Source organism: Phyllobates terribilis, unplaced genomic scaffold (genome assembly GCF_046119375.1).
Source record: "Phyllobates terribilis strain yellow unplaced genomic scaffold, ASM4611937v1 Scaffold_5__5_contigs__length_657084704, whole genome shotgun sequence".
NCBI lineage: Eukaryota > Metazoa > Chordata > Amphibia > Anura > Dendrobatidae > Phyllobates > Phyllobates terribilis.
In genome coordinates, this window is record NW_027362765.1 from 373,129,277 (window position 1) to 373,250,692 (window position 121,416).

The following is a 121,416-nucleotide window of genomic DNA, read 5'->3' on the forward strand; positions in this document are numbered from 1 at the left end:
ACATGGCGGAGGTTCCCTGATGTTTTGGGGTTGCTTTGCTGCCTCTGGCACTGGACTGCTTGACCGTGTGCATGGCATTATGAAGTCTGAAGACTACCAACAAATTTTGCAGCATAATGTAGGGCCCAGTGTGAGAAAGCTGGGTCTCCCTCAGAGGTCATGGGTCTTCCAGCAGGACAATGACCCAAAACACACTTCCAAAAGCACTATAAAATGGTTTGAGAGAAAGCACTGGAGACTTCTAAGGTGGCCAGCTATGAGTCCAGACCTAAATCCCATAGAACACCTGTGGAGAGATCTCAAAATGGCAGTTTGGAGAAGGCACCCTTCAAATATCAGGGACCTGGAGCAGTTTGCCAAAGAAGAATGGTCTACAATTCCAGCAGAGCATTGTAAGAAACTCATTGATGGTTACCGGAAGCGGTTGTTCGCAGTTATTTTGGCTAAAGGTTGAGCAACCAAGTATTAGGCTGAGGGTGCCAATACTTTTGTCTGGCCCATTTTTGGAGTTTTGTGTGAAATGATCATTGATTTGATTTTTGCTTCATTCTCTTTTGTGTTTTTTCCTTGCAAGCAAATTAAATAAAAATAATAAGACCAAAGAATTTGTGATTGCAATCATTTTCAGGAAGAAACTGAGTATTATCTGACAGAATTGCAGGGGTGCCAATACTTTTGGCCACCACTGTATGCACCAAAGGACAATGTCACCTTATATAATAATTTGGAGGAAGAAGACCCAGAATCTAACACACCTCCTCCAACGGTGGTAAAACCTACTCGCTCTCCCGACTGCTTGGAGCCCTTATTTTCAGGATACTCCAAGAGATGTGCAGGTTGGGAACGAGAGGGACTAGACTCAGTCCGGGATATATCCATAGCCTCAGGCTCCGGGTCGGGAGTCGCGGTTTTGGAAACGGGTCTAGAGAAGGACGGTGCCAACCGATACTGAGGTCTGGGAACCTCAAACTCTAATTTGTGTGACGCAAATCAATTCGGTTAGCAAGAGAGATTAAGTCCTCCAGGGAGGTTGGATTAAGTCCTCCAGGGAGCCCTGTCTCCCTCCGCAACCTATGCTTAACATTGCTAGGCACAAATACCCGAGAGACGATCTGTGCATCTCGTGGACCCATTGCGAATCCAGCAACATCCTGACGCCTAACACTCAGTCCCATTGAGGATCTGTGGTAAATCGTGAAAAAGAAAAACTTAGGAATAGTAATAAACTCCAAGCACTGATGAGGCAAGAATGGGTGACCATCAGTCAGAATCTGCCCAAAAGTCAATATCCAGCTGTTGGGCGAAGGGCAGAAGTCTGGAGAATAAGTGGCAGTGCTGCTGGGAATATTGAGGCTTCACAGAAACTTCTCGGATTTGTCAACAAAAGTGTAAAAACTTCTGGAATCTTTATAATTGTCCGTCAGTGACCATAGAAACAGCGACTAAAAGAGCAAAAAACACTAAAACGAATAGAAAAATGTGAAAAACAAAATTTGTTTCAGTCTCAAAACTTTTGGCCACAACTGTACAGCGCTGTTCTCTACGTGCACACACACATTACACACACACGGGTCAGCGCCATCCAAACTCCAAAAATCACGCGCGACTCCACACACAAACATCAGCTCATCCAGCACCATGACAACCAGCAGACGCTGAGCCGTCCGGACATGTCATCCCTCACTCCTCCCACACATGTGACCGATCACATGACTGTGACATCACCGCAGGTCCTGTAAGCACAGAACAGCCATATATCCAGTGTGCGGCTCTGCAGGAGGAGGTATGTGGAGACCCCCCATTACTAAGTGCAGGGACCATTAACCCCTTCAAGCGTGGACCATTCTAGGCTATAATAACAAAGATCGCGTTTTTTTTTGTTTTTTTTATTTGCGCCATTCTCAGAACATGAATTGTTTTTACTTTTCTGTCATTGTAACCGTATGAAGGCGCGCTTGTGTTTTTTAATTTTTTTTATGTACGAGTTATAGTTTTGCATTACCTATCGCAGAAGGAAATACTGAAAATACCTCCCCTCCCCCCTCCGCCCACTAAATATTTATTTCTTTTTAAACAGCTCGAGGTATAACACCTACAGACGATATTCCGAAAAACACCCTCAAAATAACGCCCATAATACATTTTATTACATACAATTGACTTTAAAAACAACGGCAAGGAAAAAACGTCTTAGATAGAGCAAGGCATGAAGACACGATAAAATAAAGGGGAACGCCCTGAAAAATAGACTGCTAATCATGAAAACGGTATAATAGGCCATAATGGTGAGCGATACTATAAATGACTATCGAGACCGACGCTAATTATGGAAGATGATAGTGAAAAAAACAGATAAACAGGCACTATGGTAACAATATATCCAAGCACAAAGAACAGCGTGCACCAATGTATTAATACAGACCCATAGTATGGCCGTCCTGTTCCCCCGATGCGCACACGGCGCTTCTCCCTTGTCAAGCTTGTCCCTTGCTCTATTTTTGCATATCACCACTTTGGGGTACATATAACCTAGTGATTACCTTTCATTTGCTATTTTTGATGGGGCATTGAGGAAAAAAAAATATAACAATTCTATTGTTTTAAATTTATGCCGCTCACCGTTTTTTTCGTAGGTACCACCGCAACGATAAATATGTTAAGGCTTTTTTTTAAACTTTTACTGTGTTTGCAGAATATTAACACATTCATGTTACTGCAATCAAAGAGCTAGTATTAGCCTTCTTTCTGTCATTGTTCCCATAGGGTTTTTAGGTTGTTTAACGCTCGATATCATATCATGTAGATTGCAACGATTGCATCAATACTATACTGTATTTTGTGGATTATAAGACGCATCGGACCATAAGATGCACCCCAAATTTTGAAGAAGAAAATAGGAAAAAAAATTTTTAATGTGTCAAATGGGGGTCATTGAGCCAAGATCTAAATCTGCGCGTGTGCCATTTTCCTGAATCCCACCGCCGTGAGAGCAATGTGCAGAGCGGGGTCTCCACTCTTGTCTGCACCGTCAGGGCCGGGAGCATGACCCCACTCCTGCCGCCACGGGCTTCCTGCAGCGACGACCCTGTCTCCTGTGACCCCGCTCCACCGTGGCCACTGCCGCCCCCCCTCCCGGTTAGCTACATTCAAGCTATGAGACGCATCTCCATTTTCCTCACAAATTTGGTGAGAAAAATGTGCGTCTTATAAATCCCAATACTGTTTTGAAAAATAAAAGCAATTTTTATGGACAAGACATCACAAATGTTTGTGTATATATATATATATATATATATATACTGTATATATATATATACATTCATACATATATATATACACTGCTCAAAAGAATAAAGGGAACACTTAAATACAACATCCTAGATATCTCTGAATGAAATATTCCAGTTGCAAATCTTTATTCATTACTTAGTGGAATGCGCTGAGAACAATAAAATATAAAATTGATCAATGTAAATCAAAATTAATATCCCATGGAGGTCTGGATTTAGAATGATACTGAAAATCAAAGTGGAAAATCAAATTACAGGCTGATCCAACTTCAGTGGAAATGCCTCCAGACAAGAAAATGAGGCTCAGTATTGTGTGTGGCCTCCACATGCCTGTATGACCTCCCTACAACGCCTGGGCATGCTCCTGATGAGGCTGAGTATTGTGTGTGGCCTCCACGTGCCTGTATGACCTCCCTACAACGCCTGGGTATGCTCCTGATGAGGCTGAGTATTGTGTGTGGCCTCCACGTGCCTGTATGACCTCCCTACATCGCCTGGGCATGCTCCTGATGAGGCTGAGTATTGTGTGTGGCCTCCACATGCCTGTATGACCTCCCTACAACGCCTGGGCATGCTCCTGATGAGGCTGAGTATTGTGTGTGGCCTCCACGTGCCTGTATGACCTCCCTACAACGCCTGGGCATGCTCCTGATGAGGCTGAGTATTGTGTGTGGCCTCCACGTGCCTGTATGACCTCCCTACAACGCCTGGGCATGCTCCTGATGAGGCTGAGTATTGTATGTGGCCTCCACGTGCCTGTATGACCTCCCTACAACGCCTGGGCATGCTCCTGATGAGGTTGCGGATGGTCTCCTGTGGGATTTCCTCCCAGATCTGGACTAAAGCATCCGCCAACTCCTGGACAGTCTGTGGTACAACGTGACGCTGGTGGATGGAGTGAGACATGATGTCCCAGATGTGCTCAATCGGATTCAGGTCTGGGGAACGGGCGGGCCAGTCCATAGCTTCAATGCCTTCATCTTGCAGGAACTGCTGACACACTCCAGCCACATGAGGTCTGGCATTGTCCTGCATTAGGAGGAGCCCAGGGCCAACCGCACCAGCATATGGTCTCACAAGGGGTCTGAGGATCTCATCTCGGTACCTAATGGCGGTCAGGCTACCTCTGGCGAGCACATGGAGGGCTGTGCGGCCCTCCAAAGAAATGCCACCCCACACCATTACTGACCCACTGCCAAACCAGTCATGCTGAAGGATGTTGCAGGCAGCAGATCGCTCTCCACGGCGTCTCTAGACTCTGTCCCATCTGTCACATGTGCTCAGTGTGAACCTGCTTTCATCTGTGAGGAGCACAGGGTGCCAGTGGTGACTTTACTAATCCTGGTGGTCTGTGGCAAATGGCAAGCGTCCTGCACGGTGTTGGTCTGTGAGCACAACCCTCATCTGTGGATGTCGGGCCCTCATACCACCCTCATGGAGTCTGTTTCAAACCGTTTGTGCAGACACATGCACATTTGTGGCCTGCTGGAGGTCATTTTGCAGGGCTCTTGCAGTGCTCCTTCTGTTCCTCCTTGCACAAAGGCGGAGGTAGCGGTCCTGCTGCTGGATCGTTGCCCTCCTACAGCCCCATCCATGTCTCCTGGTGTACTGGCCTGTCTCCTGGTAGTGCCTCCAGCCTATGGACACTACGCTGACAGACACAGCAAACCTTCTTGCCACAGCTCGCATTGATGTGCCATCCTGGATGAGCTGCACTACCTGAGCAACTTCTGTGGGTTGTAGAGTCTGTCTCATGCTACCGCGAGTGTGAAAGCACAACCAACATTCAAAAGTGACTAAAACATCAGCCAGAAAGCATTGGTACTGAGATGTGGTCTGTGGTCCCCACCTGCAGAACCACTCCTTTATTGAGGGTGTCTTGATAATTGCCAACAATTTCCATCTATTGTCTATTCCATTTGCACAACAGCATGTGAAATTGATTGTCAATCAGTGTTGCTTCCTAAGTGGACAGTTTGATTTCACAGAAGTTTGATTTACTTGGAGTTATATTCTGTTGTTTAAGTGTTCCCTTTATTTTTTTGAGCAGTGTATATACAGTATATATATACAGTTGTGCTCAAAAGTTTACATGTCCCGGCAGAATTTTTCCTCTCCTGGCCTTGTTTCAGAGAATATGAATAACAAAAAAACCTTTTTCTCCACTCATGGTTATTGGTTGGGTGAAACCATTTATTGTCAAACTACTGTGTTTTCTCTTTTTAAATCTTAATGACAACCAAAAACATCCAAATGACCCTGATCAAAAGTTCACATACCCTGGTGATTTTGGCCTGATAACATGCACAGAATTTGACACAAATGGGTTGGAATGGCTACTAAAGGTAACATCTTCACCTGTGTCCTGTTTGCTTGTAATCAGTGTGTGTGCATAAAAGCTGAGTGCAGGGCCGGCTCCAGGTTTTTGTGGGCCCTGAGCGAAAGAGTCTCAGTGGGCCCTTTTAACACATACCACGATTCATGATGCACAGATACCGCAGATAAATATATATATAGAACAATGCAAAGATTTCACTTCTTACATTACATGAGCGATATCTTTTGTAAATTCCACAATAGGTCAGAAACCGGCGAATCCTCACAGCGCACAGTGCTGACCGGACAGTATAGTCCTCCATACAGTATTATGGGCCCCATATATTGCTCCATACATAATAATGACTCCACATAGTCCTACGTACAGTATTATGGGTACCACACAGTCCTCCATGCAGTATTATGGGCCCCATATATTGCTCTGTACAGAATAATGGACCCCATATAACGCTTCATGCAGAATACTGGTCCCCAGATAACGCTCCATACAGGATACGGGTCCCCATATAACTCTCCATACAGGATACTGGCCCCCTTATAACGCTCCATACAGAATACTGGCCCCCCACATAATGCCCCATGCAGGATGTCACTCCCCCCCCCCCCCCCATAAAATGACCCATGCAGGATGTCCCTTTCCCCGCCATATAATGCCCCATGCAGGATGTCACTTGTTCCCCCCCCTCATATAATGCGTCATGCAGGATGTCACCTCTCCCCCATATAATGCCCCATGCAGGATGTCACTTGTTCCCCCCCATATAATGACCCATGCAGGATGTCACTTGTTCACCCCCATATAATGCCCCATGCAGGATGTCGCTTCCCCCCCCATATAATGCCCCATGCAGGATGTCCCTTTCCCCGCCATATAATGCCCCATGCAGGATGTCACTTGTTCTCCCCCATATAATGACCCATGCAGGATGTCACTTGTTCACCCCATATAATGCCCCATGCAGGATGTCACTTTTCCCCCCCATATAATGCCCCATGCAGGATGTCCCTTTCCCCCCCATATAATGCCCCATGCAGGATGTCACCCCCCCATATAATGCCCCATGCAGGATGTCCCTTTCCCCGCCATTTAATGCCCCATGCAGGATGTCCCTTTCCCCGCCATATAATGCCCCATGCAGGATGTCACTTGTTCACCCCATATAATGCCCCATGCAGGATGTCACTTGTTCCCCCCATATAATGCCCCATTCAGGATGTCATCCCCCCCCATATAATGCCCCATGCAGGATGTCACTTGTTCCCCCCCATATAATGCCCCATGCAGGATGTCACTTGTTTCCCCCCATATATAATGCCCCATACCTCCATACATATATAAAAAAAAAAAAACAGATACTCACCTCACTTCTCCTCACCTGCTGCCGCTGCTCCGGACCCCTCACCCGCGCTGGCGTCTTCCCGCTCTGCGCTGCCTCTGACGGCTCAGGAGAGAGCGCAGTGTAAAGACGTCACCGCACCCTCTGACCTGAGACGTCACAGTGCAGCAGCCGCGGAAGAGACCGGAGCTGCTGCGAAGGCACGGGAAGAGGTAAGTATTGTGCCGGGGCCCTGAGCAAGCGGGGGAGAGCGAGCGCTGACACCAGCACTGCACCGCTTACGGGTCCCATAGCACGCCGGGGTGCATATTCTCTGAAACAAGGCCAATAAAGCAAAAATTCTGCCAGGGTATGTAAACTTTTCAGCACAAATATATTTAGATATATTTGGATAAACCGTAATTTACGGATTTGCTTTGCTTTTGTGTTGTACTCTGTCCCACTTTACTGTTTTTTAATTGATTGGGTTCAGGCCAAATCCCTGCAGAATTTGATGATGAAGAACGCTGCTGAGCAGGGATAAATGGTGAAGGGGGACATATTACCAAATTAGTGCTGTGACTCCTTCATTCACAGGATCGTGGGTGGCTCCAGAGGTCAGACCCCCACCGTGCAGGTACCTAGCAATATGTCATTACTATACCATTACTTTAGATGTTTCCCCATATTTTGGAGATTTTGTATGATTTAAATGTGCTCATCTTTTTCATACAGCTTGACTGATATCGTCTATAAAACGTCATTTTCCTGACTGATCCATCAGGGATGGATAAAGACCGGGACAAGATAGCAGAGAGAATATTGCAACTCACCCTAGAGATCCTCTTTCGGCTTACTGGAGAGGTAATGTGGCGTCATCAGAATCTCTCACATCATTATTATCATTAATAATAACTATAAATGAGCGATTTGATGCAATTATTAGCTGAACTCTCTGAATTCAAACAATATGTGATTTGCTTCTTGTAAATGGCCTAAAATGGCTCCTCAATTTTACACTTTGCAAAAATTTGCATCAGTCATAGAAGGGTCACCTGACCTCTGGCACCGCTGGGTGTTCTGCCCAATAATACCTTACAGCCATCACATAAAATAGCCCAGCTAATCAGGAGGGACTATCATAGCAAATTTAAAGCAGACGCTGGAAATGAAGTAGCCATTTGTTTATGAATCTGGATAGAGAGAGGACATCAGAGCTTAGCAATAGAGAGAAGAAAGGAGAAGAATCATGAAACACTGAAGAAACTGTACATATAGTGTGTGACAGCCGTGAAGAATGGTTACGATCCTTTTACCCAAAGCCAGATATGCTGAGGTCAAGAGGCTGGATACAGTCCTAGGAGACCTCAGAGTGTTACACACATCTTTTGAGGGCAGTTGGATGCCTTGTAGTAATTCTGAAGCTCCACAAATCCAATGACCTGGCAGAATTTGGCAATGCCGACAAATTTGAAATGCAACAGATTTGCTCATCTCTAGTAATAACAGTTGGATATGACTGGAGAAGTGAGAGATCCTGGAAATTTCGGTAGTGATAGTATTAATGTTTCCATACACAGGATTACACGGTGGTGAAGAAGACCTCTATTGATCACTGTCAGGCCCCTCTGTCTGAAGGTTGGGAAGGAACCCTGAGCCCAATCATGGTGCCTCCTCCGAACCTCCGGATACATGAGGACATCAATGACCAGAAGATCCTAGAACTCACCTACAAGATGATTGAGCTGCTGACTGGAGAGGTGACACTGCTGGGAATGGTGGGACATTATACTGTGATGCTATGAAGGGATCGGGGGATAATTGTATCATTGTATGTGTCAGGTTCCTCTAAGGTGTCAGGACGTCACCGTCTACTTCTCCATGGAGGAGTGGGAGTATCTAGAAGGACACAAGGATCGGTACAAGGACATCATGATGGAGGTTCCCCAGCTCCGCACATCACCAGGTAATAGACAGGACTAAATACACATGGCCTATAATTATCTGTATGAGAAGAATTCAGTACCTGTTATGTGTTTCCTACAGTTTTATCCACTAAGAGAACAACACCGGAGAGATGTCCCCTTCCTCTTATTCCTCTGGATCATCAGGTAGATGGAGACGGAGTTGATAAAATCTTTCCTATGATGTATGAGGACTTTTTCTTCGGTCTTGTTTCATCCAACAATGTTCCCACAGTTACAACTATTTCACAACACAACTATAATTTCTCTGTTATTACCATGGAATACAATGGTTGATTCCCGAACCACCATAAGTAATTCACCCAACACCAGAACTATCCTTCCTTAATTCTGACTACCAATGTCATGCACAGGGATTCAGAATACATAAAAAGGTACACAAGGTTAGCTAAAATTCAATCGGATAATGTTGTTATTCTTACGACAAGATTTGTGACCTAGACAAAGAACGTAATTACAATAATATAGAGCAGTGCAGAGCCCTCAAAACTTCCGAAATGGGGTGATAAAAAAAAAGAAATTAAGTCTTCAATTATCTTTTGACTTTTACAATATTTCTTCCACAGTTTTCCGATGAGGACGAAGATCTGAACCATAGTCCAATTCTAAAAATAAAAATAGAGGAGATTGATTTGTGGAGTGATGAGCAGTGTAAAGAGGAGATTCCTGCAGATAACTGCTTGGGTGAGTAGTGGCCTCAGATTAGATTCAGATACTACTTATCCACTGGCTGCAACAATATTGTGTTATTTTTTTTCCAAGGTACCTTATCTTACAGTTTTATTGAATAAACTGACTACATATTGTGATAGTGATTGTTAATAATGTTTAAACCTTAAATTTTACAAAAAGGGGTCTAAGGGGGTAACGTTTCTTCTTGTGGACAGTGACAAGCCAAGCCTGGCATATCAGAGTGAGGAGACTTATAGGCCATGCAATGCTCCTCTTGGAAATTAAATATGCAAATTGTCTCTTCAGAGAGGAAGAGGACTAGAACTGTAGCGCCACCTATTGAAAGCGGTGATCTTAAAAGTCAATATTGACTCTCTAATGAGCTTTGCAATATGACTTACGATAAAAGCCAAACCAGAATCTTAATTTGCAGACATGGTGTATTGGGGTGTTGCCCCTCATCAGCGCAAAGTATGAGATCTGATTTTGCGTAGGTGAGAGGCTCTGGACTGGAGTCTAAGGGGTAACATTTCTCTTTGTAAAGAGTGACAAGCTGTCATGGCGGCAATTCCTGGGCCTCCTCCTCCTGTTTGTTCAGACTGTTTCCTGCAGCACTCCTCCATACAGCTGATATGCATGGTGTTTCTATGCAGCCTTAGTGGAACATGGCCAGTCTCTGCAGGAATTTAACCCTTCTGTGTCCTGCAGAGATTTGGCTCCCCGGCCTGTCCCATGCCAGCAGGATCAATATAAGGCAGATCCTCCCTCCACCGTTTGCTCGAACGTTCAGTTCCTACCCTGTAGTCCACTTTTATGATTGCTCCTGTAATCCGCTTCCTGTTCCCAACCCGGCTAGTTTTCCCGTCCTGCCTGACCTCTCCGCTCCTGTTCCCGGCATTAACTTCTGACCTGTGCTGCCTGCCCCGACATCAGACTGACTGACCACGTTTTTTCTTTGACGTCTTGTACCACTTACTTGTGCCTCTGACCCTCCGGTCAGCTGCAGCAGTCCCGGGGACTTTCCTGGAGTGGTACCTGGCGACTGCCTGCAGCCAAGCCTAACCTCACCATCAGAGGCTTTAGCAAAAACCAAGTAGTCACTTAGTCATGCCCCTCCAGGATAAGCCCGGCTAGTGGCGCAGTGTGTCCACCACCACCCGCGTTACACAAGCCAAGCCTGGCATGTCAGAGTAAGGAGACTTATAAGCCATGCATGCTCCTCTGGAAAATTAAATATGCAAATTGTCTCTTCAGAGACGAAGAGGACTAGAACTCTGGCTGCTTCCAAAAGAGACGGAGCCGAAAGCCATTAGCAAATAAAATAATCACACTAGAGTTGTGTTTGTCTGCTAACATCTGCTGAATAAAATTAAATATCTGCAAGAATGAATTACATTTCTAGTTTTTACCTCCGTTTTTGTAAACTCCTGTGGAACACGTAAAAGATTAACTAATTTCCTAAATGCAGTTTTGAATAACTTGAAGGGTGCCTCTTTTTAAAATGCGCTGATTTATAGGAGGTTATAATATACAGGCCCCTCTAAGCCATTCCAGAACTGATTTGGTCCTTTATGAAAAATTCCGTTTTGTACATTTTCTTGAAAAAGTTTAAAATTGTTATTAAACTTAAGCCTGAAAACATCCTAAAACGTACAAAGTTCTAAAAAGAATAGGGTTGAGCGAGTATGTTCTGTCCGAGTACGCTCGGGCCGAGCTCCGAGTAGTTACAGCTGCTCGGTGATATGGTTGAATCGCTCCCGTGTGCATGATTTGCGACTGTTTGACAGCTTTATTACATGTGAGGAATGTCTATTTCTTACCCATTCCTCACATGTAATAAAGCTGTCAAACAGTTGCAAATCATGCACACGGGAGCGATTCAACCATATCACCGAGCAGCTGTAAATACTCGGAGCTCGGCCCGAGCATACTCGGACCAGAACATACTCACTCAACCCTAGTCAATATGTGAAGTATATAAATGCCATTAGAGTACATGGTTATGTTATTCAAAACCAGTAATATTCATTTTTATTTTCGGCAGATGACTTAACTAGGAGCTTGGAGAACCATCTGACATCTTTAGATTTCAAAGAAGACAATTCTGGTATTATACAATATACACATGAAGAACATGTCGTTTTTCCAGATATGGCTTCAGCTCCACACAACAAAAACCATCTACCATCTGATCCATTTAACCAGGTCCTATCTTCTCAATTATCGCAGACTGTTAAAGAAAATGAAATTCACAGAGGCGGTGCGGATCAACAAAGATTTCACAAAAGAGAAAAGTTATTTATATGTTCAGAATGTGGGAAATGGTTTCACCAAATATCTGATCTTGTTAGACATGAGAGAAGTCACACAAGGGAGAAGCCGTATTCATGTTCAGAATGTGAGAAATGTTTTTATCAGAAATCACATCTTGTTACACATCAGAGAAGTCACACGGGGGAGAAGCCATATTCATGTTCCGAATGTGATAAATGTTTTAACCACAAATCAAATCTTGTTAGACACCAGAGAATTCACACAGGGGTGAAGCCGTATACATGTTTAGAATGTGGGAAACGTTTTGCAGATCAATCAAACTTAGGTAAACATCAGAGAAGTCACAAAGGGGAAAAGCCATATTCATGTTTTCAATGTTCAAAATGCTTTATGCATAAATCAGATCTTCGTATACATCAAAGAACTCACACAGGGGAGAAGCCGTATTCATGCACAGTATGCGGAAAATGTTTTGCACAACAGTCAGATCGTATTAAGCACGAAAGAAGTCACAAAGACGGAAAGCTTTACTCATGTTTAGAATGTGGAAAATATTTTAGCCAAAAAGCACATTTTTCTATACATAAGAGAAGTCACACAGGAGAGAAGCCATATCCATGTTCCGAATGTGGGAAATATTTTTTCCAGAAATCGCATCTTACTACACATCAGAGAAGTCACACTGGAGAAAAGCCATTTTCATGTTCAGAATGTGAGAGATGTTTTTCACGGAAATCAATTCTTATTAAGCATCAAAAAAGTCACAAAGGGAAGTAGCAGTTTTCTTTTACACATGTTTTACTGACTAATCATACAAAAATCGTTACAGTCAGAGTATTATTCATTAGCAAAAGTTTTATTAAAACATTTACGATTATTAAAATGTATATTGTTACAATGTATTTGGGCTTATCTTTTATTTTTTTGATGTTCAATTATAACCTTAGGACTTATAGAATTGAGGGAATTTTGCATATAATTGTCATGAATGTGCTGCATTCTGCTGGGACCTGTGGTACGTCTGAGATCGGAAGATCGCAGCGTTTAGCTGAGCACAGACCCTCTTTAAATCTACACAGCTTTCTTGTTGCATGGAAAGAGTTTAGAGTTCCTTGTGGTCTATTGGATGTCAGAGTAAGGAGACTTATAAGCCATACATGCTCCTCTGGGAAATTAAATATGCAAATTGTCTCTTCAGACAAGAAGAGGACTAGAACTGTAGCGCCACCTATTGAAAGCAGTGATCTTAAAAGTCAATATCGACTCTCTAATGAGTCTTGCAATATGACTTACGATAAAAGCCAAGAGACTGAACCAAAGGCCATAAGGTAATAAAAAAATCACCATGGCTAGAGACCGAGCTGAGACCCATTACATAATTAAATAATAATTACCAAATATACACTGCACACTGAACATTTTGGGTTAGCAACTGCTTCCATGTTGACTGTGCACTCCTCTTAGGCTGTATTTTACGTAGAGTTAGATCTCAACTTCCCTTTCAATTTGTAGGCTAAGTTCACGAGAGTTAAGTCTGTTAGTGTAGTTTCCCATCTGAAGAAGACACCTTGTTGCTGCCTGATGGGTGTCACAAAATTTGATCCAAGGGGTAAGTTTCCTCCTTATGGAGAGTGACATGCCAGGTCTGGCACGCCAGTATGAGGAGACTTAAATGCCTTGCATGCTATTAGATAGCAAGAGGTGTTAACAGCTAACCAGACAAGATATCAAAGATATACAAGACATACAGGGTATCAAAAAATGCAGAACATTTAAAAAAATATCATACAAAATGACAAGCTTGCATTATACTCAGTCTCCATATCTGGGGGACCCTTTTGCCCCCTCTAGAGAGTCCCAGAGATTAGAGACAACCTCCTGACTGCATATCTTGGAGTTTCATTTGGACTCCATTGGTTAATGTCTAACACAAAGTTTTATCCTTCTTGTCCTGCCCATCCCCGAGAGTCATTGAGTAGAAAGTTAAGATAAGAGAGATCTTTCTAGAATCAATAAATGTCCGTTTAGTTTGCATGTCCTGAAGCCTGAAGTACGGTAATCATTTAGGAATGTGCTGGCCTACCTGGTAATCTAATAAAAGTAAATAATAAAATAAATGTGAAATTAATAATAAAACTGATGATAATAATAATAAGCTAATAAAATAATAACTAATTTGAAAGCTGAAAATAAGTACCGTATTTTTCGGTCCATAAGACGCACCTGGGTTTTAGAGGAGGAATATAGGGAAAAAAATGTAAGCAAAAAATGTGGTCATGTTGCCTTGTTAAGGGGGAGAGGGTCTGCTGCTGACAATGTTATATGGGTAATATTCCCTAATTCTGTACTAATAGCCCCCATCCTGGTATGCATGGCACCCCCCATCCTGGTATGCATAGCACCCCTCATCCTGGTATGCTTGGCACCCCTCATCCTGGTATGCATGGCACCTCTCATTCTGGTATGCTTGGCACCACTCATCCTGGTATGCAAGGCCCCCCTCATCCTGGTATGCAAGGCCCCCCTCATCCTGGTATGCAAGGCCCCCCTCACCCTGGTATGCATGCCCCCCCCATCCTAGTATGCATGCCCCTTCTTATACTGGTATGCATGGCACCCCCACATCCTGGTATGCATGGCACCCTTCATCCTCGTATGCCTGGCACCCCCACATACTTGATATGCCTGGCAGCCCCATATTCTGGTATGTCTGGCAGCCCCAGATCCTGGTATGCCTGACACCCCCACATCCTGATATGCCTAGCACCCCCACATACTGGTATGCCTGGCACCCCCACATCTTGATATGCCTGGCAGCCCCACATTCTGGTATGTCTGGCAGCCCCAGATCCTGGTATGCCTGACACCCCCAAATCCTGATATGCCTGGCACCCCCACATCCTGGTATGCCTGGCACATAGAACTGTAGCGCCACCTATTGAAAGCAGTGATCTTAAAAGTCAATATCGACTCTCTAATGAGCCTTGCAATATGACTTACGATAAAAGCCAAGAGACTGAACCAAAGGCCATAAGGTAATAAAAAAAATCACCATGGCTAGAGACCGAGCTGAGAGCCATTACATAATTAAATAATAGTTACCAAATATACACTGCACACTGAACATTTCGGGTTAGAAACTGTTTCCATGTTGACTGTGCACCCGTCCTGCCTGACCTCTCCGCTCCTGTTCCCGGCATTAACTTCTGACCTGTGCTGCCTGCCCCGACATCAGACTGACTGACCACGTTTTTTCTTTGACGTCTTGTACCACTTACTTGTGCCTCTGACCCTCCGGTCAGCTGCAGCAGTCCCGGGGACTTTCCTGGAGTGGTACCTGGCGACTGCCTGCAGCCAAGCCTAGCCTCACCATCAGAGGCTTTAGCAAAAACCAGGTAGTCACTTAGTCATGCCCCTCCAGGATAAGCCCGGCTGGTGGCGCAGTGGATCCACAAACACCCGCGTTACACAAGCCAAGCCTGGCATGTCAGAGTAAGGAGACTTATAAGCCATGCATGCTCCTCTGGAAAATTAAATATGCAAATTGTCTCTTCAGAGACGAAGAGGACTAGAACTCTGGCTGCTTCCAAAAGAGACGGAGCCGAAAGCCATTAGCAAATAAAATAATCACACTAGAGTTGTGTTTGTCTGCTAACATCTGCTGAATAAAATTAAATATCTGCAAGAATGAATTACATTTCTAGTTTTTACCTCCGTTTTTATAAACTCCTGTGGAACACGTAAAAGATTAACTAATTTCCTAAATGCAGTTTTGAATACCTTGAAGGGTGCCTCTTTTTAAAATGTGCTGATTTATAGGAGGTTATAATATACAGGCCCCTCTAAGCCATTCCAGAACTGATTTGGTCCTTTATGAAAAATTCCGTTTTGTACATTTTCTTGAAAAAGTTTAAAATTGTTATTAAACTTAAGCCTGAAAACATCCTAAAACTTACAAAGGTATAAAAAGAATAGGGTTGAGCGAGTATGTTCTGTCCGAGTATGCTCGGGCCGAGCTCCGAGTATTTACAACTGCTCGGTGATAAGGTTAAATCGCTCCCGTGTGCATGATTTCCATGGGCGTGGAGAGGGTGTGAATATTCATGCTCTTTAGTAGCGGGCACAAAATGACCGCCAAACGCTGCAGGAGCCCCGCTGCAGCTACACTGTACACCCATGATTAAGGAGAATGAATATTCACTGCTCCCCACGCCCATGGGCGTGGGGAGCAGTGAATATTCATTTTCTTTAGCAGTTGGGACAGTGTAGGCTGCAGTAGCCGCTGCTGCCTCCTGCACCCCGCTCCTCTGCTGCTGCTGTCCCCTCATACCCCCACCACCCACAGCAACAAGACAGTATATAATAGAAGGTTCAGACTATAAGATGCACCCCCCACTTTCCTCCAAAATTTTGGAGGAAAAAAGTGTGTCTTATAGTCTGAAAAATACGGTATATTAAAGAGGTGAAAACGGTCATTAATTTAACCCTTCGAATACAGTTTGCTACAATTTTAAATGCTTTATTTAAAGGGAGGGACTTGCTGCTGCCAGAACTACAGGGAAAAATTATTCATGGTGGGAATACAAAATCATTTTTCCTTTATCTTCTGCACCAGCATTTTCAGTTGGGTTATGGCAAGGTCGCATTAATTAAGTCCATCAAGTTCAACCTAAAACCTAACGTTTATATTAAGGATACCTCATAACGAAGATCCTAATTGCCCTATATTATTGTGAACATTTTTCCTGACTCCTCATATGGCAATCAGACTAGTTCCCTGGATCAACCTCCCATCCTTAGAGTCGATTCGCATGATCCGGTCCATCGGCCATGACAGTAATCTGTGGCCACTGTTTGGGAGCCGTGAAAACCACCTTTTACCTGACAGCATTCGCGGCCCTTCTTTTGATTATCCAATCTGGTGTGATGTCATCATTGCTGCATGATGCACATGTGCAGTTGGGCCATGTCAGCTAATTAAAAGAAAAGCAGCGGATGCCATCATGCAATACTGTAGGCGGTTCTCACGACTCCTATGCCCACAGATTACTGTCGTGGCCAATTGTTCGATTGGTGTGAATAGATTCACACACATCAACTCTACACATTACAGAATCTAGTTAAACAGATATAAAATTATTAACCAGTGGAAAAAGACTAACACATTTCTGGCACACACAGCGCCCTTAGTCATAGTCTTATAGATTGAATCTTGGGAAAAAATGTTAAAAACAAGAACATGACTTTAGACATGATTTGCCTTTTAATTAAGCTTGGGAATAATAGATGATTAGGCAAACTGACACTGTAACTTGCTTGCAGAGTTAAGGTTACAACATATATTTGGAAGCAACACAGCATTGCCAAAACTTGCTATGTGTCGCTGCTACATTGCAGCACAATACAAGGGCATGTGAAGATATTCAAGGTAATCCCCTGTCAATCACTGTGCAATTCATGACGGTGATTACATAGATCTCCATGTACAATGTAATTCGACATTGGAGCTTTCATAGGAGGGGGCCCGACAAGCGTGAGTGACAAATACCCCCTCAGCAGCTGCAAGTAGCTGCACAGGATCTGTCCCTTTCCATTCCCCAAGCCATGTCCTTCTATTGTTCAAGAAACTATAATTTAACATCGAATTATGGGAAAACAATACATCCCAGTGATACACAAAATAGATTTTCGGGAACCTGAGGGGATGGGGAATGTAACCCTAGCTTTAAATATAGTCCAGCGCGTAAGGCAAAGGAGATACCCAGCACAGCCTTGCATGGGCCCCTAGTACCCTGGTGTTTGGTATTCACGCATAAGCAGGGGCCTGGCTGGATCCGATGACACCAGAACTGGCTCCCTTGGAGAGTCCAGTAAGGATGTATAGCCAATTTTAGTTTTAAAAGTCTTTAGCTAAGTGAGACCAGGGGAGGAGATTGAGCGTAGCCACGAGGCCGGATCGGGAGTGACCCAGAGAGTTTGAAGGTCTCGGTAGCTAGAGCCTATTGTCTTTCCCTGGGGAGGTCGGGATGTCAAGTCGTGTGGGAAAAGTCCTGCAACAACTAGAGGGCCCGCTCGCCTCCCTTGTGGCAGCCCATCCCCCGAAAGCCAGGCCTTTCTGTAACGGGTCTGGGAGGCGGAACCTCTGGGCTACTATACAAGGGAGCGGTCCTTGAAAGGGAGCGGGTGGCGACCAGGCAGGCAGTCACAGCAGGTGACCGGGACAGTCTCTGGGTGTACGGGCAGGAGGTCACGGCAAGTGATCAGGGCAGTCTCTGGAAGAACGGGCTGGAGGTCACGGCAAGTGACCGGGGCAGTCTCTGGAAGAACGGGCTGGAGGTCACGGCAAGTGACCGGGGCAGTCTCTAGGTAAAGGGTAGGTACGACCTGTGATGGCTGAACCTCCAGGTAGGCTAGCAAGGCAGATGGAGGATGTGTGCTCCCAGGTGAGCAAGCGAGAGTCTCTGGAATAGCAGGTGGTCACAGCACGTGACGGCGGAGCCTCCAGGTAGGCAAGCAGGCAGGTAGCGGAGAAGCGCTCCCAGGTGAGCGGGCAAGAGTCTGGAATAGCTGGTGGTCACAGCACGTGACAGCGGAGCCTCCGGGCTGGCAAGCAGGCAGGTAGCGGAGAAGCGCTCCCAGGTGAGCGGGCAAGAGTCTGGAATAGCTGGTGGTCACAGCACGTGACAGCGGAGCCTCCGGGCAGGCAAGCAGGCAGGTAGCGGAGAAGCGCTCCCAGGTGAGCGGGCAAGCTGGTCCATAGACAGACTGACCGGAGTTGTAAGGCAGACCGTCGGACCTCAGGCAAGCAGGCAGGTAGCTGATGTGCGCTCCCAGGTGAGCGGGCAAGTTGGTCCTTAGACAGACTGACCGGAGTTGTAAGGCAGACCGTCGGACCTCAGGCAGGCAGGTAACAGGAAATCAGGCAGGATTAGGACAGCAAGCTGGCAGGAATCTGGCAGGTAACTGGCAGGTAACTGGCAAGGGACCTGAGGGCTGAAGCAGAGTAGAACGGTGCAACAACATTGCTCGGGCACCTCCATTTTGGAGGAGGTGCCTTATATATGGTAAAGTCCTCCGGCCATTGGCCGGGGACTCCTTAGGACGGCGCGCGCGGCCCCTTTAAGAGGGAGGGAGGGCGCGCGCGCGCGCCCTAAGCACAGTGGCCGGGAAGGAGCGCGCGCTGCCAGCAGAGCGGGAGAGGGACGCCGGGCACGGAGCAGAGCGGTGAGGGGAACAGCGTCCCTGCCTAGCAGAGGGCAGGGACGCCGGCACTACAGTACCCCCCCCTTTAGGCCCCCCCTTTTTTAGGCCAGATAGAAATTTAGCTAGGATGAGAGGGGCATGGATGTTCTCCCGGGGCTCCCACGTTCTCTCCTCAGGACCAAACCCCTTCTACCAGAAAAAAGGTCTTTCCTCTTACCCTTTTGGTGGCAAGAATGTTCTCTACCTCAAACTCGTCCTCAGCAGAAACCGGAGCAGGAGGCGTACCTGTAGACTTGGAAAAAGAGTTAAGCACCACAGGTTTGAGGAGAGATACATGGAAGGAGTTAGGGATCCGTAAGTTGGCCGGGAGTTTCAATTTATAGGCCACCGGGTTGATCTGACTGATGACCTCCAGAGGACCGATGAACCGAGGTCCTAACTTGTAAGAAGGTATCTTGAGTCGAACATATTTAGATGAGAGCCAGACTTTATCTCCTGGACGAAATTGTGGAGGATCCAGGCGTTTTTTGTCAGCGTGTCTTTTCATACGCTCGGATGACAGAAGGAGTGCGGACCGGGTACTCTCCCATATGGAGGAAAATTTGCTAACGAGAGATTCCGCAGCCGGGTTGTCCACAGAGGTGGAGACAGGAAAAGGAATCCGAGGATGCTGACCAAAGACTACAAAAAACGGGGATTTGGAGGAGGATTCGCTCTCGTGATTATTATAAGAGAACTCGGCCCATGGTAGGAGATCCACCCAGTCAGAATGGTGGGCATTAACGAAGTGCCGGAGGTAACTGGTCAGGTTCTGATTGATCCGCTCCACTTGACCATTGGACTGTGGGTGGTAAGAGGAAGAGAAGTCCAGGGTGACGTCTAGTAGTTTACAAGTGGCTCTCCAGAAACGTGAGGTGAACTGTACCCCACGATCCGACACGATGTGGAGGGGCAGGCCATGAAGACGGAAGATGTGGCGGATAAAGTCTTTAGCCAGCTCGGGTGCAGACGGAAGGCCTGGCAGGGGAATAAAGTGAGCCATCTTGGAAAAGCGGTCAGCGACCACCCAAATGACCGTACAACCGGCAGAGACGGGGAGATCAGTTATAAAGTCCATTGCTATATGCTGCCAGGGGGCAGCAGGTACAGGAAGCGGAAGGAGGCGTCCGGCTGGCAGATGTCTCGGGACTTTGTTGCGGGCGCAGGACACACAGGCAGAAACAAAGTCTATTATGTCCTTGTGCAGGGTAGGCCACCAATAGTGCCGGGCAATAAGCTGGAGGGTCTTTTTCTGACCGGCGTGGCCAGCTAGTTTAGACGAATGGCCCCAGTGTAGGATCTTCTCCCGATCAGGTACTGAAACAAACGTCTTACCGGGAGGGAGACGATTTAGACTCACGGGAGCCACCTGCATTATTCTGGCGGGATCGATGATATGTTTAGGTTCTTCCTCGAGATCGGACACCAGAAAGGATCGGGACAAGGCGTCTGCTTTGACGTTTTTGTCAGCCGGGCGAAAATGAAGAACAAAATCAAAGCGAGCAAAAAACAAGGACCACCGGGCTTGGCGCGGGTTAAGTCTCTGGGCATGCTGGAGGTAAGCCAAGTTCTTGTGGTCAGTGTAAATTATTACCGGATGAAGAGCCCCCTCGAGTAGGTAACGCCACTCCTCCAACGCCAGCTTGATGGCCAATAACTCTCGGTCTCCTATGGAATAGTTGCGCTCAGAAGAGGAGAAGAGTTTGGAGAAGAAGCCACAAGTTACCATTCTCCCGGAAGATGATTTTTGAGTAAGTACCGCTCCGGCTCCAGAGGAGGAGGCGTCAACTTCCAGGAAGAACTGCTTGTTGCTGTCCGGGCGATGCAGCACCGGGGCGGAAGAGAAGGCCTGTTTTAGGGAAAGAAAGGCCTCCTCTGCTTCGGGCGGCCACTCTTTGGGATTAGTACCCTTACGGGTGAGCGCGGAAATTGGGGCAGTCCGGGAAGAGAAGTGCGGGATGAAGAGGCGGTAATAGTTGGCCAAGCCCAGGAACCGCTGAATAGCCTTCAACCCCTCTGGTCGGGGCCATTTCTCGATGGCAGACAGTTTCTCAGGATCCATTTGTAGGCCGGTCTGAGAGATAATGTAGCCCAGAAACGGAAGCGAGGTCTGCTCAAAGAGGCACTTCTCATATTTAGCGTAGAGATGGTTCTGCCTGAGCCTGAGCAGGACCTGACGAACATCCCTCCGGTGAGTCTGGAGATCCGGAGAGAAGATCAAGATGTCGTCCAGGTACACCACTACGCAGGAGTAGAGAAGGTCCCGGAAGATGTCATTGACCAACTCTTGAAAGACGGCAGGAGCGTTACAGAGGCCAAAGGGCATTACCAGATATTCATAGTGGCCGTCCCGGGTGTTGAATGCCGTCTTCCATTCATCCCCCTGACGGATACGAACCAGGTTGTACGCCCCACGGAGGTCCAGTTTGGTGAAGATTCTAGCCCCCCTCAGACGATCAAATAACTCCGGAATGAGCGGAAGGGGGTACTTATTCTTCACCGTGATCTGGTTAAGGCCTCTATAGTCTATACAGGGACGGAGAGAGCCGTCCTTCTTTTTGACGAAAAAGAAGCCTGCTCCCGCCGGGGAGGTAGATTTCCGGATGAATCCCCTGGCCAGATTCTCCTCAATATATTCGGACATCGACCGGGTCTCAGCAGCGGATAATGGATAAATACGCCCACGGGGAGGAGAAGTACCAGGTAACAGGTCGATAGGGCAGTCGTATGGTCTATGAGGGGGTAGTGTCTCTGCCTCCTTTTTATTAAAGACATCAGCATAAGACCAATAAGGAATCGGAAGTCCAGGTAGATTAGCTGGGGTAGGAGAAGGACGGACGGGATGAACGGGAACCAGACAGGTCTTATGGCAGCCCTGTCCCCAGCGAAGGACTTCTCCGGTCTGCCAGTCAAGAACGGGTGCATGTTTCTGGAGCCAAGGTAGGCCTAGCAAGAGGGCGTGAGAGAGTCCAGGCAGAACATGGAAGGAGATACTTTCAGAATGCAGCATTCCCACCTGCAGAGTAATGGATTCGGTGATGAGTTGGATGGGGCGTGGTAAGAGCCCCCCATCCACGGCAGCAACAGACAAGGGTACAGCCAGAGGTTTGGTGGGGATGCGGTATTTCTCTACCAGGGACTGTGAAATAAGATTCCCGGCTGCTCCAGAGTCCAGTTGGGCTAGTTCGAAATAACGGTTCTCCCCGTAGACGATTGAAACTGACAACAGCAGGGATGGAGAGGATTTATTCTTGTCTAGGTGGACCTCTCTGAGCGAACCTAGACACAGGCGTTTCCCGACCTCTCCGGGCAGGCACGGATCCGGTGCTCCTTACTGCCACAGTAGAAGCAGGTCCCCTCGGCACGGCGTAAGTTCTGACGGGTCCTGACCATCTTGGTCTGGTCGACCTGCATAGGCTCAGGAGGGTGTACCTGGTTAGAGACAGAAGGAGTGACGGGTTTCTGAAAAGTAGGAGCTAGACGTGGTAACCTCCTCTCACGGGTGACCTCTCTGACACGCTCCTGGAACCGTAGGTCAATCCGGGTGGCAAGAGTTATTAAGTCATCGAGAGTGGTAGGAATGTCCCGACCGGCAAGTTCATCTTTAATACGGCCGGACAGACCCTCCCAGAAGACGGAAACCAGAGCGTCGTTATCCCAGGCCAGCTCCGAGGCTAGGGTACGGAACCGTATGGCATATTGGCCCACGGTGAGACTTTCCTGACGGAGGCGTAGCAACGATGATGCGGATGAGGTCTTCCGTCCGGGTTCGTCGAAGACTTTCCGGAAAGCCGTGAGAAAAGCAGGCAAGTTGGACACCAGGGGGTCTCCTCTCTCCCATAGAGGATTTAGCCAGGCCAGGGCCTCCCCGGTGAGATGGGACATGATGAATGCAATTTTGGCTCGGTCGGAGTTAAACTGGTGGGACAATAGTTCAAAGTGCAGGGTGCACTGATTTATGAAGCCCCGAGCCTGGGCTGAGTCGCCTCCGAAGCGAGGAGGTGCAGAAAGCCGAGGTCCGGGGTAGGATATCATGGTGTTAGTGGACAGCGGTGCTGCCGGATTGCGAGACATGGCACTGGCGGAGGTTGTTGGTGGAGCAGTCAGAGTGTCCAGGCGAGTATTGACATTCCGCAGGTGACCCAGGATGGACTCCTGTTGGGACCTCTGACGGGACAGTTCATGACACAGGTCCGAGAGTGAGGGAGCTTGGGTGCCACCGGGTTCCATGGCCCGAGCAAACTGTAACGGGTCTGGGAGGCGGAACCTCTGGGCTACTATACAAGGGAGCGGTCCTTGTAAGGGAGCGGGTGGCGACCAGGCAGGCAGTCACAGCAGGTGACCGGGACAGTCTCTGGGTGTACGGGTAGGAGGTCACGGCAAGTGATCAGGGCAGCCTCTGGAAGAACAGGCTGGAGGTCACGGCAAGTGACCGGGGCAGTCTCTGGAAGAACGGGCTGGAGGTCACGGCAAGTGACCGGGGCAGTCTCTAGGTAAAGGGTAGGTACGACCTGTGATGGCTGAATCTCCAGGTAGGCTAGCAAGGCAGATGGAGGATGTGTGCTCCCAGGTGAGCAAGCGAGAGTCTCTGGAATAGCAGGTGGTCACAGCACGTGACGGCGGAGCCTCCAGGTAGGCAAGCAGGCAGGTAGCGGAGAAGCGCTCCCAGGTGAGCGGGCAAGAGTCTGGAATAGCTGGTGGTCACAGCACGTGACAGCGGAGCCTCCGGGCTGGCAAGCAGGCAGGTAGCGGAGAAGCGCTCCCAGGTGAGCGGGCAAGAGTCTGGAATAGCTGGTGGTCACAGCACGTGACAGCGGAGCCTCCGGGCTGGCAAGCAGGCAGGTAGCGGAGAAGCGCTCCCAGGTGAGCGGGCAAGAGTCTGGAATAGCTTGTGGTCACAGCACGTGACAGCGGAGCCTCCGGGCAGGCAAGCAGGCAGGTAGCGGAGAAGCGCTCCCAGGTGAGCGGGCAAGCTGGTCCATAGACAGACTGACCGGAGTTGTAAGGCAGACCGTCGGACCTCAGGCAAGCAGGCAGGTAGCTGATGTGCGCTCCCAGGTGAGCGGGCAAGTTGGTCCTTAGACAGACTGACCGGAGTTGTAAGGCAGACCGTCGGACCTCAGGCAGGCAGGCAGGTAACAGGAAATCAGGCAGGATTAGGACAGCAAGCTGGCAGGAATCTGGCAGGTAACTGGCAGGTAACTGGCAAGGGACCTGAGGGCTGAAGCAGAGTAGAACGGTGCAACAACATTGCTCGGGCACCTCCATTTTGGAGGAGGTGCCTTATATATGGTAAAGTCCTCCGGCCATTGGCCGGGGACTCCTTAGGACGGCGCGCGCGGCCCCTTTAAGAGGGAGGGAGGGCGCGCGCGCCCTAAGCACAGTGGCCGGGAAGGAGCGCGCGCTGCCAGCAGAGCGGGAGAGGGACGCCGGGCACGGAGCAGAGCGGTGAGGGGAACAGCGTCCCTGCCTAGCAGAGGGCAGGGACGCCAGCACTACACTTTCCATCTAAACCGGTAACTGACTCATAATAATGGCTTTATACCTTTTGTACCATACTTTTGTATTTGTAACTCTGACCACTGTACATGTATAACCCTTATGTATATAGCGTATTGTTTAGTGTGCCCTTACGGAAATTAAATATATAATTTAATCTTGGGTTGTTCTTTTATCTCGATCCATGAACCTTACGTCTGTTGTTCGGTCCAACGAACACGCTACCGGGCTGGTTTCTAGCCCGATATAAGTCCGTTATATCAAATAGAAACTGGTGGCAGCTCTACCAGACCAACAAGGTTCTGCTTCACTTGAGCTAGTGAATGGAGCCTCTCAGCCTGTAAGGGGGTGTGAGTGAGTGTGGTGCCACGTTAGTGTCTGAGTGGGCCACCTTTGCTCACTCCCTGGTGCCTCTCTGTACCCATGTGGACGGGGGGGAGTGTGTGGAACTGTACCAATCTGACCTTACGTGTCCTTGAGGAGGGTGGGGAATGTCACGTTGGTTCAAGGGGTAGATCCTTATCATGTGCTCCGTCTGGCGTAGTGTGACGTCAGGCGGGTGGCAGGGTGTGGATCCATCACAAGTGGTGGCAACAGAGAGGTTCTGCGGGGTCTCCCTGTTGCCGTTCCATCACAAGGCCACATTGCATCCCCTTGGGTACAGCGATAAACATGTTGCAAAAAATCATGACCCGGTTGGATTTTTTACGACTTGGTTGCGGTACCCAATAGGTCACAATGCAACCTTACTCATTGTAATTGTGTTGCTATGTAGCATAGGTCGACATTCCCTTGAATTTATGTTGTTCTGTTGCATCACAAGGGCAGAGCAGTGAAAACTTTCACAGTATCAGATCCGTCTTATGACAGAAACCAAAAGTGTACAACGGCTTTGGTGTCACATAAAACTCTGTGATGGTGATAGTGATTTGAGGGAACAGTGTTAGATTTTCTTTTTATTTTACAGGATTTCTTTTATTTCTCATATTTATTTTTACAGTTTTTCATTTTTATTATTTTCATTTTTTTTTTAGTTACGTTGCCTGTATTTTTTTCCTTTTGGAGGAAGCTGGGATAACATGGTTTGTGTTCTCCCTGCATTCCTCTGTGAGCAGATCGGAAAGACTAGGTCGGTGTCAAACATCCGTCAAATACAGAATGTGTTCCTGACTGCAAGACCCGACCGGAGCTAAATATCAAGAGACCCGGCGGTCAAGTCTAATGCCGTCTGGCTATTAGATCCATATTAGCAGTGATCTGCTCAGAGATGATTGGTGAGAGAGCACAGATAGTGTCCTGCCTGCATGCTCCTCTCCTCCATCAGACTGCTGGAAGCCCATGACAATTCTGAGCACTGTAGTCCTGAGTTTCCATTGCATTTGCCCAAATGCGCAAAGGAGGCTTTTGTGTGATATTTCAGCTCCCTGGAACTTCAGAAGGAGCGGGCTGAAATTTTAGCCAGCAGTTCATGTGTACAGAAGTCTTGTGCAGTATTAAGAGTTGCGCAAACAGATTTGCAGGACCCTGGATCAGTGGCCATCCGACCAGAGTACTGCGAACCTCCTTCATCCTGCTTGCATCTCCGGCGTTACTTCTAATCAGTAGGCCTGGCGCATCGCCATGTATTCATCTCATTACAATGATGACGTCACACCGTTCCCTCTAATCTACAGAGTCCCTGGTGATGCCGGCATTTAGGAGTCAGTTTGCAGGACTCTGGTCTGGCAGCCATGGACTACCAAGGTGGCAACTGGACAAGAGTCCTGCAAATCCTTTTGCTCATTACATACGATTACACATATACAACTTTATACAAATTCATTACCCGTATACGACTCTCTATCTACACGTTACATATATAAACAAAATGTAACAAATTACATGCACACGTGTTTCTACAAACGTATTACGCACATACAGCACTCGGGGCCAGCACAAGGGGTAGGCGCCCACCTAGGGCGCCACTTTGCACCAGATGACATGGCGCTAAAAGAATTGATCATTAAGGGGTAAGTGGTAGGTGACAGGATAGAAACTAAAACAGGGGAATCGCAGGAATGTAATTGACCCTACTAACAAAAACCTCTACATATCTATGTACAACACAAGTAGACTGCTTGGACTGGCCCACAGGAGAACAGGAGAATTCTCTGGTAGGCCGCCCCTGTGAAGGAGCGCTAATAAGTAGGGCTTTTACACTTGATTCACAATGTGCTGAAAAAGATATAATCTAATCATTCATTAAACAAGCTAGCCAAATTAATATTACATAGAAGCAAAAGTAAATTTGTGTTCTAGGGTCAGGTTATTTTTGCATGAAGCTAAACAGTGGGCCCCAAGAATCAATGTTACTGGTGGGCCTTTCCCAACCCAGTCCGACACTGCATGTAGCAGAGTTGAATTTGACAAACTTGGCTCTGCTACATCAGACAAGCTTTGCTCTACTGCCTCTAACAAACAGCTCTGCTACATCTGAAAAATCCTTTCATCTTCAGGCAGTAGACATTTCAAATATCACACAAGATCAGCTCTGCTACATACATCTGAATAGCTCCGCTATAGAAACAACAGACACACAGCTATACTTACTCATTATTTTGATGAAAATACTTGCCTTAGGGCTCGCTCACATCACCGTATTTTCAGTCATAGTGCAATCCAACAAAACATCGGATCGCACTCGGACCAATGTTAATCTATGGGGCAGCGAACATGTAAGATTTTTTCCTCAAACCAAGTTTATCCGAGGAAAAATAAAAAAATCTCTGAGTTTGATCTGATATTCAGATCACATTCGCTCATGTAAGTCAATGAGCCTGTGGAAGCCATCGGACTGCACTCGGATGACATCTGAGTGCAGTCTGATTTCCACAAACTGACAGAATAGAGAAGATGGAGACATTTTTTCCCATCATCTTCTCGTCATCCAAGAAAATCAGATCGCACCATGACCAGACTCTGACCAGAGTGTGATCAGAGTGTGATTACCATAATTGGCCTGATTCTTTTGGATGACATAAACCTCTCATCTGCACTTGCCCTTAGCATCATTCTTGCATTGGGTGTCTCTTACTCTATACTGTGAAGTATAGAGAGCATGTTACTTCTTTTAACCCCTTCAGGGTTTGGAATTCCTGAAGCACATAAAAGAAGTGACATCATTTTGACATTGCTTTGCTTTTTCTTCATTTTATGGGGTACCTTTGCGACAATTTTTCAAGCGGATTATAACCGTAAGACTCTATGTGCAAATAGCCTCACTACTTGCAAAAAGCCATTACTAAGCCGCATTGCGTTTAAGAAAAAAAAAAAAACAAAACTGCAGCTTCAGGTCACATTCAGACATCTGTGAGTCGTGTACAAGTTCTGTGAATTTCACAGATAGAATACATACTTGTTATAATCTATGGGGCTTTTCACATGTCCACATGTGTTGTTTTTCAGAACAATGGTCCGCACAAAATCACGGCAATATGTCTGTTTTTGAACCGAGTCACAGATTTAAGTTATCCATACAGGTGTATGTGTCCGTGAAAATCACTGACAGCACACGGATGGCATCAGAGTGTGATCCATGTGCCATCCATGATTAAAGCACCACCAGCGTTTTTTTTTTTAATATTACCACTGGAGTGGTGTCACCACTGTAACTTCCCTGACCCTAGTTTTGTACTCACTAACCACCACCAGAACCATCCCCGCTCTGGTTGGTCTCCAGCAGTTTGTGACCTGATGGATAGCTCCAGTGTTTGTTGGGTGATCACAACTCAATGTAAGTCTATGAGATCCAGAACAAGGCCAGAACGAGACCATCATAGACTCACACTGAGAACTTTTGAGTGTTAACTCTGGCGTCTGGTCAGTCAGAAGTTACGTTCACAAGATAGCAGCATGAGACCAGACCATAGCCGGCAAGAGCAGAAAATGGCAGCTGGTGAGTATCATACTAAGGGCAGGGATTTTACATTGTCGGCTACAGCTGCTGCCACTCCTGCACTGAAGCGCGTTAAAGTACCAGCTCACCGATGGTGTGCGACGTGCCCACTCGCTGGAACTACACAATGCACATGCTGACAAGGCTTTGTGAGTAGTAGAGACCAGTTGTGGAATACCAGCTCCAACACCCCTGTTGGTATTCTGGTCAGCTTTCGCACTTAACAACTGAAGAGTGGCAACATTTGTGTGGTTCTCCAAGACTTTGAGGACTCCACAAACATTGTGAGTGGCGAGGACGCCATAATCAGTGCAACAATCTCCCTTCTGTATCTACTTAAACAGTCGCTGATGACAATTAAACATGAAGCTATGCATGCGGACCAGGTGGAGAAGGAGGAAGACATGAGACAGGGAGATACTACCCAGCCCCATCTCTTCCGCTCAGCGCAGATTGGGTAACAATGAGGAAGTGGAGGCTGAGGAAGAGGAGGAGAAACAGGATCTGATGGCTAGCACAACAGAGGCTAGTACCAACGCAAACTTAGTCCCGTCTCTCCTACGTGAATGGGGTGAGGAGAGGAGTGAGGATGAGCAGATGGAGAGTCGTCATCATGGTGGAGACAGGGAAGTGTTGGTTGTAGGGAGCTTGGCACATATGGCCGACTTTATATACTGCTGCCTTTCCCGTGACCCTCGCGTTACATTTGTGCCGCCCCTGCGGGTCCAGTTGCCACAGAGGTACTGCATCTCACCCAGAGGTGTGGTACCGCACTCTCAGTTAAGGACGGAGTACTACCTGGGACCCACACACCTACATCCAACACTACACCACTCCAGATCAGCAGGAGGGGCAAGATGCACTTGTCCACTGCTGAGCCCTGTCCCTGGCTGGAAGGGGGAGAACCAAGAGAGGGGGAACCATGTAGTGGGTGTGGGTGGAGGAAGTAGATCAGTGTATCACAGACAGAAAGGGTATAAAAAGAAGGGGAACCATCTAGAAGCAGTCATTTCAGAGGAGACACAGTTGGGAGTGGGAGCTCAGGAGGAGCTCCGCTCAGGAGTCGGGCCTAGTAAGAGAGGCCCAGGAGGAGAGTGAGAGAAGACGTGAGCAGAGGGAAAGACTCCAGAGACAGAAGGGATCCCAAGGGCACGATAAGTGCAGAAAGCCACCCGTGCGCCCGAATTCACATGGACGTGGAGGGATCAGGCCGCAGAAGGGGACCGGCCCTAGACTAGTGGAGAACAACCAGGCTCAGTTAGCAAACCGGAGGATGCAGCATTTGCAAGGTGTTGCAGCCAAAACCCACAATTATATCGCTGAAAAGGTGGCCACATAGGGCCCAGGGGATTGCAAGTCGCTCAACAAGGCCCGAGGCCACTGGCTTGGAACATTGATTGTGAGGCGCAGGGCAGGAGGACGAGAGCCATCGCAGAGAAGACGACCAGGAAAGGTACATAGAACGGGGTCCAGTCCAAGTGCTCCTGAAATACCTGAGAGTTTGCTGGATCACTACCCCGGAGGACACAGGACGACGTGGGCGGTTATAATCCGGAAAGTGTAACCTAAGGAACTTAACAACTGTGAGTAAAACCTGAAGATTGCACCCCACTGTGTCCTTGAATAATTGCTGCCCCATCACCTGCATTACACTGCACCAACAACATCTATCTCATAAAATCCCCATCTACTGCCCTGGAGCTAAGCTCCGCCTGTGGAGAGCTGAACCAACTCTGCTGTGTCACCATCAGCTCCAGTGGATCTGCACCGCAGCGGCTGCCCCATATAGCCGCATACCACAGGTGGCGTCACGAACATTATCTCTATAAACTTTATTCCCCTTTTACTTTTGCTTTAATTAATTGACAGCCCGGGGCCACGGACCGGCTCACTGCCACTGTGATATCTACAGCACTGACCAGCCCGGCACCGAGTACCCCATGGCCCTAGGGGGTGCGTCACATTCATCTTGGACAAAAAAGAGTACCTGTTGTTCACCCTGCTAGACCCATACTATAAGAAGAACTTTGCATCTCTTCTTCCTGAGGTGGAGAGATCTTCTAAAATGGTGCTAAATATCCTGACGGATATTTTCTTTTTTCTCTGTAAAGAAGGAGGGCAGATCATCAGCACAAATGTCTGTGATAGGGGCCTGCGATTTAGGACTAAGGAGGGAGTGAAAGGTGTCGAAGAGCTTTTTTTTGGGTTGCTGGATAGTGAGGAGATCAGGGTGGTGAAGTAGGTCTGTTTAGCGAGGTGAAGAGCAGAGTTATAGGTTCTTAACATAAATTTACAGTGGATAAAGTTTTCTGGTGTGTGTTTTCCTCCATAAGCGTTCGGCACTCCGGGAGCATTGCAGGAGAAATCGATTTTGCAGTGTGAGCCAGGGCTGTTTTACTCTTTGTTTGGAGGTTCTGGGGGTGAGGGGCGCTACTTTGTCCAGGGTGCTTCTGAGAGTGTCGTTGTAGTGATTTAGAGCCAGATCAGGACAGGAAAAAGAGGACATTGGGAACAGTGATGATTGTAGGGAGTCTGTAAGTGTATGTGGGTTAATGGCTTGCAGATTTTTGAATGTGTGATAGGTAGGAGTTTGCTGGGGTGGGCAAGGATTTGTGAGCGTGTAGGAGAGAATTTTGTGGTCAGAGAGGGAAAGAGATGAGTTGTTTAGGTAGGAGATTGAACAGAGCCGGACAAAGACCAGATCAAGGGTGTTGCCATCTTTGTGTGTCTCATGGGTTGAAAGCTGCGAGAGACCTAGAGAAGTGGCTAGAGATAGAAGCTGCGATGCAGATGGGGAGGTGGGGCTTTTTATGGGGATGTTGAAGTCTCCCAGGATAAAGGTTGGTAATTCTGAGGACATGAAATGCGGCAGCCAGGCAGAAAAATGGTCAAAGAACTGGGTGGGTGAGCCTGGGGGACGGTATACGACCGCTGCTCTAAGGGAGAGGGGATGGAAGAGCCTGATGGTTTGGATCTCAAAAGAAGGGAATGAGACTGATGGAACTGGGGAGATGACCTGGAAAGTGCATTGTGGGGACAGGACTATGTCAACTCCACCACCAACTCTGTTCGCAGGTCTCGGGGAATGGGAAAATGTAAGCTGCCATGAGAAATAGCAGCAGGGGAAACAGTGTCAGACTCCTGAATCCACGTTTCAGTGAGGGCCAGCAGATTAAGGGAGTTATTCAGAAAGTAGTTGTGAAGGAAAGGAAGCTTGTTGCATACAGACCGTGGATTCCAGAGTGCACAATTAAAAGAAGGAGATGAAGGAGTACAACTAATGTTAATAAGGTTAGCAGGGTTTCGATATGAGGTGGGGGAGGGGTTGAAGTTGGTGGAGGGTGGATCGGGGTTGGGAGAAATATCCCCTGAAATAAGTAGTAGCAGTAAAAGGAGAAAAAGCAAATAGTTCTTGGATTTGTGACATGGTTTATTGTGCAATATATTTAGACAAGATGGACTGAGATTATTCAGGAAGGTGAAAAGAGCATGGGAGCTATATGACGTGCCCCCTGGGCCGTGGGGTACTCGGTAGCCGGGCCGGTCGATGCTGGGAGATGTCACAGTGGCAGTGACCCGGTCCGTGACCCAGAGCGGTCAATAAAAGGGAAGGGTAAAAGGGGAATAAAGTTTTATATATATAATGTTCGTGACTCCCCCTGTGGTATGCGGCTATATGGAGCCGCCGCTGCGGTGCAGAACCTCTGGAGCTGATGGTGACGCAGCAGAGTTGGTTCAGCTCTCCTCAGGCAGAGCTTAGCTCCAGGGCAGGATGTAGTGATACTATAGGGTAGATGTGGTTGGTATGGTGTAATGCAGGTGATGGCGCAAATAATGACCAGTCCACAACTTAATGGCAGTTTCCTCTTATCTTTATTTGCGGTTGTTAAGCAGACCGGGGCACGGGTACTAGCTGGTAGTAGAGGTCCAGACGGCCTGTTCCTCACCCGTATGGCAGGCAGCTCGGGCCTTCTTGGAGTGTCGCTCCCACGTGGCGGTGCTGGGCCCTATGGTGCTGCTGAGCCTCCGGGCGTCTGATGGGGCCAGGAGACCTGCAATCTCCTGCCCTCCGGTTTCTGCTGCTGGGCCTTCAGTGCCCCACAACCTCGGACTCCGGTGTCCGGTTCTTCTGCGCTTCCCTCTGGGTTGAGCTGGCATACAGCTCCACTCCCCAGGTCCTTCCTCGTTGCTGTCCTGACTTCAACTCCTCTCACTAACTCTTACTAACCCCGCCTCCATATCCCAGTTGCTAAGGGGAGGAGCTCCCCTTGCTGGTCTGGAGCCAGGAAAGTGTTGTATGCTGGTATACCTGATTAGGGTACCCCTCCTTGCTTCCAGGCATGGCATCACCCCTTGTGAGGGAGGCAATGCCACTGTGGCAACCGGACTCCTGGGGTGCCACATTTACATGGCATAGGGAAGGAGAGAGGGGCTGATGTGGATGAGTGGTAATGAAGAGGGGATGGGGCAGTGAAGGTGGATGACCAAAGCATAGGAAGATGGACGTAGGAATAAAGCATATAGTTAAAAGGAAGTACAAAGTGTGGGTTACCGAACTCCTGCCCTGACTAACCGCCATTGAAATAACTGCCAGACATTTGACTACAAGGACACTTTGCGTAAGAAGACACGTGCATGCACCCCACAGACATGCATCCCTTATGATGCTCCTAGATTTATAGGGCTGACTATAGCATCAGATAAGAGGGATTGTGGGAGCTGGCTCAGGATAAATTAACACCTGGTTAACACTTTAGGGGGTGGATAGCTGATCAAAGACTGACAGACCTGACACTGATCTAAACTGACCTGAGACAGACCTACACTGAAATTTTCTTTTTTTTTTATAAAAAAATCTATTTTGGTTTACTTAAATTATAATTTTTTAAAAATCCTTTTTAAATTTTGCCTTATATACAAGTCATTATACAGGAAAAATATTTCTCAACATTTTTTTCCTGTAAAATGCAATTCTCGTTGATTTGGACTGTTTTATTGTCAGTGCTTAAAGTGGAGTAAAAGTATCACCATTGTTCTGAGCAGCGATCTGAGAGTCAGAGATGCTCCAGGGGTCTTCCCCATGCTGTTCTCCTTCCATTCAGTACTTTTTTCCCATCTATTTGAACATTTTCACTCCCCCCCTAGACTTTCTTGTAGAGTCTGCTGGAAAAATGCTCTGATTTCCTATTGACTCCGATTATACTTGTTACTCGAAATGAGCACCCGAGCATTAGGAATTGCTCTGTTTGAGTAACGAGCATCCGAACATTTTAGTGCTCGCACATCTCTAGTCCCCTTCTTGCCAAATTTATTCATAGAATGCTAGAGTTGTGTCAAACCCCCTGCTCAATGCAGGAATCATTAAACCATCTCAGACAGATGTCTGTTCAGCCTTTGAAGACATCCATTGAATGAGAATTCATCAACAACTCTCGTGGCCGCCTGTTCCACTCGTTGATCACCCTCACTGTCAAAAAGTGGTTTCTAATATCTTATCTATATCTTCTCCCTTTCAGTTTCATTCCATTGCTTCTCATGTTTCCTTGTGCAAATGAGAATAAGGATGATCCCTCTACACTGTGACAGCCCTTCAGACATTTGTAGACAGCTATTAAGTCTCCCTTTGCCTTCTTTTTTGAAAGCTAAACATTCCGAGAACATTTAACCATTCCTTGTAGGACATAGTTTGCAGTTCACTCACCATTCTAGTAGTTCTTCTCTGAACTTGCTCCAGTTTTTCAATTCCTTTTTTAAAATGTGGTGCCCAGAACTGGAGACATTATTCCAGATGAGGCCTGATCAAGGTGGTGTAGAGGGGGATAATTACTTCACGTGATCTAGATTCTATGCTTCTCTTAATGCATCCCAGAACTGTGTTTGCCTTTTTTACTGCTGCATTACACTGGTGACTCATGTTCAGTCTGTGATCTATTAGTATACCCAAGTGTAACATACCTGGCGGCGTCCTTGCATAGTGGTCCATCTCCCACTGTGCAAGAGCGCGCTCTTGATTTCCAGTCCAGACTGCCACTCTGGCTTCTTTCCATACTGTCTGCTTTGTTCTGCTCTGGCTGCTTAGGGCGACGCCCGCCGAACTTCCTGTTTCTTGTAGCTGCTGCAGACACACCCCTAATGCGTCCTCAGCCTATTGCTGTCTGTCACCTGGTATTTAAACCAGCTCCTCCTTGGAATCCATGCCTGAGCATCTTGTTCTGTCAGTTGGCTTCTAGTCACTAATGTGCCAGGTCCTGTCTATGTTTCCTGCCTTGCGGTATCAGTTCCCGTGTCTGAACTGTGTCCTGTCTGTGTACTCTAGCCAGCTGTCTTTCCTGGAGGCTGTATTTCCAGGCCCGTGTGAACACGCTTTTAGCCTGTTCCTTTTGCCCTCTAGGGGCCGCATACCTAGATCTGTTGTCTGTGTCTTTTCCCAGTGTCTGTTCCTGCCCTAACTATCTTCCAGCCTGTTTCCCATCTCTCTCTACGCCCATATCTTCCCTTTTTCTGCAGAGTCTGAACTCGTACCTAACTCCTGCTCGTTGTCACTGTACTTCCATTTGTGAGTTTGTGGTCCACTCGCTACTTCACTGCAAGTACACTGTGGGTATCTGGTTCTGCCTTTCCCTTCCTGTCTGTTCCGTGTGAACAGAGCCCTGTCCCCTCTGCCCTGCCTTGCTCGCCGCTCCGGCGGTTCTTGCCTGCTCTGCCTTGTTCACCGCTCCGGCAGTTCTTGCCTGCTCTGCCTTGCTCACCGCTCCGGCGGTTCTTGCCTGCTCTGACCCTTTGCTCACTGCTCCGGCAGTCTCACTCTGCTCTGACCCTTTGCTCACTGCTCCGACAATCTCGCTCTGCTCTGACCCTTTGCTCACTGCTCCGGCAGTCTCGCTCTGCTCTGACCCTTTGCTCACTGCTCCGGCAGTCTCGCTCTGCTCTGACCCTTTGCTCACTGCTCCGGCAGTCTCGCTCTGCTCTGACCCTTTGCTCACTGCTCCGGCAGTCTCGTCCTGCTCCACTCTCGCTCACCGCTCCAGGCGGCCTCGTCCTGCTCCACTCTCGCTCACCCCTCCAGGCGGTCTCGTCTTGTTCTGCTCTTGCTCGCCACTCCAGGCGGTCTCGTCTTGTTCTGCTCTTGCTCGCCGCTCCGGGCGGCCTCACTCTGCTGTGTTTGTCCACCGCATCTGCGGTTCTGTTCCTGAGTCCCAGTCTGTACTGGGACCTATCCACTCTGTGCTCCAACCTGTCGTACCTGCCAGTACCTCCCTGCCTGCATACCAGTCGTGCTTACCAGCATCCACCTGCCTGCATACCGGCCGTACCTGTCAGTACCTCCCTGTTTGCATACCAGTCGTGCTTGCCAGCAGCCACCCGTCTGTGTGCCAGCCTAACCTGCCTGTTCTTGTATTCCCCGGTGTGGGTCAACAGCCGTGTCCGGGGTCTGACCTGGAGTAGCCCCTGGTCCCTCTGCTCGGTTCCTCCTTGGTGCACTGGCGTCGTATGCCGTCGTGCGACCTTGGTCGGATCGGGTGGATACTAAGTTACGCCCCTCCAGGCATTCACTCTCCGGTACGGTCCAATGGAATCACTACATATACACGCACACGCCAGTCAGTCTGGGCGCGTGCATTACACCAAGTCTTTTTCACACGTGCTACTGCTTAGTTCTATTCCTCCCATTCTGTAGATATAATTTTCATTTTTTTGCCCAGATGTAGAAACTTGCATTTCTCCCTGTTAAATACAATTCTGTTAGTCGCTGCCCATTGTTCAAGCTTACCTAGATCCTTCTGAATCCTTTCTCTGTCTACTCTATTGTTAGCTATCCCTCCAACTTAGCATCGTCTGATTAGTTTACCCTCAGTTTCTTTATCTAAGCCTTGTGGTACCCCACTTGGAACACTCTTCCAATTGGATGTGCAATCACGTATTACTTCTCTTTGAGTACGATCACTGAGCCACTTAACGATCCACCTAACTGTAGCCTTGTCAATCTTATACATTGTTATTTTTTCAATAAGGATATTATGAGATACTTTATTAAATGTGTTGCTGAACTCGAGATATACCATAACTACTGCATTTCCCTGATCCACCCAGTCAATGATTCCATCATAGGAAATTAGATTAGATTGGCATGACTTATTTGCTACAAACCCATGCTGGCTCTGGTTAATTACCGTATTCAGTACTTATCCAAGTACTTACATACCTGCTGTTTAATAATTTGTTCAAAGATCTTTGCTGGTATAGAAGTAAGGCTCACTGGCCTGCAATTTCCTGGCTCCATCTTCTTTCCTTTTTTTGAAGATAGAGACATTTGCCTTTCTCCAATCTTCTGGGACTTCTCCTGTTCTCCAGGATTTTTCAAAAGATTCTGGCCAGTGGTTCTGCAATTTCATCTGCTATCTCTTTCAGTACCCTAGGATGTAATTCACCTGGATCAGGAGATTTAAATTAATTTAAATTAGCAAAGTATTCCATCACCATGTCTCTGTTTATAGATAGTGTGGATTATTTTATTCCTTTGATAGCTCAGTGAAGATCAGTTGATGTTACATTTGCTTTCTTAGGGAACACGGAGCAAAATAGGAATTTAAAAGTTTGGCCATCTTAACATCCTTTTCACCCTGTAAAAATCCTATAGCATCTTTGACTTTTCTTTTGCTTTTGACATACCCCCAAAATCCTTTTTTATTGCTTTTTGTCTCCCTTGCAAGCCTCACTTCATTAATGGCTTTAGCTCTTCTAACGCTTGCCCTGCATTCCCTGGAGACAGCATTATATTCTTCTTTAGATATGCCCCCCTCTTTCCATTTGATATACATTTCTTTTTTCCTTTTTAGCAAGTGTTTAGGTTCTGTGTTCATCCATCCTGGTGTCTTTAAATGCTTCCAATTCTTCCTTCTTTTCAGGATTGTTACTGATTCTGCAGTGAGAAATTCAGGCTGGACATTTCTCACAGACCAGGCCTTCTGAGTTCTCTTTATGACAATTCAGCGTTTCCCCCTGCTATGGGAAGAGACTCCTTCCTCTGTTGGCATTCTTCCCTCCGGGGCAGATTGGGACAGATGTTGCAGTAGCTATTGTTCAGAAACATTGAGGTTACTATAGTCATTAGACAAAGTAGTGATTTGAGAGGATGAATCCTGAATAAAATGTTTTCTGACTTGTAGTAGTCGAATGAACTTATTCACACATCCAGGAGAGTCCCTTATAGATCACATTTTTTCAGACGGTACAAATTTAGAACCTTTTTGCAATACACAAAGTTGATCTTTTGAAAGGATAGTGGCTGATAGATTTAATATGGTGAAGTCCTTTCCAATAGAAGTTCACGTTTCCTGGGTCTGGCTGAACACTTGCGTTGATTTTGACACATGGCGTCCTGCTCTCCGTGTGCGTTGTTTTCGACTACCATTTTTTTTTTAGGTATATTCGAATTAGAAAAGAGTAACTCGACAAGGATCACAATGCAATGCTTAGACTGGCTGGCGTCTCTCCGGACCCGACCGTAGCAGCTGCATAGAAATACACGCTGTCACACTCGGGTCGGGAGAGCCGCTGGACAGTCCGAGCATTGTGTTGCGATCCTTGTCTGAATTATACGGCCGTGTGACTCTTCCCTTTCCTTCAAGAGTTGCCATTATATTCATGGGGTTGAGTATCGGAGAAGTCTGAAAGTCTGTAGTTACGTGTCAGATGTCTCAGTTTCTGATGAGGAGAAAGAAACGTTACGTGAAATTCTAGGTTTTTTGTTGTGACGAGATGGTACGGCTTCTCCAGATGAAACAGAGTAAAGTCCCACTGCACCTCTGTACGTATATTCGGCTCTCTATACACACACTACAGCTCAGCAGCCTGCGTAATGCACATATATACGCGTATCGTGCTCTCTGTGATAGGTACTGTATGTATACATTATATATACACGGCACTGCTCTATGGGCCTAAATTCAGAGCTTCATCCACACTACTAATCCAGCACCATGACAACCAGCACAGCACAGTCCTGCGCACTGAGCCTCTTGATCATGTGACCCTTGGCTCCTCCCATACATGTCACTGATCACATGACTGTGACATCACCACAGGTCCTGTAAGCACAGAACAGCCATATATATCCAGTGTGCGGCTCTGCAGGCGGAGGAGGTTTGTGGAGACCCCCCATTACCAGGCGTAGGGACCATTAACCCCTTCATGAGGGCCCTGTTTTGATTCATAATGACTAATTGATTATTTATTGCTGCTTTTCGTTATCTCGTTCACTTTCTGACTTTTCTATCATTGCGGCTGTATTTCTTTGCCTGACGTGTTGTGTTTCTACCTGCCGCTGTTTTGAGATGCATACATTATACAGTATATAACGTGTCGTTTAACTTTTTTTTAAAGGGATTATTGGGTAAAAAAAAGCGATTTATTTATTTATTTTTTTCTGGGTTTTAAGTTTCCGCCATTCACGTGCATTATAAACATCGTTACTTTTATTCTGGGGGTCGCTCCAATTATCCAATATGTATAAGGTGTTTTTTTTTCCATTTTCGATTTTTCACTGTCTGTCGCTATGTGCCCTTGGAGAGGCCAAAGGGCTCAGGACACAGTTACCCACCTCGCCACCAGTCTGCATAGTGAGCGCCGTCATATCTTGACTGACAGCCATGATCACATGGAGTCATTGCCCGCTCCTGTCTGCAGTACAGCGCCGACTGCTGTCAATCAAGATATGACAGAGCTCATTATGAAAACTGAGGGGGGTAACACTCATCTCTCATCTCTGTCTGTCACCCTACCCGTGCTCTCCATTCTGCAACTGAGCTAAGAACTAACATCCTCCATTATCCAAACCTCGCACCTCCGTCTCCATGATTTCTCTCGTGCTGCTCCAGTGTTCTGGAATGCACTACCCTGGATGATCCGACTAATGCAAGATTTAGCTCTATAAACTAAAGGCATGGCTATAATGGTGCTGTGATGCTGATTAATATGATACCTGATGTGAAGGGAAGTGGCTTCTGAATACTCACCTTTATGAAGTTTTCAGAAAATTACATCTTGTGTTCTTTGGGGCGGGACGTGGAGGCAGGGTTTTCATCTCGTTCTTCTGTTTTATAGGGGCTATGTCCCCTACATACTTGTATGAGTGGTTTAGGGGTGACAGACTCTATTTAGAGGGGTTATCATATGCCGGCCCAAGCTGCCCCCTTCCACATTGAAATCAATTGGTGCCGATGACATTTCAACCCACGCACCTGTGTACATGATCCCTGCCGATAGAGTGCGGGTTGTAACGTCACTGGCACCTCTCAATTTCAACGCAGCTACGTATGGCGCCAGACAATCCCTTTATCTCTCCTTAATGTGAGTACACCTAAAGGGAACCTGTCGTGTCCCAAAACGCTATTAACCTGGAGGTATATGGTCAATTTGCAGGTTAATAGCGTTAGAAAGGTGCCCGCTTCCGGGAGCCGCCAAGTTTCAGATCAACCCAATATCTGCAGATTAATTTGAGATGATTTTAAGTGCACAAATTTACTTGTTTTTCATGGCAAATTTCTATGGCTGAATTTATACAGTTTTTTGAGGAGCAGTAGTTTTTCTTTTTATCAGCTCAAAAAAAACCTCACAAAATTTTGTGTGTGATCTCAACTATAGAGTGAAATTTGTTTCAGATTTGGGTAAAAAAAACCCTGTATAAAACATGAAGATTCTTGCTGCTGAAAAGTCCACCACAAATCTGCCAGTCTCGCTGTTAATTCACTGTATTGTCAGTAGTCCCTATAGGCAGTCAGTATCGATCTGCCAACCATTTTATGACATTTGATGTCACAGTCTGGGGTACCACAGCAGCGTGGCGGCACAGTAACAGTCTGGGGTACCACAGCAGCGTGGCGGCACGGTCACAGTCTGGGGTACTACATCAGCGTGGCGGCACGGTCACAGTCTGGGGTACCACATCAGCGTGGGGCACAGTCACAGTCTGGGGTACCACATCAGCGTGGCGGCACGGTCACAGTCTGGGGTACCACATCAGCGTGGCGGCACGGTCACAGTCTGGGGTACCACAGCAGCGTGGGGTACGGTCACAGTCTCCGTTACCACAGCAGCATGACGGCACGGTCACAGTCTGGGGTACCACAGCAGCGTGGGGTACGGTCACAGTCTTCGGTACCACAGCAGCATGACGGCACGGTCACAGTCTTCCTGGCATTTTTGAGGAGTATTTTTAATTGTGGAAGAGTATATAGATGTGATTTCAGGGACAAGACCCTGCATGTGCTGTTCCATCGCTGTTTACAGGTTTCATGTTTCTTTAAGACCCTCTCTCTGATGACATATCGTTGGATTTATACATGAGATGGCTGCCAACAGCTTTCTTTATCATTACCGACTCACCCATACACAGGGACACTCGGCTCGGTGGTGCCCTCCTGTGCTCACTGAGTGAACTGGAGCCCGACTGCCCAGACAGCGGCTTATCTTGTGGAGAACAGAAGAATCAGTCATTTTTGTGCATCAGGTCGGATCCTTGCATCCCTCCAACGTAATTTTTCAGGGGAGAGTCGGGAGACCCCCATACACATTACATGGTTGGCCGATCCCGCGAAAGACAGCGTGTTTGGATGACTTTTATATAATGTTTATAGGGACCTTAAAGGGATATTCTCCAAAGAAAAACAAGTTATCTTTTATCCATAGGATGGGGAATAACTTGCTGATCAGTGGGAAATCGAATGCTGCAATCCCAAGATCGAGGCTTTGGAATCCCAAGAACTGGACTCTGCAGCCCCGTCCTGAATGGAGAGGAGGTGCGCATGCTCGGTCTCCCCTACGTTCATTGTCTTTGGGACATCTGAACACAACACTCAGCTATTTCTATCAGTTCTGTAGAAAATCAACGAAGTGGAGGCTGCCGAGCATGAGCGCGTCCCCTCCATTCAGGAAGAGGCTGCAGAGTCCAGTTCTTGGGGTTTTAAAGCCCCCATCTTGGGATCGCTGGGGGTCCCAGTGGTCGGATCCCCACCAATCAGATTTTGTATTTTTTTTGGAGCAGGGAGGGAATAACCCTTTGCAAGATCCAGTCATGGAGATTGCATTGTGTTTGTACCAATGTTGCAAAAGTCAACTTGACATTCAGTTTTGGAGGTGCAATGTTGTCATAAATCACCTGCAGTCCTATATAAACCTGCTGAGGAAACATGATATGGACATTACTCGAGTTAATTCAGCTTTGCTACATCTCTATATATTACATGCTTCATACAGTTATAAGAAAAAGTTTGGGCACCCCTATTAATCTTAAGCTTAATGTTTTATAAAAATTGGTGTTTTTGCAACAGCTATTTCAGTTTGATATATGTAATAACTGTTGGACACAGTAATGTTTCTGCCTTGAAATGAGGTTTATTGTACTAACAGAAAATGTGCAATCTGCATTCAAACAAAATTTGACAGGTGCATAAGTATGGGCACCTCACCAGAAAAGTTACATTAATATTTAGTAGATCCTCCTTTTGCAAAAATAACAGCCTCTAGTCGCTTCCTGAAGCTTTTAATGAGTTCCTGGATCCTGGATGAAGGTATTTTTGACCATTCCTCTTTACAAAACAATTCCAGTTCAGTTAAGTTTGATGGTCGCCGAGCATGGACAGCCCCCTTCAAATGATCCCACAGATGTTCAATGATATTCAGGTCTGGGGACTGGGATGGCCATTCCAGAACATTGTAATTGTTCCTCTGCATGAATGCCTGAGTAGATTTGGAGCGGTGTTTTGGATCATTGTCTTGCTGAAAGATCCATCCCCTGCGTAACTTCAACTTTGTCACTGATTCTTGAACATTATTGTCAAGAATCTGCTGATACTGAGTGGAATCCATGCGTCCCTCAACTTTAACAAGATTCCCGGTGCCGGTATTGGCCACACAGCCCCAAAGCATGATGGAACCTCCACCAAATTTTACTGTGGGTAGTAAGTGCTTTTCTTGGAATGCTGTGTTTTTTTGCCGCCATGCATAACGCCTTTTTGTATGACCAAACAACTCAATCTTGGTTTCATCAGTCCACAGGACCTTCTTCCAAAAAGAAATTGGCTTCTCCAAATGTGCTTTTGCATACCTTAGTCGACTCTGTTTGTGGCGTGCTTGCAGAAATGGCTTCTTTCGCATCACTCTCCCATACAGCTTCTCCTTGTGCAAAGTGCGTTGTATAGTTGACCGATGCACAGTGACACCATCTGCAGCAAGTTGATGCTGCAGCTCTCTGGAGGTGATCTGAGGATTGTCCTTGACTGATCTCACCATTCTTCTTCTCTGCCTTTCTGATGTTTTTCTTGACTTGCCACTTCTGGCCTTAACAAGAACTGTCCCTGTGTTCTTCCATTTCCTTACTATGTTCCTCACAGTGGAAACTGACTGGTTAAATCTCTGAGACAGCTTTTTGTATCCTTCCCCTGAACAACTATGTTGAATAATCTTTATTTTCAGATCATTTGACAGTTGTTTTGAGGAGCCCATGATGCCACTCTTCAGAGGAGATTCAAACAGGAGAACAACTTGCAAGTGGCCACTTTAAGTAGCTTTTCTCATGATTGAATACACCTGGCTATGAAGTTCAAAGCTCAATGAGGTTACAAAACAAAAAAAAGTGCTTTAGTAAGTCGGTAAAAAGCAGGTAGGAGTATTTAAAACAAGAAAATGATAAGGGTGCCCATACTTATGCACCTGTCAAATTTTGTTTGAATGCAGATTGCACATTTTCTGTTAGTACAATAAACCTCATTTCAAGGCAGAAACATTACTGTGTCCAACAGTTATTACATAGATCAAACTGAAATAGCTGCTGCAAAAACACCAATTTTTTATAAAACATTAAGCTTAAGATTAATAGGGGTGCCCAAACTTTTCCATATAACTGTATATAAGGCTTTACATAGGACTGCAGAAAATCCCCACTACCTCACCCTAGTAAACACCTGACAAATTTGACACTGCTACATCTGTGCGCACTATGGTCTTACATAAACCTATGGCGTGCTGATCTCACAGTGTAGCAGAGCTCAGTTTGACAGCAGTAGTTTTACCTGTACTTCTCTGCCATATCTGATGATGTACTGTGGTGTTATGATATTTTCAGCTCTGGGGTTTTACATAGGACTGCAGGAACAGGAGCAGAACAGTTAACTGGCCGGTGTCTCTGCCGTATTGCCTCTGGAGAAGCGCCAGATCAGGCAGCAGAGGAAAGTCTTTCCTCCTGTGGATGAGTTTTTATAGGACATCTGCCTGACTTAAGAAAAAAAAAAGCCTGTGCTGGAATTCAGAAGAAGTCTCATGCTTAGCAACACTCATGAGACTTTTTTTTTTCAAGCATAAAATGGCCTGCAACACTTGTACAGTCGTTATTGCAACTTCTATACAGAACAATGTGCTGCCAAGAACGATGATCTTTTGTGCAGCGCAAACGATCATTTCACCTGACAAACAAGAGTTTTGCTTGTCAGTTGGGGGATCAGCCGCTTGCTCACGCTGAGTGATTATCCTGAAATGATAATTGTAAAGTATAAATGGACCATTATCGCCTTGTTCAGCACGAGATTTTATTACAGCTCTGTCCACATAGTGATCATGGAGTAAGCGTAAGAAATGCAAAAAATGGCGCCAAGGTTTTTGACACCTGCACTATCGCCTGTATTTTTATGTCAGATTTTTTTTTATTTACATTTACTCATCTTCTTTCCATTCAGGTTGCTACAATATAGGATCCCGCTTAGATCATTTCCTGATTGACCCATTAAGGATGAATCGGGACCAAGGCAAGATGGCGGAGAGGATATTAAACCTCACCCTAGAGATCCTCTTCCAGATCACAGGAGAGGTGAGAGATAATGGTGACGTCACATTACATCATTATAATACAAGAAACGAAAAATCAGGAGTGGGGACGGGCACCACCCGCTAATATCAGATAGGGGTGCATACATAAATTCTGTTCAGTCGCTCATATAAAGTATTCGTGAAGGAAGAACCACCACAAATAAACTCGTAGAGCAAGTGCAAATAAATATACAGTTGACAATAAATGGCTTCACCCAACCAATAACCATGAGTGGAGAAAAAGTTTTTTTGTTATTCATATTCTCTGAAACAAGGCCAAGAAAGGAAAAATTCTGCCAGGGTATGTAAACTTTTGAGCACAACTGTACATGCGAAACAGAAGCAAACCGACTGGTAAGCTGCAATGTATCCCAGTATAACAATGGCAACCCTAGCTGTAAATGAGTATCAGGGCACAATGCAAAAGAGGTAATATGAAATAGTGCTGATGTAAGAGTAGAGAGTACCAGAGAACGAGGTGTGGAAGGAAAAGAGCACATGTTTCGCTACTCTAATGCAACTTCCTCAGGGGTAAATAATCAATTTTATTTAGCCCTGAGGATTAAAGCAGTGCAACTCATGGGGTCATTTACAGCTACTGTTTCAATCATTAAAAGTGCAATAAATTCCAGTATAGTGATTGAAACACTAGCTGTAAATGAGCTAGTGGCCTGTCGTGTTGCACGGTTCTAATGCAGCTTCCTCAGGGATAAATAAAATTGATTATTTACCCCTGATGAAGCTGCATTACAGCAGCGAAACACATGGCTTCTTTCCCTTCCACACTTCATCTTCGGGTCCTTCCCACCCCTTTTGCGTTGTCCCTGATGCTAATTTACAGCTTTCATTGTTATACTGGGATACATTGCACTTTACCAACCTGTTCCCTTCTGTTTTGCATGTATATTTATTTGCACTTGCTCTGTGAATTGATTTGTCTATTTTTTGCTGTTTTTTTGTTTACTAACACTTTACAGTAGTGATTGTCCAGCATTTTTGTATATCCCAGGATTATTGTCTACTTGCAGAAGGCCTCCCTTTGACCTTCACAACTTATTTTTTGGGGAGGTTGGATACAGGACGCCATTATTTACCTGCAGTAATGATGTACTAATATTTAACTTTTTTTATTTTTTGTCCTTGCATTTACATTCATGCCAAGCAAAGATTATATATTTTCTGTACATGGGTGCGCTGATAGCTTCAGTTTTTGGAGTATACATCATTATGGTAATTACGGATGGATGTAACCGGAGAGGTGAAGAATCTGGAAATGTCTGTAGTGAGATTTATTATTGTGTCTCTCCATACACAGGATTACACGGTGGTGAAGAAGATCCCTAGTGATCGCTGTCAGGTTCCTGGGTCTGAGAAATGGGAAGAAACCCGGAGCCTAAACATGGGGTCGCCACCGCACCCCCGGATACATGAGGACATCAATGACCAGAAGATCCTAGAACTGACCTACAAGATGATTGAGCTGCTGACTGGAGAGGTGACACTGCTGGGAATGCTGGGACATTATACAGTGACGCTATGAAGGGATCGGGGGGGATGACGGTATCATTGTATGTGTCAGGTTCCTCTAAGGTGTCAGGATGTCACCGTCTACTTCTCCATGGAGGAGTGGGAGTATCTAGAAGGACACAAGGATCGGTATGAGGATGTGATGATGGAGGTTCCCCAGCCCCGCACATCACCAGGTAATACACAATAACCTCTTCTCAACTTTCGCCATAAATATATGGTTTATATCAAGTGGATGGAGTGGACTCGAGAGCTGAGCCCACTCCATATTCTGAGGGTGCCAGCTGCATTACACAGTCGGCACTGACTTCTAACAGTGGCTGTTGAATGACTTCTTTGACAGTAGCATTAAAGTGTATCAATCCCATGTGCAATCCTTTCTCCACAACACGATTGCAGAGCATCAGTGGACCCCATCACCGCCATCTTTGTACCCCTATGGCCTTAGACTGGGCTTCATATGAGTTTATCATTTCCACAACATACCGCAATACTAAGGTGTGGCAAAATTCGGTGCAAGCGTTCAGACAGTCCCAGGTGCCGGTCCCTTTGGAGGGAACTAAAAAAAATATGTAAAAAGTAAATTAAAAAAAAAGTGTTTAAAATACGAAAAAATAAATGTCTTTAACCCATATGGTAGACACCATAGCGATAAAAAAATCAAAACAGCAGAATTGCTGTTTTTTTTGGACATTGCACCTCCCCAAAAAAGCGGTAAAAAGGCACTTATAAAACTATGGCTCGCCACGGTAGAAACAAGTCCTCACACAGCTCCATCCAAGGAAATAAAAAAAATAAAAAATAAAAAGCTACAGGTCTTAAAAATAATGGCTGTACAAACCGATTTTATTTATTTATTTAATCTTTAAAAACGAAAAAATATATATGTTTGGTATCACCACAATAATACTGACCTGAAAAAGCCGTAAAAACAAAACCGAAAAAAAAAACAATGGTGAATCTTTTATTATTTGTTTTTCCATTTTACACCACTCGGAATTTTTTTTCCCGTTTTTCAGCACATTATATTTCCAAACGACATCTTATTCCGCAGAAAACAAGCCCTCGTACAACTATGTCGGTGAAAAAAAAAAGTTATGGCTCCTGGAAGGGAGAGAGGAAAAAACAAAAGTGCAAAATGTTAAAATCAGAGTATATAAAGATTGGATGTTTGTATTTTCTTCAGTTTTATCCTGTAAGAGGACATCACCGGAGAGATCTGCCCGTCCCCATCTACAGGATTATCAGGTAAGTTGACCGTAGGCTTCATGACAAATTCTCCTTGTCTCCCTCAGATCCTCAAGTTCTTCTAGTTCCTCATCCTCAAGTTCCTTTGGCACGTAACATTGCACATGCAGGTCCCCAGCAGCCAAAGGACAGCGGACAAGATATGGAAGCTGGTTCTCTTCTTTCATCCCTAGTTGCATCTTCCATCCATAGTTGCATGATCTCGTAGATGCCACAGTGGTCGCTACTGACAAATCTGGTGGCTTTTTTCGAAGGGCCTGAGACACAAGGTGGAGTTCCAGTGATCTGTGCAAAGGCAAACCATTCTGTCACTGCAAATCCCCTATGGCGGTCTTCACCACAGAAGCACTGCTGAAATTCACAGACCCTGCCCTGACCACGATCACCACTTTTTTTGAAGCTGCTATGTTTTTTTTTTAAATATTGCACCACCAAATTTAGGTCATGCTCCGCGCAGGGAGAATGTGTTAGATTGCCCGACTGCAATGTTCCTGCCATTATCGCTCACTACGTTGACCGGTTCTAGTTGGCAGGGAGACGTCCGGAGGGAAATTTGGTGCTCAGTGCAGAAGAGCAGGTTCTGTGCTGTGACTTGTGATGCATCATTATCATGCAAAACATTGACCCAGTGGGGCATGAAAGCCAGGAAAATTACATGTCTATAGTTGCTGCTCGGTGTCTTGATGGTGGAGTACAATGTACTGCACAACAACAATTCCACGTGAGAATAGAAGACAGGTACGGCTCTCTTGGAGAAATAATGGCGACTAGGTTTCTTCCACTGAGTGCACGCTATCAGTAGGAATCCTCATAGTGATATGCACCACCAGAAACCTTGCCATGTTGGGGTTGAGTGGGCACACAGGCGGATGACTGCTTTTTGGACTCACAAACCAGTATGGGTAAGCTACTATTGAGCAGAGGAAGATCTGAGTACAACAAGTGGTAAATGATGATGTTGGCGACTGTGATGGCAATGACCAGGTACTACTTGTGGATGCGGCCTGGCTACTAGAATGATTATTAAGTAGCCCGATTTTCCCACTTGAGCAAGTAATGCCACTTCATGTGCTGATGGAGAGCAGCTTGGACATTGCCTAGTACAGGAGCCGCTCGGGGCGTCGCCTACCCCGGGAGCCGCTCGGGGCGTCGCCTACCCCGGGAGCCGCTCTGGGCGTCGCCTACCCCGGGAGCCGCTCTGGGCGTCGCCTACCCCGGGAGCCGCTCTGGGCGTCGCCTACCCCGGGAGCCGCTCTGGGCGTCGCCTACCCCGGGAGCCGCTCGGGGCTTCGCCTTCTCCGGGAGCTGCTCGGGTCGTCGCCTTCTCCGGGAGCCGCTCGTGGCGTCGCCTACCCCGGGAGCTGCTCGGGGCGTCGCCTTCTTCGGGAGCCGCTCGGGTCGTCGCCTTCTCCGGGAGCCGATCGGGGCGTCGCCTACCCTGGGAACCGCTCGGGGCGTCGCCTTCTCCGGGAGCCGCTCGGGGCGTCGCCTTCTCCGGGAGCCGCTCAGGTCGTCGCCTTCTCCGGGAGCCGATCTGGGAGTCGCCTACCCCGGGAGCCGCTCGGGGCGTCGTCTTCTCCAGGAGCCGCTCGGGGCGTCGCCTTCTCCGGGAGCCGCTCGGGGCTTTGCCTTCTCTGGGAGCCGCTCGGGTCGTCGTCTTGTCCGGGAGCCGATCGGGGCGTTGACCTCTCTGGGAGCCGATCGGGGCGTTGACTTCTCCGGGAGTCGCTCGGGGCGTCGCCTTCTCCAGGAGCCGCTCGGGGCGTCGCCTTCTCCGGGAGCCGCTCGGGGCTTTGCCTTCTCTGGGAGCCGCTCGGGTCGTCGTCTTGTCCGGGAGCCGATCGGGGCGTTGACCTCTCTGGGAGCCGATTGGGGCGTTGACTTCTCCGGGAGTCGCTCGGGGCGTCGCCTTCTCCAGGAGCCACTCGGGGCGTTGCATACTCCAAGAACTTATCCCAGCAGAAGCAGATCTGACCTGGAAGGTTTTGATCTTTTGGCGATATGTAGGCTCTGCTCTTTATCACTATCGCCGCCACCCTCCTCGTCTGATGACATCGTCACCTTCTTGTCACCTAGATCTAGTTCCCTTGTCCTGTAAAAAAACACAATCATAATTATTATAATCATCACTCTTTTATCGCTGCCACTTATCTCAGTCCGTAAAATGTCACTCTCAGAGAACAGCGGCGCCGACATAGCTGAAATGGCGCCACTGCAAGAAGTGAGTATACACTGCTTTATTTTATATTGGGTCCTGAATTGTTAATCTGGAGATTGTCTAATAGTGGACAAACCCTTTAAGTTGATGCATCTATTGTAGTGCCACAAAGGTAGCCACTAATGTGTTTATACATATATACATATATGTTTGTTACTTTGTTAATGATGAAGGTTTAGGTGGCAGTATTAACAGATGTTGGACCTGTTGCTTGTACACCTTTATGTATCACAATACATAGCTAATCACAAAATGACTTCACGATCTTCTAAGCTGAATTATGACCGAACCAAACATGAACTTTTTCACATGGTCATAAAACAGCTTAGAAGATAGGTCAGATGAAGAAAGAAAAGCCCTAAAGGCTGGCTCTATTAGACAAGCTCACTGACACATTCACTGTTAGCTCATTCTGTAGTATCCTATGAACATTGATACGTAGAGGCTGTAGAAGTCAAACTTTTGCTATTGAAAAAGAAAATGCTTCTTCGATAAAAAATGCAAATAACTTTATAGACATTGGAGCTCATGGTTATGGAATAGGTTGGATTTATACAAAGGACCTTCCGCTATTTGCCTTCATGTCATTTTTGGACACTGTTATGAAATAGTTTTTTTTTTTTTACAGCTTTTCAATCAAGATGAAGATGAAGATCCAGACTCTAGTAATTCTCCGACCATAATAAAAATAGAGGAGATCGACGACTGGGATGATGATCAATGTAAAGAGGAGATTCCCACAGATAACGACTTAGGTGAGACCAGCTATTAAATGCGAATTACAGTCACATGTCGTACTAACCTCGCTTTAACTGATCATAGTGGACGAGCCTCGCTACTAAACACTTGCTAAAAAAGTCAGCTTTCTTGGCAGCACATTTTTCCGTGTTACCGAGAACAATTACGGTCTATGCGTGCAAAATGATCTATTACTGGTCAGAAGCGTGGTGGACTTATCTACACAAGCTATTAAATGACTATTGATTGTCAAACATGTAGAAGATCGGCAGTCGTTTAATGTCCACCATCGGCCACTGAAAACTAATGTTAAGCCACTGCCTGAAATAATTTTCTTTCTATTACATTTCTTAAGGAGAGCCTTTCAATAGAGTTTTGTTGAGGAAGCCATGGAGCTTGTCAAAGGGGTTCTCCTCTATTATGACATTAATGATCTACGCTGTTTAATGAACGCTTGTGGGTGCCGTGGATTGGCTCTTGTTCTGAAATTATTTACAGTACTAAACCGTGTACGGATGTCACGGGGGTGTCAGAAGTGACAGACAGTCGCCCTGCAGTTGGTTGCAGGAGATCTCTACGTTTGGCATTACAGACATTTTCTTAGAGGCTGTTTCTAGGACCCAGCGGCTACCTTTCTCTGGCTAATTAATAACCTGGCCTGGGTGTATAAATACCTGCTGTGTTTCAGAGGGAGGTGCCGGTGATATTCATTATTTCTTGTGAAGGCTTTAGCAAAAGCAGTACTTCTACCTATCTGGAGCTTGAGGCCATGTGTGCATTTGTCTGAAGTCATCTAAAGCTAAGCTATTTTCCCCTGTTTGTCCTTTGTTGCCTTTAGTGTTCAGTGGGGATCGACTAGTACTCATCTCCTCCCTTTCCTAGCCTTAGCCATACGCCAGGGAAAGACAGGGCGAGGCAAACGTGCGGCGATTAGTGAAGAGCCAATATAGGGTCGTTAGGGGAGACAGGGTGACACTAGACCAGCGTAGGTGGTCTCCACTCCCCCCTTTCCCTAGAGTCTGGGCTCCCTTTCCCTCTTCCCTTTGTGTTTCACTAAGTCTTTCCCACACCTTGCGTGACAACGGAGCACCAGCGTTCAGCTTATTCTTTACATCAGCTGCTCCCAGAGATGGTAACAGCTGATCAGTGGGGGTGCTGGGTGACTGACCCCGAACGATCCAGTATTGATGACCTAGCCAAATCATAATACCACCATAGAACTTTTTTTTTGCCCTGCATGACAGCATCACAGAATGGATCCTAATGAGCGACAGAAAGTATAGAGACTTCCTTAAAAGGGAAACTTTCAAGTAACTTTTCAGAATAGGCTGATGTGTGTTAGTGTAGGGAGTACAATTGGGGGAGGAAGGTTGAACTTGATGGACCTAGGTCTTTATTAAACCTACGTTACTATGTGTGTACTTTACATTACTTGTTTCCTCCTCTCCAGGCTCTGTTTTATTTTGTAATTGACTGGAAGCTAGTGAGTGTAGACCGGCTGCTATGATCCCTCCCATACAAAGACATTAGGGATTCCTGCTCTTCATTCCTCAGTTATCACACAGACAGAAACAGCAGCATGGAAAATATTACACAATGACCAGTGTAGTTTAGGGGCCAGTGTGAATTCTGCTCTGGAGTGAGATAAAAGTCTTTTTGAAAATCTCAGCATGATCCCGCTGTGTTTTCCTCTGCTTGTTTCCTCACTTTGTTCCTCTTTCCTCTTCTCCTTTCCCTCTCCATAGAGTATAATAGATGTAACCTAACACCTTACTTTGTTGGTAGTTCATCCACTCTTGAGCAAAACGCAGTTGAGCTGTTTAGTTTTTTTTTTCTCACACTGGTTATTGAGTTCTGGAGGAAACGGGGTGGGAAAGTGGTGTCTCATAAGTGGAGAAAAAAAGCTGAATTCTCTGATATACAGTACAGACCAAAAGTTTGGACACACCTTCTCATTTACAGATTTTTCTGTATTTTCATGACTATGAAAATTGTACATTCACACTGAAGGCATCAAAACTATGAATTACCACATGTGGAATTATATACTTAACAAAAAAGTGTGAAACAACTGAAAATATGTCTTATATTCTAGGTTCTTCAAAGTAGCCACCTTTTGCTTTGATGACTGCTTTGCGCCATCTTGGCATTCTCTTGATGAGCTTCAAGAGGTAGTCACCGGAAATGGTTTTCACTTCACAGGTGTGCCCTGTCAGGTTTAATAAGTGGGATTTCTTGCCTTATAAATGGGGTTGGGACCATCAGTTGTTCAGTTGTGTTGTGCAGAAGTCAGGTGGATACACAGCTGATAGTCCTTCTGAATACAGTGTTAGAATTTGTATTATGGCAAGAAAAAAGCAGCTAAGTAAAGAAAAACTAGTGGCCATATTTACTTTAAAAAATGAAGGTCAGTCTGAAAAATTGGCAAACTTTGAAAGTGTCCCCAAGTGCAGTTGCAAAAACCATCAAGCGCTACAAAGAAACTGGCTCACATGAGAACCGCCCCAGGAAAGGAAGACCAAGAGTCACCTCTGCTTCTGAGGATAAGTTTATCCAAGTCACCAGCCTCAGAAATCGCAGGTTAACAGCAGCTCAGATTAGAGACCAGGTCAATGCCACACAGAGTTCTAGCAGCAGACACATCTCTTTAACAACTGTTAAGAGGAGACTTTGTGTAGCAGGCCTTCATGGTAAAATAGCTGCTAGGAAACCACTGCTAAGGACAGGCAACAAGCAGAAGAGACTTGTTTGGGCTAAAGAACACAAGGAATGGACATTAGACCAGTGGAAATCTGCGCTTTGGTCTGATGAGTCCAAATTTGAGATCTTTGGTTCCAACCACCGTGTCTTTGTGCGACGCAGAAAAGGTGAACGGATGGACTCTACATGCCTGGTTCCCACCGTGAAGCATTAAGGAGGAGGTGTGATGGTGTGGGGGTGCTTTGCTGGTGACACTGTTGGGGATTTATTCAAAATTGAAGGCATACTGAACAAGCATGGCTACCACAGCATCTTGCAGCGGCATGCTATTCCATCCAGTTTGCGTTTAGTTGGACCATAATTTATTTTTCAACAGGACAATGGCCCCAAACACACCTCCAGGCTGTGTAAGGGCTATTTGACCAAGAAGGAGAGTGATGGGGGGCTACGCCAGATGACCTGGCCTCCACAGTCACCAGACCTGAACCCAATTGAGATGGTTTGGGGTGAGCTGGACCGCAGAGTGAAGGCAAAAGGGCCAACAAGTGCTAAGTATCTCTGGGAACTCCTTCAAGATTGTTGGAAACCATTTCCGGTGACTACCTCTTGAAGCTCATCAAGAGAATGCTAAGAGTGTGCAAAGCAGTCATCAAAGCAAAAGGTGGCTACTTTGAAGAACCTAGAATATAAGACATATTTTCAGTTGTTTCACACTTTTTTGTTAAGTATATAATTCCACAAGTGTTAATTCATAGTTTTGATGCCTTCAGTGTGAATGTACAATTTTCATAGTCATGAAAATACAGAAAATTCTTTAAATGAGAAGGTGTGTCCAAACTTTTGGTCTGTACTGTAAGTGTGACATGCAGAAGTAGTGCTGTTGCTTCAAAAGCATCCAGCAACTATAAGATTTAACACAAGCATATGAGACAGGAAGTGTTGTGCTCCAGAAACATCCAGCAACTAGAGGGGTTAACACAGGCACAGGAGAAGGGGAGTGTTTTAGCAGAGCCCCAGGTGGATTGTGGGGAAGTTGTTTACTTTCTGCCTGGAGCCGAAGAGAAAGGTGGTGTGTGTGTTCTGTATCTCAAAGAAGCACCCCTGCATGTGAAAAGGATTCAAGTCAGGAGTGAAGCTAAGCACAGGTCAGGTAGAGTTCTTGAACTAGCAGTGCAGAGTATTGTCAGGCAGAAAGATGAGGACTGGAAGAAATGGTGTCACAGGGATCATCTTCCTCAGCAACCCCCCCCACCTCCTCCATCTCACTGTGCTGTAAAGAATTCTGTGTTCATTAATGTGCCTTTGCATTAGAACTGTGCTGTCCTGTTCTACTGGGAAGACTGTGAACTGCTGTGCTGCTAAGCAAACTGTACTGTTTGTCACTGGAGCCTGTTGCTCATAAGACTTAACTTGCACTGGCTGTGTGGCTTCTTATTAAATGCTACTGTTCTACCGTTTATGAGGACTCTTGTCAGGTGTGTCTGGTCAGCAACAACCTACGTGTCTGTGCCTAAGGGTCAATACCTCTGTGTGCCTGAGAGAAGCTGCAGCACATGGTCTATGGTCCCCCTGAGTTACGGTTCCCCCAGGATTCCAAAGAATTCATGTAACCTGTCTCGCCCCTATCTGAACCTAGCAGCGTACGTGTAACATAAGATATATTACAAAATTTCTTACATTCGCCTGTACTATCGATTTACAGTTTCCATTTAAGCTCCTTGGCACCTTCCTTCACCAGTGTTTTTCTCTGTCCCTACCAGAACATGGTAGACTTTTATCAGTGCACTCCGTATCTGGTGGCAGCCTCTCGTATAAGATTCTTGACACCAGAAGTCAGTCGGTCTTCCCTTTCTTCTCGATTGCTGTTAGTCTTCTTCTGGACCTTCTGGGGGGCTTACAGATGTGCTCAAAAGTTTACATACCACGGCCAAATTTTTGCTTTCTTGGCTTTGTTTCAGACAGTATGAATGATAACAAAAAAACTTTTTCTCCACTCATGGTTATTGGTTGGGTGAAGCCATTTATTGTCAAACTACTGTGCTTTCTCTTTTTAAATCTTAATGACAACCAAAAACAACCAAATGACCCTGATCAAAAGTTCACATACCCTGGTGATTTTGGCCTGATAACATGCTCAGAATTTGACACAAATGGGTTTGAATGGGTACTAAAGGTAACATCCTCACCTGTGACCTGTTTTCTTGTAATCAGTGTGTGTGCATAAAAGCTGAGTGAGTTTCTGGGATCCAGACAGACTCTTGCATCTTTCATCCAGCCACTGACATTTCTGGATTGTGCGTCATGGGGAAAGCAAAAGAATTGTCAACGGATCTACGGGAAAAGGTAGTTGAACTGTATAACACAGGAAAGGGATACAAAAAGATATCCAAGGAATTGATAATGCCAGTCAGCAGCGTTCAAACTGTGGTTAACAAATGGAAAATCAGGGAATCTGTAAAAACCCAATTACGGTCAGGTAGACCAACAAGAAATTTCGGCCACAACTGCCAGGAAAATTATTTGAGATGCAAAAAAAACCCACAAATAACATTAGCTGAAATTCAGGACTCTCTGAAAACTAGCGATGTGGCTGTTTCAAGATGCACAATAAGGAGGTGCTTGAAGAAAAATGGGCTCCATGGTCGAATCGCCAAAAGAAAGCCATTACGGCGCAAATGCCACAAAGTATCTCGCCTACAATACACCAAACAGCACAGAGACAAGCCTCAAAACTTCTGAAACAAGGTAATTTGGAGTGATGAGACCAAAATTGAACTTTTTGGCCACAACCATAAACGTTACATTTGGAGAGAGGTCAACAAGGCCTATGATGAAAGGAACACCATTCCTACTGTAAAGCATGGAGGTGGATCGCTGATGTTTTGGGGATGTGTGAGCTATAAAGGTACAGGAAACTTGGTAAAAGTTGAAGGAAAGATGAATGCAGCACGTTATCAGCAAATACTGGAGGCAAATTTGCACTCATCAGCCCGGAAGCTGCGCATGGGACGTACTCGGACGTTCCAACATGACAACGATCCAAAACACAAGGCCAAGTTGACCTGTCATTGGCTACAGCAGAGCAAAGTGAAGGTTCTGGAGTGGCCATCTCAGTCTCCTGACCTCAATATCATTGAGCCACTCTGGGGAGATCTCAAGTGCGCAGTTCATGCTAGACAGCCCAGGAATTTACAGGAACTGGAGGCTTTTTGCCAAGAAGAATGGGCAGCTTTACCATCTAAGAAAATAAAGAACCTCATCCACAACAACCACAAAAGACTTCAAGCTATCATTGATGTTAGAGGGGGCAATACACGGTATTAAGAACTGGGGTATGTGAACTTTTGATCAGGGTCATTTGGATATTTTTGGTTGTCATTAAGATTTAAAAAGAGAAAACACAGTAGTTTGATAATAAATGGCCTCACCCAACCAATAACCATGAGTGGAGAAAAAGTTTTTTTGTTATCATTCATATTCTCTGAAACAAGGCCAAGAAAGGAAAAATTCTGCCGGGGTATGTAAACTTTTGAGCACAACTGTATGCTGAACAGTGTCAACATTGGGGCATGCTGGAATTATATCCTCTAATGTGTGCGCTCTTTTTTTATGATCTCAAATACGGCACTTAAAGGGAACTTGTCACTTAATTAATGCTGCTCAAATGACGGGCAACATGACTCAGAGTGTGGCTGAACGATTGCACCCAGGTACTCTTTACACTGAAACACTTCGGCGTTCTTAAGAGGAAATGATTATATTTTTCAAAAATGCTAAAAATAATATTTATTGTTGACAGATGGCTTCACCAGGAGCTCACAAGAACATCTGACATCTTCAAATTTTAAAGAATATGATTCTGGTATCACACCAAATGCATATGAAAAGCATGCCATTTTTCCAGGAAAAGCCTCAGCCCTTCATGGTAAAAATCTGTCATCTGGTCCTATAAGACAGTTGATATCTTCTCATTTATCACAGACTGTTAAGGAAAATGAAACTATAAGAAGGGGCTTTGAACATCAAAGATCACAAGCAAAGACGTCGTTTATGTGTTCAGAATGTGGGAAATGTTATAACCACAAATCAAATCTGGTTAGACATAAGAGAATTCACAAAGGGAAATTGCCATTTTCATGCTCAGAATGTGGCAAATGTTTTACAGATCGGTCAAATTTTATTCTACATCAGAGAATTCACACAGGGGTGAAACCATTTTCATGTTCAGAATGTGGAAGGTGTTTCACAAGGAAATCAATTCTTGTTTTACATCAGAGAATTCATACAGGGGAGAAGCCGTATTCATGTTCAGAATGTGGGAAATGTTTTATCCAAAAATCAGATCTTCTGAAACATCTGAGAACTCACACAGGTGAGAAACCATATTCTTGTCCAGAATGTGGAAAATCTTTTACACGAAAATCAAATTTCGATATACATCACAGAAGTCACACAGGGGAGAAGCCATTTTCATGTTCAGAATGTGGGAAATCGTTTATCCAAAAATCAGATCTTCTTAGACATCAGACTACTCATACAGGTGAGATGTCCTATTCATGTTCAGAATGTGGGAAATCTTTTATCCAAAAATCAGATCTTCTTATACATCAGACTACTCATACAGGTGAGATGTCATATCCATGTCCAGAATGCAGAAAATGCTTTTCTGATCTCTCAAGTCTTACTACACATGAGAAAATTCATAAAGAGGAGAAACTTTATTCTGATTCACAAAGTGGAAACGATATTAACCAGAAATCGCATCTAGTTACACATCCAAGAAGTCAAACAGTGGAGAATCCATTTTCCTGTTTAGATTTAGAACCTGAGAAATGTTTTATCCAAAAATCAGATATTCTTAGACATCAGACTACTCATACAGTTGAGACGTCATATCCATGTCCAGAATGTGGAAAATGTTTTTCAGATCTCTCAAGTCTTACTACACATGACAAAATTCATAAACAGGAGAAGCTTAATTCAGGTTCACAAAGCGAAACATTTATTAACCAGAAATCACATCTTGTTACACGTCCGAGAAATCAAACAGTTGAGAAGCCATTTTCATGCTCTGTATGTGGCAAATGTTTTACGCAGAAAAAAAGTCTTGTTGCACATCAGCGAAGTCACACAAGGGAGAAGCCATTTTCATGTTCTGTATGTGGGAAATGTTTTACATGGAAATCACATCTTCTTACACATGAGAGAAGTCACACAGGGGAGAAGCCATTTTCATGTTCTGAATGTGGGAAATGTTTTACACGGAAAGAAAGTCTTCTTTCACATCAGAGAAGTCACACAGGGGAGAAGCCATTTTCATGTTCTGAATGTGGGAAATGTTTTACGTGGAAATCATATCTTGTTACGCATGAGAGAAGTCACACAGGAGAAAAGCCATATTCGTGTTCTGAATGTGGGAAAAATTTTAACCTGAAATCACATCTTGTTACTCATCAGAGAAGTCACACAGGGGAGAAGCCATACTCATGTTCAGAATGTGGGAAATGTTTTACACGGAAATCGATTCTCCTTGAACATCAAAAAATTCACATAGGGTAGTAGGCATATTATTATTTTTTGTCTAATAGTTGAATTGTGCAAGATGTAAAAAAAAAAAACACAAGAATCACCGTAACAAAAATAAAGTTACTATTATTCAAAGAAATGAGCAATTTAGAAAATGAATCTCTGATTGTGAAAAATAAGCAATTATCAATAAACATTTGTTATCCAAAAAAGTGAAAAGAATCCAGATAACACACCTACTGTACATACCAACCATGTGCTTAGAATACACTGTCTACAGAATTACAACCCCTGGCAAAAATTATGGAATCACCGGGCTCGGTCAATGTCATGGCCTGCAAATAGTCCCGGATCTCAATCCAACTGAAAATCTTTGGTGGAAGTTGAAGAAAATGGTCCATGACAAGACTCCAACCTGCAAAGCTGATCTGGCTACAGCAATCAGAGAAAGTTGGAGCCAGATTGATGAAGAGTACTGTTTGTCACTCATTAAGTCCATGCCTCAGAGACTGCAAGCTGTTATTAAAGCCAGAGGTGGTGCAACAAAATACTAGTGATGTATTGGAGTGTTCTTTTGTGTGTTTGTTTTTCATGATTCCATAATTTTTTCCTCAGAATTGAGTGATTCCATAATTTTTTCCCTCTGCTTGCTCTAAAAAAAAATTACCCTTACTGAGTACCACATTTTTAATCTTGATTTCTTTCAGTGTTTCTTAAAGCCCTAAAGTTGCCATTTGAAATTACTTTACCTTTGTACCATGTCTGTGATCGGCTTTTTTTTCAACAACATTAAACAACTGAATGAACATCCTCCGAGCCCGGTGATTCCATAATTTTTTGCCAGGGGTTGTATTAGGCAAGTTTTATTTTTGATGATTACTTTAATTATTGAACGACTACAGTGCTGTCGGTCAGTTCAAAAGGTTAATAAACCTGAACATTTAAAAGTAAAAATGTGGTTTTGTCTTTCTTAGGGGAATATCTGTGTACAGAATTATTACAAGGCAGCTCAAAATGTACAAAAATACATTTCTGACATTTAATATAGCCCCCTTCTTTTCAACAACAGTCATAAGCCTTCCATTAATGGAGCCTCAGTTTCTTTGTTTTTACTCTAGATTATATTTTCAGACAATGTATGGAAACCCTACAATAAGTTAATAGTAACACATGTAAAAAAAACATAGGGTAGTTAAAGGAGTTGTCCACTATTTTCACATTGAAGCCCTATCCGTACACATGTGCTTGTTACTGCAGGATAGGGATCAAAGTGAAAGTAGTGGACAACTCCTTTAATTAATTAATTTTTTTAGCAAACAAAAAAACATAAAAGCCATCCCACAGCGACAAGGTGTACTCAATCAGGATGGCCCCTACTCTAGTAACTCAACTCAATATGTGCCAGCAGGCCCCAAAGTAGACTGGGGTAGAGAAGGACCTGGGACTTACTGTGTTTTATAGCTGTCTGTCGAAAGCTGAATACATAAGGGACACAAACCAAGGAGGCGGACACACCCCAATGTACAGAGTACGAGAAACTGAAGCGAAACAAAGTGCACCTACACTTTACCCTTACAGTAAGTCAGTACACTGGTTAATATATGTTTTTTTTGGGGTTTTGCTTCAGTTTTGTTATGTTAGCAGTCAACTTTTTGGGCAACATTAACTACAGCCTTCCAGACATTGTTCAGACATGTGAACTGTTTTTCTTGGTAGTAAATCTCCCATTTAAGAAGAGCCCACAAGTTCTAATTAGGATTTAGGTCCAATGAGGAAGGGGCCATGTCAATATTCTTCATCTTTAACCCCTTCATGACCTTGGACGTGATGGATACGTCATATCTTTAATGCTGCACCGCAGTTGCGGTGATATCATTAAGATGCCGGCTGAAGCTTACAGAGGTCTTCACCTCTGGTGATGCCCCCCCACCCCCCGTAACTACGATCATTATGATTGGCTGTTCAATTCTGAACAGCCAATCACAGCGTTTTCAGTAATGTCTACCTGTAAGAGCACTGATCGTAGGCTGGAGCCTGGCAACCACGGCATCACTAGGGTCAGCTCTTATTGGTGCGATCAGATGATGACTTCAATCTCACCAATAAGAGTGCACAGACGCGATCTGTGCCCCACAGTGACTACTCTGTACTTCATCATTCTAGCTGCGGATGTGTACAGGGCATTTACTGTGTCGTTGTGTCGCGCTGTGCTCGGCCTTGTGGTGCCACAGACTTTTTCAAGCCTGATCCATCATGCAACAATTCAGCCTGCCATCTAGATGTAGCAGAGTTTCTCGTTGGACAGGTGAGGAATATGGTTGTTTATTTTTTTTTTAACTCTTTTACAGGTGACATTGGCTTCAGTGGAATAGGCGTTATGGTAAGTATAAGGCTTTTTGGTAAATATAGATTCAATAAAAGAGTGTCATTATTTCAAATAAAGGACTTTATTGTGGGTGTTTGTATTTTATTTAACAATTTGACTATGGGTTTAATAATGGGGGAGTCTTATAGACGCCTCTCCATTACTAACCACTGGGCTTGATGTCAGCTGCCAATACAAGGCTGAAATCAACCCCAACCCTATTACTCCACTTGCCACCACACCAGGTCAAGTGGGAAGAGCAGAGGCTAAGTGCCAGAATTGGCATATCTTATGGATGCACCTTTTCTGGGGCAGCTGAGAGCTGATGTTTGTAGTCTGGGAGGAGCCCAATATCCATGGCCCCTTCCTAGCCTATTAATATCAGCCCCCAGCAGTCTGCCTAGTCTTTGCTGGTTATTAATTATAGGGGGACCTCCATTTTAATAACCATTAAAGGCTAAGTGTACAATTGTGAGCTGATATTAATAGCCTGGGAAGGTCCATGGGTATTACCCTCTTCTCAGGCTATAAACATCAGCCCTCAGCTGTCCGCTTTGTGTGGTGATCCCACACTATTTTTTCAGAAAATAATTTATTTTATACTAAAATACATGTACTGTAAGCTACACATGCAAAGCAATGATTATATATCCCAATCATATATTTGTATCTATCTACCTATAAATAAATATATTTATGGTCAGTGTATATATATAGATAGATACACACACTGCGCAAAAAATAAAGGGAACACTCAAATAACACATCCTAGATCTGAATGAATGAAATATTCTCATTGAATACTTTGTTCTGTACAAAGTTGAATGTGCTGACAACAAAATCACACAAAAATCATCAATGGAAATCAAATTTATTAACCAATGGAGGCCTGGATTTGGAGTCACCCCCAAAATTAAAGTGGAAAAACACACTACAGGCTGATCCAACTTTGATGTAATGTCCTTAAAACAAGTCAAAATGAGGCTCAGTATTGTGTGTGGCCTCCACGTGCTTGTATGACCTCCCTCCAACGCCTGGGCATGCTCCTGATGAGGTTGTGGATGGTCTCCTGTGGGATCTCCTCCCAGACCTGGACTAAAGCATCCGCTAACTCCTGGACAGTCTGTGGTGCAACGTGACGTTGGTGGATGGAGCGAGACATGATGTCCCAGACGTGCACAATCGGATTCAGGTCTGTGGAACGGGAGGGCCAGTCCATAGCTTCAGTGCCTTCATCTTGCAGGAACTGCTGACACACTCAAGCCACATGAGGTCTAGCATTGTCCTGCATTAGGAGGAACCCAGGGCCAACCGCACCAGCATATGGTCTCACAAGGGGTCTGAGAATATCATCTCGGTACCTAATGGCAGTCAGGCTACCTCTGGCGAGCACATGGAGGGTTGTGTGGCCCTCCAAAGAAATGCACCCCACACCATTACTGACCCACTGCCAAATCAGTCATGCTGAAGGATGTTGCAGGCAGCAGATCGCTCTCCACGGTGTCTCCAGACTCTGTCACGTCTGTCACATGTGCTCAGTGTGAATCTGCTTTCATCTGTGAAGAGCACAGGGCGCCAGTGGCGACTTTGCCAATCCTGGTGTTCTGTGGCAAATGCCAAGCGTCCTGCACGGTGTTGGGCTGTGAGCATAACCCTCATCTGTGGATTTCAGGCCTTCATACCACCTTCATGGAGTCGGTTTCTAACCGTTTGTGCAGACACATACATATTTGTGGCCTGCTGGAGGTCATTTTTGCAGGGCTCTGGCAGTGCTCCTCCTGTTCCTCCTTGCACAAAGGCGCAGGTAACGGTCCTGCTGCTGGGTTGTTGCCCTCCTATGGCCCCCACCACGTCTCCTGGTGTACTGGCCTGTCTTCTGGTAGTGCCTCCAGTCTCTGGACACTACGCTGACAGACACAGCAAACCTTCATGCCACAGCTCACATTGATGTGCCATCCTGGATGAGCTGCACTACCTGAGCAACTTCTGTGGGTTGTAGAGTCCGTCTCATGCTACCACGTGTGTGAAAGCACAACCAACATTCAAAAGTGACCAAAACATCAGCCAGAAAGCATTGGTACTGATATGTGGTCTGTGGTCCCCACCTGCAGAACCACTCCTTTATTGAGGGTGTCTTGATAATTGCCAATAATTTCCATCTTTTGTCTATTCCATTTGCACAACAGCATGTGAAATTGATTGTCAATCAGTGTTGCTTGTTAAGTGGACAGTTTGATTTCACAGAAGTTTGATTTACTTGGAGTTATATTCTGTTGTTTAAGTGTTCCCTTTATTTTTTTGACCAGTGTATATCCATATATCCATCTGAACTAACAGTCCTTCTGAGGACTAATCCAGCTCCAATATTCAGCGGTGATAGCAGGAGTTAGGCAGGCAGGCAGTGTATGTGGCAGAATGCAGTGCATATTGTTATGATAGGCTACAAGCACTAAGGAAAGACAGGAGATCTGTCCCTACAATAGAACTAAGCTAGATCCCTACGATGTAACGGGGAACCTGATCCTGCGATCAGACCCGCTAAAGTCCTCAGCTAGTCTGAACGAAGACCTATAGATATGAGGGAGGGATCCCTACAAGAACTAGGGACTGGGAGAAAGATGGACACCTCCTAGCAGAAATTGTAGCAGTAAAAAGACAAACACACAACATAGAACATAAAGGTCAAAAAGACCTAGCTAAACTGACTGAGAAAGGTTACAAAGCACCTGGCTAGCTTAAGAGTAGAAATTACAATGAAGTCCAGCATGGCCAGAAGGGCGGAGCAGGATTAAATAGGCAAAAAGGTCATGTGACCAGCAAAATAGAAAAAAACCTAACAGGAGAGTTCTAACAGTACCCCCTCTTCAAAGAGGATCCTCCAGATCCCCTAGGACCATGCTTATCAGGAAACCTCTTGTGAAACGCTCTGACAAGTCTGGAAGCAGAAACATCATCCGCCCTCACCCATGAGTTATCCTCGGGACCGAAACCCTTCCAAGCGACGAGATACTGCAAACTCCCCCTATACAGTCTAGAATTAAGGATGCGGGAAATTTCATATTCCCCGTCCTCCACCACCGGAGGAACAGTGGCAGTGGCGTCTCTATCTGATGCATCAGCTTTTTTCAATAGAGAAACATGAAACACCGGATTAATCTTCCAGGAGGTAGGAACCTCCAACCTAACAGCAGATTGGTTAACTACCTGAAGCACCTTAAAGGGCCCAACAAACTTGGGACCCAATTTTTTTGAAGGAATCCTCAACCGCAGATTCTTAGAGGACAACCAAACCATGTCACCAACCGTAAACAAAACCTCTTGATGTTTCCTGTCAAAGTACCTCTTAGATTTTTTGTTAGCCTCCTGAAGATTACCACGCACATCCGTCCAAACTCTCTCCAAATCACCGGAAAAACTCTCCTCCTCAGGCACAGCCGATACCAATTTGGAGAATGACCCAAAAGACGGATGTCTCCCAGAACAACAAAGGCGAACACCCAGCAGAAGAGGATGTATGGTTGTTAAGAGCAAATTCAGCAAGCGGCAGAAACTCAGACCACCCCTCTTGATTGTCTGCCACAAAACAACGCAAGAACTGCTCAACATCTTGATTCTTCCTTTCTGTCTGGCCATTAGACTCAGGATGATATCCAGATGAAAACGACAAATGAACTCCCAACCTGTCACAAAAGGCACTCCAAAAACGAGCCACGAACTGAGGTACCCTATCAGAAACAATGTCAGTAGGAACACCATGGAGTTTGACAATTTCCTTGACAAAGGCCTTAGCGAGTGTCTTAGCACAGGGCAGTTTGATGAAGGGAACCAAGTGACACATCTTGCTAAAACGGTCCACGACCACCCAGATGACCGTGAAACCCTCAGAGGAGGGAAGGTCAGTAATAAAGTCCATAGCCAGATGTGTCCAAGGTGCAATAGGAACCTCCAGAGGGCAAAGCAACCCCGCAGCAGGAGTATGAGAAGACTTAGATCTAGCACACACAGTACATTGACGCACCCACTTAATGACTTCCTTCTGCCATCCAGGCCACCAAAAACTGCGACCCACAAGTCTCTTGGTCTCAGAAATTCCTGGATGACCTGCCAACCGAGACTCATGACACTCAACAAACAAATCTCTCCTAAAGGTCCTAGGCACAAACAACCTCCCATGGGGAGTGTTAGATGGGGCATTCTCCTGTGCTTTAAGAATCTCATCTTCCAAAACAGAGTCCAATGCAGCAATCACAACACCTTCTTGTAAAATGCTCCCCTCCTCCTCAACACCGACTATGGGAGAAAAGCTGCGAGACAAAGCATCAGCTTTAACATTCTTGGTACCCGGGATGTAAGTAACGGAAAAATTAAACCGCAAAAAAAAAAGTGCCCACCTAGCCTGATGGGCATTCAAGCGCTTGGCAGCATCAAGATAGATCAGATTTTTATGATCAGTGAAAACCTGAATGGGAAATTCAGCACCTTCCAAGAGATGACGCTAGTGTTCAAATGCGAGTTTAATAGCAAGCAATTCCCGATTATCAATATCGTAATTAAGTTCAGTCTCAGAAAATTTTGAAAAAAAGGCACAGGGATGTACTCCATCCTTGGTTTCCTGAGACAACACCGCACCGACCCCCACAGAAGAAGCATCAACCTCAACCAAAAACGGCTTAGTCACATCAGGCTGCGTAAGGATGGGAGCAGAGGTGAACCTCTCCTTTAGAAACACAAACGCTTCAATGGCCTCAGTAGTCCACTGAACCGCATTAGCACCTTTCCTGGTGAGATCGGTAAGTGGTTTAACAATAATAGAACATTTTTTAATGAATTTTCTGTAATAATTGGCGAAACCCAAAAACCTCTGTATTGATTTCAAACCAATAGGCCTAGGCCATTCCTGCACAGCTTGAACTTTCACCGGGTCCATCTCAAAGCCCTCGCTGGAGACAATGTAGCCCAAAAAACTAATTCTCTGTACAGCGAACTCACATTTCTCCAGCTTAGCAAAAAGCGAATTGTCAATTAATAACTGTAATACCTCACGTACGCTCCGTCAATGAGACTCCAGATCAGGCGAATAAATCAAAATGTCATCCAAATACACAACCACATTTTTGCCGATCAAAGGTCTAAGGATGTCATTAATAAGATTCTGAAAAAATGCTAGTGCATTGGTAAGACCAAAAGGCATAACCAGATTCTCAAAATGACCCACAGGAGTGTTAAAAGCAGTCTTCCATTCATCACCCTCCTTCATGCGCAACAAATTGTATGCCCCCCGGAGATCAATTTTAGAGAACCACTTGGCCCCCACTAACTGGTTAAACAAATCAGGAATCAATGGCAGTGGGTAGGGATTACGTACAGTAATTTTATTAATCTCGCGAAAGTCCAGACAAGGACGTAAACCGCCGTCCTTTTTTTTAACAAAAAAAAATCCAACAGCCACAGGTGACTTAGAGGGTCTGATATGACCGGCGGCCAAGCTCGTCTGTATGTATTCCTCCAAAGCCTTTCTCTCAGGAATAGTAAGATTAAATAAACGACTTTTAGGAAGAGTCGCTCCAGGGACAAATTTAATGGTACAATCGTAGTCTCTATGGGGAGGCAAAATTTGCGACTCCTCAGAAAAAACTTTCCAAAAATCCTGAATAGGTACAGGTAATTCCCCTTTATCCACAGTAGCAATGCGCCCGTTACAACACTTGTCATAACACTTAGGGCTCCAGGACTTAATTTCATTAGTAGACCAATCCAGTACAGGATTGTGCAATTTTAACCAGGGTAACCCCAAAATTACTGGAGAAGGCAAATTATTTAATACTACCAAATCCAAATTTTCTTGGTGAATACCATTAATAGTGAGGGGAAATTCATAAACCTTGTGAGTAACACATTTCAACGGAGAGCCATCGACAGAAATCACGGCAATAGGGGATGACAAAGGTTTGGGTTTTAATTTAAGTTTTTCCAAAAATCCCTTGTCAATCACATTGAGTGTAGAACCACAATCCACAAATACCCGAAATTCAATCAATTCCTCCTGGACTGAGGTGCTTCCAGAAAGAAATACCCCCTTAGAATTTAAACAGGCAATACGGGCGTAACTGACCTTTTTTTTTTCTTTGTTCAAACGAAGCTCACAGTTTTTAATAAAGTGGTCAGATTTTCTGCAATAAAAGCACAAACCTTCAGAAAACCTGCGGTCTTTTTCCTGAGAGCGGGGTGACATCGCCCCAATCTCCATCGGCTCTCCAATGTCAGTACAGACCCTCTCAAGACTAGGAGCTGACATGGCAAAGGATTTACTCTCATTAACCCTTGCACGCAGTCTCCTGTCCACCCGTATAGCTAATTGCATTGCCTCCTGTAAGTTCCCAGGTGTAGGATAAGCAATAAGCAGATCCTTAACCCTTTCACCTAGCCCAGCAAGAAACAAACTTTTCAGAGCTGAATCGTTCCACCCCACCTGAGCAGACCACCGACGGAAGTGAGTACAATAATTTTCCACATTACCTGATGCCTGTCTCAAAAGTCTCAATTCCGTCTCAGCTGATGAGACACAATCAGGATCATCATACAACAACCCCAAAGCAGAAAAAAAACTATCCCCTGATCTAAAGCACGGATCACTAGGTTGGAGAGAAAAGGCCCATCCCTGAGGTTCTTTGCGCAAAAGTGACATTATGAACCCTATGCGCTGTGATTCATCCCCAGAGGATCTGGGTCTCAAGCGAAAATACAATAAACAAGCATTTTTAAAGGAAAAAAAATCTTGTTGTTCACCAAAAAATAAATCAGGCAATTGTACCTTTGGCTCCACAAAATGCGCTCCAGAACAGCTACTCACGTGTTGTTGGAGCTCGGTCACCTCCAGAGAGAGTCCCTGCAGGCGTTGAGCCAAATCCTGAACCGACACCATGATGGAAACTGGAGGTCTTTCCTTAGAGATATTTTTGGGCTGGACTTACTGTTATGATAGGCTACAAGCACTAAGGAAAGAGAGGAGATCTGTCCCTACAATAGAACTAAGCTAGATCCCTACGATGTAACGGGGAACCTGATCCTGCGATCAGACCCGCTAAAGTCCTCAGCTAGTCTGAACGAAGACCTATAGATGTGAGGGAGGGATCCCTACAAGAACTAGGGACTGGGAGAAAGATGGACACCTCCTAGCAGAAATTGTAGCAGTAAAAAGACAAACACACAACATAGAACATAAAGGACAAAAAGATCAAGCTAAACTGACTGAGAAAGGTTACAAAGCACCTGGCTAGCTTAAGAGTAGAAATTACAATGAAGTCCAGCATGGCCAGAAGGGCGGAGCAGGATTAAATAGGCAAAAAGGTCATGTGACCAGCAAAATAGAAAAAACCTAACAGTAGAGTTCTAACACATATAGCAAGAGGGTCCATTGAACGTTCCTGTTGCTGCTTTTCTTACAGATATTTGTAGACATAGCCCCAGATACAAAGGGCCAGGGCTAATTTTTTTTATCTTAATCCTGGTTATTTGCTTAAAAACCAAGGCAGGCAGGGTATGTGACAGACTGCAGTGCATGATACAGCACAAGAGGGTCCATTGCATGTTCAACTTCTGACTGATCCTGCTGTGACAAATATTTGTAGACAGGTATCAGGGGCCAGGGCAAATTTATTTTTTATCTTAATCCTTGTTATTGGCTTAAAAAGCAATCCACAGTTTTTCTGCTCCATTTGCTTGTTAGCACTGCAGAATACAGCCAGATCTTTTCCATATTTCAGCAATAAAAATCCAGAAATTTGAACTGAACGTGGAAAATATTGGCCTCCTTTTCCATTCTGTTGCAAGCTATTCACACTAGGTCTCTGACAAATAGTAATAGTAAGCTACAGGCCTGCTATTTAAAACCATGGTTCTCTCTGTCAGACGTATCACATATAACTGCGTTCCAAAATCAGCCATTTCTAGTGAACGTGGAAAATATTGTCCTCCATTTAAAATGGGCAAGGTGCGTGGCAAGGGATGGGAAAGTGGACATGATGGTGATGGTGCATGCAGAGGCCGAGAACGTGGCCGTGGGCAAGCTGAAATAGTGCCACAACAAACACCCACATCTTGTCACTTTGCCACCACCACCACCACCCTGTCTTTGACATGGTCAAGTCTCAGTAGCCGTGAGTCTGGATCGCACATTCCTCACCCCGATCCTCCTTCCTCCCACTATGCTGAGTGCCTGGAGACAACTGATCCCACACTGGGACACTCAGAAGAGCTGTTCACTTTTCAATTAGTAGATTCGGGCCTCTCGTCCGGCCAGCTTAAAGTGAGTCAAGAGGAAAACGGGTGTAGCGATGCCAAAATATTTGAGCAGCCACGGTCACACGAAGGCAACTGTGGGAAAGTGCAATTTCTGTCGCAAGAGGTGCATGATGATGATGAGACACAATTGCCAGAATGTCAGGAGGAGGACCACAGTGCGGAAGTGGAAGACAAGGTGGTGGATGATATAGTAACTGACCCAACCTGGCAGGGGGACATGCAGAGCGAGGACAGCAGCACACAAGGGGAGGGAGGTGTAGCACCCTAACAGGCAAGAAGAAGCAGTGTGGTGGCCGCAGACACAAGGCGGGAAAGTGTTCCCCGTAACGCCAACACGACAGAAGTTGCCAGTACAACTCTCCTTTCTAATGGGAACATGTCGTTACTGTGGCCCAGCTCTATGTGTCTTAAATTGTTATTGGGGTTTTTCCCAAATTTTGGCAGCCCTTGCAGTCACTGCATGGGCATTACCCACTCCTTTATAATGGGAACATTTTTTTTTACTGAGGCCCTCCTCTGTGTCTCTTCAAAGGGGTATTAGGGTGCATCCAAATTTTTGGCAGCCTTTGCAGTCACTGCATACGAAATAACAGTATAGGAGACCCACTCTTTAATAATGAGAACAACAAAACATAGCCGACTGCTGGCCCTTTAAGAATAGTAAGGGCCGCCTGATGGCCCTATAAAAATAGGCTTTGTGACTTTCAGAGTCCCACCTTCATAAATGAAACAGGATGTGTCTGATGATGTCTCACACACCACTTGGCCAGATAAGGTAGTAAAATGTTAAAATGACATATTCCGGTAAATGCATTTTTCACCATTGAAAGCAATGCAAAAGTGAAAAAATGCATCAAAAAGGCTACGTGTGAACATTGCCCAAGTTGTGGAGGAGCATTTTTGTTTTTGTATATTTATTTTGTCTTATATAAAAGTCATTACCCTGGAAAGGATGTTCCTTAACATTTTTCCCAGGAAAATCCATTTTGGTTTCGTTTTTGTATGTTTTATTGAGTCCGTAAAAGTGGCGTAATACTGTAGAGGGGAGCACACAGGGCAGCTACTATTATGCTGTGTGCTGGAACTATCTTTTCTTCGCCCAATCCCCCCTCTACTATTAAGGACTGAGACCGGAGTGTGTGCTGCATTGGAGGATTTGCTGTACTCACTGTTACACCGTTCATGGAACCGACACCGACTTCAAGCAGGACAGGAGATTGTAGATCCGGGTTAACAGACTCACTTTTATTGTGCAATTCTTCCATACATGGCTGCAGTATACAGATCAAGACAAGTTCTATGGTTAGTGAAGGACCCTTGGCAATGTGCTTTTCCAGTGTTTGCTCTCGTCCCTTCCTGAAACCCACCATCATCCACTTCTTCTGCAACCCAGCTGAGAATCTCCCCTCTAGGGATATAGAGGCCTTGCCTTGAGCTCCTCTGGCAGGCCATGAGCCTAGGACTGTGCCAGCGTCCAGTTTCTGTCTCAAATGTGTCCTCATTCTGTTCTGATAACTTGCACTAATAAAACACTTCTTCACTGCTGCTACTGCTGATGGAGTCTGTTTTCTTGTCTGCTCAGTCTTCCTCCACACTCCGTCTCTCTTTCTGTACATGGGACAGAACCTACACCGGTCCTGTGCAATCGGGTCTTGAACTCAGGGATGAGGTGGCCTGACACAGGCCTCCCCTAAGGGCAGGCCTACACTGCCTAATCCTCCTCACTACTCACTTTCTTCCAACTGTCTGCAACCCGGAAATGCTTTTATTTAAAAACTGCTCTAATGCTGTAACTCCTCCCAGCTGATGATGTAACCCTTGTCCTAACTCTCTAATGTCTAAGCAGCGTAGTGCAGCTGAATCCCTATCTATTGTATAGTTCCACCCACCCCTTGGCAGACCTCCCGCATCCCAGGGACGGCCTTAGGCAGAGCCTATGGGAAAACCGGCATACAATAATCGGTCATGGGGATTTCACAGAAAACACTTTATCATAAGTCACATAAAGATATAACAAATATAAAACACTTAACAGCCCCTACTTGACACGACGTCTTCATCACCTCTGACAACATTGTTGGCAGCAGTGACCTGGGGGTCATAAATGCTTCCAGGGTTCTTCCCCATGCTGTTCCCATGTCATTTCAGCACTGTTCCCATCGATTTGGGCAATTTTTAGGCCCTCTTCAGACCGCTGGGGGGGAGGCCGCCGGAAAAATGCTTGAGTTTCCCATAAACTTACATTGGGCTCACTACTCGGAGCATTTCAATTTGCTCGACCCGAGCAACGAGTACCTGAGCATTTCAGTGCTCTCTCATCACTAGCAGAGACTCAAAGATTAACATTGGTCATAATGCAATCCGATTTTTTATTTTTTTATCGGACTGCACTCGTCCATTTTTCACGCAGATGAGTATGAGCACTTAGTGTCATAGTTGCGGACGCTCAGTAATATTTTTTTTTACTGACGTCCGTTCAGTAAGCTTTTTTTTTTTACCAAATTTTGCTATATTTTTTTGTTGTTATCCTTTTCTTTCTATATTCTTTTCTTCTTTTTTTTTTCTTCTAAGTAAACAAAAGTTTACACCAACCACTCATACACATCTGAATAAAATTTGGCACACACACAAATACCGCACACGTGAAAAATGTCCGGCTTGTCCCAATCACTGTATTCAGCAGAGGAGTTATAAGCCTTCCTTGTCTCCAACACCGATAGTGAGAGAGAAGATCTCACCTTCCTTTATTTTTCCTCCTCCTCCCCTTCCTTAAGTAATACTGAACTGCCACGCAGATTCCCCAGGACAGAAAATCAACCAGCGCCCACCATTAGTGACCCAGTATGGACCTCACTCCCCAAAGATTATGAGCCACTGATTCCTGATTTTGTGGAGCAATCAAGAATCAAATTTGACACCACCGGCCTCACAGAAATAGATTTTTCAAAGTAAATTTTGTAAACCTCATGGTGGCCCCAAAAATGTTTACGCCCAGCAATTTTTAGCACAAAACCGCCTTTCATCATTTTCTAACTGGACCCCTGTAGACGCAGTAGAAATTATGATGTTTCGGGGCCTGGTCCTTCACATGGGGTTAGTGAAGAAGCCAGGACTTCGGTAATATTGGAGTCTTGATGTTTTATACAACACTCCAGTGTTCCCCATGACTATGACATCTCCTGTTATCCTTGTAAAAATAAAATTTTTGTGGAAAAAATGTGATTTTTTTATTTTCCCAGCTCTACATTATAAACCTCTGTGAAGCACCGGGGGGTTCAAGGTGCTCATCACATATCTAGATAAGTTCCTTGAGGGGTCTAGTTTCTAAAATGCGGTCACTGGTGGGGTGTGGGGGGGGGTTCCACTGTTTGGCACATCAGAAGCTCTCCAAATGCAACATGGAGTCCGCTCTCGATTCCAGAAGCTTGTGGAAGGATATCCCAAACGTTTGACCCAAGTCATTTAGTTTAAGGGCAATGGGACCAAATACTAATGAAATGGATGGAAACTTCTGACTTTGCAGTAAGTAATAAAAATGCCTTAAAACATTCTCTCTGTCTCATTATTCTGGCATTTGGCGAATATTAAAAATTATGGTAATTAACCTAAAACGGGAAAGGTTTATTCTGATTTCATGTCAGATATTGAGAAAAACCTGCAGATGTGTCTTTATATGGTGGATGGAAACTTCTGGTTTCAACTGTATGTAGTCTGCTACATAGACAAAGCTCTGTACAAGCACATTAAACAGCAAGGAGCGGACATACCATTGGTGTAACCTGTGCAGCTATACAGGGGCCCAAGAATTGAGGGGGGCTCACTTCCATCTCCAAAATTGGAAATGTGCATTATGATGAGTTATAGTTATTGGGCTGCGAATGGCCCACATATTGTTCTTGCACAGGGGCCTTCTTCCATCTGTGTCTGTTCCTGTTACACAGTATACAGCTGTTCTACATACAGTTCTCTACCTGTACATTACACAAATACAGCTCTGTTACATACAAAGCACAGTGATATACACATTACACACAATCTCTAGTACACACACATACACATTACACACACGTACACACATACACATTACACACACATACATTACACACACCTACACATTACACACACACATACATTACACACACGTACACATTACACACACACACATTACACACACACACATACACATTACACGCACTTACACATTACACGCACATACACATTACACGCACATACACATTACACGCACATACACATTACACGCACCTACATATTACACACACACACATTACACACACACACATTACACACACACACATACACATTACACACACACATTACACACACACATTACACACGCACATACACATTACACGCACATACACATTACACACACACACATTACACACACACATACACATTACACGCACATACACATTACACACACACACATTACACACACACATTACACACACACATTACACGCACATACACATTACACGCACATACACATTACACACACATACACATTACACACACACACATTACACACACACATACACATTACACGCACATACACATTACACGCACATACACATTACACACACACATTACACACACACATTACACACACACATTACACATACACATTACACACACATACACATTACACACACACATTACACGCACATACACATTACACGCACATACACATTACACGCACATACATACATGTTATTAATACATTTTGATCACACACATTCATCAGCTCGTCCAGCACAGCTCACCACCAGCACAGCAGAGCTCGACACCCACTGTGCCACCAGGTCATGTGATCTCCTGGCTCCTCCCACCCATGTGTGACATCACCACAGGTCCTGTAAGCACAGAGCTATATATCCAGTGTGCGGCTCTGCAGGAGGAGGTATGTGGAGATTCACCATTATTGTACGCAGGGACCATTAACCCCTTCACGAGCGACCTGTTTTGGGCCTTAATGATCAATTGGTAATTTTTCGTTGTTTCTTCCACCTCTCATTACCGTAGACAGCGCTTCCTTCCATTTCCATTGTTGTGGACACACAAGGGCTGTTTTTTTTACGGGACGTGTTGTATTTTGCATTGTTGCCATTTTGCGCGACATATAATATTTTGTTAACTTGTATATTTATTTTTTTAGAAGGAATTAGAGATAAATAGCAATTTCTTCATTGTTTTCTGGCTGTTAAATGTGTGTCATTCGCCGTGCGTCGTATAAAATGTGTTACTTTTATGCTACGGGACTTCTTTTAATTTCTCTTTTAGGTCGCTCACCATGTGGTTTATATAACGTTTTCTCTTTATAAGGCTAAGTTCACACGACATTTTCATCTGCATTGTCATCAGTACGCTATCTTGATGGCCTCTGTTAATATACGTCAGTTATTACAACTTTAGAAGTCCAATTGTTGAAGAATCGCAATGTATCCGTACAAATTGGATGCTATATCGATGATTCGTACGGGACCTCATTTTTTGAATAGGCGAGTCTCATCTGACATACGGAGAAGACTAGTGTATGCTGCGATCAATTTTCATGTAAACATTTTCCCACAATAGTCATCAATAAATTTCTTATTCCTTGGAGACTCGCCTATCCCCAAAATGACGTTTTCGTTACTCCTCACTTCAGGACTGCGGACCTTGATTGGAGCAAGAGTATTGAGGGCTGTATATCGCTCCAGTCAGTGTCTGTGTGGCTGAATATAGCTGAGAGCAGTACCCCTCTGTGTCTGTCACTTCCATGGACTTTAAATGAAAGCGATATCTTAAAGGGATTGTGTTAGAACCCTCCTGTTTGTTTTTTCCATCTTGTGTTTTGCGGTCATGTGACCATCTGCCTTTATAGTCCAGCTCCGCCCTTTTGGCTGTGCTGAACCTCAGTGTTTAACTGTTTCTCTAGCCAGGTGCTTCTGTGCCTTTCTCTGTCAGTTCGCTTGGTCCTTCTGGGACCTCTAGTACTTTTTTGTCAGTTTGTGTTTTTGTGTTCTGCAACTACTTTTCTGTTTAGGAGGTGTCCCAGTTTTGTCCCAGTCCTTAGTTCTTTTAGGGACCCCTCCCTTAATGCTATAGGTCTTTGTTCAGACTAGCCGAGGACTAAGGCGGGTCTGTTCGCTAGGAACAGTCAGCCCGCTACATCGTAGGGATTCAGCTTAGTCTTACTGTAGGGACAGCTTTCCCCTATCTTTCCTTAGTTCATGTTGCAGATCATAACAGTAAGTCCAGCCCAGAAAACTAAAAGGAAAGAAATTCGGGGATCAGTATGGTTTCCGTCCAGGATTTGGTTCAACGCCTGCAGGGATTGTCTCTGGAGGTGGCCGAGCTTCAGCAACACATGAGTAGCTGTTCTGGAGCGCATTTTGTGGTACCCAAGGTAGGACTGCCTGATGTTTTTTTATGGTAAACAGCAAAAAAATGCTTGTTTGTTATATTTTCATTTGAGACCAAGGTCCTCTGGGAATGAATCACAGCACATTGGTTTTATTACGTCACTTTTGCGCAATGAACCACAGGGGTGGGCCTTTTCTCTCCAACCTAATGATCCTTGTTTAAGGTCTGTTGAAGAATTTTTTTCTGCTATGGGGCTATTATATGACGACCCTGATCGAATCTCATCTGCTGAGGCAGAACTCAGGTGTTTGAATCAGGGGTCAGGTGATGTTGAAAATTATTGCACACACTTCAGGAGATGGGCTTCAGAAGTTAAGTGGAATGATCCTGCGCTGAAATGTTTATTTCTTGCTGGTCTGAGTGAAAGGGTTAAGGATCTGCTAATTGCATTCCCTGCACCTGAGACTTTGCAGGATGCCATGCAATTAGCTGTTCGTGTGGACAGGAGGCTGAAGTTCAGGCTGAATGAGGTAAAGACTCCTGTAATGTCAGTTCCTAGTCCCCAGAAAATCTGCTCTGACGGCAGAGAACCGATGGAGGTTGGGGAGAAGTCGCTCCCCTCTCAGGAAAGAGACCGGAGGTTCGCCAAGGGATTGTGTCTTTTTTGTGGTAAAGCTGACCATTTGATTAAGTATTGTGAGCTTTGTTTAAGTAAAGAGAAAAAAAGGTCAGTTACGCCCGTATAGCTTGATTACGCTCTGCAGGAGTATTTCTTTCTGGGAGTACTACTTTGCAGGGAGATTTGATTGAATTTCAGGTATTTGTGGATTGTGGTTCAACACTTAATGTGATTGATAAAGGGTTTTTGGAAAAACTTAAATTGAAATCCAAACCTTTGTCATCACCTATTTCTGTGATTGCAATTGATACCACTCCCTTGAAATGTATTACTCACAAGCCTGCTGCATTTCCCCTCACTATCAATGGAGTTCAGCAAGAATTTTTGGACTTGGTTGTTTTAGATCATTTGCCCTCTCCAGTTGTTCTAGGATTGCCTTGGTTAAAACTGCACAATCCTTGACTGGACTGGTCTGCTAATGTGATTAAGTCTTGGAGTCCGAAGTGCTATGATAAATGTTGTAATGGTCGCATTGCGGCTGTGGAAAAAGGGAATTACCGGTATCTATTCAAGATTTTTGGAGGTTTTTTTCGGAGGAGGAGTCACAAGTTTTACATCCTCATAGGGATTATGATTGCGCCATTGAGTTTGTTCCGGGAGCTACTCTTCCCAAGAGTCGCTTGTTTAATTTGACTATCCATACCTGAAAGAAAGGCCTTGGAGGAATACATACAGACTAGCCTGGCTGCTGGTCACATTAGACCTTCTAAGTCGCCTGTGGCAGTTGGATTTTACTTTGTTAAGAAAAAGGATGGGGGTTTACGTCCATGTCTGGATTTTCGTGAAATTAATAAGATTACCGTACGCAATTCCTACCCATTGCCGTTAATTCCTGACTTGTTTAACCAGTTAGTGGGGGCCAAGTGGTTCTCAAAAATTGATCTCCGGGGGGCATACAATTTTTTACGAGTGAAGGAGGGTGATGAATGGAAAACTGCTTTTAACACTCCGGTAGGTCATTTTGAGAATCTGGTGATGCCTTTTGGTCTTACCAATGCACCTGCATTTTTTCAGAACCTTATTAATGACATCCTGAGACCTTTGATTGGTAAGAATGTGGTTGTGTATTTGGATGACATTTTGATTTATTCAACAGATTTGGAGTCCCATTGGCAGAGTGTACGAGAAGTTTTGCAGTTATTGAGTGATAAATCACTCTTTGCTAAGCTGGAGAAATGTGAGTTCGCTGTGCAGAAAATTAGTTTTTTGGGCTGCATTATCTCCAGCGAGGGCTTTGAGATGGACCCTGTGAAGGTTCAGGCTGTGCAGGAATGGCCTAGGCCTATTGGTTTGAAATCTATACAGAGATTTTTGGGTTTTGCCAATTATTACAGGAAATTCATTAAGAATTTTTCTGTAATTGTTAAACCTCTAACCGATCTCACCAGGAAAGGTGCGAATATGGCCCAGTGGACTACTGAGGCCATTGAAGCGTTTGAGTATCTCAAAGAGAGGTTCAGTTCTGCCCCTATCCTTATGCAGCCTGATGAGACCAAGCCTTTTTTGGTCGAGGTCGATGCTTCATCGGTTGGGGTCGGAGCAGTTTTGTCTCAGGAGAACAAGGGTGGAGTACATCCTTGTGCCTTCTTTTCGAAAAAAATTTCGGAAACCGAACTGAATTATGATGTTGGAAATCGGGAGTTGCTGGCTATTAAACTCGCGTTTGAACATTGGCGTCATTTTTTGGAAGGCGCTAGATTTCCTATTCATGTTTTCACAGATCATAAGAATTTGATCTATCTGGATGCTGCCAAGCTGCCAAGCGCTTGAATGCCCGTCAAGCTAGGTGGGCACTTTTTTTTTCTCAGTTTCATTTTTCTGTTACCTATATCCCTGGTACTAAGAATGTTAAAGCCGATGCTTTATCTCGCAGCTTCTCTCCTACGGTCGGTGCCGAGGAGGAGGAGAGCATTTTACAGAAAGGAGTTGTGGTGGTGGCATTGGATTCCATGTTGGAGAATGGGATTCTGAAAGCTCAAGATGATGCTCCATCTAACACTCCCCATTGGAGGTTGTTCGTGCCTAGAGCCTTTAGGAGAGATTTGTTTGTGGAGTGTCATGAGTCTCGGTTGGCAGGTCATCCAGGAGTTTCGGAGACCAAGAGACTTATCAGTCGCAGTTTTTTGTGGCCTGGATGGCAGAGGGAAGTCATCAAGTGGGTTTTTTCAATGTACTGTGTGTGCTAGGTCAAAGGCTTCACATACTCCTGCTGCGGGGTTGCTTTGCCCTTTGGAGGTTCCTAGTGCGCCTTGGACGCATCTCACAATGGATTTTATTACTGATCTTCCTGTGTCCGAGGGTTTTACTGTCATCTGGGTGGTCGTGGACCGTTTTAGTAAGATGTGTCATTTGGTTCCATTCATTAAGTTGCCCTGCGCCAAGACACTCGCTAAGGCGTTTGTTAAGGAGATTGTCAAGCTCCATGGCGTTCCCACGGATATTGTTTCTGATAGAGGGCCTCAGTTTGTGGCTCTCTTTTGGCGTGCTTTTTGTGACAGGTTGGGAGTCCATTTGTCATTTTCATCTGGTTATCATCCTGAGTCTAATGGACAGACTGAAAGAAAGAACCAGGATGTTGAACAGTTTTTGCGTTGTTTTGTGGCGGACAATCAAGAGGTGTGGTCTGAGTTTCTGCCTCTCGCAGAATTTGCTCTTAACAATCATACATCCTCCTCTGCTGGGTGTTCTCCTTTTTTTTGTTGTACTGGGAGATATCCGTCTTTTGGTTTGTTCTCCAAATTGGGGTCAGCGGTGCCAGAGTAGGAGAATTTTTCTGGTGATTTGGAGAGCGTTTGGACTAATGTACGTTGCAACCTTCTAGAGGCTAACAAAAAGTCCAAGAAGTATTTTGGCAGGAAACGTAAGGAGGTTTTGTTTACTGTGGGTGACATGGTTTGGTTGTCCTCGAAGAACCTGCGGTTGAGGATTCCCTCTAAAGAACTGGGTCCTAAGTTTGTGGGTCCATTTAAAGTGCTTCAGGTTGTTAACCCGTCTGCTGTTAGGTTGGATGTCCCTACTTCCTGGAAGATTAATCCTGTGTTTCCTGTTTCCTTGTTGAAAAAGGCTGATGTATCTGATAGGGACGCCACTGTCACAGTTCCTCCTGTGGTGGAAGACGGCGAATATGAAATTTCTCGTATCTTGAATTCTAGATGGCATAGAGGGAGATTACAGTATCTCGTCTCCTGGAAGGGTTTTGGTCCCGAAGACAACTCCTGGGTAAGGACGGATGATGTCTCTGCTCCTAGGCTTGAGGCTTTCCACAAGAGGTTTCCGGATAGGCCTGAGCCTGGGGGATTTGGAGGATCCTTATAAAAGAGGGGGTACAGTTAGAACCCTCCTGTTTGTTTTTTCCATCTTGTGTTTTGCGGTCACGTGACCATCTGCCTTTATATTCCAGCTCCACCCTTCTGGCTGTGCTGGGCTTCAGTGTTTGACTGTTTCTCTAGCCTGGTGCTTCTGTGCCTTTTTCTGTCAGTTAGCTTAGTCCTTCTGGGACCTCTAGTACTTTTTTGTCAGTTTGTCTTTTTGTGTTCTGCAACTACTTTTCTGTTTAGGAGGTGTCCCATTTTTGTCCCAGTCCTTACTTCTTTTAGGGACCCCTCTCTTAATGCTATAGGTCTTCGTTCAGACTAGCCGAGGACTAAGGCTGGTCTGTTCGTTAGGAACAGGCAGCCCGCTACATCGTAGGGATTCAGCTTAGTCTTACTGTAGGGACAGCTTTCCCCTATCTTTCCTTAGTTCATGTTGCAGATCACAACAGATTGTCCACTACTGGATAATGTCTTAAGAATGGCCACAAGGTGCTGCGCAGAGATGAGCTTTGCACAGCCACAGTCCAGGTTTATTTGCCGGCCTTGCATGACGTCATTTGTGAAGCGCACAGGTGAGAGCACCATCCCGGTAAATCATAAGTCAAGTCTAGGATCCTGGAGAATCAGGAAATTCTGGCATCTCCTGACCAGGGCTGGAGGGCACTGACCTGGACCGGGGTTGTGTGAAGCAATCCGGTCATCTCTAGTGTTGCATAAAGTTTTAAAAAAAATCTATACTTACCCCCAGACTTGCGCCCCTTCTTTTTCTCTCAGCCCTGTGTTCCCTGTCAGGTTCCCAGTTTATAAAACATCACATTAGTGCTGTAGCCAGGGGCCTCGCTATATTGATTGCAGGGGTTGCTTTCCCACTGAGGACCTGGAACTTTCTGCGCCCAAAAGGTCCCTTTCGCTCATATGAGGAGACCAATACTATTAACCATGTGTGATAGTTGGGGGCTCTGTTGGACATTTTGCATTGGAGCCCAAATGCTTCACATTACGCTGCCGGCTGCAGCCTTCACTATTTCATTTGTGCACAAGAACAGTGTTACATAAGTAATTTTTGTCACTTTTTTGTTATAAATTTTGTATTTATGGCAAAATTGCACAGATCTGAATCATAAATAAATCCTCTTGGATCCTCATGTGGGTGCCTCCTGGATTTGTTGCTTTTGGTTTTATTGTGCCATATTTATGACGTTGTCAGCTTCCTATATCGCGAGGTGATAGAGGAAGTAAATTGAAAAATATGACGTTTACATAGGATTTTTAATTTTTAATTTGCTTGTTTTCTGTTCTTTCAGATTCTTCTTACAATACTTTCTCGACACAGTTGATATCTTTCATATATGAGAATTTTTCTGATTGTCATAGATGGATACGAACAGAGACAAGATGGTGGAGAGTATATTGAATCTCACCCTAGAGATCCTCTTCCAGCTTACAGGAGAGGTGAGAGATTCTGGTGACGTCACATTACATCATCTATGGTAATAACAGATGATATGACCGGAGAGGTGAGGACTCTGGAAATGTCTACAGTGAGATTGATTATTGTTTCTCCATACACAGGATTACGCAATAGTGAAGAAGACTTCTAGTGATCGCTGTCAAGCCCCTGTGTCTGAAAGATGGGAAGGAAATCTGAGTCCAATCACAGGGTCTCTACCTCCCCCACATGAGGACATCAATGACCAGAGAATCCTAGAACTGACCTACAAGATGATTGAGCTGCTGACTGGAGAGGTGACACTGCTGGGAATGGTGGGACATTATACAGTGACGCTATGAAGGGATCGGGGGGATGACGGTATCATTGTATGTGTCAGGTTCCTATAAGGTGTCAGGACGTCACCGTCTACTTCTCCATGGAGGAGTGGGGGTATCTAGAAGGACACAAGGATCGATACGAGGACATCATGATGGATGTTCCCCAGCCCCGATCATCACCAGGTAATAGACAGGACATATAATTATCTGTATGTAAAGAATTAATTCAGTCTCTGTATGTGTTCCAGGAGTGTGAAAAAAATGGAGGACTACTGTGAGTGCTGATGAGTAATCCAAAAAGGCTCAAATTAATATATGGAACTGAAGAATAATATGTTACATGATTCAGCATAGTAGCGACACTTTCCTCAGGCCACAGATTTACAGCATTAAACGGGAGCAGTTTTAAAAGGCAAAAAGTGCAGGAAAAAAAAAGAAATGAGAGAGCACACATACAGTCATGGTTGAAAGTGTTGGCACTCTTGAAGTTATTGCAGCAAATGAAGTATTACTCCCAGAAAATTATTGGAATTACACACGTTTTGTTATATACATGTTTATTTCCTTTGTGTGTATTGGAACAAAAGAAAAAAAAGAGGAAAAAAAAGGCAAACTAGACATAATTTCACACAAAACCCTAAAAATGGGTCAGACAAAATTGTGTCACCTTTCCAAAATGTGGGTAAACAACTTTGTTTTAAGCATGTGATGCTCGTTCAAACTCACCTTTGGCAAGTAACAGGTGTGAGCAATATGAAAATCACACCTGAAACCAGGAAAAAAAAGGGGGAGAAGTTGACTCAATCTTTGCATTGTGTGTCTGTGCATGCCACACTAAGCATGGAGAACAGAAAGAGAATAAAACTGTCTTGAGGACTTTAGAACCAAAATTGTTGAAAAATATCAACAATCTCAAGGTTACAAGTCCATCTCCAGGCATCTTGATGTTCCTTTGTCCATGGTGTGCAACATAATCAAGAAGTTTACAACCCATGGCACTGTAGCTAATCTCCCTGGACATGGACAGCAGAGAAAAATTGATGAAAGGTTGCAACGCAGGATTGTCCGGATGGTGGATAAGCAACCCCAATCAACTTCCAAAGAAATTCAAGCAGGCTCAGGTTGCATCAGTGTCAGCACAAACTATCTGTCGACATTTGAATGAAATGAAACGCTATGGCAGGAGACCCAGGAGGACCCAACTTCTAACACACAGACATAAAATAGCTAGACTGCAGTTTGCCAAAATGTACATGAGTAAGCCAAAATCCTTCTGGGAAAGCATTTTGTGGACAGATGAGACCAAGATAGAGCTTTTTAGTAAAGCACATCATTCTACTATTTACCGAAAATGGAATGAGGCCTACAAAGAAAAGAACACAGTACCTACAGTCAAATATGGTGGAGGTTCAAAGATGTTTTGGGGTTGCTTTGCTACTTCTGGCACTGGGTGCCCTGACTGTGTGCAAGGCATCATGAAATCTGAAGATTACCAAAGGATTTTGGGTCGCAATGTAGTGCACAGTGTCAGAAAGCTAGGTTTGCATTCTAGGTCATGGGTCTTCCAGCAGGACACTGACCCCCAACATACTTCAAGAAGCACCCAGAAATGGATGGAAACAAAGCGCTGGAGAGTTCTGAAGTGGCAGCAATGAGTTTGGATCAAAATTCCATTGACACCTGTGGAGAGATCTTAAATTAGCTGTTGTGAGAAGACGTCTTCAAATATGGGAGACCTGGAGCAGTTTACAAAATAAGAGTGACCCAAAATTCCAGTTGAGAGGTGTAAGAAGCTTGTTGATGGTTATAGAAAGCGATTGATTGCAGTTATTTATTCCAATGGGTGTGCAACCAAATATTAAGTTGAGGGTGCCAACAATTTTGTCCCACTTTTAGGGTTTTGTGTGGAATTGTGTCCAATTTGCTTTTTTTTCTCAGTTTTTTTTGTGTTGTTCCAATAAACACAAAGGAAATAAACATGGGTATAACAAAATATGTGTGATTGCAATAATTTTCTGGGAGAAATACTTCATTTTCTTGAACAATTTCAAGGGTGCCAACACTTTCGGCCATGACTGTATATCATTTGACTGATAAACAGGATTTACAGTGGGTACGGAAAGTATTCAGACCCCTTTAAATTTTTCATCCTTTGTTTCATTGCAGCCATTTGGTAAATTCTAAAAAGTTCATTTTTTTCCTCATTAAAGTACACTCTGCACCCCATCTTGACTGAAAAAAAGCAGAAATCTAGAAATTTTTGCAAATTTATTAAAAAAGAAAAACTGAAATATTACATGGTCATAAGTATTCAGACCCTTTGCTCAGTATTGAGTAGAAGCCCCCTTTTGAGCTAGTACAGCCACAAGTCTTCATGGAAATGATGCAACAAGTTTTTCACACCTGGATTTGGGGATCCTCTACCATTCTTCCTTGCAGATCCTCTCCAGTTCCGTCAGGTTGGATGGTGAACATTGGTGGACAGCCATTTTCAGGTCTCTCCAGAGATGCTCAATTGGGTTTAGGTCAGGGCTTTGGCGGGCCAGTCAAGAATGGTCACAGAGTTGTTCTGAAGCCACTCCTTTGTTATTTTAGCTGTGTGCTTAGGGTCATTGTCTTGTTGGAAGGTGAACCTTCGGCCAAGTCTGAGGTCCAGAGCACTCTGGAAGAGGTTTTCATCCAGGATATCTCTGTACTTGGCCGCATTCATGTTTCCTTCAATTGCAACCAGTCATCCTGTCCCTGCAGCTGAAAAACACCCCCATAGCATGATGCTGCCACCACCATGTTTCACTGTTGGGATTGTATTGGGCAGGTGATGAGCAGTGCCTGGTTTTCTCCACACATACCGCTTAGAATTATCACCAAAAAGTTCTATCTTCATCTCATCAGACCAGAGAATCTTATTTCTCATAGTCTGGTAGTCTTTCATGTGTTTTTGAACAAACTCTATGCGGGCTTTCTTATGTTTTTCACTGAGGAGAGGCTTCCGTCGGGCCACTCTGCCATAAAGGCCCGACTGGTGGAGGGCTGCAGTGATAGTTGACTTTTTGGAACTTTCTCCCATCTCCCTACTGCATCTCTGGAGCTCAGCCTCAGTGATCTTGGGGTTTTTCTTTACCTCTCTCACCAAGGCTCTTCTCCCACGATTGCTCAGTTTGGCTGGACGGCCAGGTCTAGGAAGACTTCTGGTGGTCCCAAACTTCTTCCATATAAGGATTATGGAGGGCACTGTGCTCTTAGGAACCTTGAGTAATGCAGAAATTCTTTTGTAACCTTGGCCAGATCTGTGCCTTGCCACAATTCTGTCTCTGAGCTCCTTGGGCAGTTCCTTTGAGCTGATGATTCTCATTTGGTCTGACATGCACTGTGAGCTGTGAGGTCTTATATAGACAGGTGTGTGCCTTTCCAAATCAAGTCCTATCAGTTTAATTAAACACAGCTGGACCCCAATGAAGGAGTAGAACCATCTCAAGGAGGATCACAAGGAAATGGACAGCATGTGACTTAAATATGAGTGTCTGAGCAAACGGTCTGAATACTTATGACCATGTGATATTTCAGTTTTTCTTTTCTAATAAATTTGCAAAAAAATGTACATTTCTGTTTTTTTCAGTCAAGATGGGGTGCACAGTGTACTTTAATGAGAAAAAAAATGAACTTTTTAGAATTTACCAAATGGCTGCAATGAAACAAAGAGTGAAAAATGTAAAGGGGTCTGAATACTTTCCGGACCCACTGTATTAAATAAAAACAATGAATCAATACAATCATAAAATAATAATCAAGAAATCTTGCAGGATAGTAGCTTTTATTTATAAAATTTAGTTTGTGTTAAATGTATAAAAACAGATTAATTTGCAACCAAATGCTTTGAAGGATGACACAGAGTTTGTCAGACAATCAGTAACACTGAACTATGGGGAGGATGGACAGATCGGTAGGGCTGTAAGCCAAGGAGATCACACTGGGCTGTAGCAAGAGTTAATATCTGTGGATTATAGACAACAATAAAATAGTGGATCATACATGGCAATGTAATATAAAGTTGATGATGTGATAAATATTTTTTTTTTTTTATAAAAGACAAAAATAAACATAACATAAATCTTTACGGCACAAGGAACATTTCTTCCTAAGGTTCTGAAATGAGGGCAGTACATATTTTTGTTGTCACAACTTTATTATCTTCTATACTTAAAAATTGCTAGAAGTATCCAAAAAAATGTCTTCAGATGTGTCAAAACATGAAGTCCAAAAAAAAAACACGTTCTTAAGAGAATATTCTATTATTATTATTCAAAAATAATAAAATACATTTTTTATTTCATGGCAGATGACTTCACCAGGGACTTGGAGGAACATCTGATAACTTCAAATTTTAAAGAAGAGGATTTTAGTATCACACAAGATAGCTATGAAGAGCATGCCATTTTTCCAGATAAAGCCTCTGCCCTTTATAGCAGAGATCTCACATCTGATCCTATAAAACTGGTCCTATCTTCTCATTTGTCGCAGATCATTAAAGAAAATGAAATTCTCAGACAGGTTGTACAAAATCAAAGATCTCAAGGAAAGAAGACATTTAAATGTTCAGAATGTGGAAGATGTTTTAACGACAAATCAAATCTCATTAAACATGAGAGATTTCACACGGGGGAGAAGCCGTATTCGTGTTTAGAATGTGGGAAAGGTTTTGCAGATCGATCAAATTTCGTTTTGCATCAGAGAAGTCACACGGGGGAGAAACCGTATTCATGCACGGAATGTGGAAAATGCTTTACACGGAAATCAAATTTAGAAAACCATAAGAGAATTCACAAAGGGGAGAAGCCGTTTTCATGTTCAGAGTGTGGGAAATGTTTTACAGATCCATCAAGTCTTGTTATGCATCATAGAAGCCACACAGGGGTGAAACCATACTCATGCCCAGAATGTGGAAGGTGTTTTATACGAAAATCAGTTCTTGTGTTACATCGGATAAGAAAACACAAAGAATAAAGAAGCTCCCTCACATAGTAGGTCCTGATAATACGCTATGTAGAAGGTATTAAGTGGAAAATTACTCAACCTTTTTACGACTTTTTGATAGCTCAGCCGGTGGAGTGGAGGACTGTAGAAGTAAATTAGCAATCCTTAGGTTATTTCTTTGAATCTGGCTTTAAGGAACTTTTAGAAAAAGTTGTCCTTTAAGGCAGACTCCAATATGCTTATATGGATGTACCTAAATTACATTCCTTTTATCCTTTCGTCTCCCTCCAATGAACTTGACGGGCATGTGTTTTGTTTTTTTCAATCGTACAGAACTACATATGTTGTGATACAACAATACTGAAGGTGGATCTGAGCATGGATACCTTCCATTTAGGTAAGACTGCTGCACCACCTCAAATCGATCCTCAACTCCCTGCTTGAAAGGCGTGGGAAAGGATCCAGAAAATGAATATATTCACAAACCATCCTCAGTGGTTGAAAGAAGAGATCTTGGATCTCAATGTGGGAAAATATTGTTGTTTTTTTTTTGTTATCATAAAATGTGTTTCGCCACAGTACGGGTGCCTTCCTCAGGTTTCATAAAATAATAAATAATATCATAAAATATATGAGCATTATTTAACCTCCTATTTGGAGACTGATAGTCTTATACAAATATCTACCTGAAGTTTTCTAAAAAGAAATTTAAATCAATGATCGCAGATAAACAAACAGTATGTAGATTACCTGCCTCCATATTGGTGATATTCTGGGAAGGCGACCATGCGGCTATAGGGTTATCAAATGAGAGTGCTATGCTAGTTACCTATATAACAGGAGTTCTACGAAGTAGTACATAGAGCTGGCATCCCTTTTCCTAAGCATCAATAAGCCACGCCTATACTATGGATACCCTTAAGGGTCAAGTTTATATATAATACAATCTTCATCGGAAAGGATAGGATTTGTAGAAAGTACATGTTAGTATGATTAAAGCCAGCCCAAGAACAGTTTATAGACAGGAAGTATATTGCAGACTCCAATGAGAATATGACTGTATTATTGTCCTAAACAATGTATCTAAGGCCAAGTAGTTTGGGCTACAAATATCTAGTAGGATGAAAAAAATTGCACACGGATGATTATTGTGGAAAAAGTGGTGAACACCAAAAATTACCAAAATGAAAAAAAAACTCACAAATCGAGGAGATCTTTGGGAACTGTCCGTGAGATGAATTATTGGGTACATGCTTAAATAGGATATAAATTAGAGCCATGGGATAAGGTTGGACATGTTTGATAATAAACAAAAGCATCATAACTATTATACAATTGTCTTATGAATTTATTTGTGTTTCTGACGTTAGTTTAGTGGCGCGTGAGGAAGGTGTAAACACGTTCTTCATTACATTTTATGACAACTATATTAAAGAACAATATTTTCCCACATTGGGATCTAAGAGCCAGCGCTTAATCAAATGAGAATCGTTTATGGATATAGCCATCGTTAAGGCCCCCATATACAATGGATGGCTGTAGGCCGAACGATCGTTTAGTTAACAGCTATCGCTCTTAACTCCCCCGTACAAAGGAACTTTTCTACAACGAGAAAAAAAAAGGATCGGTCACTGAAATTCAGCTCACTGGACCCTTCTCTTTCTCCGAGATCATCTCTCCTGGGAGAGTATGGAGGTGCCTATACATGTTAGATTCTAGGAGGGGGCCGGAGACAGGCACAGCTAGATGGAAGCCCCCCATGACCAGGATTGGCCTGGAGGTTTACCATGTTTAAAAGTGGCATCTATGGGGATTGGCTAGTGGGAAGTTTGGGAGGCGGGCTGTGGGAGAGGCATATAAAAGGAAAAATGCGGGAAAACTGCCATTCCTGGAGGAGCAGCAGACGAGGAATTCCCACCCACCCTCCCTCTTTTTGTTGTTTATTGTTTTTCATTTAGGGGAAAATGGTTCATTTTACTAGGGTCTGCTTGTCACAGTGGCTTGGTTGGCGGGGGGGGTGGGGTTCTTGGAGTTGGTACCGAATTGTCGGTTGAAGGAATTGGAAAAATTCCAGGTCGTTTAAATTAAGTGGGTGGTGATCTGGCAGTCGGTTCTGGGCTCTGGACGGGGTTTTACCCTGGGAGCTTTTAGTTGGTTGGTCTTTCACGGACTGTGGAAGTTTGGTGCCCTCGAGCTGGTGCTGCACGGCTGAGGGTAACATGGCGGTCGATTTCTTATACTTTATTTTAAAGCCAGATCTTTTAGCTCCAAGAACGCTCCCTCCATATTTATATTTATTTTATTGTCAATTTGAATGTTATTGTTGTTTGTTAATAAAATGGCCGCTGTGCCCAAAATTATAACCGGTTGTAGTGTTTTTATTTTGGGACAGGATCACGGGATCCTTGGGGTAAGGTGGGAGAAGTTAAGGCATCAGGTAAGAAACCATATTGGCCTTACCGGGTCAAGGCTGATCCCCAGATATTGGCGGGCTCAAACAGCCTTTTTTCATCAGAAAATTCATACAAGGGAGAAGCCATTTTCATGTTCATGTTCAGTCTTAAATGCTTTACAGATCTATCAAGTCCTATTACATGCGAGAGTATTCACATAGAACAGAAGTATTATTCATGTTTACCATGTGTAAAATATTTTTGCCACCACATTTCATCACATGAGTGGGGAGAAGCCATTTCATGTTCTGTACGTGGAAATTATTTTTCACGGAAATCTATTTTTATTGAGCATAAAAAAAATCAGTTAGGGAAGTAGCAATTTTTTTCTATTTCTTTTATAGATAAATCATAGAATGTAAAAAACAAAAGTCACTGGTAACAAAATAAAATTACTGTTGTAGACTAGTGTTGAGCGAGTATGTTCTGTTAACCCTTTCTCCGAGTATGCTCGGGCCGAGCACAGAGTATTTACAGCTGCTCGGTGATATGGTTGAATCGCTCCCGTGTGCATGATTTGCAACTGTTTGACAGATTTATTACATGGGAGGAATGTCTATTTCTTACACATTCCTCACATGTAATAAAGCTGTCAAACAGTTGCAAATCATGCACATGGGAGCGATTCAACCATATCACCGAGCAGCTGTAAATACTCGGAGCTCGGCCCGAGCATACTCGCTCAACCCTATTGTAGACTCATGCCCAAAGGTTTTAAGACTGACATAAATTTTGGTTTTCGCACAGTTTGCTGCTTCAGTGTTTTTAAATTTTTTTTAGTTAGATGTTTCTATGGTTCAGCATTTCATACATTTTTAAACATTTACTGACAAATACAAGAAGTTTCTGTAGAGACTCAATATTTCCAGTGTTGACCCTCATTTTTCCAACACTTTGACTCTTCACCATGGCAGCCGGATATTAGCTTCTGAGCCAAAACCCGACTGATGACCGCCCATCAGCACTTGGAGTTTATCACAATATCTATGTTTTTCTTTGTCCACCCACTCACCTCAGGGTCTCGGTGAGCTTGAGATCTGGGGGGGTTTTCTCACCCCATGGAACCAAAATGTCAATGTTTTGTCCACCAACCACCTAGTTATCACTTTAGCCTTGAAACATGGTCTCCACCATGCTGGAAAAACATTGTTCATCACCACATTGCTCCTGGGATGATGGTAGCAATTGCTCTTGGAGGAGGTTTAGATCCCATTCCTTATTTATGGCAGTGATCTTAGTCAACATTGTGAATTAGTCCCCTCTATGGATGAGAAGACCCCATACATGAATGGTTTCAGGTTGCTTTACTGTTGGACCGACACAGCACTCATGGTAGCATTCACATTTTTTTTCTCTGGACAATCATACTTCAAGATGTCCCAAAACAGCCTGGAGGGGCTTCATCAGAGAAAATAAATTTACCCTAATCCTCTACAGTTTATTCCTTTTACTTTCTTCAGAATGTCAGTCTGTCCTTGATGGTTTTTTTTGGAGAGGAGTGGTTTCTTTGCTTCCACTCTTAACACCAGGTCAACTACCAAAATCCTTCGCCTCAGTGTGTGTGCAGAATCATGGTCACCCGCTTGTTGCCTTTCTCAGTGTGTGTGCAGAATCATGGTCACCAGCTTGTTGCCTTTCTCAGTGTGTGCGCAGAATCATGGTCACCCTCTTGTTGCCTTTCTCAGTGTGTGCGCAGAATCATGGTCACCCGCTTGTTGCCTTTCTCAGTGTGTGTGCAGAATCATGGTCACCCGCTTGTTGCCATTCTTGAGAAAGATCTTCACTGGTGATGAACTGAGTTTGTAGTTAAATTCTGTTTAGGAATTCATCCTGAAACTTGTTGGACTTTCTTGGGCTCCCTGAAGAGTTCTTAACACAAATTTACCATATCTCTTTGAAGTTCTTGATGATTCGATAAATGGTTGCATTTCACCTAATTACTTTTTATAACGATCTACAGTTAATGCAAAACAGCACTAAAAACGGCACTATAAGAATTGGGAGCAGCAAAACTTGTAAAACTCCAAATTTGTGCCAGTTGCATAATTTTTGGCCTCGGACTGTAGACAATCATTGTGAAATGTATGCAATTAGTTATCAACATATGTGATCTAAAAAGCAAAAAAGATCCTGTTATCACTCCTACATATCAACGACAGTATGTGCATAGACTCAAAGCTAGTTACCCATTCTTAAAAAAATGATTTATAGAAATGTTTACAATTAATAAAACCTATTAATTACACATTTTTATTTTGGGGCAAAATAACCGCAGAGATTTTATATGTAAGATGAATGTTAAGCGAATTATTATTTAAGAGAGTAATGAAATCAATGCAGCCTTGTTCTGAACCAGTCCACAACATAAGCACATCGTCGATGTATCTGAACCACCTAAAGACATGGCCCCGGAACTCAGCCGACGGGTACACGTGCTCCCCCTCCCACCACCCCAAGAATAGGTTGGCGTAAGAAGGGGCACAGCGCGCACCTATCGCGGTCCCGGAGACCTGCCTGTAGTAGGTACAATCAAAAATGAAATAGTTGTGTTCCAAGACAAATGACAATAAGTCAAGAACAAAGGAACAATGCGAAAGATCACAGAATTCGGAGTCCCGAAAAAATGAGTTAACGGCCGCCAATCCAAGGTTATGGGGAATAATAGTATAGAGGGACTCCACGTCCAAAGAAACCAATAAGGTGTCTGAAGGGACCCGGAGTCCCTCCAACTGGCTAAGTAAGTGCATCGTGTCACGGGTGTAGGACTTTAACTTGAGCACAAAGGGCTGCAAATAAAAGTCCACATATTCACAAGGTCTTTCATTCAAACCCCCCAATGCCAGCCACTATAGGTCTACCTGGAGGAGCAATAAGGGACTTATGTACCTTCGGGAGAAGGTAGAAGGTCGGAGTGACCGGCTTGGGGGTAGTTAAGAAATCTCTCTCATTCTTATCTATGACACAATTGCCAAAAGCTCGTTCCAAAATAAGGTCAAGCTTCCTCTTAAATGTGGGCGTGGGGTCTGAAGGAAGTGCTCTATAAAAATTCTTATTGCTAAGTTGTCTTTTAGCTTCGGAGAGATATAATTCGACTGACCAAAGCACCACATTTCCACCCTTGTCCGCCTCCTTAATGACGAACAAGGGATTACGTTTAAGAGAACAGATAGCTTGTTTCTGTGCCAGTGTGAGATTGACTTCTCTATGTTTGGTCAAATTAAGTCTCTCCACATCGTGTATGACTGCCCTAAAAAAAGTCTGTATGGAAGGTAAGGTACCTAAAGAGGGAGTCATTTTTGAGGGAAGTCAGGCATTGAATTTACTCCTACCTAATGTGTTTTCGCTTTCTTTAAGCAGGTCCACAAGATCTCGGAAAACTTGTCGTTCATCTGGCGGTAGATCATCCACCATAGATGATTGTTCATATAGATACTTAAAGGTTAAATTTCTGCAAAATAAATAAGTATCCTTAATAAAAGTAAATTTATCGAGGGTCTGCATGGGAGAGAAAGTTAATCCCCTTTCCAAAACTGACCTCTCATCGTTAGATAGCACATGATTAGACAAATTTATGATCTGTAATTCTGTTGGATGATCACCCGCCAGCGAATCAATTAACGTATAGTCCTGTTCCTCAACCGATTTCGAAACGGTGAGTTGTTTTTGTGTCTCTGCTTTCTGGCGTTTCTGGAGTTGCCACTTCCGCCCGCCACGTCTGGTACGCCCTCTACGTCGCTAGCGTCGGTGGATAAAAAAAGTCACTTGATGTAGCATCGCCATCCTTTTGCCTAGCGGTTGTACTTATCACATTATTGCGGGATCTCTTATTGCCGAAATGGGACCATTTATATGCTGCTTGATTATCGTAGTCAAGCTTGTCTCTAATAAATTTACGTTTTTTACCAGCCATAATTTCCTTTTCATAACGATCTAATTGATCTTTTAATTTATTAAGAAAAGGCTGGACCAATGTGGTTTTATCAAAAGTGTCCATTTTTCTTTCATAAGTAGTGATTTTCTTTTTGAGATCCAGCAATAACATTTTATCATGCGTAATCAGCATTTTTAAAATAATTTGAGAGCTTTGCAGTAGACCTGTCTCCCAAGTGGTTTTGAATTCTGGATCACATTCCCAAGCCGGGAAGATCTGGACTCGTAGACCTCTAGGTATAATGTCTAATTTAAGATATTCCTCCAGACTATTCGCGTTCCACCATACCCGTATATAATTTTTATGGAGTTTGAGAAGTTCATTCGTTGTTGCTGAAAAATCATCATTAACTTCTGATGTTACAGTATGGAACAGCGTTGATACTTGATTTTTCCAAGCAAGCTCTTTGGCCTCAAAGTCGAAAGCCATTTTAACAGTGGTACTCTCTAAAAAGCCAAATGGGAAAGTTTAAGCAAACATGAAAAATAAACAAAAATAATAAAAACAATGCATTGTAGTGATCAAGAGAATAGTGTAGTATACAGAAGTAAAAAATCCTCTGATACAAATATATAGAATGGTGTGCCCAGGTCAAAAATGGGTATGGACAAAAAAGTCCAATCCAAGAAGTAAATTTGTAAGAAGTAAGGGGCAGACCTAGCACCACACTAAATATAAATTATGTATTTGTGCCAATGTCCCCATGAATGCAAACAAGCATAAGAAAAAGACAAGGGGGATTGGGACAAATCCAGGGCACCAAATACAATTAATAAATAGATATAAAGACACTAATGTACAAAAATATGCAAAATTTTATTAGTCTCAAAGCACACTACATAGGACATTATTAAAAAACATGATAAAAAACATACACAGGACAAGGAAGGAAAAAAATTCACCCAAACAAAAGAAAAATAATCAATAGATATGTCAAAGATGTATTACACAACTGTGCAAGATAAATGTACTTCAATAGCAATGGTACATAATTCCAAATATCGCTAAAATATATATGGCATGTTATAGATAAATCAATTGGTAAGAGAGCATAGTGGAAAATATCTATGCTCCACTATCAAGCCCACAAATAAATTAAGTATAAAGCAATGTAGGAATAAGGAGAGTACCAGAAAATAAAGATGCACAGAGAAAAGGAAAAAGTATAAATAACCTACGCGTTACGCCAAATGCTTATGGCTTCATCAGGGGTGTGATGTTGGTGTCCCAGATGCTGGAGGTATATATACTGAAAGAAAGTCAAGAATCCCAAATGGACAAAGTAGAGAGGTTGAGGACAAAGTGTGAGATGGATTATGCAAGGTTAAGGTAGTCTCAAAGTCCACATATCTTGCAGTGATGAGAGAATCCCAGGAAATAGTCCCATATCCATGTTTTAGTATTCCCCTTTGAGAACATGTGCAAACAGACTGTGTCTCATAATGAGGTGGGCACCTGGCTGGAGGGGGATGGCGTGCGGTTCAGAGTGGAACGCACCACCACACACACAGACCAGGAAGAGCCCAGGCAAATAGGGGATTGCCCAGCACACATGTATCAATACGATGCACATGACCAGGGGAATCCCAGAAGTGACGACACAGAGGGGCAGAGACAGGAGATGACTCACCTCAGCCATGCGTTCCACATTGGAGCGCACTGGCAAGGGAGGGGAGGCAGGAATGTGGACCAATAGGAAGAAGGTGCAGGAATACACCCACAGACATGTGCATCAGCACAGACAGCACTGGAGGTATGTGAGAACAGGAGATGCAAAAGAATATATCTACAAACAAGATGTGTGGTGCTAGGTCTGCCCCTTACTTCTTACATAAATACATTATACACACAGCTCTGCTGGAGGCATACATACCATAACTACATTATACACACAGCTCTGCTGGAGGCATACGTACCATAAATACATTATACACACGGCTCTGCTGGAGACATACATACCATAACTACATTATACACACAGCTCTGCTGGAGGCATACGTACCATAAATACATTATACACACGGCTCTGCTGGAGACATACGTACCATAAATACATTATACACACAGCTCTGCTGGAGACATACGTACCATAAATACATTATACACACAGCTCTGCTGGAGACATACGTACCATAAATACATTATACACACAGCTCTGCTGGAGACATACGTACCATAAATACATTATACACACAGCTCTGCTGGAGACATACGTACCATAAATACATTATACACACAGCTCTGCTGGAGACATACGTACCATAAATACATTATACACACAGCTCTGCTGGAGACATACGTACCATAAATACATTATACACACAGCTCTGCTGGAGACATACGTACCATAAATACATTATACACACAGCTCTGCTGGAGACATACGTACCATAAATACATTATACACACAGCTCTGCTGGAGGCATACGTACCATAAATACATTATACACACGGCACTGCTGGAGACATACGTACCATAAATACATTATACACACAGCTCTGCTGGAGACATACGTACCATAAATACATTATACACACGGCTCTGCTGGAGACATACGTACCATAAATACATTATACACACAGCTCTGCTGGAGACATACGTACCATAAATACATTATACACACAGCTCTGCTGGAGACATACGTACCATAAATACATTATACACACGGCTCTGCTGGAGACATACGTACCATAAATACATTATACACACGGCTCTGCTGGAGACATACGTACCATAAATACATTATACACACAGCTCTGCTGGAGACATACGTACCATAAATACATTATACACACAGCTCTGCTGGAGACATACGTACCATAAATACATTATACACACAGCTCTGCTGGAGACATACGTACCATAAATACATTATACACACGGCTCTGCTGGAGACATACGTACCATAAATACATTATACACACAGCTCTGCTGGAGACATACGTACCATAAATACATTATACACACAGCTCTGCTGGAGACATACGTACCATAAATACATTATACACACAGCTCTGCTGGAGACATACGTACCATAAATACATTATACACACAGCTCTGCTGGAGACATACGTACCATAAATACATTATACACACGGCTCTGCTGGAGACATACGTACCATAAATACATTATACACACAGCTCTGCTGGAGACATACGTACCATAAATACATTATACACACAGCTCTGCTGGAGACATACGTACCATAAATACATTATACACACAGCTCTGCTGGAGACATACGTACCATAAATACATTATACACACAGCTCTGCTGGAGACATACGTACCATAAATACATTATACACACAGCTCTGCTGGAGACATACGTACCATAAATACATTATACACACAGCACTGCTGGAGACATACGTACCATAAATACATTATACACACAGCTCTGCTGGAGACATACGTACCATAAATACATTATACACACAGCTCTGCTGGAGACATACGTACCATAAATACATTATACACACGGCTCTGCTGGAGACATACGTACCATAAATACATTATACACACGGCTCTGCTGGAGACATACGTACCATAAATACATTATACACACGGCTCTGCTGGAGACATACGTACCATAAATACATTATACACACAGCTCTGCTGGAGACATACGTACCATAAATACATTATACACACAGCTCTGCTGGAGGCATACGTACCATAAATACATTATACACACGGCTCTGCTGGAGACATACGTACCATAAATACATTATACACACGGCACTGCTGGAGACATACGTACCATAAATACATTATACACACAGCTCTGCTGGAGACATACGTACCATAAATACATTATACACACGGCTCTGCTGGAGACATACGTACCATAAATACATTATACACACAGCTCTGCTGGAGACATACGTACCATAAATACATTATACACACGGCACTGCTGGAGACATACGTACCATAAATACATTATACACACGGCTCTGCTGGAGACATACGTACCATAAATACATTATACACACGGCTCTGCTGGAGGCATACGTACCATAAATACATTATACACACGGCTCTGCTGGAGGCATACGTACCATAAATACATTATACACACGGCTCTGCTGGAGGCATACGTACCATAAATACATTATACACACGGCTCTGCTGGAGGCATACGTACCATAAATACATTATACACACGGCTCTGCTGGAGGCATACGTACCATAAATACATTATACACACGGCTCTGCTGGAGGCATACGTACCATAAATACATTATACACACGGCTCTGCTGGAGACATACGTACCATAAATACATTATACACACAGCTCTGCTGGATACATACGTACCATAAATACATTATACACACGGCTCTGCTGGAGACATACGTACCATAAATACATTATACACACAGCTCTGCTGGAGACATACGTACCATAAATACATTATACACACGGCACTGCTGGAGACATACGTACCATAAATACATTATACACACGGCTCTGCTGGAGACATACGTACCATAAATACATTATACACACAGCACTGCTGGAGACATACGTACCATAAATACATTATACACACAGCTCTGCTGGAGACATACGTACCATAAATACATTATACACACGGCTCTGCTGGAGGCATACGTACCATAAATACATTATACACACGGCTCTGCTGGAGGCATACGTACCATAAATACATTATACACACGGCTCTGCTGGAGGCATACGTACCATAAATACATTATACACACGGCTCTGCTGGAGACATACGTACCATAAATACATTATACACACAGCTCTGCTGGATACATACGTACCATAAATACATTATACACACGGCTCTGCTGGAGACATACGTACCATAAATACATTATACACACAGCTCTGCTGGAGACATACGTACCATAAATACATTATACACACGGCACTGCTGGAGATATACGTACCATAAATACATTATACACACGGCACTGCTGGAGACATACGTACCATAAATACATTATACACACGGCACTGCTGGAGACATACGTACCATAAATACATTATACACACGGCACTGCTGGAGACATACGTACCATAAATACATTATACACACGGCACTGCTGGAGACATACGTACCATAAATACATTATACACACGGCTCTGCTGGAGGCATACGTACCATAAATACATTATACACACGGCTCTGCTGGAGGCATACGTACCATAAATACATTATACACACGGCTCTGCTGGAGACATACGTACCATAAATACATTATACACACAGCTCTGCTGGATACATACGTACCATAAATACATTATACACACGGCTCTGCTGGAGACATACGTACCATAAATACATTATACACACAGCTCTGCTGGAGACATACGTACCATAAATACATTATACACACGGCACTGCTGGAGACATACGTACCATAAATACATTATACACACAGCTCTGCTGGAGACATACGTACCATAAATACATTATACACACGGCTCTGCTGGAGACATACGTACCATAAATACATTATACACACAGCTCTGCTGGATACATACGTACCATAAATACATTATACACACAGCTCTGCTGGAGACATACGTACCATAAATACATTATACACACAGCTCTGCTGGAGACATACGTACCATAAATACATTATACACACAGCTCTGCTGGAGACATACGTACCATAAATACATTATACACACAGCTCTGCTGGATACATACGTACCATAAATACATTATACACACGGCTCTGCTGGAGACATACGTACCATAAATACATTATACACACAGCTCTGCTGGATACATACGTACCATAAATACATTATACACACAGCACTGCTGGAGACATACGTACCATAAATACATTATACACACAGCTCTGCTGGAGACATACGTACCATAAATACATTATACACACAGCACTGCTGGAGGCATACGTACCATAAATACATTATACACACAGCACTGCTGGAGGCATACGTACCATAAATACATTATACACACAGCTCTGCTGGAGACATACGTACCATAAATAAATTATACACACAGCTCTGCTGGAGACATACGTACCATAAATACATTATACACACGGCTCTGCTGGAGACATACGTACCATAAATACATTATACACACAGCACTGCTGGAGACATACGTACCATAAATACATTATACACACAGCACTGCTGGAGACATACGTACCATAAATAAATTATACACACAGCTCTGCTGGAGACATACGTACCATAAATACATTATACACACGGCTCTGCTGGAGACATACGTACCATAAATACATTATACACACAGCACTGCTGGAGACATACGTACCATAAATACATTATACACACAGCTCTGCTGGAGACATACGTACCATAAATACATTATACACACAGCTCTGCTGGAGACATACGTACCATAAATACATTATACACACAGCACTGCTGGAGACATACGTACCATAAATACATTATACACACAGCACTGCTGGAGACATACGTACCATAAATACATTATACACACAGCACTGCTGGAGACATACGTACCATAAATACATTATACACACAGCTCTGCTGGAGACATACGTACCATAAATACATTATACACACGGCTCTGCTGGAGACATACGTACCATAAATACATTATACACACGGCTCTGCTGGAGACATACGTACCATAAATACATTATACACACGGCTCTGCTGGAGACATACGTACCATAAATACATTATACACACAGCTCTGCTGGAGACATACGTACCATAAATACATTATACACACGGCTCTGCTGGAGGCATACGTACCATAAATACATTATACACACAGCTCTGCTGGAGACATACGTACCATAAATACATTATACACACAGCTCTGCTGGAGACATACGTACCATAAATACATTATACACACAGCTCTGCTGGAGACATACGTACCATAAATACATTATACACACAGCTCTGCTGGAGACATACGTACCATAAATACATTATACACACAGCTCTGCTGGAGACATACGTACCATAAATACATTATACACACAGCTCTGCTGGAGACATACGTACCATAAATACATTATACACACAGCTCTGCTGGAGACATACGTACCATAAATACATTATACACACGGCTCTGCTGGAGGCATACGTACCATAAATACATTATACACACAGCACTGCTGGAGACATACGTACCATAAATACATTATACACACAGCTCTGCTGGAGACATACGTACCATAAATACATTATACACACAGCTCTGCTGGAGACATACGTACCATAAATACATTATACACACAGCTCTGCTGGAGACATACGTACCATAAATACATTATACACACGGCACTGCTGGAGACATACGTACCATAAATACATTATACACACAGCTCTGCTGGAGACATACGTACCATAAATACATTATACACACGGCACTGCTGGAGACATACGCACCATAAATACATTATACACACGGCACTGCTGGAGACATACGCACCATAAATACATTATACACACGGCACTGCTGGAGACATACGCACCATAAATACATTATACACACGGCACTGCTGGAGACATACGCACCATAAATACATTATACACACGGCTCTGCTGGAGACATACGTACCATAAATACATTATACACACAGCTCTGCTGGAGACATACGCACCATAAATACATTATACACACGGCTCTGCTGGAGGCATACGTACCATAAATACATTATACACACAGCACTGCTGGAGACATACGTACCATAAATACATTATACACACAGCTCTGCTGGAGACATACGTACCATAAATACATTATACACACAGCTCTGCTGGAGACATACGTACCATAAATACATTATACACACAGCTCTGCTGGAGACATACGTACCATAAATACATTATACACACGGCACTGCTGGAGACATACGTACCATAAATACATTATACACACAGCTCTGCTGGAGACATACGTACCATAAATACATTATACACACGGCACTGCTGGAGACATACGCACCATAAATACATTATACACACGGCACTGCTGGAGACATACGCACCATAAATACATTATACACACGGCACTGCTGGAGACATACGCACCATAAATACATTATACACACGGCACTGCTGGAGACATACGCACCATAAATACATTATACACACGGCTCTGCTGGAGACATACGTACCATAAATACATTATACACACAGCTCTGCTGGAGACATACGTACCATAAATACATTATACACACGGCACTGCTGGAGACATACGCACCATAAATACATTATACACACGGCACTGCTGGAGACATACGCGCCATAAATACATTATACACACGGCTCTGCTGGAGACATACGCACCATAAATACATTATACACACGGCACTGCTGGAGACATACGCACCATAAATACATTATACACACAGCTCTGCTGGAGACATACGTACCATAAATACATTATACACACGGCTCTGCTGGAGACATACGCACCATAAATACATTATACACACAGCTCTGCTGGAGACATACGTACCATAAATACATTATACACACGGCTCTGCTGGAGACATACGTACCATAAATACATTATACACACGGCACTGCTAGAGACATACGTACCATAAATACATTATACACACAGCACTGCTGGAGACATACGTACCATAAATACATTATACACACAGCTCTGCTGGAGACATACGTACCATAAATACATTATACACACAGCTCTGCTGGAGACATACGTACCATAAATACATTATACACACGGCTCTGCTGGAGACATACGTACCATAAATACATTATACACACGGCACTGCTAGAGACATACGTACCATAAATACATTATACACACAGCACTGCTGGAGACATACGTACCATAAATACATTATACACACAGCACTGCTGGAGACATACGTACCATAAATACATTATACACACAGCTCTGCTGGAGACATACGTACCATAAATACATTATACACACAGCACTGCTGGAGACATACGTACCATAAATACATTATACACACGGCACTGCTGGAGACATACGTACCATAAATACATTATACACACAGCTCTGCTGGAGACATACGTACCATAAATACATTATACACACGGCTCTGCTGGAGACATACGTACCATAAATACATTATACACACGGCACTGCTGGAGACATACGTACCATAAATACATTATACACACGGCTCTGCTGGAGACATACGTACCATAAATACATTATACACACAGCACTGCTGGAGACATACGTACCATAAATACATTATACACACAGCTCTGCTGGAGACATACGTACCATAAATACATTATACACACAGCACTGCTGGAGACATACGTACCATAAATACATTATACACACGGCTCTGCTGGAGGCATACGTACCATAAATACATTATACACACAGCTCTGCTGGAGACATACGTACCATAAATACATTATACACACAGCACTGCTGGAGACATACGTACCATAAATACATTATACACACAGCTCTGCTGGAGACATACGTACCATAAATACATTATACACACGGCTCTGCTGGAGGCATACGTACCATAAATACATTATACACACGGCTCTGCTGGAGGCATACGTACCATAAATACATTATACACACGGCTCTGCTGGAGGCATACGTACCATAAATACATTATACACACGGCTCTGCTGGAGACATACGTACCATAAATACATTATACACACAGCTCTGCTGGAGACATACGTACCATAAATACATTATACACACAGCTCTGCTGGAGACATACGTACCATAAATACATTATACACACGGCACTGCTGGAGACATACGTACCATAAATACATTATACACACAGCACTGCTGGAGACATACGTACCATAAATACATTATACACACAGCTCTGCTGGAGACATACGTACCATAAATACATTATACACACAGCTCTGCTGGAGACATACGTACCATAAATACATTATACACACGGCACTGCTGGAGACATACGTACCATAAATACATTATACACACAGCACTGCTGGAGACATACGTACCATAAATACATTATACACACAGCTCTGCTGGAGACATACGTACCATAAATACATTATACACACGGCTCTGCTGGAGACATACGTACCATAAATACATTATACACACGGCTCTGCTGGAGACATACGTACCATAAATACATTATACACACAGCTCTGCTGGAGACATACGTACCATAAATACATTATACACACGGCTCTGCTGGAGGCATACGTACCATAAATACATTATACACACGGCTCTGCTGGAGACATACGTACCATAAATACATTATACACACAGCTCTGCTGGAGGCATACGTACCATAAATACATTATACACACAGCTCTGCTGGAGACATACGTACCATAAATACATTATACACACAGCACTGCTGGAGACATACGTACCATAAATACATTATACACACAGCTCTGCTGGAGGCATACGTACCATAAATACATTATACACACAGCTCTGCTGGAGACATACGTACCATAAATACATTATACACACAGCTCTGCTGGAGACATACGTACCATAAATACATTATACACACAGCACTGCTGGAGACATACGTACCATAAATACATTATACACACAGCTCTGCTGGAGACATACGTACCATAAATACATTATACACACAGCACTGCTGGAGACATACGTACCATAAATACATTATACACACAGCACTGCTGGAGACATACGTACCATAAATACATTATACACACAGCTGTGCTGGAGACATACGTACCATAAATACATTATACACACAGCACTGCTGGAGACATACGTACCATAAATACATTATACACACAGCTCTGCTGGAGACATACGTACCATAAATACAGTATACACACAGCACTGCTGGAGACATACGTACCATAAATACATTATACACACAGCACTGCTGGAGACATACGTACCATAAATACATTATACACACGGCTCTGCTGGAGACATACGTACCATAAATACATTATACACACAGCACTGCTGGAGACATACGTACCATAAATACATTATACACACAGCTCTGCTGGAGACATACGTACCATAAATACAGTATACACACAGCTCTGCTGGAGACATACGTACCATAAATACATTATACACACAGCACTGCTGGAGACATACGTACCATAAATACATTATACACACGGCTCTGCTGGAGACATACGTACCATAAATACATTATACACACGGCACTGCTGGAGACATACGTACCATAAATACATTATACACACAGCACTGCTGGAGACATACGTACCATAAATACATTATACACACGGCTCTGCTGGAGACATACGTACCATAAATACATTATACACACAGCACTGCTGGAGACATACGTACCATAAATACATTATACACACAGCTCTGCTGGAGACATACGTACCATAAATACATTATACACACAGCTCTGCTGGAGACATACGTACCATAAATACATTATACACACGGCTCTGCTGGAGACATACGCACCATAAATACATTATACACACAGCTCTGCTGGAGACATACGTACCATAAATACATTATACACACGGCACTGCTGGAGACATACGTACCATAAATACATTATACACACAGCACTGCTGGAGACATACGTACCATAAATACATTATACACACAGCTCTGCTGGAGACATACGTACCATAAATACATTATACACACAGCTCTGCTGGAGACATACGTACCATAAATACATTATACACACGGCTCTGCTGGAGACATACGCACCATAAATACATTATACACACGGCTCTGCTGGAGACATACGTACCATAAATACATTATACACACGGCTCTGCTGGAGACATACGTACCATAAATACATTATACACACAGCACTGCTGGAGACATACGTACCATAAATACATTATACACACGGCACTGCTGGAGACATACGTACCATAAATACATTATACACACAGCTCTGCTGGAGACATACGTACCATAAATACATTATACACACGGCACTGCTGGAGACATACGTACCATAAATACATTATACACACAGCACTGCTGGAGACATACGTACCATAAATACATTATACACACAGCACTGCTGGAGACATACGTACCATAAATACATTATACACACAGCTCTGCTGGAGACATACGTACCATAAATACATTATACACACGGCTCTGCTGGAGACATACGTACCATAAATACATTATACACACAGCACTGCTGGAGACATACGTACCATAAATACATTATACACACGGCTCTGCTGGAGACATACGTACCATAAATACATTATACACACAGCACTGCTGGAGACATACGTACCATAAATACATTATACACACAGCACTGCTGGAGACATACGTACCATAAATACATTATACACACAGCTCTGCTGGAGACATACGTACCATAAATACATTATACACACAGCACTGCTGGAGACATACGTACCATAAATACATTATACACACAGCACTGCTGGAGACATACGTACCATAAATACATTATACACACGGCTCTGCTGGAGACATACGTACCATAAATACATTATACACACAGCACTGCTGGAGACATACGTACCATAAATACATTATACACACAGCACTGCTGGAGACATACGTACCATAAATACATTATACACACAGCACTGCTGGAGACATACGTACCATAAATACATTATACACACAGCACTGCTGGAGACATACGTACCATAAATACATTATACACACGGCACTGCTGGAGACATACGTACCATAAATACATTATACACACGGCACTGCTGGAGACATACGTACCATAAATACATTATACACACAGCTCTGCTGGAGACATACGTACCATAAATACATTATACACACAGCTCTGCTGGAGACATACGTACCATAAATACATTATACACACAGCACTGCTGGAGGCATACGTACCATAAATACATTATACACACGGCTCTGCTGGAGACATACGTACCATAAATACATTATACACACAGCTCTGCTGGAGACATACGTACCATAAATACATTATACACACAGCTCTGCTGGAGACATACGTACCATAAATACATTATACACACAGCTCTGCTGGAGACATACGTACCATAAATACATTATACACACAGCACTGCTGGAGACATACGTACCATAAATACATTATACACACGGCTCTGCTGGAGACATACGTACCATAAATACATTATACACACAGCACTGCTGGAGACATACGTACCATAAATACATTATACACACAGCTCTGCTGGAGACATACGTACCATAAATACATTATACACACAGCTCTGCTGGAGACATACGTACCATAAATACATTATACACACGGCTCTGCTGGAGACATACGTACCATAAATACATTATACACACGGCTCTGCTGGAGACATACGTACCATAAATACATTATACACACGGCTCTGCTGGAGACATACGTACCATAAATACATTATACACACAGCACTGCTGGAGACATACGTACCATAAATACATTATACACACAGCTCTGCTGGAGACATACGTACCATAAATACATTATACACACAGCTCTGCTGGAGACATACGTACCATAAATACATTATACACACAGCTCTGCTGGAGACATACGTACCATAAATACATTATACACACGGCACTGCTGGAGACATACGTACCATAAATACATTATACACACAGCTCTGCTGGAGACATACGTACCATAAATACATTATACACACGGCTCTGCTGGAGACATACGTACCATAAATACATTATACACACAGCACTGCTGGAGACATACGTACCATAAATACATTATACACACAGCTCTGCTGGAGACATACGTACCATAAATACATTATACACACGGCACTGCTGGAGACATACGTACCATAAATACATTATACACACAGCTGTGCTGGAGACATACGTACCATAAATACATTATACACACAGCACTGCTGGAGACATACATACCATAAATACATTATACACACAGCTCTGCTGGAGACATACGTACCATAAATACATTATACACACAGCTCTGCTGGAGACATACGTACCATAAATACATTATACACACAGCTCTGCTGGAGACATACGTACCATAAATACATTATACACACAGCACTGCTGGAGACATACGTACCATAAATACATTATACACACAGCTCTGCTGGAGACATACGTACCATAAATACATTATACACACAGCTCTGCTGGAGGCATACGTACCATAAATACATTATACACACAGCTCTGCTGGAGGCATACGTACCATAAATACATTATACACACGGCTCTGCTGGAGACATACGTACCATAAATACATTATACACACAGCTCTGCTGGAGACATACGTACCATAAATACATTATACACACGGCTCTGCTGGAGGCATACGTACCATAAATACATTATACACACGGCTCTGCTGGAGGCATACGTACCATAAATACATTATACACACGGCTCTGCTGGAGGCATACGTACCATAAATACATTATACACACGGCTCTGCTGGAGGCATACGTACCATAAATACATTATACACACAGCACTGCTGGAGACATACGTACCATAAATACATTATACACACGGCTCTGCTGGAGACATACGTACCATAAATACATTATACACACAGCTCTGCTGGAGACATACGTACCATAAATACATTATACACACAGCTCTGCTGGAGACATACGTACCATAAATACATTATACACACGGCTCTGCTGGAGACATACGTACCATAAATACATTATACACACGGCTCTGCTGGAGACATACGTACCATAAATACATTATACACACAGCACTGCTGGAGACATACGTACCATAAATACATTATACACACGGCTCTGCTGGAGACATACGTACCATAAATACATTATACACACAGCACTGCTGGAGACATACGTACCATAAATACATTATACACACGGCTCTGCTGGAGACATACGTACCATAAATACATTATACACACGGCTCTGCTGGAGACATACGTACCATAAATACATTATACACACGGCTCTGCTGGAGGCATACGTACCATAAATACATTATACACACGGCACTGCTGGAGGCATACGTACCATAAATACATTATACACACGGCTCTGCTGGAGACATACGTACCATAAATACATTATACACACGGCTCTGCTGGAGGCATACGTACCATAAATACATTATACACACGGCTCTGCTGGAGACATACGTACCATAAATACATTATACACACGGCTCTGCTGGAGACATACGTACCATAAATACATTATACACACGGCACTGCTGGAGACATACGTACCATAAATACATTATACACACGGCACTGCTGGAGACATACGTACCATAAATACATTATACACACAGCTCTGCTGGAGACATACGTACCATAAATACATTATACACACAGCTCTGCTGGAGGCATACGTACCATAAATACATTATACACACAGCTCTGCTGGAGGCATACGTACCATAAATACATTATACACACAGCTCTGCTGGAGGCATACGTACCATAAATACATTATACACACAGCTCTGCTGGAGGCATACGTACCATAAATACATTATACACACAGCACTGCTGGAGGCATACGTACCATAAATACATTATACACACAGCACTGCTGGAGACATACGTACCATAAATACATTATACACACAGCTCTGCTGGAGGCATATGACGCGCCCCCTGGGCCATGTTCAAGGGGATACCCGGAGCCGGATCTGTATGGGGGTAGTAGTCCTTGTGGCGGTGACCCGGTCCGTGCCCAGGGTGTCAAACTAAGTGGCAGTCTATGGCAGTAGATGTTGTTAAGTGTCGACTACGCCACCCGTTGAGTGCGGCTTTGAAGCCGCCGCTGCAGAGCAGTCCGCTGAGGCCGGTGGTATATGTGCAGCAGTGATGGTATAACCCCCAACGGGAGGGGTATGGCCTCAGGGCAGCAGGTGTGGATGATGGGGGTTGTGATGATGCAGGAAGGAGAGGCAGAGTCAGGAGATGCAGTTTCATGGTTTTTACTCACTGATGTTGCTTTTAGTCACTCTGGCCTTGAGTGACCACTCGAGCCGTGCTGCGTCCACCAGGTCCTGGACTCGGCCAACCCCCAGGCAATTCCGGAGCGTGGTCCTGGGCTCCTTTCTGACTCTCCCTTCCTCTGGCCGTTCCCACCAGGGATCCACTTTTGGCCGGCTCCCTCGGGTCTCTTGGTGGTCAAGCCTCCTCTGGGCTCCCTGACCCTATACTTGGTGTGCCTTTCTAGTGGATTTGGTGAGGGTCGCGGTAGATCCTGACCACGACCTCCGGTTCCTGGCTAAGGTTTACTTCTGCCTCTGCCAGCTTGGGTTCCGGTACCCGTGTCCGCCAACCCTTCACCCTTCTGTCCTTATTCTGGGATCTTGGGGTTCCTTCTGACTCTTTCTCTGGGTCCTTCTTCTCTGGAGCTGGGCCCAGCCGGAGCCGCAGCTCCCTGTCAGCCCTCCTGGCTGAGCTCCTCTGCTCTGCTTCTCCTCAGGCTGAACTCACCCTGATCTAAGATGGTGCCCACCTTATATACTCCCTCTATGTGTGAGCCCAGGTGACCAGCACCCAATGAGCTCCTAGCTTTACCCAGACTACTCCCCCTATCTGCCCCTACACTACTGGGATGTTCCACCCCCCTCCCACTCCAGCCAGGGACAGACGCTGTCGTACCTGCACATATACTGGTGGGAGTACCGTTGTTCTATCCCCCGGAAATGGGATGTATGTAGTGCATGCAGCCTACTAAGCTCAGTTCCACACTCCATCCTTACCCGGGAGTGGAATACCACACCTCTGGCTTGAGGTGTAATACCCCTGTAGCAGCCGAATCCTCAGGGTGCTACATTCCCCCCTGGTAAATCACAGCACGTCCCCGGGCTGTAAAAGAATAAAAACATCCACAAACATACAAATTTTTTCAAAAACATATAAACATATAAAACACTATATATATCATCAGCATAAAACTTTTCATATAAAACTTTTCATAGTAAACATTCTTGTTCCTCCGGCCACGGTGCAACTTGTGACCGGGTAAGTGCAACAGTCTCTTGTAGAAAAAACAGCAGTTTCCTATAAAACCGGTAGGGGGCGCCTTAGAAAGCGCAACTATATACAAGGGGAGGTATGGCCGCTCTCAGTCCTCGGCCAGTGGGGAACAGGAATGGCTGTTCACAGTCCTCAGCCTGTGGGGAGATGGGACACACTGGAACAGTTCACACTTGTCCCAACGGGGAACTCATTTTAATTAAGCAGCATGGCATATACCCTTACGGGTAACTATATACAGTTTCAGTTCACCTCTTAATGGTGACGATGCCCTCCTGCTCCTTCCTGAGGGTAGGCTTCAGACCCGTCCGGGTCCTCTTGACCTTCCTCACACCGCAACTCCTCTTCCGTCAGGCGATGTACATGAAGTGCATAGGGTCCTTTGGCACACTGGTGCCGGGTAAAGGTGACCTCATCACCCAGGTAAAGGTCACGACCTCTGTGTCCCTCCGGTAGGTGGGACTCAACATCTCTTCTGGTCACGAAGACGTCGCCGGGGGTGTGATGGTCTCTGATGAAGCCCCAACCGTGCTGCAACTGGAATTTAATTACAGTCCCGGTGGCACGGGGACCGTGGGCTGCACGGGAGTTCCTTCGGGTCCGGCTTTTCTGCTCTGCACTTTTTATTTGCAGCCGCTGCTCACGGACCCGCCTCTTTCTCCTTTCTCTGTCAAAGACCTCTAGCTGCTGCCGGCAGCACTCCGCACGCTCAGCTGCGGCCGCCCGGGTCTCTTGGGTGAACCCGATGAGGTCTTCTCCTGTGGGGTCCCACGCAAACTGCGCTTCCTCCAACGAGAGTGGGGTGATCTTGGCGGGCGCCGGAGCCGGGATCAGGGGCTCATCCAGGGGTCTTTCTTTCCGGAGTCGGGGATGGTGGTACTCCGGTGGCCACACAGGGGGCTGCCCATCCGGGCAAGTGTGCTGGGCAAATAGGTCTTCACCCAGGTGTGGCGCTGTGGACGTTGAGGGCGCGGTGGTGGTAGCGGCGCCCGGGTTTACCAGGCCTTGCGACCAGGCTTGGGGCACCCTGAATGTAAAGGGCACCGTGAAAACGGCGGCGCCCGGGGTTACTTGGCCCAGCGACCAGGCCGGTGGCTCGGCAGAGGTAGAGGGCGCTGTTGGTACTGCGGCGCCCGGGGGTACTCTGCCGTGACCAGGTCGATGGCGCTTCCTGTTTGGTCGCACTCTGATTTGAGGCGCGTGACGTCACGAGGAGCGCGGCCGCGGCTTCTGTTTGAGGCCTAGTCTGGAGCGGTAGCGGAGCGGCAACGGGCACGATCGGTGGGATTTCGGGCTCTGCGACGGGGAGCGGGGGTAGGCTTACGGTGGCCGGGCTTGGGGTAGTGACGTCCCCTTTACTTGCCTCCGTATCTTCAGCTCCCTCTGTGGCGTCGTCTCCGGCCTCAGTCCCTTCTGCATCCTCTTCAGGGGCAGGCGTGCTCCTCGTTGCGGGTGGTGTGCTTCGCTGGCGGGCTCCAGCCTGCTGGGCCATCTCTCTGCTCCATGCGGCCAGTACGTCTCGCTGCACTCGGGCCATCCTCTGAGCCAAGCCCTCCAGTGCGGTCCGTGCATGCTCCCGATCTCTGGGGAGCTGCGCCAGGATCTCCACCAGGCCTTCTGGGGTTGTCGCTTGCAACAGGCTCCTGACCGCTGGGTCGGTGCTGCCTGACTCTCCCTCCATCTCCGGGTACGGCTCCTCCAGACTGCTCCCATCTTCTCTCTTTTGTTCTCTCTCCGCCCCCATTGAGGGCGGTCCTGGGGCAACTTGGTGATTGTCAGTTCCAGGGGCAGACCCCCCACGCTGATGGACATCTCAAGCATCACAGTCTCTACTGGTGGGGGCGGTCTCCGTTTTTGGCGCCATTCTTGGTCCTGGCCCACGATGGGAGGAGGCCTCTTGCCACCCTCTGGCACGCCCATAATGGCGTCCGCTCTGCCAAGGCGGGAAATCTTCTCAGATGGCGGAAACCGCTTCCCAATGGCGGGAAACTCTGTGGATGGCGGGAAAAGACTGCAGATGGCGGGCAAACGGCGGGAACCGATCCGAGATGGCGTCCGATGGCGGGGACCCTCCGGAATTGGCGGGAGAATTCTTTTTACGGTAAATATGAACTTTTCTTCAGGCACGCAGTACCCGGTGGTTGCGGGCACGTTATCCTGCCGACTACGCCAAAAGTTGACGCGCCCCCTGGGCCATGTTCAAGGGGATACCCGGAGCCGGATCTGTATGGGGGTAGTAGTCCTTGTGGCGGTGACCCGGTCCGTGCCCAGGGTGTCAAACTAAGTGGCAGTCTATGGCAGTAGATGTTGTTAAGTGTCGACTACGTCACCCGTTGAGTGCGGCTTTGAAGCCGCCGCTGCAGAGCAGTCCGCTGAGGCCGGTGGTATATGTGCAGCAGTGATGGTATAACCCCCAACGGGAGGGGTATGGCCTCAGGGCAGCAGGTGTGGATGATGGGGGTTGTGATGATGCAGGAAGGAGAGGCAGAGTCAGGAGATGCAGTTTCAGGGTTTTTACTCACTGATGTTGCTTTTAGTCACTCTGGCCTTGAGTGACCACCCGAGCCGTGCTGCGTCCACCAGGTCCTGGACTCGGCCAACCCCCAGGCAATTCCGGAGCGTGGTCCTGAGCTCCTTTCTGACTCTCCCTTCCTCTGGCCGTTCCCACCAGGGATCCACTTTTGGCCGGCTCCCTCGGGTCTCTTGGTGGTCAAGCCTCCTCTGGACTCCCTGACCCTATACTTGGTGTGCCTTTCTAGTGGATTTGGTGAGGGTCGCGGCAGATCCTGACCACGACCTCCGGTTCCTGGCTAAGGTTTACTTCTGCCTCTGCCAGCTTGGGTTCCGGTACCCGTGTCCGCCAACCCTTCACCCTTCTGTCCTTATTCTGGGATCTTGGGGTTCCTTCTGACTCTTTCTCTGGGTCCTTCTTCTCTGGAGCTGGGCCCAGCCGGAGCCGCAGCGCCCTGTCAGCCCTCCTGGCTGAGCTCCTCTGCTCTGCTTCTCAGGCTGAACTCACCCTGATCTAAGATGGTGCCCACCTTATATACTCCCTCTATGTGTGAGCCCAGGTGACCAGCACCCAATGAGCTCCTAGCTTTACCCAGACTACTCCCCCTATCTGCCCCTACACTACTGGGATGTTCCACCCCCCTCCCACTCCAGCCAGGGACAGACGCTGTCGTACCTGCACATATACTGGTGGGAGTACCGTTGTTCTGTCCCCCGGAAATGGGATGTATGTAGTGCATGCAGCCTACTAAGCTCAGTTCCACACTCCATCCTTACCCGGGAGTGGAATACCACACCTCTGGCTTGAGGTGTAATACCCCTGTAGCAGCCGAATCCTCAGGGTGCTACACATACGTACCATAAATACATTATACACACAGCTCTGCTGGAGGCATACGTACCATAAATACATTATACACACAGCTCTGCTGGAGGCATACGTACCATAAATACATTATACACACAGCTCTGCTGGAGACATACGTACCATAAATACATTATACACACGGCTCTGCTGGAGACATACGTACCATAAATACATTATACACACGGCTCTGCTGGAGGCATACGTACCATAAATACATTATACACACAGCTCTGCTGGAGACATACGTACCATAAATACATTATACACACAGCTCTGCTGGAGACATACGTACCATAAATACATTATACACACAGCACTGCTGGAGACATACGTACCATAAATACATTATACACACAGCACTGCTGGAGACATACGTACCATAAATACATTATACACACGGCTCTGCTGGAGACATACGTACCATAAATACATTATACACACGGCTCTGCTGGAGACATACGTACCATAAATACATTATACACACAGCACTGCTGGAGACATACGTACCATAAATACATTATACACACAGCTCTGCTGGAGACATACGTACCATAAATACATTATACACACAGCTCTGCTGGAGACATACGTACCATAAATACATTATACACACAGCTCTGCTGGAGACATACGTACCATAAATACATTATACACACAGCACTGCTGGAGACATACGTACCATAAATACATTATACACACGGCACTGCTGGAGACATACGTACCATAAATACATTATACACACGGCTCTGCTGGAGACATACGTACCATAAATACATTATACACACAGCACTGCTGGAGACATACGTACCATAAATACATTATACACACGGCACTGCTGGAGACATACGTACCATAAATACATTATACACACAGCTCTGCTGGAGACATACGTACCATAAATACATTATACACACAGCTCTGCTGGAGACATACGTACCATAAATACATTATACACACAGCACTGCTGGAGACATACGTACCATAAATACATTATACACACAGCTCTGCTGGAGACATACGTACCATAAATACATTATACACACGGCTCTGCTGGAGACATACGTACCATAAATACATTATACACACAGCACTGCTGGAGACATACGTACCATAAATACATTATACACACGGCTCTGCTGGAGACATACGTACCATAAATACATTATACACACAGCACTGCTGGAGACATACGTACCATAAATACATTATACACACAGCTGTGCTGGAGACATACGTACCATAAATACATTATACACACAGCTCTGCTGGAGACATACGTACCATAAATACATTATACACACGGCTCTGCTGGAGACATACGTACCATAAATACATTATACACACGGCTCTGCTGGAGGCATACGTACCATAAATACATTATACACACGGCTCTGCTGGAGGCATACGTACCATAAATACATTATACACACGGCTCTGCTGGAGGCATACGTACCATAAATACATTATACACACAGCTCTGCTGGAGACATACGTACCATAAATACATTATACACACGGCTCTGCTGGAGACATACGTACCATAAATACATTATACACACAGCACTGCTGGAGACATACGTACCATAAATACATTATACACACAGCTCTGCTGGAGACATACGTACCATAAATACATTATACACACGGCTCTGCTGGAGACATACGTACCATAAATACATTATACACACAGCACTGCTGGAGACATACGTACCATAAATACATTATACACACGGCTCTGCTGGAGACATACGTACCATAAATACATTATACACACGGCTCTGCTGGAGGCATACGTACCATAAATACATTATACACACAGCTCTGCTGGAGACATACGTACCATAAATACATTATACACACGGCTCTGCTGGAGACATACGTACCATAAATACATTATACACACAGCACTGCTGGAGACATACGTACCATAAATACATTATACACACAGCTCTGCTGGAGACATACGTACCATAAATACATTATACACACAGCTCTGCTGGAGGCATACGTACCATAAATACATTATACACACAGCACTGCTGGAGACATACGTACCATAAATACATTATACACACAGCTCTGCTGGAGACATACGTACCATAAATACATTATACACACGGCTCTGCTGGAGACATACGTACCATAAATACATTATACACACAGCACTGCTGGAGACATACGTACCATAAATACATTATACACACAGCACTGCTGGAGACATACGTACCATAAATACATTATACACACAGCACTGCTGGAGACATACGTACCATAAATACATTATACACACGGCTCTGCTGGAGACATACGTACCATAAATACATTATACACACAGCACTGCTGGAGACATACGTACCATAAATACATTATACACACGGCTCTGCTGGAGACATACGTACCATAAATACATTATACACACGGCTCTGCTGGAGACATACGTACCATAAATACATTATACACACAGCACTGCTGGAGACATCCGTACCATAAATACATTATACACACGGCTCTGCTGGAGACATACGTACCATAAATACATTATACACACGGCTCTGCTGGAGGCATACGTACCATAAATACATTATACACACAGCACTGCTGGAGACATACGTACCATAAATACATTATACACACAGCTCTGCTGGAGACATACGTACCATAAATACATTATACACACGGCTCTGCTGGAGACATACGTACCATAAATACATTATACACACGGCTCTGCTGGAGACATACGTACCATAAATACATTATACACACGGCTCTGCTGGAGACATACGTACCATAAATACATTATACACACAGCTCTGCTGGAGGCATACGTACCATAAATACATTATACACACAGCACTGCTGGAGACATACGTACCATAAATACATTATACACACAGCACTGCTGGAGACATACGTACCATAAATACATTATACACACAGCTCTGCTGGAGACATACGTACCATAAATACATTATACACACGGCACTGCTGGAGACATACGTACCATAAATACATTATACACACGGCTCTGCTGGAGACATACGTACCATAAATACATTATACACACGGCTCTGCTGGAGACATACGTACCATAAATACATTATACACACGGCTCTGCTGGAGACATACGTACCATAAATACATTATACACACAGCTCTGCTGGAGACATACGTACCATAAATACATTATACACACAGCTCTGCTGGAGGCATACGTACCATAAATACATTATACACACAGCTCTGCTGGAGACATACGTACCATAAATACATTATACACACGGCTCTGCTGGAGACATACGTACCATAAATACATTATACACACGGCTCTGCTGGAGACATACGTACCATAAATACATTATACACACAGCACTGCTGGAGACATACGTACCATAAATACATTATACACACAGCTCTGCTGGAGACATACGTACCATAAATACATTATACACACAGCACTGCTGGAGACATACGTACCATAAATACATTATACACACAGCTCTGCTGGAGACATACGTACCATAAATACATTATACACACGGCACTGCTGGAGACATACGTACCATAAATACATTATACACACAGCTCTGCTGGAGACATACGTACCATAAATACATTATACACACAGCACTGCTGGAGACATACGTACCATAAATACATTATACACACAGCACTGCTGGAGACATACGTACCATAAATACATTATACACACAGCACTGCTGGAGACATACGTACCATAAATACATTATACACACGGCTCTGCTGGAGACATACGTACCATAAATACATTATACACACAGCTCTGCTGGAGACATACGTACCATAAATACATTATACACACGGCACTGCTGGAGACATACGTACCATAAATACATTATACACACAGCTCTGCTGGAGACATACGTACCATAAATACATTATACACACAGCTCTGCTGGAGACATACGTACCATAAATACATTATACACACGGCACTGCTGGAGACATACGTACCATAAATACATTATACACACAGCTCTGCTGGAGACATACGTACCATAAATACATTATACACACAGCTCTGCTGGAGGCATACGTACCATAAATACATTATACACACGGCTCTGCTGGAGACATACGTACCATAAATACATTATACACACGGCTCTGCTGGAGACATACGTACCATAAATACATTATACACACAGCTCTGCTGGAGACATACGTACCATAAATACATTATACACACGGCACTGCTGGAGACATACGTACCATAAATACATTATACACACAGCTCTGCTGGAGACATACGTACCATAAATACATTATACACACGGCACTGCTGGAGACATACGTACCATAAATACATTATACACACGGCTCTGCTGGAGACATACGTACCATAAATACATTATACACACGGCTCTGCTGGAGACATACGTACCATAAATACATTATACACACGGCTCTCCTGGAGACATACGTACCATAAATACATTATACACACAGCTCTGCTGGAGACATACGTACCATAAATACATTATACACACAGCTCTGCTGGAGACATACGTACCATAAATACATTATACACACGGCACTGCTGGAGACATACGTACCATAAATACATTATACACACGGCTCTGCTGGAGACATACGTACCATAAATACATTATACACACGGCTCTGCTGGAGACATACGTACCATAAATACATTATACACACGGCTCTCCTGGAGACATACGTACCATAAATACATTATACACACGGCTCTGCTGGAGACATACGTACCATAAATACATTATACACACAGCACTGCTGGAGACATACGTACCATAAATACATTATACACACGGCTCTGCTGGAGACATACGTACCATAAATACATTATACACACAGCTCTGCTGGAGACATACGTACCATAAATACATTATACACACAGCACTGCTGGAGACATACGTACCATAAATACATTATACACACAGCACTGCTGGAGACATACGTACCATAAATACATTATACACACGGCTCTGCTGGAGACATACGTACCATAAATACATTATACACACAGCACTGCTGGAGACATACGTACCATAAATACATTATACACACGGCACTGCTGGAGACATACGTACCATAAATACATTATACACACGGCTCTGCTGGAGACATACGTACCATAAATACATTATACACACGGCTCTCCTGGAGACATACGTACCATAAATACATTATACACACGGCTCTGCTGGAGACATACGTACCATAAATACATTATACACACAGCACTGCTGGAGACATACGTACCATAAATACATTATACACACGGCTCTGCTGGAGACATACGTACCATAAATACATTATACACACGGCTCTGCTGGAGGCATACGTACCATAAATACATTATACACACGGCTCTGCTGGAGACATACGTACCATAAATACATTATACACACAGCACTGCTGGAGACATACGTACCATAAATACATTATACACACAGCTCTGCTGGAGACATACGTACCATAAATACATTATACACACAGCTCTGCTGGAGACATACGTACCATAAATACATTATACACACGGCACTGCTGGAGACATACGTACCATAAATACATTATACACACGGCACTGCTGGAGACATACGTACCATAAATACATTATACACACGGCTCTGCTGGAGACATACGTACCATAAATACATTATACACACGGCTCTCCTGGAGACATACGTACCATAAATACATTATACACACAGCTCTGCTGGAGACATACGTACCATAAATACATTATACACACGGCTGTGCTGGAGACATACGTACCATAAATACATTATACACACAGCACTGCTGGAGACATACGTACCATAAATACATTATACACACGGCACTGCTGGAGACATACGTACCATAAATACATTATACACACAGCACTGCTGGAGACATACGTACCATAAATACATTATACACACAGCTCTGCTGGAGACATACGTACCATAAATACATTATACACACAGCACTGCTGGAGACATACGTACCATAAATACATTATACACACGGCACTGCTGGAGACATACGTACCATAAATACATTATACACACAGCTCTGCTGGAGACATACGTACCATAAATACATTATACACACAGCACTGCTGGAGACATACGTACCATAAATACATTATACACACAGCACTGCTGGAGGTATACGTACCATAAATACATTATACACACAGCTCTGCTGGAGACATACGTACCATAAATACATTATACACACAGCACTGCTGGAGACATACGTACCATAAATACATTATACACACAGCTCTGCTGGAGACATACGTACCATAAATACATTATACACACAGCACTGCTGGAGACATACGTACCATAAATACATTATACACACAGCACTGCTGGAGGCATACGTACCATAAATACATTATACACACAGCTCTGCTGGAGACATACGTACCATAAATACATTATACACACAGCACTGCTGGAGGCATACGTACCATAAATACATTATACACACAGCACTGCTGGAGACATACGTACCATAAATACATTATACACACAGCTCTGCTGGAGACATACGTACCATAAATACATTATACACACAGCTCTGCTGGAGGCATACGTACCATAAATACATTATACACACAGCTCTGCTGGAGGCATACGTACCATAAATACATTATACACACAGCTCTGCTGGAGACATACGTACCATAAATACATTATACACACAGCTCTGCTGGAGGCATACGTACCATAAATACATTATACACACAGCACTGCTGGAGACATACGTACCATAAATACATTATACACACAGCTCTGCTGGAGGCATACGTACCATAAATACATTATACACACGGCTCTGCTGGAGACATACGTACCATAAATACATTATACACACAGCTCTGCTGGAGGCATACGTACCATAAATACATTATACACACAGCTCTGCTGGAGACATACGTACCATAAATACATTATACACACAGCACTGCTGGAGACATACGTACCATAAATACATTATACACACAGCACTGCTGGAGACATACGTACCATAAATACATTATACACACAGCTCTGCTGGAGGCATACGTACCATAAATACATTATACACACAGCACTGCTGGAGACATACGTACCATAAATACATTATACACACAGCTCTGCTGGAGGCATACGTACCATAAATACATTATACACACGGCTCTGCTGGAGACATACGTACCATAAATACATTATACACACAGCTCTGCTGGAGGCATACGTACCATAAATACATTATACACACAGCTCTGCTGGAGACATACGTACCATAAATACATTATACACACAGCACTGCTGGAGACATACGTACCATAAATACATTATACACACGGCTCTGCTGGAGACATACGTACCATAAATACATTATACACACAGCACTGCTGGAGACATACGTACCATAAATACATTATACACACAGCACTGCTGGAGACATACGTACCATAAATACATTATACACACGGCTCTGCTGGAGACATACGTACCATAAATACATTATACACACAGCACTGCTGGAGACATACGTACCATAAATACATTATACACACAGCACTGCTGGAGACATACGTACCATAAATACATTATACACACAGCTCTGCTGGAGACATACGTACCATAAATACATTATACACACAGCACTGCTGGAGACATACGTACCATAAATACCTTATACACACAGCTCTGCTGGAGACATACGTACCATAAATACATTATACACACAGCTCTGCTGGAGGCATACGTACCATAAATACATTATACACACAGCTCTGCTGGAGGCATACGTACCATAAATACATTATACACACGGCACTGCTGGAGACATACGTACCATAAATACATTATACACACAGCACTGCTGGAGACATACGCACCATAAATACATTATACACACAGCTCTGCTGGAGACATACGTACCATAAATACATTATACACACAGCTCTGCTGGAGACATACGTACCATAAATACATTATACACACGGCACTGCTGGAGACATACGTACCATAAATACATTATACACACAGCTCTGCTGGAGACATACGCACCATAAATACATTATACACACAGCTCTGCTGGAGACATACGTACCATAAATACATTATACACACAGCTCTGCTGGAGACATACGTACCATAAATACATTATACACACGGCTCTGCTGGAGACATACGTACCATAAATACATTATACACACGGCTCTGCTGGAGACATACGTAATATAAATACATTATACACACAGCTCTGCTGGAGACATACGTACCATAAATACATTATACACACGGCTCTGCTGGAGACATACGTACCATAAATACATTATACACACGGCTCTGCTGGAGACATACGTACCATAAATACATTATACACACGGCTCTGCTGGAGACATACGTACCATAAATACATTATACACACAGCTCTGCTGGAGACATACGTACCATAAATACATTATACACACGGCTCTGCTGGAGACATACGTA

The 121,416-nt window shown here is 44.4% G+C and overlaps 1 protein-coding gene across 1 annotated transcript; it reads left to right on the forward strand.

Moving 5' to 3' along the window:
* Positions 1 to 1,691: 1,691 nt before the first annotated feature.
* Positions 1,692 to 88,391, forward strand: LOC141271572 (uncharacterized). Its single transcript, XM_073681620.1, has 18 exons — positions 1,692 to 1,783; positions 7,541 to 7,580; positions 7,679 to 7,807; positions 8,524 to 8,703; positions 8,786 to 8,909; positions 8,990 to 9,054; positions 9,495 to 9,612; positions 11,645 to 12,650; positions 12,954 to 13,008; positions 13,387 to 13,483; positions 38,684 to 38,692; positions 44,278 to 44,408; positions 45,723 to 45,902; positions 45,987 to 46,110; positions 47,121 to 47,182; positions 50,029 to 50,155; positions 56,638 to 58,393; positions 85,725 to 88,391. The coding sequence occupies exons 3-18, from the start codon at positions 7,730 to 7,732 to the stop codon at positions 86,158 to 86,160; spliced, it is 4,548 nt and encodes a 1,515-aa protein (XP_073537721.1). The 5' UTR covers positions 1,692 to 1,783; positions 7,541 to 7,580; positions 7,679 to 7,729; the 3' UTR covers positions 86,161 to 88,391.
* The last annotated feature ends 33,025 nt before the right edge of the window (positions 88,392 to 121,416 follow it).

Coding starts and splice junctions, on each gene's coding strand:
- LOC141271572 (XM_073681620.1), top strand. CDS start 7,730: ATGGATAAAGACCGGGACAAGATAGCAGAGAGAATATTGCAACTCACC. Junction 44,409..45,722: donor TCTTCCAGATCACAGGAGAG/GTGAGAGATAAT, acceptor CTCCATACACAG/GATTACACGGTGGTGAAGAA. Junction 47,183..50,028: donor CCCATCTACAGGATTATCAG/GTAAGTTGACCG, acceptor TTTTTTTTACAG/CTTTTCAATCAAGATGAAGA.